General features: G+C 40.3%; 1 long non-coding RNA gene across 2 annotated transcripts; it reads right to left on the bottom strand.

Annotated features, from left to right (window-relative positions):
* Window positions 1–27,640: 27,640 nt before the first annotated feature.
* On the bottom strand, window positions 27,641–122,355 carry LOC120398786. 2 transcript variants are annotated; one of them, XR_005594704.1, is made up of 3 exons: window positions 122,318–122,355; window positions 69,524–69,659; window positions 27,641–27,734 (listed from the first exon to the last, which is right to left on the bottom strand). It is a non-coding gene; the product is annotated as an uncharacterized LOC120398786 (long non-coding RNA). The 2 variants fall into 2 exon arrangements; XR_005594703.1 differs by lacking the exon at window positions 27,641–27,734 and adding an exon at window positions 45,394–45,507.
* Between the last annotated feature and the right edge of the window lie 21,824 nt (window positions 122,356–144,179).

Below are 144,179 nucleotides of genomic sequence, written 5' to 3'. Positions count from 1 at the left end.
CTTTCTTCCATTGGTTTCAATGGAAGCTAGATGCCTAGGTTGTTTTGTAAATCTCATGGAAAGTCAAAGGGACTTAGGCTCCTAGGTCATTTTTGAAAATGAGCCCGTGAGTAAGATAGTTAAGTCCCATTTTAAAAAGTGACGCCACCTAATCAAACCTGTTAACCATGTCACTACTGATAACTGTACCAGAAGTGTCCAGGTACAGTACTTGTTCACTTTTGCTTGGTAACTTTAGTACTTAGCTAAAAGTGCTGGATTTTCTTTAGGCAGTCTATGGGATCCAGCAGGTTATTGCAGGATATTGTGTGCATTCTATTCACTTTCATACATGCTTTTAGAGACACTCTAGTGTAAATGGATGCAGCATGTCTCACCTTGTCACACTTTCTACATATTTGAAATATACCAAAAAGGCCAAGCATAACTGCAGCAACATACACAGCTTCTCTAATTAGTACATGTATACCCCTCAGCAAAGTATCAGAGCAGCTCATAAGCTTATTTATTTTGTTTATCATTTTACTGTGCAAATATTTGTAATAAAATAATATAAAATAAGCACTGTACACTTTGTATTCTGTATTGCAATTGAAATCAAATATATTTGAAAATGTAGAAAAAATCCAAAAATATTTAATAAATATTTAATAAATTTCAATTGTTTAACAGGGCGAGGAAACCTGTGATTTATCACGATTAATGTTTTTGAGTTAATCACATGAGTTAACTGCGATTAATTCACAGCACGAAAGATAATCTTGGGCTAATTTTTGTAATGATTTGCTATTGCTTTAACAAATACTGTGATTTGAATGGGTGTAAGGATGGAATGTGGCAAGCCCCAAAAGGCAATCCAGTCTCTAAGAACGCCTCTCACCACCCTCTACCAATCGTGATGGGTTTCAGACACAGAGGACTGTCCCGAGAGCAGATTTGACCAAAATCTGGGATGGGATGAACTGCCCAGAAGAGGGTCGTGTGACCCCTCCAAGAACTCCTCCCATCACCCTCTGCCAATCAGAGTGCAGCACCATCACCCCATAAGTCCTAGCACCAGGCAGAAGAGGTCATCTCTTACCAAGAACACGCGTTTTAGAAGTCATGGAAAGGCTGAGAGGAAACATGGACTCCTTCACCACCCCCGTGAGAACTTCAAACTTTGTGTGGAGAAAGTGCTACATCAGCAACAGTTCTGACAAGGGCCCTTTGACTCAACTGTTGATGGTACGGGGTAAACTCATACATTGTTCGCCCTCTATAACACTGGTAGAGAGATATGCACAGCTGTTTGCTCTCTCTCTCTCTCTCCCCTCCCCCTGCCCCAGTATTAATAGATATTCTGGGTTAATTAATAAGTAAAAAGTGATTTTATTAAATACAGAAAGTAGGATTTAAGTGGTTTCAAGTAAAAGCAGACAGAAAAAAGTGAATGGATATGTCGGAACCCGACCCTGAAACCCAAGCCCTCATGAGGCACCCCAATTAATATGACGGCCTCACGTCATCCTGGAGGTGAAAGGCTATCATGGCTCGGGGGAGTCACCAGCAGACAAGGTGAACGGAAAAGACGTTGCTCAGCTAAATGAATAATTAAGAAGTGATGGTCGAGAATGGGGTGTAATGGGGTTAGGAACTGACCTGGGATTATGTGAATCTAAAAACAAGCAGTGCTTACACTGTTACTTTTCTGAAAATCAACTGCTCGACAATGCCTTTCTAGAAGCCTTTGAGAACTTACATATCGGTAGCCCTGTGGGAGTAAATATATCATGCATCAGCTTTTTTTGCTCATGTCTGAGACACAGATCTCAAGAGGAAAATCCAGAAAAGGACAAAATGGAAGAATGAATCAGCTCAGATTCCCTCATGGTAGGGGTCATGGCAACCATTTTCACAGGCAGCTGTAAAAGATGGTCATTAAACCAGGCGATTAATAAAACTTGTTTAAATGTGTCAATATGAATGTGTCCCCGAGTTAGTAAAAGATGGTACAAGGAACAGTCATGTCTACGCAGACGGCTCTGTTAAAGAAAATATATTACAACCCCAGGGAAGTTGGGACTTTGGTGGGGTGAACCTCTTTTTCAAGTGGCCAAAAAGCATAGTAAAACTTTAAATAGAAGACAGGAAACAGCTTAGCTTTCAGACCAGGATGCTTACACTTTACACAAACTGGCTCGAATACATTTTAAAAGAAACAAGACCACTGTTTCAGATGTGGATGTGCAATGGCAGGTAGATTATGTGGATATGCACTGGTTCTCCAAACACAACAGCGGTTTTAAGTACATCTTAACAGTGATAGACATTCTATCCCAATATGTCTGGGCTGTAGGCCTAAAAGACAAGATGAGTGGTGAGGTATCCAATCACGAAGCAAAATAAAACAAAACACACAAGTCTATGCCTAATACAGTAATAAAACTGAATACACATAAAACCTCAACCTTACAGTTGTTCCACTAAGCTTCCTTTTACAGGCTAGTCTCCTTCTGGTCTGCGTCCAGCAATCACTCACACCCCCTGTGGTTACAGTTCTTTGTTTCAGTTTCTTCCAGGAATCCTTTGTGGGTAGAGAGGCCACCTCTTGAGCCAGCTGAAGACAAAATGGAGGGGTTTCCCACGGGCTTAAATAGACTTTCTCTTGTGGGTGGAGACCCCCTCCTCTCTCCTATGCAAAGTCCAGCTCCAAGATGGAGTTTTGTATTCACATGGGCAAGGCACATGTCCATGCATGACTGAGTTTTTACAGGCAGCAGCCATTGCCCACATGCAGGGGCGGCTCCAGGCACCAGGACACCAAGCATGTGCTTGGGGCGGCAAACCGCGGGAGGCGCTCTGCCGGTCGCCACGAGGGCAGTAGGCAGGCTGCCTTCGGCGGCATGCCTGTGGAGGGTCCGCTGGTCCCGCGGCTTCCTGCCGAATTCGCGGGACCGGGGACCTCCCGCAGGCAAGCCGCCGAAGGCAACCTGCCTGCCGTGCTTGGGGCGGCAAAATCCCTAGAGCTGCCCCTGCCCACATGCTACCTTGAAGACTTTTTATGTGGATTGAAGCCTTCCAAGATCCATTGTTCGTTAAGTGTTTCTTGATTGGGCACTTAATTTGCACATTCCTTTCTCAAGAAGCTGGCCAAATGCCTTACTAAGGCTATTTAAAATCAAACAAGTATACAGCCAATATTCATAACTTCAAATACAACAATGACACATGCATACAAATAGGATGAATATATTCAGTAGATCACATAGATCTTTACATAGATATGTTACATGGCATATGTAGCATAAAACATATTCCAGTTATGTTATAGATACATTCATAAGCATATTTCCATAAAGCCTTATGGGGTAACTGTTAATAAATGTATCCACAAAACACTCCTGTGATGTAGGGAATGGTTATTATAATACCTGTTTTATAGAGTGTGAATTTAGACACAGAGAAATTAAGTGACTTGCCCTATTGTTGCAGAGCCCGAAATTGAAGCCGGATCTCTTATGTCTCAATCCAGCACTTTGATTCAAGATAATCCTTCCTGCCATCAACTAGAATATAGAAGTGGAAGTGATTTGAGGGTAGTGCACAAGGCTTGTATTTACATTACAACTGGAACTGTATTGAAGTTGTCTGGTCAGACTCAGAGTGGTTCCAGTTACAAATATCTAGTGCATTATCTTCCTGTTCAGGTAAACATATGTACAACATATTGCTCATGAAACCTACAGTGTGAAATCTTTTACATACATAGAATATTACAGTTGGAAGGGACCTCAGGAGGTCATCTAGTTCAACTTCCTGCTCAAAGTAGGACTAATCCCCAGACAGATTTTTGTCTCAGATCCCTAAATGGCCCCCTCAAGGACTGAACTCATAACCTGGGTTTAGGTAGGCCAATGTGCAAACCATTGAGCTATCCCTCCCCCCATTAGTATTTGTAAGAGTTGGCAAGAACATGAGGGAATGCAGTGCCAATTTCTTAAATGATGAACTCTCTGAATCCAGTCTAGATCTCTATATCCTAATCACTCAGCTCAGCTAACAGCTACTAATATCCACCCAAATGCTCCATATTGCTGCTATTATACTTGACTGTGACAGAACTATTAAATAAGAGCTCAAAAAAATAACCAAGAAGTTACCTAAAACAAATTCCAATTATTACAACCTGCAGTTTGTGCAAACACACACACTTTAGATTGTAAACTCTTCAGGGGATGGACAGTGTGTCCCTACATATATTTGTACAATATCTAGCACACAGGGGCCCTGACCAAGGTTAGTGGCTTTTAGCCACTACCACAATATAAACAAATATAGTTAATCACAAAACCTCTTTCATGAGCTCTTTTTCTTCCCATTTGGGCCAGCCCCTAACCTTCCACCTCTCCATGTCTCATGAGGCATTTGTTTGTCCTGTTAAGTCATAAAGTTAAGATTTTTGAAATCTTTTCCTGTCAAAGACACTGATTTTATAGCTGTAAAATATTTTGAACAAAACACATACACGTTAAAAATAATTAGTTGATATATTACACTAGCAGCTACAGGCTCAACTAGGGGTTGCCAGGCATCCAGATTTTGACTGGAATGCCCGGTCAAAAAGGGACCCTAGCAGCACCAGTCAGCAAAGCTGACCAAGCCGTTAAATGTCCAGTTGGCTGTAGCAGTCAGCTCAGCGTGGCTCCCAGAAGTGGCCAGCATGTCCTTTGGCTCCTAGGTACAGGGGCGGCCAGGGGGCTCCATGTGCTGCCCCAATCACCAGCTCTGTAGCTCCATTTGGCCCGGAACTGCAGCCAATGGGAGCTGTGGGGGCAGCACCTGCAGGCGGGGGCAGCACGCAGAGCTCCCCAGCCACCCCCATGCCCAGGAGTCAGAGGGACATTCTGGCTGCTTCCAAGAGCCACCTGAGGTAAGCCCCGGTTGGAGTCCGCACACTGAACCCCCTCCCATGCCCCAACCACCTGCCCCAGCCCTGAGCTCCCACACTCCAACTCTCTGTCCCAGCCCAATGAAAATGAGCAAGTGAGCGAGGGTGGAGAGAGCGAGTGACAGAGGGAGATGGGATGGAGTGAGCAGAGGTGGGGCAGGAGTGTTCAGTTTTCTGCAATGAGAAAGTTGGCAACCCTAGGCTCAACCAGGAAGGAGTCCCTTTATGGTAATCACTGACTAAAACACACAGCCCCAAAGAGCCTCCTCCCTAAAACTAGATGTAACGGGATAAGACAAACAAGAGGAACAAGGGAGAGCCGGGGTTTATGGGGGAGGGGGTCACTAAAGTAGTTGAATTTTTAGGACAGATTTTCTGTGTGCACAGTTCTTAGCCAATCATTAGCCAGCTATCAAACTCACCAGTGGCCTAGCCAGTATCTCACACAGCAGTCAAAAGAAAAAACATTTTGAACTAGCGGTTTAGTCGAAATATATAGAAGTTTCAGCAATCACACAAAGCAAATATTGTTGAATTATTTGTAACATAATGCCTTAAATTAGAGAAATTCTGAGTAAACAATTACATTTTATTTGTGTTTTATTGCAATTAATAGTCAGTTAATTTGCTTTAGACAAAAATGAATGCAGACACAATCAATGCAAACCCAACTGTTTGGTTAGCATTTAGTATAGTGATAAAGTATTTATGCTAAATTTGGAAAGAAATATGTTGCTTTCCAAATAGTTTGTGACTGGAAAAACTGAAATACATCTTAAATCATCAAGAAGTTTGATCCAGAGTCCATTAAGTCAACAGAAAGACTTCAATTTATTTCAAAAGATTTTGGATTGGGCCCCGAGTTGTTTTAAAATTATATTATTTCCACCATGTCACTCCCTCTCCCATCCAGGGCTAACAGTAAGAAAAAAATATTTCTCTCCAAAGTAACAGGTATGGCTGAATGCGCTCACAGTGAAGATCTGCTGAGCTTGGCTACACTGGAGAGTTGCAGCGCTGGTGGTGGCTCTCCAGCGCTGCAACTCACTCACCGTCCACACTTGCAAGGCACATACAGCGCTGTATCTCCCTGGCTACAGCACTGGCTGTACTCCACCTCTGCCTGGGGAATAACGACAGCAGCGCTGGTGCTGCAGCGCTGGAGTGCCAGTGTAAACAGTGATTAATCTTACTACGCTGTAACTGACCTCCGGAATTTTCCCATAATGCTTTTAACTAAAGAACTCTCTTTGTTTTGTTATGTTGCCTCTCTTTGTTTTGTTGTGAACTCGGGGCTCCCGACTGCTTATCTAAAAAACAAGCACAGCTCCTGTTTGCTGTGAATGAGGCAGGCAGGGGGATGAATGTCCACAGCTAGTGTTTGCTTGAGGAGAGAAACAGCACGGCGGGGGGAGGGGGGGAATTGAGTCCGTCGGAGCAGCTGCTTATCTGGTCTGCAGGCTATTTGTATTTAAGACTGAATGAGGGGTTGGGGAAGTGGTCAGAATTTGCAAGGCAGGGAGCTGACAGTGTCGGCTCCAAAAATCCACTCTCTCTCTCCCCCACGCTCCCTGTCACACTCCACCCCAACCCCCTTTTTTGAAAAGCACGTTGCAGCCACTTGAATGCTGGGATAGCTGCCCATAATGCACCACTCCCAACACTGCTGCAAATGCTGCAAATGTGGCCACACTGCAGAGCTGGTAGCTGTCAGTGTGGCCACGCTCCAGCACTTTCCCTACACAGCTGTACGAAGACAGCTGTAACTCCCAGCGCAGCACACCTGCAACTGTAGCCAAGCCCCAAGTCTATAGGCACCGACTTCATAGTTGTTCCAGAGCTGGAGCATCCGTAGGGAAAAAATGGTGGATGCTGATCTCCCACCAGCAGCCCTCCTATCAATTCCCCCCACCCCCTCAGCGCCTCCCACCCGCCAGAGAGCCCGGCGGATAAGCCCCTACCCCATCCTCCCCACACCTTCCATCCACCACAAACAGCTATTTGGTGGCGTGCAGGAGGCTGTGGGAGGAAGGGTGGAGGAGCAAGGATGTGGCATACTCGGGGGAGGGGGAAGAACTGGGTGGGAAGAGGCGGGGTGAGGGTTGAGTACCCCCTGGCACTTTGAAAAGTCAGCGCCTGTGGTTAAACACATTGTAAATGTCAACTATTAAATGAGGTTTTCATTTTAACAATATTTCTTGTTCCCTGTCCATTCAGCTGAGACATTTTAGAAGGAAAGCATGCCTATTTTATTTTTATTTTTTTTAGATGGTATAAAAGACATTAATTATAGTTTTTGGTGAAAACAGTTGAGATGGTCTGAAGCTGAAAAAGCTTGATTCTATTTTCTAAAGGGGTGGGGGCAAGACACACACAAGAGGGGAGAGTAAAGAACAGCAAAAAAGATAGAAAATGCAGCTTCTGTCTCTGATGTTGACTTACTTGCAATCTCCCTGCTGGAAAATACACAGATATGGCAGAGTCGTTTTAGTCATTCCCAACCCAGACCTGGCAGTCTTGTACCAGCATTGAGCTGTTTAGGGCATTGCTTTTAGCTGCCTCTTTGATCACAGGCTCACAGTAGTGTTGCAAAATACAGCCCACCAAGACTATGCCACACTTTTCTTGGTCAGAATGTAAAAGGAGAGGGATAGGAAAGAAAAAAAAGGTGGGGAAGGAAAAGGACACACGAGGGGAGAGTCAACACTTCACATTCCAGGTGATATTTGGATTTAGCCAAAGTTAGTGGAGGGCATGGTAAGGTATCATCTGGATCCCTCTCTAGCCCAGTCAGGTCATCTCAGGATTAGGACAAAGGTCAACCAGTAGGATCCTGGGATCCAGAAGACCATGATGGTAAAGCTAATTTCTTCCTATTCACCTGTCTCCCAGAGAGTATGACAATCAGGGTCCAGACACCTCAAGGGGGAGAAAAGAAAAGCTTAACCCTCTAAATAAGCAGTTAAACCAGCTGATTGCTAATTATGTCATTTTATTACAAAAATATATCAAGTAAGGTCTTTTATGAAAGCTTGTAATTCTGAACTGGATGGTCATTATAAGATTAATTCAAAACCTGGTCTGCATATGTTTATAGAAAAACTGTGCTCAAACATCAGCTCCACTTCATGGCACAGGAGAAGTAAGGCAGGGAGGGTCACCTCCCAAACCAGTTGTTTACACAAAATTAATGTCCTACTCATCTATTGTCCAGCCCAGGAAGAGACAAGGCTGGACCATTAAAGATAATGGAAAGACACTGAGGAAATTCCCAGTTCTCTCATTTTGAATATCTACAGTGACTGAAGGAAGGAAAAACAAAAACAAAAACCCAGAACACATACCTGCAAACTCTTTTAAATCAGAATAGGTTTGAAGTGAAATCCATTCAGAAACTGAGGGACAGCATCTAAGAAGGAAGCTGTCAGAACAGTGAATCCTCACTCCAGTTTGAACAGTTTCCCAGTGTACTCCCAAACAAATAGGTATCTTGTATTAGAAAAGGGATTTTATACAATTTAGAAGTGTAAAGGTCTGAAATTGTCTCTATGTTTATTTGATGTAATTTGCATGTATTTGCTCCCCATTACTATTTAATCTTTGAATCTGTTTCTTTTATAAAATAAACCTTGTTTTTTTAATACCCGAAACAGGTCTTTATTGTGCAAACTGTGTGTCACAGTGGGCTGATAAATCGGGGGTTGGTTTCACATCTTTGGGGGTGATAAACCAGAAGGGAAAAATCCAAGTATCTGGTGCCTATGAGACATTTTATTTATGGAACTGAGATCCCTGCACATTATACCGTCCCTCACCTTGAGAAATCCTTACAAAGGACAAGTGTATAAGCAAAGGAAGGACCAGGTAAAGGCTTCTTGGTCTTGTTCCTTCAAAATTGGGGGCAGGAAGTTTGTCATCATTCCACCAATAATATTCCCTGGGATGTACTGGAAAGTATACCTCTGCCACCCTTCCCTCCCCTCAACAGACAAAAGATGAGAGAAGAAAAGAGGCCCTAAGATTTTCATGCTGAGATGAAAGATGAGCCAGCAGTCCCCCAAAAACATTGGGTAGGGAGAACCATGGCTTGTTACAGGGAAATTGCACAGAGAGGTTGATTTGGGAGGGTTTACTTAGATATCTAACAGAAAGTTGGTTAAAACAAAGATGCCATAGCACTAATATTTAATGGGCTTCCTTCTGAAGTCACACTGGTCTTACACTGACTGCACTAGAGTTAATCCTGCTCTATACTGCTGTAGGTGAGATCATAGTTAGGCCTAGTGCTTCAAGCAAGCATTTAAGACCAGTTGAGCATGCAAGAATAAATTTAAGTGACATCCAAAATATCAGTTATGCAACAGCAAAACAGAAACAGTTAACTGAAGCAATAATAATTCAGAATTTAACATTTCTTCCTTTTCTTTAGGCTGTCAGCTTGTGCAGTATGCAATACTAACTGTCCATTCGCTTCATTTTTTCAGTCTGATTATATGGTTTCACATGCCGGGACTATTCTGTGTAAAAAAGGCCTTAGAAAAATATTATCTTGTTTTTAGCCTCTTTAAATAATTGAGGAGACAGCGTTGAGATGGTTTAGCCCCAATCTTATCAGATAAATATGTAGGTTCTAGTGGGCCTTCAGAAAGGTTTTTTTCTAACCCTACTGTTACTAACCCAAACATCCAGACTCCTTGAAAAAGCCATTACTTCATTATACTCCTCAGTGACAGTAATTTTTAGTGGTTCTGTTACTCCTTTCAGTCCCTATTTCTCTGTACATCTTGTTACAGAAGTTGAAGTCTCAACAAATAAGTTAAAACATTCACATTACAGTCAATGTTTAGCATGGAACATTTATAGCTGTTAAACTACACCAACCTTGTGCCCTGCAATCAGATTAGAAATTCTGGAAAATAGACCTGATTATTAACATCTTGACAGGGAAAACATTTGCCCACAGGCTCCAGTCAGTGGCCTTATCAGTTTCCAATTAACACTGAATCAGACAGGGTCCCCCATGAGCTATAACTTTACTCGGCTTTCATTCTTAGCGCATGTTTATTTAAAAACTAATCTCCCCCTTGCAAGGCAGGGAGCACTCCTTGTACTGCTACCTATCTAGGCCTTAGCGTCTCTCCTCTTGAGTAAATTTTGCCTGGCCCCTGACCTAACTTCAATATGTCCTCCCTTTAATTTCCTTTGTTACACTGTTTTTTTTTTCACCTAGAGAGACTTGTAGCTAAGCCTTGCTCAAAAGTGAAAATTGCCAGCCACCCAAGATGAACCTTGGACCCCTGATTCAGGAGCATAATTAGCAGTGTATACTGAATATGACTGGAGTGGGAGTGAGCAATAACTAGTGTTGCTATAATTTCTAGCAGTTTCCAGAAAAAATGAAATTAAATTTCTACTAATGTTTGGTTAAGTGCCAATTTGTGACACTTAATTACTGTCCATGACAGAGTCCATAAAGGGTGTCACACCCTACGGTGAGCTCAGAGAGATTGTGCCTCAGACATTACAATAGTGAGTGGCCCTTTCACAAAGAAATTCTATGCATGCATTCCACTCCACACCTGCATAATGGCCCTTTGAGCCTGACTCGATGACACCCTTATACAAGAGGGGATTTTATCCTCAGAAGCAAGGACTCTAAAAAGAGACTTGGGGCTCATGGTGGATGATCAGCTGGGCCTGAGCTCGCAGGGCAATGTTGTGGCCAAAAAGGTGAATGTGACCCTTCGCTACATTAACAGGGGAATCTAGAATAGGAGCAGGGAAGTTATATTACCTCTGTATTTAGCACTAGTGGAATGCTATATCCAGTTCTGGTCCCCACAACTCTTCAACTGAAGACCAGCAAGTGCTCTGCTAAATCCTCCTGGTCTGTGGATGATATTCTGAAAACTATGTAGTGACATCTGGAATATAAGGGAGAAAGAAACACTCTTATTTAAAGAAATATATATTTAAAGAAACAAGGTAATGCTTCTTGAGTGTCTTAGGCTTTGTCTATACTGCCCTTTTGGTGGTAAAACTTGTTGTTTAGGTGTGTGAAACGCCACCCTCCCCTCTTCCCCTCAAAGACAAAAGTTTTACTGACAAAAAGCACTGTTGTGAACAGCACTTTGTAGGCAGGAGAGCTCTCCTGCTGACAAAGCTACCGCAGGAGGATTTTTTTTTGTCAGTGGGAGAGCTGTATCCTGCTGACATAGAGTGGCTACATTGTGCCTAAGTGCCGACTTTATTGGTGCTCCAGGGCTCAAGCACCCGTGGGGGGAAAAAAAAAAAGAGTGGGTGCTCAGCACCTATGACACTGCATATCTTTTAGTAGCACGGCTGTAATGGCATGGCTATGTCACTAAAAGGTGTGTAATGTAGACATAGCCTTAGAGATGTTTAATAAAGGGCTGACATTAAAAATTGATGAAAATATGTAGATTGATGCTAGCTTTGATTACATAGCACAATTTGGGGGCTGAAATTTACTGCTAATTTATTGCTAATTTACTGCTCTTTTAGACCCTGATCACACAATTCTCTGTTTGTGGGCATCCCTCAGCACAATTGAAGTTATGACCATTTCTGGCAGGATTTTGGCCTTAGGTGAAGGAGTCATCTGTACAGTATAGATTTTAGATGATCAAAAGAGTGATCATCCTCTGAATTTCACTGTGAGCCAATGCACCTTTGTGTCGAGATTCAGGGTGAGTATATGGAAACATGACAAAATTATGGGAAAAGCAAATACAAAGAACGTACCCAACAAAGTAATCCTGTAGTGAGTCGGTGTGGCTCCCCTCCTGCCCAGCAGAGGGAGCTCCCTCCCAGACACCCAAGTGGGTGGAGCCACCACCACCAGTCCCCGCCCCCCGGAAGTCAAGGGGCGGGACAGGAAGTAGAAAAGCCGGCCGCCAAAGCTGAGTCAGAGCCCAGCCACTGCCGGGTGCAGACGTGCCAGCGGGAGCTCCTGACTGGGAACCCTCCAGGGCCCGAGGCAGCTGTCCTGACTGGCCGGAGCTTCCTCATGCCCGGTACGACGAGGAGCCACCGGAGCTTCCCCGTGACCGGTACCCGGAGGAGCCGCTGGAACTCCCCCGTGCCCACTACGAAGAGGAGCCGCCGGGGCTTCCCCGTCCCTGCTGTTACCCGGAGGAGCCGCCTGAGCACGCCTGGCCGGACTTTCCGGAAGAGCTACCGGACCTGCCACCAAGCCCTGGTCCCAAGGAGCCTATGCAGCTTGACTGGCCTAGATCCGGTGCAACCGACGAGGTAGGCCCTGAGGGGGAAATGGAAAGTAGCCCGGGGGTAGCCGACCCCTGTCAGGCTACAGATGCAGAGGTCCCGATGTCAGTGTGTTGCGGTCAGGACCCCACTGACCAGCGGCAGTGATAGCCGCTGTTAGGGCCCCAGGCTGGGACACAGTGGAGTGGGAGGGCCTGTCCCCCCCTGCCACCCCACTCACGGGTTGCAGTTTTCCCCCTCACCCAGGTGTAAGGACCTGGGCCTGAGCCTATTGTACTGTTTGCTGCTCAGCCCCTGCAACCAAGGGCCTGAGCTCACTGTACTGATTGCTGCTCAGCCGTGCAACCAAGGGCCTGAGCCTATTGTACTGTTTACCGCCCAGCCCTGCCACCAAGGGCCTGAGCTCATTGAACTGACTGCTGCTCAGCCCCTGCACCAGAGGGCCTAAGCTGATTGTATTGTATTTCGGCTCAGCCCTGCACCAGAGGGCCTGAGCCTTCTAACCCTGTTTACTGTCGTTCAGCCGGTTCAACAGGGGACGAGGAGTGAGGCGGTGTGGCTCCCCCCCCCTGCTGAGGGGAGGGTCGAGCCCCGGCTCAGCCGATTACAAATCCCTTCAGCAGAATGGCACTAGCATCTCAGTGGAAATAGTCAGCCATTTTAGGATCTGTGCTGAGTCTATTACAGTTGTGGCATTTGTTCATATTTCATGACTAGTTGTGGCACCAGAAGTCACTTTTGGAATTAGTGATTTGAAGCTGCATTACCTCATGGTACTATTACCACATTATCTAATAACAGAATATTTTACTTGTTCTAATGAGTTTTTAATCAAGCATGCAGAATTAGTACATAAGCACAGAAAATAATATAGTTAAGACATAACTTATGTCCTTTACTATTTTTACTTCCATAGTAGTAAAACAAATGCATTTGCTATGAGAGGTGTTTTACTCAAAAAAACACATCACACAAGATACTTCTGGTAATGTTTTTCAGAAGGAAAATGTTTCTTTTCTATGCTGATTATAGCTAATTTCACAGATAAGAAATCCTTGTATCAGTGTTTTCAGAAACTACAAAGTTATATATACTTGTCAGTATATTAAGAGACAGCCGAGATTTGACGTGAATATGCATGTGCATGAAGTGCATCTACCCATTTTTTGCGGCATGCTGCGTGTGCATGCAATTAAGGACAATATATTGAGATGCAAATGCTTAGTTAGCAACCTATGCACATTATCCCCTTTTGCTTTCCGAGTCAAAATAAGTGGTCCACACACACCTCAACCTTTTTTTTTTTTAAAAGGTTCTAGTGGTAAAATCCTTTTTATCTTATGTTATTTTTCACTTGACATTAAGTTTTAGTTACATAGCTTTAGAATTTGTAGAAAGAAGTTACAATCTAAAGCTGAGTCTGTTACGGGACAAAGAAACTAGGTTTACGTGTTTATATAGTCAGTATCTTCCAGCACTGAAAATGTTTCCTGCAGCTCTTATCTCAGCAAGACAAGTAATTATTTTTTAGCTTTAATATATTGAGCATGATATCATCCATTTGCAATGGTTCATTGTCTTTCATTTTGTTTTTTGCAGGTTCAATGAAGCTGGAATGGCTCATTGAAGAGGGCTGGTCTGATATACTGTATGCAACAACTGGAGCTCCCTCCTCTGCTTACACAGAATCCATAAGTAGCTGGCATTGCCAGACTACATTATATTCTAGATAGTGGCTACATTATATATTATGTATATAAAAAAGCCACTATCTAGAATATAATGTGTATATATATATATGTTTTGATGTCTCAAAACATTCTGGTACATTGCTCTGCAGTATCAGATAATATGTGGTTATAACCAGTTAGTATCTGAAATAAAGACTTTCTTCTGAAGTATTCTTTGATCACTTGCAGGTTGCCAACAATCATTTATTCTAAATCTTTCCTGTTCCAGATGACACATACAATCACACAAAATCCCACACACAGTTATACCAGGATGTGTATGCCAGGACACTTTTTAGTGTGTATTTGTTACATTGCATTTGTAATCATTCTAATCTACACTGTGAAAACAGACTTTACTTTTAAGTTTCAGTCATACAAACATTTGTATATTCAGTCATACAAACATTATATATATATTATATATATATATAAGCCACTATCTAGAATATAATGTGTTTATATAATGTGTGTGTGTATATATATATATATATATATATATATATATATATATATATAATGCATAATGTGTATATATATAATGTATATGTGTGTGTATATATATACATATATAAAAAAGCCACTATCTAGAATATAATGTGTATATATATATAATACACATTATATACAATATACACATTATATTCTAGATAGTGGCTTTTTTATATATGTATATATATACACACATATACATTATATATATACACATTATACATTATATATATATATATATACACACACACATTATATATACACATTATATTCTAGATAGTGGCTTTTATATATATATATATATATAATGTTTGTATGACTGAAACTTAAAAGTAAAGTCTGTTTTCACAGTGTAGATTAGAATGATTACAAATGCAATGTAACAAATACACTAAACTAAAAACTAAAAAGTGTCCTGGCATACACATCCTGGTATAACTGTGTGTGGGATTTTGTGTGATTGTATGTGTCATCTGGAACAGGAAAGATTTAGAATAAATGATTGTTGGCAACCTGCAAGTGATCAAAGAATACTTCAGAAGAAAGTCTTTATTTCAGATACCAACTGGTTATAACCACATATTATCTGATACTGCAGAGCAATGTACCAGAATGTTTTGAGACATCTCAAAAGAATGGAGTTACATACTGGATTTCTGAAAGGGTTTCATCCACTGAAATGCAGAACATTCCTTTTGAAGACTGTTTCTCTTAAGACAATCAATATGGTTGAGTAAAGAGCGTGGGAAGGTGGATTCAAATGTGTGGGTGTTGCAGAACTAAGCATCCACAGTGGTAGGCTACTTCCAGCATTTGTTTATAAAAACAAAAATCTATCTATAGGATAAACACATACTTGTCATATGATGGTAAATATAATATATAGCACAGTACCTTTCATATGTGTTAGTAACTACCAAATGCTTTTAATAATCTAATCTGCTTTCTGTATCTTCTGGTGAATATCTTCCAAGCCATTTTCTTCTTCCTCACATAATTCCAGGATGTTTAATTCTATTATATGCAATTATGTGATACAAGTGCAGATAATTTTCCAGGTTCTTTTATTAAAATGATCCTGGAGGTAACTGCAATTTATCCAACTCACTGTAATGGCCCACTTTTACAAAATATGGTGTTGGTCTCTTAAACAGTTATCCTGTAACAGCTGTTTAGTTTCCATTGCTGGCACACTTACCCAATAAAGCTTACACTAATGAAGCAGCTACTGTTTCTAGCCTCAGACAATTTTCAGAGAATCTGCATTTTTCCTCCCTCTATCTAATGCTCTTATCCCTAGCTCCTGATGGTTTAGTATCCCTGAAACTAGTAAAAGACCTCTTTGCCCATTCATTGCATGAGTCAATTTACTGAAGAGATAGCCCTTATCTTTATATTGCAATTTCAAATTCCCTTATTAGTTTTAGGAAGAAATTTGATCTTTGCTGATTTGACTTGAAAGGTTCTAGACACTGCCGTATGAACAAAGTTACAAATGTGTAGCATCTATTTGCAATTCCTAGTGATGACGTTTAGATTCTTTCATCTTTCCTTTAGAAAAGGTTCAAAGATTGAGGCAATTGACTAACAATGCATACAACAGGAAAATGGAATTCACCAGTGTACCTGCAAGCAGAAATTGGCCTGTAAACATGTATTATACCCCCAACAAGAATAGCTTATGTTGCAGGCAGTTCCAGTGTAAGTACTGTTTTGCTTGCTTGTCCACTGTTACCTTTTTCTTATTAAACATAGTCACCAAGGAGGAAAACATTTCCCCCTTGGTGACTTCAGTGCACGATTGGGTGCAGACAACAACTCATGGCCAGATTGCCTAGGACATTTTGGCATTGGCAAGATGAATGAGAATGGCCAATGACTTCTTGAATTTTGCACCCAAAACCAAATGTGCATTAGCAAGTCATATTTTACAGGAAAGGATCGCCACAAAGTGTCATGGTGACATCCATGATCAGGCCACTGGCACCAATCAGACCTTGTTATCATCAGGAGGAAAGACTTACCCTTAGTGCAGAACATTCAGATGTTCCACAGTGCTTATTGTGAAACTGACCACTCCTTGATTATTAGAAAATTGAAGATTACAGCCAAGAAACTACATAAAGCATCACCTAGGAGCAAGCCTAAAATCAATGCTATTAACACCAAAAACCAGAGGAAATGCCAGGAGTTTGTGAAGGCTTTGAACTTAGCATGCATGGGAAGTCATTATTACAGAAGGCAGAGGAATTCTGGAAAGATTTAAGAACAATCTATGAAACAGCTTTAGCTACTTTTAGGGGAAAGATATCATCAAATAAGGACTGGTTTGAAGAAAATGAAGCAGAACTATTACCCGCTCATCAACATTAAGAACACAGCCTATCTAGAACACAACAAGAAGTCAGAGATCACCAAAATGAGACATTGACATGCAAAAAACAGAGGTACAGCGAGAAAGCAGATGCTGTGCAAATCATTACTAGATCAAGCTCTGAAGAGATATAGACAGCCTCAAACACAGGAAACCTCTAAGTTATGTATGACGGCCTGAAGACAGCTCTAGGTCCCACTGTCAACAAGGTTGCCCCTCTCAAATTGCACCGCAGTGAAATCATTACAGATAAAAACAAGCAGTTGTCTCATTGGATTGAACACTATACAGAGCTAAATGCACAAGAAAGAAACATCGCCAGCTAATCACTGGACCAAATACCAACTCTATAGGTCATGCCAGCGCGAGATGTGGAGCCAATGTAGAAGAGCTAAGCAAGGCCATTGATTTGCTATCAAGTGGTAAAGCTCCTGGAAAAGACAGCATCCCAGCTGTTAAGGGTAGTTAGCATGAGCAACTCCATTTTGTGGGTAGTTAGCATGAGCAACTCCATTTTGTAAGTTTCCCTATTTTGTATCCATCAGTAACTAAAAACGAGCACATCACATACACAGCTCCCAAGGGTAGCATTAAAGAAAGATAAAGTCAGGAACAGGAAAGAGGATAGGAACACAGCTGTAGCAATATAATTAAGGAAAAATTCTAGTATGCAAGGTAACAGCTGGACTCCGCACTAGCCAGCACGCGGACAGTGATTGACTGTAATAGGCTAAAGATAAGAAAATGGCTTGTTTATTGGTTAAGGCTTCCGATTCACGAGGGTAGCATGCACTCCTAAAAGGTATATAACTTCTATATAATCTGTAGCCTGGGTCTCTCCCTGACTAGCAAGGGGACACCACGTTCGAATGTTGTTTGAACCTTGCACAATAAAACTTTGTTATTTGGACACTCTGTAAATCTTTGGGTTTTGTGCCTCAGCCTAGAAACGAACGGTGTGTGGCCTACAGGTATAATTCGCAACACAGCGGAACTCCTAAAGTGCAGGAAAGTCTATTACCATATCTTCATCAGCTGCTTTGTGAACCTAACCAAAGCATTCAACATAGTCAACAGGTCCATTTGCAGTACTAGAAAAGATAGGATGCTCACCAGCAGGTCCATTTGCAGTACTAGAAAAGATAGGATGCTCTTCATTCCACAACATGAAAACAACTGTCCTGTTTGACAGGTACACTTTGGACAGCTTTGAGATGAAAAGCTGAGTGAAACAAGGATGTATTTTTGCCCCTACACTCTTTGGAATCTTCTTGGTACTCTTGAACTGTGCATTTAAGGACATGAAAGGTGGAGTGTATCTCCACACAAGATCTGATGGGAAACGCTTCAACCTGTCCTGACTTAAGTCAAAGACCAAAGTAAAAAAAGGTGTTAATCAGGGAACTTCTATTTGCTGATGCTGCTGTCCTCATAGCCCACGATGAAGATCACTACACGAACTCATAGACTGCCTTTCAAGTGCCTGTCAGGTATTTGTTCTCACCATCAGCATCAAGAAAACGGTTGTATTAGGACAGGGAGTTCCACAAGATCCTTCAATTACCTTAAATGCAAACCAGCTAGAAGTAATCCAAAAGTTCAGCTATTTAGGTTCTATAATGACTGTGACGGAGCGATTCTGGCGGGACCCAACTGAGAGTGCCAAATCAGGACCAATTGCTCAAACAGGGCAGTTACAGCCCTAGGCTGGTTTTTTCCTCTTCTAGCAAACCAAACCAGCCAGACAAAAAAAACTTTGGTCTCACCCCACACTGGCTACCACAAGTCACACAACAAATTTCCAGACACTCCAGTCTCCAGCATCACCACCACACCAGTGCGTCCTGGGGGGATAAATGGTTATGAAAACCAAACCCCCCAAAAAAAAAAAAAGGTTCCGATCCCCCAAAGGACCAGCCCCAGACCCACCCAGGCCAATATATCACACACCCCCACAAATCACTGTTGCCAATCCTTTAGAATCTAAAATCTAAAGGTTTATTTATAAAAAAAAAAAGAAAGAGATGAGAGAGAGGTAGAATAAATTAAATGCAATATTACATACAGTAATGGCAGTTTCAGGCTTTAGGCAGTGCAGTGCTGCACAGCAAACTGCAGGTAGTAGTCTCTCTCTGGAGAGCATCCCCACTGGGATGGGTCCTTCAGTCCCTTGTGTAAAGCTTCAGTTTGTGGCAGTCCTCCCCCAGAGGTCAGAAGCAGGATTGAAGACCAGATGGAGACGAAGCATCAGATATATATTTTTTTCCAGTTGTAGAATCCTTTTGTCTCACTGTTTTATTTTTAATGGAAAAATGAGTCAGTGAGCAGTCCCTGCCCCATACTTTGCTGAGTCAAGGTGTCTCGTCTTCTCCTCCTGCCATGGGTCCATTGTGTCCTTCCATCCTTAATGCCAAACAGGCAAGGCTAGGCTAGGACACCAGCTTGTCTGGGAGGCTTCCCAGCCCCACAGCACAAACAAAAAAATAATGACAGCATAGATATAACATTCATAATCATAACTAAAAAAAAAATGATAACATACAGACAGCATAATAAACAGCAGCAACCACCCTGAACCTGGTCTTAGACATTTTAGATGACCTTAAGATTGATTGCCACTGCAGGACCTTGGCTGCAACCCATCCTGTTTATATGTATATTAATATTATATCACAATGACTACCAACCTCTCACTGGATGAAGAACAAAATGTTCACATAGGAAAGGCTACCACCACCTTTAGCAGACTTGCTAAAAGAGCATGGAAAAACTCAACGCTTACCATCAAGACCAAAATGCTAGTGTAAAATTTTGCATCCTCAGCACTATTATGTATGGTGGGGAAACATGGACAACTTGTGCTCATCAGGAGAAAAGGTCAAACAATTTCCACCTACATTGTTTATGCCGCATACTCAACACCAAATGGCAAGAGAAAGTCACCAATGAAGAGGTTCTTCAAAGGGCAATTTACCAAGTATTACAGCCCTGCTCAAGGAATGATGGCTGGCTGGGCCATCTGAGTAGGTTGGAAGATGGAGTCATACCCAGGGACATGCTATATGGAGAACTATCAGAGGGAACAAGAACAAGACATTCTGAGCTTTGCTATAAAGACACATGCAAGAAAGTTATGAAGGAATTTGAAATTGATCCTGACCGATGGGAAATCTTGGCAAGTGATTGTAACAAGTGGCACCATTGTCTCCATCAGAGTATCAAAGTCCATGACAGGAGCTGGCTCCTACAGCTTGAAGAGAAAAGAGCCTGTAGGAAGCAAGCAGCTCCCAACCAAGATATATACATTTGCAATAACTGCCAAAGATCATGCAAATTTTGGATTGGACTATTGAGTCACATGAGACATTGCAAACCATCTCCATCATAGACTGCAATTCCCACCATCTCTCACAGACAAAAGGATACCAACAATGACAAAATTTAAATATAGCTCTCATCCATGTTTCCCATGCACTCAGAGGCCTAAAGCCCTGACTGCAAGACACTGATGGAAGTGGACCCTTTAGTCCAGGCCCTTTTGATAGGGAACACAAGTGGGTAGGATCAAGCCACTCTCCCTTCCCCATATCTTCCAGAAAGACATAGTCCCCCACAATCGCAGTCTAAAGCGTCATGGGCTGTAGTAAGAGAAAAATTATGAAAGAACAACAAAAAATTCAGTTCTGCATCACATATTTGGCCTGAAATAATGCAAAAGCTAGGGAGGTACCAGTTAGGATGGTAGAGTGCAAAAGTAAAATCTTACATGTCCCCTTAGCTTGTTCCTTTCTCCCTGACCCTTTTGGTTGGGCAGTGTGTGTGAGACCCCACCTAAAAGCTCCAGGTAGAAGTCAGTGCTCTGTGATGTAGGTGCCTCTCGTTGGTCTTTCTGCCTCCCCTTCTGTCTCAGAACACTGTTATACTTCAAATGTCTTTGATCACCTGGCTTAGCAATATAATCAGAACCACCCAGACCCACTCCCACCCACTGGGATGTACCCTGGTATATGCACTATTCGTTAATCTGTCTGTGACCTGGTAGGTTCTCACCAACCCCCAGGAGTTCAGACATGATCATGAAGGTAACTTGGCCTTCTGGCTAAGCACCAAATCCCACAGCTCCATATATCACCAAGTCATTGCTTGGTGTACCAGCATGTCCTGACCACCACAGAAAGGGTGGTGGTGGGGGAAAGAGAGAGCCAGAGAAAGTAGGAGTCTTTATAAGAAGGGAGTATCAGTATTTAGTTTACCATGATCTGCATCCAAAGTCCCATCCCCCATAAGTTATCTTACCTCTCAGGGGAGTCCAAAGGTGGTATCCCACTCTCCCCTGGCTCAGTACTTTTTGGGGGGGTGTTTTTCCTCTTGACATTCTACCAGCCTCCTACCCTTCTTGGGAATTTTTTCTCTACCACTGTTCTTTAGAATGAACTGGGTCTACCTTATGTAAACCCTACACCTCTGCAACTCCACGCAGCCTCTGAAATAAGTGGTTGATTGGAGTCAGCTACTTGTGTTTTTTCTTCCTCCCCTGCTGTAACTGTTCACTGTTACACAGTCATTCATACTGTGTCTGTTACAGGTTTCCCAAAGCAATTCACTCTAACAATTATTGCTTTGGCTAAAATGTTAACAATCCTGCTTGGTTTTGTAATCATTTTACATCCTATTACATTTGCCCTCTTCCAGAATACTGTACTTTTTGTTCCAGCCTATTAAAATATTTTTTAAAGTTAATTGTCCTGCATGGAGATGTGAACCTGAAACTATTTCCTTGTGTGTCTTGCAACTAAGTTTAAAGAGGCTGGGGGCTCCTATATCCTTATACTTCTCTCAATATTAGTTCTAACCTGTATTAAATTTGAATTAATCAGCAGGTTGAAATTGATTGTCACATCAGCACAGACTCTATTAGTGATAAGTGAAAAACAGTTGTGGTAATTATTGTGAACAAACATAAGTAATAATGCAACATATGAACAATGAATGAAAAAACCCAGCTGAATCATATACATGAATAAAGTCCAGTCAATTAAACACTGACAAAACCAGTAAACACATAGCAACAAGAGCTTCTTCAAAACATTCTCGTTCTCCTGAGAACACAATCCTAGTGCATTTCACTAACGTCATCTAAAGTTTATCTTTGGAACCATATCAGTTAAAATGTATGCAGTAAACCAAGAGCCAGACAATGGATCTCATATGTGCAAATGCACAAGGAGCACCTTTAGGGCTGAACCAAACTATTGGCTTAAATGATTTAAAGGGTGTGAAAGGAAGGTCATTTTAATCTACTGTCATAAACAGACAGTTAAGGGTTAATTCCTCTTTTACCTGTAAAGGGTCAAGAAGTTCACATAGCCTAGTTGACACCTGACCAGGGGAACCAATGTGGGGACAAGATGTTTTCAAAGAGGGAGGAGGGAAATCAGTCTTTTGGTCTGTTCGGTAAATTTGTGCTGAAGTGAAGGATCCAGGAATCAGCCATCTAACATTTCTTAAAAGTAGTAAGTGTTTAGAGAAGGAATGTATTAGATTATGTTTATTTTATTTTGTGACTTTCTTTTGTATAAGAGGGAGAATCAAATTGGGTTTCTTTTGTGTAACTTTATGTTTTTGCCCAGAGGAACATCCTCTGTGTTTTGAATCTGTTGTCTGTGAGAGTAGCTTGCATGCTAATCTCACAGAGGTATTCCTTTCACCCCTTTTCTTTAATTAAAAGACTTCTTTTAAGAACCTGATTGATTTTTCCTTGTTTTAAGATCCAAGGGTTTTTTGGATCTAGGCTCACCAGGAATTGGTGGGCGGTGAATCAATCTCAATCCTGCCAGGAAAAGGGGGATAAAGACTGGGGAAATATTTGGGAGGAAGACTGAGTTTCCAGATGACTCTCCCATAAACGTTTGTTTAAACTATTTGGTGGTGGCAGCTACTAGATCTAAGCTGGTAAAAATAAGCTTAGGGGTTATCATATGCAGGTCCCCACATCTGTACCCTAAAGTTCAGAGTGGGGGTGACACCTTGACATCTACCTACAAATGATGTAAATTTGTTGTTGAAAGAAAGCATGGAAGGGGGTTAAATAGGGGGAAGGGAGGAAGGAAGACCCAGTGATTACAGCACTAGCATGGGACTTTGGAGAGCTGAGTTCAGTTCCTAGTTCTGCCACAGGCTTTTTGTGTGACCTTGCACAAGTCACTGAAGGTATGTCTACACAGCTGCTAGACACTGGCTTAGGCTATGGGGCTGTTTCATTGCTGTGTAGATTTCCAGGCTTGGGCAGGAGCCCAGGCTCTAGGCCCCTGTGAGGTTGGAGGATCCTGGAGCCTGGACTCCAGCCTGAGCCTGGAAGTCTACATAGCAATGAAACAGCCTTGCAGCCCAAGCCCCAGGTCAGCTGCAGATTTTTCTTTGCAATATAGACATACCCTAAGGCCCAGATTCTCAGAGGTATTTAGGCACCTAACTTCCACTGAAATAAATGAGAGTTAGATACCTAAATATCTTTGAGCATCTGGGCCTCAGTTTACCATCTGTGAAATGGAGATGATAGAACTTTCCAACCTCATAGGGGTATTAAAGACTGTGATGTGCTCACACATTATGGAGATGGGGGCCATGTAAACACCTAAAATAGTAATGGTGTGAAGTGAGTGTGTTTAAGAAAATGGATTATGAGGGGGTTTTAAAGGATTCTAGCAAAGGTACAGAACTGTTACTACAATAGAATAGATTAGTTCTAAGATAGGAGAAAGCATAAACTGTATATATACATGGACTCAAATTTGTTTTGATTGGGCAATGTTGATAGGACAAGCTTGCTACCCCTTTTTTGGCATTTCTTTGCCAGGGAGCAGCTGGCACTTTGTTCAGTATGGCAGTAAGCTGTGGGCTGCATTGCCCTCACTATATCAGCCAATATCATCATTGTTGTCACTAGAAAACACCTGCTGGGACCTGGGGGAATCACTCACTGTATCGTCTTTTTTTTTTTAAAGGTAACCCTTCTGCCATGGTGGAGCCAGCAGCAACCAGGCTGGGTTCAATATCTAGGGGTTCCTTTCCATTGATACAACACAGAACCAAGTTGAGACCCCACCCAGTAACCAGGGAAAATTACACACCACCCCTGGGTGCCTCTGAGAGGCAATACTTCCCATGCACAAGCACAGAGTCTGAGTGGAGAAAAGAAACTTTTAATGAAAGGAAGGAAGTCACTCGACATTAATTAGGGAAAATGCCACAAGCAAGATTCATAATCATACAACTGTGAGTAGGACACTCACCCCAGAGTGTGTTGGGCAGTGCCTTCTGCCTCATGTTCTTGAGATCTACAACTAACAGTTCCTTTTCTCTGCCCCACTCTGCTTCCTCACTATACCCCCTCACAGTGGTTGTCTTTGGTCTGTGAGGACCCAGGGTTCAGATATGCATCTGTGTGAGTTCACCTCCCACGGGGGGAAGGAGGCACCTTGCTTGCTCCACCATCTGATCACCTGCTTTGGCTGGTCGACTCACCAGCAGCAGTTCTTCTCCACTGGCTGCCTCGCCAGCTGCTCGTTTGCCAGACGACTGTCAGTTACCTTCTGATTCCACCTGCCTTTCTTATGTGACCTCTGCACATCAGTCTCTTAGTGATTTTCAGCTCTTTGCAGACTGGGCAGAAACATTGCCCCATCTCAAGACCTTACAACTTTCATTTGAGCACTTTAACATAACTAAAGGCTCCTAATGAAGCCTATTTAGGTCTGTCTTTGAACAGTGGTGATGAACAGGTTAAACGAGACCACGGGCCTTTGAGGAGATGCTACCCCTCCTGGCTGGGACACCTGTCCCCATAGGTGTCGACTCTGTGGGTGCTCTGGGGCTGGACCACCCAGGGAAAAAAAATGGTGGGTGCTCAGCACCCACCGGCAGCTCCCTGTGGCCCCGCCCTTCCTCCCTGCTCCAGCTCACCTCTGCCTCCTCCGTGAGCGTGCCACCGCATCCTGCTTCTGCCCCCTCCCTCCCAGTGCTTGCATCGCAAAACAGCTGATTTGCAGGCAGGGAGCAAGGGGGGGGAACGCAGTGTGCTGAAGGAAGAGGTGGGGACTGGATTTGGGGAAGGGATCCAATAGGGGCAGAGAGGGGGCAGAGTTAGGATGGGGACTTTGGGGATGGGTTTGGAATGGGGCCAGGGCCAGGGATGGGGTGGAGTTGGGGCAGGAGCAGGGAAATGGGCGGGGGGCAGGGGCACCCACCAGCGCCAGAGAAAGTTGATGCCTATGCCTGTCCCTACTCTTCTTACTTTTACTGAGGTCTGGCATTCGAGCCCCTGGCTTAGCGAGTTCCTTTCAGCTGAGGGTGACCCCTCAATCGGGACAAGCTCAGCACAGTTCTGCTCCCCTTTATTCATACCATGAAGATAACAACACTTTACTACCCCTGCATTCAATAGTAAAGTGATTTGTAACCCATCACCAGCCAAAGCTGAACACTTGAACCCCTTTTCTTTTATGCTCTATATTTAGTGTTGAGAAGAATCACTGTCTGATGATGTGCTACAGACAAAACCAAGTTACTGGTATCAAAACCCCAAACCCAAGTTACTGGTAATATTGTGGCAAATAGGGTATCTTAAAAGCTATAACCTATAAGAAACTCTCTAAGGTCCATACAACAGTCCTCATTAGGCATCTGCAGCTGGAATCATGGGCTGAAATCCTGGCCCCAGTTTTGCTATTGAAAGCAGTAGGGTCAGGATTTCACTCCTGGAATCTATACAATGTGGCTGGACATAGCTCAAAAAAAGAGGCAAGGCTGAGTGAGGTGGAGGCAAAGCAGGCACTTTCTTCACTCTGTGCAATGGCTGGTGGTCAAAGGCCGACAAAAGCAGATGTAACAGTAGGTCCCAAGAGCTTATTCCCCCAATTCCTCTGCATCTGTTCAGCCTGCCTGAGGATACCAGCACTTGCTGCTCAGACATTGCCCCTCTACACTTCTCATTTACTACCTCACAGCTCTACTTTTTAATGGCACAGAAGAGTCCAAAGCACACAATTAATCAACTGTAAAGGTAAATAGTATTAGGGGTATCTCTTTCAAAACCGGTGAAGGTGAGCCAGTTAAGCAATAATTAAATTTATTTTCCAGATGCTATTGTGGAATGTTATACATTTGTGCTCACAGTTCTGACTAGATCCCAAAAGCAGAATAACATTTTCATACATCTGAGGAATGGAAGGTCTTACCCCAGAACATTTTGCATACAGAACAAGAGTATCTTGCAAATGATCACAGTGTGTTTCTGACTCAAGCTAAGGAAATATTATGCACCTCTGTTTGATAATTAACATTCCACCCAATTTGTTTATAGTTTGAAAATAATTCTTGAGGTCAAACCATTGATTTTAGACTGACCTGAGAATATAATGCCATTGAAGATATCGCCAATTCACATGCAAAAGAATAGTCAGACATTTGATGCAATCTGAGAAATTTCAGAAGGCAGGACTTGAAGATGGAAGTCAGATGACTAACCAGAAAATAATTCTTCTTCTACACTATTGTCCTGGTGAATGTTACCACTTTCTGTAAATAGATTGCTTTTGCCAGGAAAAAGCAGCTGGTTGCTGAAGATCCAATTTAAAGACATGGCATATGAGTTGAAAATCAGACTGACCATCAGACACCATCTCTCTTGTCCTTGCCAGTAGTAGTCCAGGAGAGAGAGCCATTAGCCAAGGTCCATTTATGATTAAAAGCTTGTTGAGCAAGCCCGTGTAATGTTAATTTATAGTCTATTAAAAAGCTGATATGATTTTTCTGCCAATAAAGAGGCTTTGAATTCACTGCACAGACAGAAACATCTGCTGCAGTTATACAAAAAGGTCTGCTAACTTTCTAGCTTGCAAAATCAGATTGACTGCTTGTACTTATGTTGCAATACATGGACTTGTGCTTAAGTATCATTCTTATATTAGCCTTTTGAAATACTTCTGCCTGCTGATCTGAAAAGAGATGTTATCTAAATGGAACAAGCAATTTTACTTTCCAATTTACTTTACTTTCCAATTTTTCAAGTTGGGAAATTCATCAAAAATGACCCTATTTCACAGTTTTAGTTTCAATGAATCAGCATTTCTTTAGGGAAAAAATCCCAATGAGCTCTAAATGGGAGCTTTACCACTGACTTGAATAGGGGCAGAGTTAGTCCAATGAGTGCTTTAGAAAATGCCATACAAATAAGAAGTCTTCATTCAAAATATTTATATTCCAGCAGCTCACGTAAGTGTGATTCTTAGATTGCTTTGTAACATTCCGGCACAGTTATCCAGGGAGCTATGGGTTGTACGGGGACTCTCTCACCTTCGCTTACATCTACAATATCAAAAGTAAAGTGGTAGTACATTGCATAGGGAACTACCTTATAGTGACTCAGTGAACTCATTGCACAATTTAACGTTAGTTGAATACTTCCGGGGAAGGCAGTGTCAACAAAATATTTATCATGAATGTCTGCATAGAACATTTATGTTCAGCGACACATAGTAAATGAATTATCATTATGATCACAATGTTGAACACAGGTCTCTGAGAGGAGTGTGGTGTTGGGGGTGTGTGTTTTATGTTTGTTTTCTTTTATTTTTTAAAACAAACATACAGACACACTCTCTTCCTTCTCTCAGATATTGAGAACTATTACCAGCACTACTGCTCTATTACAGCCCTGATAGAATAAGGTGACCTGCACAGAAGAGCCTCTTGAATTTGTGAGGACTAAGTTAATTTCCAACTTCTCAGAAGAAAGTGACTTTCACTTTTAGAACAATAACAAAGATATTATTTTTGATTCATAACATCACATTTACTTACCTGAAAGCTCTTTGGGGCACGGACCATCTTTTTCTTCTATATTAGCACTTAGCATAACCTCATGGGACCCTGGGTCCATGACTTGGTCTCTTAGGAGCTACTGAAATAAAATAAAATAATAAATAGCTTTACATCAGAGAGAGCATTTAGTGTATCCGCTCTATAAGGACTCCTGGTTTTCCACCATTGGTACTGGCCACACTTTGTTTCTTCCAGTCCTTATGTCATTTGAATATGCCAGTGTCATTTGAATTACAGCCACTTTAAACATTTATCAAGATACAAACATTTAAAATATTTTACTCGTATACATTGAAACTCAAATATTGCGACTGTAAATTATATCTGGATATTGGTGAGGCAGATGTCTGCAACCCAGACAAGCTTTTACCAGTTTTGTTCCCAGCCATTGAAACATGATAACAATTTCTCTGTTATTTGTAAATTAGTCCCCAATCATGAAATCTAATCTGCAGAGGCAGGACCCTGTTCTCATGCGGAGTTGATGAAATTTCAGAATCAGGAGTTTGGATTGTAAACTTCCAATACCAGTAAAGCAAGGACTGTAAAGTGTGATGCACAATTTTACTCTCAATAAATAATGACTAATATTAATAAAATGATTGTTACAATTAACAATTAATCAGTGTGAGATACATTGATTTAACCCATAGAATCTCTTTACAGAGGTTCCAATGAACCTTTTTTTTTAACCTATTTGTTTAAGAGAATAATAATTAATTTGATTGCAATGCATATAACTCAAGGCTACTACAGAAAGGCATAGAGGAGTTGTTGCTGACTACTTATTTGATTGTAGATTTTTCGCTATGTATTGCTTGCTCAGAATATGGTGAACACAAATCAAGGAAGGAGAAAAATGGTTTTGTATGATATGGTGCTGTTTGAGGAGAAAAAGGAAAGAGAAATAATGGCATGAAATTAGGAACTGGAAAATGTTGTCTAAATATAAGGTAAGTTCCTCGAACTGAGATCAATTAAAGTGTGGAAAAGCCTCCCACGAGAATTAATAAAAGACAATTGCTTGGGACCTTTACAGTTAGAGACTGAACAAAGCACTAGAAAATATATTTTAGGGAATAGTCCTTCCCTGGCGGGGAAATGTAGTAGATGGCCTAATTTCCATGAATCTGAATCAGCCCACATTTGCTAAATAAATATTTGCCCAATACTTCGTCACATTGCCTAATTCTATGTATGATCATGACCTAAAAGACATAGAGAAAAGTAAGCTAGCTTGATCTCAGAATTTTCTAGCTGCTTTGGATTTAAATTTCAACTTTAATATTTCATAATTATACATGGTAGTTCTTTAGACTGAATTTTTCAATAGCTTAGATAGCTCAACACTTTGTTTCCATCTCTTGTTTCCTTGATTTAAAAAATTATAGCTAGATTACCCAGCCCAACTTTTCTTTCCATTCTGGCCCCTTGTTGTTTGTGTATTCCAGCAACCCCTATGCTGCAGAACAATCTGGGAGCTTTGATATGTTATTTATTTTACTATGTATTTTTAGCCAGCCTGGCATATGGTCACAGAGTACATCTTTTGTTCATTGGTGTCGTTAGTCCAGTACACTATTGACTATCTTTGTAACCAAAGTTGGTCACTATGAATTTTCATTTGCTAAACTTTAAAGCAACAATATTTTTTGCAGCTTATATCAGAGTTAACCTTTGATCTTACTTACTATCCCAATTTTCCTTATAAATCCTGACATCGTGCCAGAAATGACCTTATCCACTTGTACCCTTTCATTTCCCCCAAAAAAGGTTAAGAAATCTTTTTGGTATTTCTTGTAAAGCTTTTCAGTGGCAACTATTCAGAGATTTTTATTCCTTATTTAAAAAGAAACCCTTTTTTATCCAGTTTTATAATTTTAATTTGGACACTGGCTAACAGAAGAAATACTTTAAAAAAGCAATTTATCAGTATCAGCACAAGGAGAAACACAGTAATGATAACAGTAGGAGGCCAGCACAAGTTCAACAAGCCTTGAGTTGCTCTGGTATCTTTGAAATGTGCCACTAGGCTTATAATTAAAAACAGAAACAAACAGTATGCCTAGGCTAGAAATAAGACATTTTGAACAGGGAGGGTGATTAACTCTTGGAACAACGTATTGAAGGATATGGTGGGCTCTCAGTCATTTATCTTCAAGTCAAAACTGATTTACTTTTTAAATGATATTCTTTAACTTAAATAGAATGGGCTTGCTGAAGAAATTATTGAGTGAGATTTTTTTTTTTAGTATGTGTTATGCATGAGATCTGTCTGGATGATAGGTCACTCAACTCTACCATCTCAGTTCCAGTATAGATTTCACCTCCTCCTACACACAAATCCTCCAACCCGCATACACAGCTTCCTTCTTTCCAGACCCAAGCTCCCTTGCAAGTCCTCTACTGGATCCTATTCAGCTGCACCACTGGTACTGTGAGATTAGATGTTAGCCTCAGAAGAAAATAGGATGGATGCAGGGTTCTTTAATAAAACTCTTCCAAACCTTAAACTTTTTGTTTTGAGTTCACTTCAGTAAAGGTTCTAGGGAGTGGGCTAGAGTTATTTCCAAGCCAGTTTATCTAGCCCTAGTTTTCAGTAACAATCCACCATGCAAGTTTCTGCCCTCCAACTGCCTACTAAATCCCCAAATTCTGATTCACTATTGCTCTCCTCTATAAGAATACAACAATTGCTGCCTCAGCTTTTTCTCCCTCTCAGTTATCAATATTCTTAACTCAATAAAAGAATGTCTAAAAGTTTAATTGTTAGATATTTCAATAAGAATATATAATTAACAATATTGCAGTGTTGTTGCCCACAAATTAGCCCAAGGTACTCTGTAAGAACGAGACCGACTCCACACTGAGAGTAATTGGTTTTTAATGAAGGATACCGTGACACACCGGCAACGGGGACTCCGCTTGTTGCAGCCACTGATATGGGGAACCCAGCACCCTACCAGTCGGCCTGGGTCGAAGTCCCCGTTGCCGGTGTGTCACGGTATCCTTCATTAAAAACCAATTACTCTCAGTGTGGAGTCGGTCTCGTTCTTACAGAGTACCTTGGGCTAATTTGTGGGCAACAACAAGTGACGCAGCGAGCAGGGTACTCTGTGAGACGATGCCGTTTTGGCTGAAGGCAGGGGAGGTAGGGAAGCCGTCGCTGTCCCTACAGCGCATACCGGGGTGGCCCCAGTCGGAGCGCTGGGGACCGGTTGCGCGGGTTTTGGCAGGCTGGGCGGCTCCAGCCGATTGGCCGGAGTTCCAGAAGTCGGCTGATGTTACTCCTGAGCGGTTACTCGAGGGGCTGCAGCGGCTGCGGACAGGCCGGCGGTCTGGGACGGAGCGGCGAGCGATGGGGGAGCTGGGATGGCTCCTCCTCACCGCGCTCCGGGCTCAGGACGAAGAGGTGCTCCGCTTGCGGCGGGCCCTGGAGGGGAAAACGTCCGAGTGCACGGCTTTAGTTGAAGCTCGTGCCGTGGCTCAGGAGGTTGTTACCTCCCAAGCAGAACGAGCCCAGGAGTTGACAAGACCATGCGAAGTGCTGGTGGCCCGCGTGGCGAATAAGCGGCGGCTTAAGTTGGGGCGCCGGCCGGTGACCACGGCGCAGGTGCGGGCGGTGACTGAGGCCCCTTCTTGGGACCCCGCTGCCTGGGATGGTAATATATGGGACTCTTCCTCATCATCGGATGGGGAGGAAGGGGAATCAAAACTTATGATAGCCCGCGCCCGCCCGGTACGGGAGTTGCGGGCAGAAGGTGACCAACTGCAGCCCCCGGTCTGGCGGACGTACAAAACGACGGAGTTACAGGAGATTGTGAAAACGTTTCGACAAGAGCCGGGTGAGAACGTCCTAGGCTGGCTGGTCAGAGTGTGGGACTGCGCGGGGAACACGGTCCTACTCCTCCGGATGGAGTTGCAGCAGCTAGGAGTCCTTTCTCAAGACTCACAGGTACGCGCACAGCTGTCAAATCCCCCGCAACCCCAGGAGAACGGGATTGATATAGAAGCCCCATCTCTGTACCGCTGGCTAGCGGTGGCGGTAGATGTAGCCTATCCGTCAGTGGGCGAGCTAGAGGCTCTAGTAACTCCCTGGAAGACCATGATTGAGGGGGTGCGGGCCCTCCGGCAGTTGGGAATGGCGTGGGCTGTCGGGATGGGGGGCACAAAGGGACCTGACGACATTCCGGTGTCTAAATCAACCAAAGCCACTCTTCTACGTTTAGCCCCGGATGAATTGAAGCCCTCCCTCCTTGCGGTCGTTATGGCAGCAGATGGGCGAGTGGGTGAATTGGCGATTACTTTTACACAGTTGGAAACGGCGTTAGCCGGAACGCGGCCGCGGGCCATTCGGGCTTCTAAAGGACAGCAAGGGAAGGACCCCGCTGGGGGGGGGCAGGAAAAAGGGGAGGTGCGGGTACCCCAGAAGATTTTGTGGCAAGACCTGTTGCGAGCTGGTGTTTCCCGGGATGATATTAATGGCAAGCCGACCGTAGAATTATACAAACGGTGGATGCAGCTGCCCCCCTCGAAGAGAAGCGTTGGGGCCGAGGGGGAAAAGGGGGTGGATCACAATGATACAAGCGAGTTGCCCCCTCCACCGGCTGAATGGCGACTCCCGAGACCCTACTGAGGGGGGGGCGGGTCCTCCGCCCCGCGTGTGGCAGCGGTCGCACCAGGGAGGGAGGCGGGGGACCAACGCCCCTATGTACCCCTCACGATACGTTGGCCGAGGGGAGGTGTGCAGCATGTATTGGCATTGATTGATACAGGGGCTGAGGTCACTATTTTGCATTCAGCGCAGATTCACGGCCGTGTGGCCATGGTGAGGGGCCTTGGAGGGGCCGAGATTCAGGCATATGAAGTTACTGTTACGTTGACTATGGGGAAGGCACCCCCATTTCGGGCCACAATTCTAGCTGCGGCTATATGGGAGTATATCTTGGGTATTGATGTTTTGCGAGGCCGGTCTGTGGATACGCAGTATGGTCTCTTCGCCTTTGGCCACCCTCGGTATGTGAATGCAGCACGAGTACAAGAAGTGCGATTACTGACTATTCTGCGGGGCGCTCCACGCTGGGAGCCGGTGGTATTACCACCCCCAACAGCTGTGGTTTACAGGAAACAGTATCGTCTCCCTGGAGGGGAGGAAGAAATTACCCAGACAGTGGATGCCTTGCTAGACGCTGGGATTATTAGACCTGCATTGAGCCCCTACAACAGCCCCATATGGCCAGTGAGAAAGCCAGATGGAACGTGGCGAATGACAGTGGATTATAGAGAGCTTAACAAAGTGACTCCCCCGTTGGCAGCTGTTGTGCCGGACATAGTAACCGTGATAGAGCATATAGCAGCAGCTGCCCAGCCATGGCATGCTGTTGTGGATCTTGCTAATGCTTTTTTCTCAATTGCTATTGCCCCCAGCTGTCAGGATCAGTTTGCTTTTTCATGGCAAGCTCGTCAGTATACATTTTGTGTATTGCCCCAGGGATGGAAGCACTCCCCCACAATTTGTCACCAGCTGGTTAGTGCGGATTTGGCCCGAGTGCAACTACCTCCTATGACCCACAGTTACCATTACATTGATGATGTTATGGTCTCTGGCCCCTCCCGGGAAGTAGTGGCCGATGCTTTGCATGCGGTGGCCACCGGCTTGGAGGGCCAAGGTTGGACCCTGAACCCACAGAAGATACAGGGTCCGGCTCAGACTGTTATTTTCTTGGGGATTATGTGGGCAGGAACGGAGCGGCAAATTCCCCAGAAGGTGCGGACGCCCATCCCTTTGGGTCGTTGGGTGCAAGAGGATCCCGGCCAAGTGCAGACTGGCGTGGCGCAAAGTTCCACTCATTTTAAATGGCAGCATGCAGTGTGATAGTAATTTGAGGGTACCTCCTGGTTCAGTAATAATTGTATCCTGGACACTTTTGGCATTGGAGTCTATTGGCCTAGACTATGATTATTACCTCATAAACAAGAATCACCCTAAAATTATCTTAATAAACTCTGTCGCTTGTGATAAGGAGATTGTTAAAACCTCTGGACTAGCATCTAAGTAAAATGGAGCAGGAATACTTTTAATTCTTTTCCATGGCTTTCCCTATGGTTTTTTAAATAATTCTAAGGAGTGAATCTGTGAGCCAACAATCAATTTATTGGAGCACTGCTAATTTGCATATCTCATTTTAAGCTGTGCTAATGGCCATTGAAAATGCCCAGTTTGTTTATTAGTCATTTCTTATTTTCCTGAAGGAAGAGTCTATTTACATAGAGATGTTCTCTGGAACTAAAAAAATCATAATTATCCTGGGACCCAAATGGAAAAAAAAAATCAGCTTTGAAATGTGTCATCACAAGGTACAGATCCTTTGTCTTGTATGATGAAGTTTTACAATTAAGCAAGTACACACCTCCTGGCATTTCTTTCTACTGTTCACAGTTTCATCTGCCTTGCATATAATCAAAACACCATCGTATTCCAATTAATTTGTAAAAGTTACACTACTAATTTGCTCACCAATTTTTTGTTTAGAAAGTATTTATCATGCAGGATGACTCCAGCAACAAAAGAAAAAGTTGTGGGCTCAATTTGCATGTGCCTATTCCCTTTGAAAAGAAAAGCTACAATCATGTAAAAATTCTCAGTCTTGAAAACAACATTTACATAGTTATCCCCTGGGGTTATACAGAATTCCTTTAGTTATTTACTTCTTAAAATGACCAGCAATGGTAATGCAAATATCACTCTATCTGAACTGCTGATGTAGTTATTTTTCTCTTTTTAAAAGAACAATAAAGTGCTAAATATAATGCTGCTGCTGGTACATGATTGCCTACCATATTTATAGAAAGTACTGTGAAAAATGGGTAAATTATTATTCTCTAGTAGAGTTGCTGATTCAATAAGTAACAATGTTCCCTCCAAGTTAGCTTTGAACAAATGCAATAGCAATGTGTTGGGGGGATCTCTGGGCTTTGATTCTGAACCATTCAAGTAAATGGGAGTTTTTCCACTGACCTGAATGGAAACAGGATCAAGCCCATGGTGTAGGCAGGGCCAGCTCCAGGCACCAGCGAGGAAGCACATGTCTGGGGCGGCACATGCTAAGGGGCGGCATTCCATCCATTCTTGGGGTGGCACAGTCTGGGCAGGGTTTTTTTTTTTTTTTTTTGCTTCAGAAGTTTGGGCAGCAGTCCGAATGGCTTTTTTTTTTTCGCTTGGGGCTGCAAAAATGGTAGACCTGCCCCTGGTTGTAGAAGATAGTGTCTTTTAGCAAAGTTGTAGAACTGAGGTCTTCCTGATCACTTGTGGCCAAAAAAGATGCCACTGTACACAGTGATATTCTGGACAGATTCCAGTGTGGGGAACTACATTCTACTTTTTGAAGCACTGCCTGAAGTTTACTTTGGATATGGCAGGGGTAGGCAACCTATGGCATGCATGCCAAATCGGCATGCAAGCTGATTTTCAGTGGCACTCACGCTGCCCGGGTCCTGGCCACCAGTTCGGGGGGCTCTGCATTTTAACTTAAATTTTAAATGAAGCTTCTTAAAAAATTTAAAAACCTTATTTACCTTACATACAACAATAGTTTAGTTATATATTATAGATGTATAGAAAGAGAACTTCTAAAAACGTTAGAATGTATTACTGACACACAAAACCTTAAATTAGAGTGAATAAATGAATACTCGGCACAGCACTACTGAAAGGTTGCTGACCCCTGGGATATGGTATTATTCACTTCCAGCCCTGAACTATAGTGGAGTATTACTGTACAGTGTTAAATGCTCTTGAACAGTTGTGAGTGCTTGAATTTTCAACTGCTGTAGCACAAAAATAGAAATGCATACTTAGTATTAATGGCTATCAGCATTAGTTAACCTTGGACTTACTGGTGAACATTAAAATCAACAAGCATGCATTTAGGAAGCATGCTGATAGATGGTACCACTTGGGCTTAGCTAACTGGTGCTTCTTCATTATAGATATAAAGGCTCAAACATATAACCCCACATGAGTGCAGTACAAAACAGACATTATACATACCACATGCATCCACGATCTGAGAATAATGTAGCAATTCCTGACTTTTGAGTCCTTAACTATGAAACCATATTGTTTTATTGACATTTTATTTATTTATTTTTACACTTAATACATATAAGAGATATTTGGGTGCCATTAAAAACTCAATATTACCCACTCTGCCGTGCTTGTGAAATCAGTCTTCCTTTCTTGAAGTTCTGGCGGTATCTGGAGTGGTAAGTGTTGTCTTTTTAACAGTGGCCACTTGAATTTTCTATTTACAACTACAAAGCTTAATTAAAATAAAATAAATCTGAAAACCCAGAAACTACAATAAATTTATATTGGTCATCCCACTACAATGAGATGAATTCTACACACAAACTGCATCCCTTGAAATATCATCTGTACATATTTATAGCAGAAGATTTTAAAGGTTTACAACTCATGATTAATATTGTACAAATATTTGTAGACATGGGATTTTAACCTAAAATACAATTAGTCTTACTGACTGTACCAACTTTCAGGTTTATGCTACAACAGGGGTCGGCAACCTTTCAGAAGTGCTGTGCCAAGTCTTCAGTTATTCACTCTAATTCACTCGTGTGCCAGTAATACATTAACGTTTTTAGAAGGTCTCTTTCTATAAGTGTATAATATATAACTAAACTATTACTGTATGTAAAGTAAGTAAGGTTTTTAAAATGTTTAAGAAGCTTCATTTAAATTTTAAATTAAAATGTAGAGCATCCCGGACCGGTGGCCAGGACCTGGGCAATGCAGGTGCCACTGAAAACCAGCTTGCGTGCCGCCTTCGGCACCCGTGCCATAGGTTGCCTACCCCTGTGCTACAATATAATTTCAATAACCATAGAGAAATAATGAATATTGGAAAAAAACTTTTTTTCCTCGTTCTTTATTGATAAATTAAAATAGATAATTAGCGAACCCATCTAGCAGTGAATCAAGGCTATAGCACAGAAAGGCAAAAAGGAAATGCTGTAAGCAAATGCAGTTGTAGAACCAGTAACAGTGCCAACTAAATTCAACTTTGTTCTATTATCAAAAACCTAGCTATGAATTTGCCTATACACTTACTCAAACAAACGATAGTTTACCAGGCATAATAGATGGAATGCCAAAAATACTTCACTGCAAATTCAGATGTATGTTCGTATTGTTATTCTAGGCCAGGCCCTCACAATTCTCTTTCTATCAGAATGAATGGTTTCACATTAACTTCTGTGAGAAAACAGGACTGGGGCTAATGGACATGAGCTAGCTTCCCACATGCACCCATTGCTCCCACGAGAGTCAGTGGAAGTACTCTGTGTGAGGGATACAGGACAAGGCTCAAATATAGGAATTTGGCCAGCTAAGCTGCTTTTAGAATAACACTACAAATATATCTATTTAACCATTATGGATATAAATACCACACAACCAAACTTGTTTATAGTGGAAGCCTTATTGAATCTTCTTCAAACAACATGAGCGGCCATGTACCACCCCAGGTGATCAAAGATTTACCTCATTCTGGATATGCCAGGCATATGTTAAATTTGAGGAGTGCTTTGGGATCCGTTGCAATGTGATCACTTTTGCTTTGAAAAGTGTTTAAAGCTATCACTTACATTTTTAATTACGTGATTTGAGTAGGCTGAAATATATATATTTTTTAATTTATCAACTTTAAATGAGACACGCTGTCTGTTCGTGACATGTCTGTATGGCGAAATGTACAGTTTTGATTAACAGACCTGGAAGTTTCTCTTCTGTAGGCATATTTTTTCCTTCACACTCAGCAGTTTGGTTATGCAGTACTGTTTGGAAGCAGTTTTTCTTTTCATTAACTTCAAAACTGCTTTGTCATGTTATTAATTAGGTTAAGCTTTGTTAGTGATGTTAATTAAGCACTAGTGGGGACACTGCATATTACCCACTAAGGGAAGGCAGTTTCCTTAATGGCTTCATAATTTAATAGTTTGATCTTTATCTTCCATTTGAATTTAGATGAGCCTAGCAAGAGGCAGCTATAGTATAGATGCTATGAGACATGTCTGAGAGTGCCTATATGGTATTTCAGATTTTCATATGTTCAGCTGTGTAAAAGATTTCTGTGACTAGCATATAATGAAAAACTAGTAAGGAAAATACCCTCCTCTCTCTCCCCCTAAAAGCTTTACAAGAAGCTGTAATTTTATTTCTCTGAGTCTCTTGAACTCTTCAGAAAGAGTTTCGGGTCAAGCTTTAAAACTCCAAGGGGAGATTTTCAAAGGCTCAAAATGCCACTTAAGTACCCACCTCACATGGAAGGTCAAGTAAATGCTGCAATGTATTATCAATTGTCTCCTGTCCATTATTTACCCAGGCTAATTACATATGGACCATATGTAACATGTTATATAGAACATTTTTTAAAAACTGTGTGATAAGTATCCGCATAAAGGAGAATCAAATATCATTGCACATAATATAGTCATTACATCACATATACATTGGGTAAGTGACAAACCATTGAAAAAGTGGGATGGAGCTTGAATGGGAGGGTGCAACATAGTCTGGTGAGTAGAGAATGGTCAGCTTTGCCACTGACCTGCTTTGTAGCCTTGGGCAACTCACTTCCCCTCCCTGTGTCTTTTGTCTTCCCACCCTTTTGTCTGTCTCGACTAGATTGTCAGCTCTTTAGGGCAAAACTCTCTCTTACTATGTGTCTGTACAGCGTCTAGCACAATGAGTTTCTCTGACCTTGGTTAAGATTTTTAGGCATTAAAATAATCCAAATAACAAATACTGCATAGGGAGTCCCTTTTTGAGATCTTTAGTGTTGACTATGAAACCCTCAGCTCCTCCTTATCTTGTGCTGATTTAATTAGAGAGCTTTTTGTAGTTTCATAGTTTAATATGTGCATTAAGAGTTGTCTTATTTGAACAACAAAAAACTCAAACCGCACTGGTTTGCATAGTCTGACCTATTGCTGTCTCCATTCCATGTGGTTCACTTTCTCTCTTGTACTTCTTAAGAGTTCCCCTGCTGGTGAACAACAAACATTCAGTGTTCAAAATATGTGAGTACTGTGATGCACTGTAGTTCTAACAGATCTTTTCCATCTATAACCTCTAAGCTTATGAGCTCTTTAAGGCCTGAGCTGAAATAAGATATTAAAAAACAATTTCTAATCTCCTGCTTGTATTAACTACAGTCTGGTGTTTCATGAATAATGTTTTAATGTCCTTCTGCACTAACTGCTCAATAAACAGGGGTGGACACTACTCATCACAGCATATGTCAGCCCTGAAAATTTCAACTGTTGTGTTGAACTGATGCAAATGTATATAGTTATTACTATCCTCTGCTGAAGAGAAGGTCAGACCAATTCACGTGTATATCAGAGACCTCTACTGGTTGAGTTAGTGGAGCCATTCCTTTATCTCATGAAGTAAGACCTGTGTTTTGAGAGATGAAGGTTATGAATGTTATTCCAGATGCTGCATGATTGGCTGATAACTACGTTATTTGTATGAAGGCGGTCATGCATCATTACAATATTCAGGAGAGTGTAAAAGTTGAAGTCATCCCAATACTTTTAAAATTCCTTTGCACTGCATTTCAGCTCCATCAAATACTTATTATAAGTTATACTACTTATTATAATAAGCAAATTAAAAGTGTCTCAGAATGGGCATAAATTTTTCACCCTGAATGCTTGACAAATCATAATGTTAACATTTTGCATCTAGACACATGCACAATAAGGGAGCCCTTAGACAGGGACAATAAAGTGAAATTGCTATATTGATGAAGACAACTAACGCTCAGTGAAGCTTAAATTAAGTAATCCATATGATTTTTTTTAAAAAATAATCCTGTAATTTGTACATATTTTCATGGTTGATTTAAGTTATTTTATCAGTGGAAATCAAATAGGCTTGTTTTTAATGCTTACGATGTCCTGTTTGATAAACTATTTCTAGATATGATGAGATAATTGGCTTGCATAGAACAGTTTTGTTTTATAATTATACATTTAAAAATATAGGTGTATACAGACTTATTTTAATAAGCTACCAATATAACTACCCATAATTTGTGTGTGCATTCAAAAACATCATGGCAAGTGCTTTATAGATTACTATTTAAAATGTATTATTTGGATTTAAATTCAATAGCATAACTCCTCCTCCTCCTCCCACCCCACCTATCTTGGCTCTAGGCAGCGTTAGGAATACTGTCATATTGGATCAGATCAGAGAGCTAATTTTCTATGTTGTCATTCAGCTTCTCTAACCATGAGACCAGGTTGGTATTTATCTTCCTTTCCTTTACATCATCTTTACTTTTCCTGCAGATCCCTTAATCACTCATTACACATCTTCTAGTTCTTCAATAAAGAAATCAGGGGCGTAGTACAGACAACTGTCTCCTTCAGTATTCAATCTTGATTCATCCCCAGACAACTGTCTGTCCTATGCACTGAATGAGGCAGGGGTCCTGTGGCAAGAATAGTATGTGATTATGTAATTAAAGACTGTATAATAATGCACAGGTAGAAGGGGGCTGAATTAAGGTTGCACAGGCATTATGGCATTTCCTGACTTTCGACTGCTTGACTTTGCAACTTCTTTTCATGTAGTTTTTTATGTCAATTTTATTTATTGTTATCATTCTAATTATCCCTTACCACAGCCCACCCCAACTGTCCGATTAGGCTCTTAAACCAACCTCTTGTGGATTAACTAATTATTTTAGCTTCCTCAATCTATAGGTGACCAGTTTGAGACATCTCAAAGAATCTTATTTACAGAGCAGAGATGCTCAGCAGTTTCTGAAAAATCAGGTCCATATAAGGTCTCTCACACTGGACAACCAAAAATCGTTGGTCAGTCTTGAAAACCTTCGTCTTATTAATTTATTTGCTCTTGAGCATTTTTTGTGATGGCCCATCTCCTGTGAAACTCACTTTTACCCAGACCTCTGGTCAAAAATAGCCTGCATTTGTTTCCCTGCAGAGCATGGTGCAAGGGCTCTCTTTTGGGGAGACTTTCGGGGCTGAAGATATCACTGGAGGGGTAACATTTAGGGAAAATGGTATCTTCCTCTTTGTAATCTCTTATCTTTTGCTATAAGGTCCATACAGGGTGGATATTGCTGTTGCTTTACTTTGATGTCGAAGTGTGTCTTTATTATTGGCAAGTGCACCTACAGCCTAGGATAGGCTTTTTTTTTGTCAGTTCTAATAAATCTAAATAAGTGAATAAAAAGGAATATGTTTAACACAGCGTACTTGCATTGAGTTTGAGCAGCTAGTATTCACTAAAAGCACAAATGGATGCAAAGTGCAGCACTCAAGTCCAAATGTCATTGTTATTTTTGCTTACTGAGAAGGAAATTTCAGTGATACATTAAGAAAAGAGCTTATTTTGATTTTTAGTGTCTTTTTATGTTGGGGAGGAAGATCGTGCAGAAAATGAATTCTTTTTCCTGCATCAAGTATGACTTTTTGCAACTTAGTCAACCTTTTCCTCCCTTTAAACATTGCCTGAGGAGGCCATTTTTCACAACGTGGAACAAATTCCACCCTACACAGAGGCAGAGCCAGAGTCTAAACTTAAATACATAAAAACATCTTACAGAAATAGGAATTACCTCCTCCACAGGCCTTGCCATATGCTACAAGGTCACCTACAGATTTACCAAGTAAGTTTTCTGCTCCTCAACAACAAGTAATGTCTTTAGAAAAATTCATCTGCACTCCCACAGACTGTCAATTATATTAGAAAACAATACATGGCATACAGAAATTCTCCATTAATTAAACATTTCAACCATTACCTTTTTAAAAAGTTTTCAACCAAAATAACTGTTAAAAAGCAATTGAAGGCTTGAATGGCTGGGTAATAACTGCAGGGTCTTGCCTCTCCCCTACAAAATGTATGGTTCAAAACTAAGGAAGACCATCTTTCTTTCTCTCTGCTCCCAGCACTAGCTTATGGGGAACTGAAGTACTTTAAGAAAAAATCCCAGAAAATTAATAACAAGGGTTGTTCAGCATCCCAAATTGTAGCATATCATACAAGTAGAAACACATTACATATAACAGTACACATTACTGGGAAAACTTATTCTGAAGCTGTTTTGGATTACTGTAACACATGCTACGGGACTACCCTTTAGGACCATCTGGAAATTTCAGTTGATATAATCTGCTTCCTGGCAAGCTTGTATTGATGGGAGTATGTGACACCAGCGCTTTGTGATCTGCACTGTAATCCAGTTCATTGAATTGAGGCTTAGTTACTGCACAGAAGACCTGTTGAGTAATCCTTTTGGTCCATAGGAGCAAGGCTGAAGCCCAGTGCCCCCCTCTCAGATAGGTGCCCTAACCACCAGGCTATGGAATTGATCTCACTCTTTCTGGCCCAATGAATAATTGTTTATTAAAAAGTGGAACAGCTTTAATAGAAGATTGAGCACTCCTCACCCCAAGAATAGCCCACTGAGTAGGGTAATTACACAGATATGGAAAAGCCAAACTGAAATCCCTGCTCTGACTGAGGCAGAATGGGGACTTGAACCTAGGTCTCCTACATCAAAGGTAAGTACTCTTGCTACAGGGTATAAAGGGCAGCATTGGCTCCTCCTCTGGTGTTTTTGTGAATGGTGCCTAAATCCCCTCATTAATATAGCTTGAATATTTATTTATTTGGGGGCTGATACTATTTGGCAAATTTGTGTCGAATCCATGGGTCATGTTAGTTAACCTGAACTGGGATCTCATTGAATACACTATTTATCCATTTTTGTTTTGCCCATCTCTACCGCAGAGATCCCATCTCTTCACACCTAGTACTGTCTCATTTGAAAGGAGATCAGGCCTCCAAGCCAATGGATTGAACTGTGAGTTAACCTGGAGGCAGGTAGACTGGAGACAGTCGGGGTCCTCAATATATGGAATCTGCCCTGTCATTGGCCTAAACAGAATTCCATGTGTTCTCACAGGTAATTAATTGTAAAAACATTTTAAACTGAATGGAACAAAAAGAAATTTCACGTCTTGATTATATTGGGCCCAATCCTCAGCTGGTGTAAAGTATCATAGCTTCACTTCAACTGAGCTACGATGAATTACACAAGTCCATGCTAGGTATAACTTACAAAATATTTAGGGCCAGATTTTTCCCAGTGCTTTGCATGGGGCACACAGGTGAGGGGTATAGCACACAAAAGGGGTGCATGGAAATCTCCTTAAACTACCCCCATTTAAAGGCCAGCACTCAAGTGTGTTCCCTTCATGTGCCTTTGGGGAACACATCTTACATGCAAAGGATGGAGTTAGCGTCATGGCCAGCACACTTCCCTTCACTGCCTACAACACAGGATGAATGCAGGTGAGCTCTGTTCTATACATAGTTTGGAGGAAACATTGCTAGAGTAAAGAAAATGTTTTAGTCTCTAATGCCATCTAGGGACAAAACTGGACTGCAGCTCTCTTTTGTCCAGTACTCAATTAAATTGTCATATGTAAAATGTGTCAAATAATTATTAAATGTTCTCCTTCCTTTTGTCAACTTTAAAAAGAACTTTGCTTATCAGAATTACTGTCCACATTATTTTTAACTGGTCAGCTTCTGGATTTTTCCTAGAAGGCTTCTATGCAGTAAGCATACACAAAATTCAGACATAATAAACAGCAAAATCTTTGTGTTACAATGGAATACCATGAAGGTGGTTATTTTGTTCATGCCTTTATCAACTTAGGCAGTATTACTACCACATGCTCAAAGGCACAATATCAAAATACAATGGCTAGAGACTCTTATATAAGCATTTCCCCTTCCTATTATAGATATAAACATTTTAAAAAAATACCATAGGGACACTCCCTGCAGGTGACCCAACTGGCTGTTAATACTAATATTATTTCAGCTACTCTAATGCTTTCAGGGTACTCCTTTGGAATGAACATACTAGGAAGGAATTTTCTCTATTGACCATTGTATAGGACAAATATAGATTTTCCTCTATCGCTTTCAACGTTTCCAGTCATTCACCTCTCCCCTTTCTAACATTTTCATTACAATAAATAAAAATCTTTTAGTTCCAGCCTAGAAAAGGGAAGTGTTGTGAATAGCTAGCTCTGCGATATATGTATAATAAACATTACAGAGACATTCGAGGTTTCAAGTTTCCTTAATGGTTCCCATGTTTTACAGCTTATCAGTGCATCCACCTCCTGGCTCTGGTATTGGCCTTTGCTTTGTTCTTGCCTAGCTCACTTAAAAATTCCTTTGATATTCTTGATAATGGGATAAAGGAATCTGGTTTTTAATCTCCAGGAGGCATTTCAGCAGCTGGGTCATGAATCCTGTTCCCTTTTTTCTATGGTTGGTTTGCGTAACATGGGATGGCTTGCCTGGTTTTTGACCAAATTGTAGCACCAGATTTGGCACAGACTTCAGCACAGTGATTCCCATAATGGCACTTCTGATCAGCAGCACCATTTCCCTAGTGTACAGGTTCTCTTTCTCCATTCCAGTCTATGCAGGAAACTGGAGTCTCTCACTAATGTTCCTGTCAGCGTAGTTTGCTATGGCTTAGAAAAATCCATTTTTTTAAGTTTTGGCTGATGGCAAATGGCTGGTCCAGAACCCTCAATCAGAGGTTACTAGAAATATGTTATTTTAAAACTTCTCTGGGAGGCTAAATTGATCCAAGTGTCCCATTGTTGGCTCCACGGTTTCACTTGGGGCAACTCAGCTGTGGCTACATTCTTTATGGTTCTTTGCTTTCCAAAGGTTCTGTGAATTGGGAGCAGGAAGAGAAAAAAAGAGTTTTTTGGGGTGCCTATCTGGCCTTGTTTGATGGTTACTATGTCCTGGGAGTCAGGCAGCTTGCATCAGCATAGTAATTTGGCACTGAGCACAAGTTGATATTTTTTTAAACTGACAGCGTTCTAGGCCAGGAAGAGGGAATGAAGTTTCTTCCCTTGAGTCATCCCTCATTGCTCCTCATGCTTGCTTCACCTCCAAAACACTGCCCTCCTCTATCCAGATTGCTTTGTCTCAGAGTTCTGGCCTAAAAGCCTGATCCTCTTTTTCATTCCTTACATAGTCCCAAACTCCTCATATCTTCAATAGTAAAATCCCCTATTCCATTCCAGCTCTACCCTCCTGACAGTCACATGGAATCACAATTAGCTGGTTTTACAAGAGGACTTCTCAGATCTAATCCAAGCCCCTGCCAAAACACAGGATTTTCATGACTACACTAATCCTAGAAATTCATTCATTCTGTTTCTGAACACCTCTAATAATGGAACCTCAGGTACTGCCACAGGCAGATACATTCCCTAATACTCAGTCTGGTTAAAAAAAATGATTTGCCTTTATTCCCATTACTGCAACAATCCTTCCTAATTGTAGTAAGACACTAATCCTTACTCTGTAAAATAGACAACTAAGCTAGCATTTGGCAAATCAAACTGCCTACTGACTAAAATAAATGCAGCATAGGGACTTTGAGTTACTGCTAACACAGCCAAGTTGAATCTATTTTTTGTTAATGCCATTTACATTTGTCTCTCCCCTCCTCTTCTTCCCTTCGCAGTCATTGGAAGTGGTAACCTTAGTTTCTCTGTTTCTGACAGGGAATGAGAATTCTTCTGGTGTAATATCCCAGCCAGAGTACCCAGCAGAAGAATGCATGCTGAGGTGTGCTTTAAAGCTAGTACATCAGGCAGCTTCTCATGGCTTCACAGTTCCACTATAAGCTTGGGAAGCTGAGCCAATAGAGCTCAGGGGACTGCAGAGAGAGCTCCAGCTGAAAAAAAAATGGTTTGGGTTAAATAAAACAACCTCTTATGTGACATTGGGTTGATGAGTTCATTTTGTCATCATTGCATTGCATCTTCTCTTTTTTCAGGTAAGATGCAATAGTTTGGTACATTATCTGAATGTGTTAACATTAACATTTTGGTTAGTTTCACAAAGAAAGGAACATCCTCCCAGAAACGTGTGTGTTATCATCCCGCTGGCAGTTCCAGAGTACATGCAGGAATATCAGCACTTCTCAACTTACTGGGCCCTGTTAGGAGCAATAACTTAGCGTGTCTACACTGCAAAATTAGGTTGATTTTATAGAAGTCAATCTTTAGAAAGCGATTTTATACAGTTGATCATGTATGTCCCCACTAAGCGCAATAGGTCGGCGGAGTGCGTCCTCAATACCATGGCTAGCATTGACTCACGGAGCGGTACACTGTGGGTAGCTATCCCACAGTCCCCGCTGCCCATTGGAATTCTGGGTTAAGCTCCCAATGCCTGATGGGGCAAAAATATTGTCACAGGTAGTTTTGGGTACATGTCATCACTCTTCCCGCCCGCCCTCCCTCCCTCCTTGAAAGCAATGGCAAACAGTCGTTTTGCGCCTTTTTTCCTGGGTTATTCGTGCAGACACCATAGCACGGCAAGTATGGAGCCCTCTCAGCTCACCACTACTGTTGTGAGCATTGTAAACACCTTGCGCGTTATCCTGCAGTATGTGCAGAACCTGGATAGGAGATGCCAGCACAAGGACGATTGCGAGGAGGACAGGGACACAGACTTTCCTGAAAGCACAGGATGTGGCAATTGTGACATCATGGTGGCAGTGGCGCAGGCTGATAGAGTGGAACGCTGATTCTGGGCCCAGCAAACAAGCACAGATTGGTGGGACCACATAGTGTTGCAGGTATGGGATGATTCCCAGTGGCTGAGAAACTTTCGCATGTGTAAGCCACTTTCATGGAATTCTGTGAGTTGCTTTTCCCCTGCCCTGAAGTGCAAGAATACCAATATGAGACATGCCCTGACAGTTAAGAAGCAAATGGGGATAGGCTTGTGGAAGCTTGCAATGCCTAACTGCTACCGGTCAGTAGGGAATCAATTCAGAGTGGGCAAATCTACTGTGGGGGCTGCTGTGATCCAAATATCCAAGGTAATCACTGACCTTCTGCTAGCAAGATTAGTGACTCTGGGAAATGTGCAGGTCATAGTGGATGGCTTTGCTGCAATGGGATTCCCTAAGAGTGGTGGGGAGATAGATGGAGTGCATATCCCTATCTTGGCATTGGACCATCTTGCCAACCAGTACATAAACCACAAGGGGTACTTCTCAATGGTGCTGCAAGCACTGGTGGATCACAAGGGACGTTTCACTGACATCAGTGTGGGATGGCCGGGAAAGGTGCATGATGCTCGCATCTTTAGGAACTCTGGGCTGTTCAAACAGCTGCAGAAGGGACTTATTTCTCAGACCAGAAAATTACCTTTGGGGATCTTGAAATGCCAATAGTTATCCTTGGAGACCCAGCCTACCCTCGGTCCCATGGCTCATGAAGCCATACACAGGCAGCCTGGACAATAGTAAGGAGCAGTTCAACTATAGGCTGAGCAAGTGTAGAATGGTGGTAGAATGTGCATTTGGACATTTAAAAGCTCATTAAATGTCCCCCCTAGAATGGCATGCAGCTGATCATAGAAGTGGCATGTATGGGACTCTGACCTGGAGTGGGCGTTTGCCTCCTTTGTCTTGTGGTAGGTTTGCCTGAGCTCCTTAACTTTCACGCAGCTCTGCTGTGTGTCCCTGGTGTAGCTTCTCTCCGCCAAGCCCTTTGCAATTTTGGCATATATATATTAGCATTTCTTCTTTTGATCGGAGTTCTGTCTGCACAGATTCTTCTATCCATAGAGCAATCAGATCCAGTGTCTCCCGTTTGCTCCATGCTGGAGCTTGTTTGCAATTCTGGGACTGCATGGTCACCTGTGCTATTGTACCTGGCTAGTGCATCGGAATTGAAAGTGCTGTCCAGAGTGGTCACATTGGACACAGACATCTTTGTACCAGATACACTTCAAAGTCAGGTTTTTTAGCATGGGATGAATTGCCTAAAAAACCCAGCCACTCTAGGAAAAACAACAACAACTCAAAATGATCTTAACTTGAGTTATGTGAATTGTGCTGCTGCAACAACAATAATTATTCTCTATCCTAATTAGGCAAACTAATTAACAGAGCTAAAGTGGTGATTCCTAAATGAAGCTAATTAACACAATGGCTTATGTTCACTCACAAAAATTCATGTCTAGATACTCTCATGGAGACAATGCATGCAATTGTTAGTTTATAATATCAGTATTAGCAAATTGTTAATTTGGATGGGATTAACACTTTCCAAAGCACTGTATTAAGGGAAATGATTAATTTTCAAAATAAGGACCCAATTCTCAGTTGAAATGCATGTAGTGCCTCTTCTCTCTGGATATAATGAGAGTTGTCTTTTTTTGTATATCAACAATTGCCTACTTAATCCCTTCTGAACCCAGATCTTGCAATGTTTCCTTCTCCTCCACCCTCCAAAATCTGGCATCTGGTAGCAGCCCCAGAACTTCCATGCCACTTTCTCAGGGCATGAGGTTCAGTGGTCCATGTAATCATGCATCCTGTGGCCCTGATTCTATCACACCCGCTTCTGCAGTGTACAAAGGGATAGGAGGCAGTCTCACAGCTCTCACCATGCAGCCCCCTATGAGCCATATGTGAGTCAGAGATAATTTACATAGTCCTGCACAATAACAAGGTGAATTTCACCATAAGATAAACGAGCTGTTTTAACTTCCAGTCTATTAAGTTTCCATATCCAACTGAAACTGCAGGCAGCCAGAATGTAATCAACTGAAGTGGAACTTGCACTGCACTGGAATTAATGGCTTTATTCTTAAAGTGGGTTCGTAATTGTGTCATGACTAGAGCTGGGCGAAATTTATCAACCAAAACTTTCTTCGGGAAAAAAAAACCCAAATTTTATGACACTGAAAACTTTTCTGAATTTTTGTTGATTATACCAATTTTTTAAATAATAAAAACTATAAAAAAGTTAAATGAACCAGTTGACATTTTTAAAAACAAAAAAATTAAGTTTTCTATTTGAAATGACTTTTTGTTTTGATTTTTTTTTACTTAAATGTTGTTTAAAACTGTAATGAACAAAACAAGAACAGCTGAAAATCTAAATGAAATTGTATTTGTTTTGGGTTGAGTGAAATGTTTCATTCAATCTGGAGTGATTTTTTTTTCCAATTTTTCAGAATGGCCAGTAACCTGAATAATCTGTTATTCACCCAGGTGTAGTCATGGCCTTAGTTTTACCTCTCATCTGAAAGACTGAGCTAACATCCTACAGGAATCCTGGATTTTGTGCTGAACTGGACAAAAGAACACTTAGATCCTCTATTTTTAGCCTCAGTTTTTGAAGCACAATGGATTTTCCATAGCTGTATCCCATTAGAGTACTAGCCAAGAAAACCTCTACTTAGTTTTGAGAGCTCTGATAGGATCTACAAGCTGGAAATGGTAGGAGTACAGCTTTCTGTTCCCCAAGCAAATTTTACACATAATGTATTAGTTTATGTACTTGCATAAGTAGCATTATTTGTGGATGCAGGCAAGGCGAGATTAATGCTCCTATGGGCCCAGGGCTATTAGATTTTGTGGGGCCCCTGTATACAAGTCTTTTTCCTGGATGGAGTTTGGTGCAGGAGGGGGCCCGGGGCAGAGGATTGGGGTACAGGAGGGGTTGCAGGGTCTGGGAGGGAGTTTGTGTGCAAGAGGGGGATTCTGATCTGGGGTAAGGAGTTAGGGTAAAGAAGGGGGTGCGAGGTGCAGGCTCTGGCTGGGAGGAGCTTACCACAGGCGGCTCCCAGCCAGCAGCATAGCCCCACACTGCTCCAGAAAGTGGCTGGCCCCTAGCACATCTCTGTAGCCCCTGATGGGAGGGGAACAGCTTGTCTCTGTGTTCTGCCCGTGCCCGCAAGCACCACCCCCATAGAAACTGGCCAATGGGAACTGCAGAGATGTGCTAGCAGCCTGCCTGAGCACCCTGCTGCGCCATGAGACATTTAGCAGCCTGGAGCTGGAGATTGCTACCTGCCTTGAGCCAGGACCCTGGGCTGCAGCCCCTATAGCCCCTGCCTTAATCCGGCCCTGGGTGCAGGAGCCTAAAACTTGGTGAACTGGCTTTCCTTGAGAAAAATGGATAGCTGACCCATGTGTTTTTCTTTTACAAAGATGAAATACAAGTCAGATTAGCTAGTCATTGTACTGCTAATAACAATGAATGAAACTGTTAAGTAGTATTTGATCATTAAGGAAAAAAATAAAGTTCATTATGTGTTATTGGACAAGCAAAATATTAATTCATTTCTAACTTCTGCCTGTAAAATTCATTAAACCTCACAAAGAGAAGCAAATAAAAAAATTAATCTTTAAATAGATCCTATAACTTCCTCTACAGAATGCCTTTTCTGGCTCTTGCAGGCTAATATATTCCCATAATGGTCTCCTAAAGCAGATGTGCTCCAATGGAATCCAGTCTGCCCCCTGCTACCATTGCTGCTTCTTTCACTGTTCCTGCTGCCCAAGAATGAAATTATTACCTTGCACGCTCCAGGGCAATGGGTTTGCACATGCCAGAAGAAAAAATGTCATTTGCCTTCTTATCAAAGCGATGGCTGTCAGGCTTATTAAGGCTGTGAAAGTCAGTAGAGAGAGTTTGCACAAATTACTTTTATAAAGCTCAAAAGCCTGTCTCTCTCTCTCGCCAACAGAAGTTGGTCCAATACAAGAAATTACTTCACTCATCTTCTGTCTCTACTATATTGGGATCAACATGGCTGCAGTAACACTGCATATTATAAACTATGTATTTAATACTTATTATTACAGTGGAAGGTTGGTACAGGTCTGGTCTCTTCAGCGGCTGGAGTTCATCTGCCCCAAGCGTCGTACCTACCACAAAGATATGCCCTCAACTGAGAGCTCACCTAAGATGTTAATAATTCTTGAAGATACAGGGTCAGGTTGTCCGGGGAAAGGGAAGACCTAAGGATCTTTGCCTTCTCTGCACCCCAAGGAAAGACTAGGGACTGTAGCAGTCCTTGTGCTTGGAGAAATACAAGGATTTTTCCCTGTGTTCATCATTGGAGGTACAAACCACTCCAATGGAGGAAATACTCCCTCATTACTTTTTTCCTGTAAATTATCCACTATTAGGCAAGGGGTGAATGGAGTCTGAGTCCATACACCCATACGTTTCACTTCTGACAAATACTGGGGCTAGTGATTTTGGATGACCAAATGTAGACACCAAAAAGAGACCTTATTTCCATAAAGTGCTGAGTATCAGCTGGGAGTACCCAGACCTCTGGGTGGGGAGTACCCATAACTCTTAAGGTGTCAACTTCAGCCCTTCAGCATTGAAACAACCTAAATCATTAGTCACTTCTGAAAATCTTGTCCTCTGTAAATAAAACTACCAGGTATCCACAGTAAAAATATAGTGAAACCTGCCAGAAATTATGTACTGTATGCTGAGCACTACATTATTTTAAAATCTGATCAGTTGAACCATATATTGAATTAACTGATCTGTGTCAGTATACAATAGCTGTACAAATTACTTGGCAAATACTATATATTTATTTTAATTGAATTTGTTCATAAGTTATGAAAACACCAAAGACTGACTGAAACTTATACACCACTAATTCTTTTCCATCCAGGCAAAACTCAAATAATTAAACAGATGTTTATCAGATATCTTAGAAAGAAAAAATTGTGCTCATAGCTGAAACTTGGATGGCAAGTTTCAGCCTAGAATCTCTTTTCAGAACTGAGTTCTAAATTCATAAAAGGGGATTACTAATGAAAGTGATAATACAACCTTTCTTATACAATCCCAACCACACAAAAAATGTAATCTTACAGCTAAGGTTGTAAGAGTTCATTTTAAATCTATTACCACCCTAAAAAGAAAGTAAAAAGATGAAGTGGTTCCATCATAACCCACACTCTCTTTATATGTCACCCCTGCTAATACCTGCAATGAAACATACACACATGCATCTAATGAAGTGGGTATTCACCCACGAAAGCTTATGCTCCAATACTTCTGTTAGTCAATAAGGTGCCACAGGACTCTTTGTCACTTTTTACAGATTCAGACTAACATGGCTACCCCGCTGATTCTTGACATATACACATGAGACTAAAAAAATGTCTTAAAATTAGGGTTGTCAATTAATCGCAGTTAACTCAGGTGATTAACTCAAAAAAATTATCGTGATTAAAAACATTAATTGTGATTAATCACACGGTTAAACAATAGAATACCAATTGAAATGTATCAAATATTTTGGATGTTTTTCAAATACAGTTGAACCCTGTTATGTCGCTGGCCTAGGGGTTTGCCAAAAAGCGTCGAGATAACCGATGATCGAGATAAACAAAAAACAATATGGCGGCAATACATTAACATGTAATAAATGAGAATGTACATGCACATGTTTTGGAGGTTTTTACACAACAGCGTTTTGCGATTTGTTTTGATGAAGATCGGGCATGCTATAAAATGTACATATTACATACACAACAAAAAAAATATGTGCACCCAAATAACAGCAAGATTTTTACATATATATAGTAAAAAGAATATGTACATGTCTGTATCTTTGGCTTTTTTCTCATTTCTCTTTTTCTTCCATTTTTTTTTTTGTTTTTTTTTTTTTTTTTGTTACATAGTATACAACCCAAACCGATTCCGATTCAAAACTTATTTATATTTTTTAACAACACAAACAAAAAGAAAAGAAAAAAAAAAAAAAAAAAAAAAAAAAAAACGTATGTGATGTTTTTTTTTTTAAAAACAAAACCAAATCAAAAAAATAAAATTTTTTTTCATGACTGACTTCTGACTGAAAAGTATCATGTATATATGGTGGTTTTTTTTTTGTTTAAAAAAAAAAAATGCTTTTTGCTTTTTTGCGGGGGCGGGGCGGGGGCCGGGGCGGGGCGGGGCGGGCGGGGCGGGGCGCGCGCGGGCGCGGCAGCGCGGGGCGGGCGGGGGGCGGGCGGCGGGGCGCGGCGGGGGCGGGGGGGGGGCGGGGGGGGGCGCGGGGGGGCGGGGCGGCGGGGCGGGGCGCGGCGGGCGCGGCGGCGGGCGGCGGGGCGCGGGCGGGCGGGCGGGGCGGCGGGGGCGCGGGCGGCGGGGCGGGCGGGCGGGGGCCGGCGGCGCGCGGGGGCGGGCGGGGCGGGGCGCGGGGCGGGGGGGGGGGGGGGGGCGGGCGGGGGGGCGGGGCGGGCCCGGGGGGGGGCAGGGGGGGCGGGGGCGGCGGCGGGCGGGGGGGGGGGCGGGGCCAGGGGGGCGGGGGGGGGGGGCTGGGGGGAGGGGGGGGAGCGGGGCGGGGCGGGGGGGGGGCGGGGGCGGGGGCGCGGGGGGGGGGCGGGGGCGGCGAGGGGGGGGCGGGGGGGGGGGGGGGCGGGGCCCGGGTGGCCGGGGGTGGCGGGGGGGGGGGGGGGGGGGGGGGGCGGGGGGGGCGGGGGGGGGGGGGGGGGGGGGGGCGGGGGGGGGGGGGGGGGGGGGCCGCGGGGGGGGGGGGGGGGGGGGGGGGGCGCGCGGGGGGCCGAGCGGGGCGGCGGGAGGCCAGGGGCGGGGGGGCGAGCCGGGGGGGCGGAGGGGCCGGGGAGGATTAGGGAGAGGGGGGGCAGAGGAGGAGATAGGAGAGGGAGAGAGGGAGAGAACGAGATTAGGAAAAGAGACAGAAGAGATTGGATGTTTTAAATAAAAGGGGTCGAGAAATGAGTTAACGGGTAAACAGGAAACTAGCAAATTTTGTATATTGAATTCTATTACAACTCAGAATACAAAATGAACAGTGCTCACTTTATATTATTTTTATTACAAATATTTGCACTGTAAAAATGATAAAAGAAATAGTATTTTTCAATTCACTTCATACAAGTACCATAGTGCAATCTCTTTATCGTGAAAGTGTAACTTACAAATGTAGGATTTTTCTTGTTCAGCCAATCGCTATGACAAACAAGCTTCTTTACATTTATGGGTGATAATGTTGCCTGCTTCTTATTTACGTCACCTGAAAGTGAGAACAGGCATTCACATGGACTTTTGTAGTCAGTGGTGCAAGGTATTATTTGCCAGATATGCCAAACATTCATATACCCCTTCATGCTTTGGCCACCATTCCAGAGGACATGCTTCCATGCTAATGATGCTTGTTAAAAAAAAACCAATGTGTTAATTACATTTTGGGGGAGAATTGTGTGTCTCCTGTTCTTCTTTACTTGCATTCTGCCATATATTTCATGTTATAGCAGCCTTGGATGATGACCCAGCACATGTTCGTTTTAAGAACACTTTCACAGCAGATTTGACAAACGCAAAAAAGGTAGCAATGTGAGAGTTCTAAAAATAGCTACAGCACTCGACCCAAGGTTTAAGAATCTGAAGTGCCATACAAAATCTGAGGGGGATGAGGTGTGCAGCATGCTTTCAGAAGTCTTAAAAGAGCAACATTCTGATGCAGAAACTACAGAACCCAAACCACCAAAAAAGAAAATCAACCTTCTGTTGGTGGCATTTGACTCAGATGATGAAAATAAACATGCATCAGTCCACACTGCTTTGGACCGTTATCAAGCCGCACCCGTCATCAGCATGGACGCATGTCCTCTGGAATGGTGGTTGAAGAATGAAGGGACACATGAATCTTTAGCACATCTGGCACATAAATATCTTGTGACATCGGCTACAACAGTGTCATGCGAACACCTGTTCTCACTTTCAGGTGACATTATAAACAAGAATTGGGCAGCATTAGCTAAGTAGGACTGAGTGGACTTGTAGGCTCTAAAGTTTCACATTGTTTTATTTTTGAATGCAGTTATTTTTGTACAGGATTCTACATTTGGAAGTTCAACTTTCATGATAAAGAAATTGCACTACAGTACTGTATTAGGTGAATTGAAAAATACTTTTTTTTACAGTGCAAGTATTTGTAATAAAAAATAAATATAAAGTGAGCACTGTACACTTTGTATTCTGTGTTGTAATAGAAATCTACATATTTGAAAATGTAGAAAACATCCAAAAATATTTAAATAAATGGTATTCTATTATTGTTTAACAGCGCAATTAATCACAATTAATTTTTTTAATCGCTTGACAGACCTACTTAAAACCTTAGCACTGATCTTTTCTAATCTGCGGCGTAACAAAATCTTTGCACAAAATGTTACATTAGCAGCATTCAGCACACTATACTATATCTATCTTATTTTAATGCTTATTTATTATAGTCATGTATGTATAGAAAATGGTATAGCTTCAAATACTGCAAGTGGCTCTTCATAGATCCATAGAGTTTAAAGCCACTAGGGGCTATTAAATCATGTAATCTGACCTCCTGTATATTACAGGGCCTTTGGATTTTCCTCTGTTACCCCATATAAGTACAAAAACTTGTTTTTCACTAAAGTGTAACTTCCAGAATGGCATCTAGTCTTGATACAAAGACATCTAGAAATGGAAAATGGACCAGTTCCCTTGGTCGTTTGTTCCAGTGCTTAATCACCCACACTGGTAAAATATTGTGCCTTATTTCTCCTTTGAATTTGTCTGGCTTCAATTTCCAGTGACAAGTTCTTTTTCTGCCTTTCTCCACTATGTTGCATTCTCCAATCCAGAGTATCTATCTTCAAAAAGGAGAACAAAGCGGACCTGAGGAATTATAGCCTAGTCGGCCAAACTACAATACTGGAAAGGTACTGGAAGAAATTAAAAAAACAATCAATTTGTAAGTACCTGGGGGATAATTGGGTAATAAATAATAGTCAGTGTGAATTTGTCAAGAGCAAATCATGTCAAACCAACCTAATTTCCTTCTTTGACAGGGTTACTGGAGTAGTGGATGGGAGGGGGAGGAGTAGATGTGAAACTTCTTGATTTTAGGAAAGCTTTTGACACATTCCCACCTCATTCTCAGAAGCAAACTCGGGAAATGTGGTCTAGGTGAAATTACTGTAAAGTAATTTTCCACAAATGATGGAAAAAACATACTCAAAAATAGTTGTTAATAATTCACTGTCTAACTGGGAGGATGTAACTAGTGGGATTCTACAGGGGTCTGTCCTGGGTCTGGTATTAGTCAATATTTTCATTAATGACTAGGATAGTGGAGTGAAGAGTATGCTTCTAAAATTTGGAAATGTCAGCAAATTAGAGGGACAGTAAGCACTTTGGAGGACAGAATTAGAATGCAAAAGGACCTTGATAAATTGAAGAATAGGTGTGAAACCAATAAGATGAAGTTCAATAAAGATAAGTGCAAAGTACTATAATTAGGAAGGAAAAAAATCAAATGCATATCTAAAAAATAGAGAATATACAGCTAGTCAATAGTACTACTGAAAAAGATTTGGGTGTTATTGTGGATCATAAATTGAATGTGAGTCACAATTTGATGCTGTTGCAAAAAAAAGAGGGAGGGGGCTAATATGATTCTGTAATACATTGTGATGATCAATTGTTTTCTGCATCCACGGAAGGAAAGACAAGAAGAAATTGAATTCATCTGCAGCAAGGGAGATTTATGTTGGATATTAGGAAATGATTTCTAACTATAATGATAGTGATGTACTGGAATAGCTTTCCAAGGGAGGCTGTGGACACCAGACTGTATGCAGTATTCCAGTATTGGTCTCATCAATGCCATATACAGAAGTAATAGCACCTCCCTACTCCTGTTCTCTGTTCCCCTATTTATACATCCAAGAATCACATTAGACCTTTTTGCCATAGAATCACTCTGGAGCTCATGTTGAGTTCCTTGTCCCCTACGACTCCTTTTCATTAACTGCTTTCCTGGATACAGTTCCCCATTCTTTAGGTATGGCCTGCATTTATTGTTCCTAGATGTATACCCGCTTATGCCTGTATTTAAATGCACCTGGAAAGGGAGGACTATTCAGTGACCTGGCCCGAGGGCTGAGCCACAAATAGGGAGCACTGTGAGTCCTGGAGATTGAGGAGGGACAGGGTCAGAAAGGAGGACATCAGACCTGAGTGGAGCTAATGCCCAGACCCAGCCACAAGGAGCAGCCTCGTGGTAAATGGATCCTGTGACAACTTCATTAGGGGTCCAGCCATGCAGAGTAACTTGCAGGATCGAGGCCATAGTTTGTACAACATTGATTGCAATGGAAGCAGTCTGAAAACATCTGGTCTTTTTATGTATTTGTTTAGGTGCCTAATATATACATATACTTGGCAATGGCAAAAGCGAGAGGCACAGCCCTGACACAGACCCTTGACAAATTTCAAATCCCTGATCTAATTGATGGGAGCACTAGAGCTTCTCAAAAAAAAAAAAAGTCACCAGAAGCTTTTAACATGGGCAAAATATATGTTTCTTTAGTTTCATTCTTGAAGATGGTTAAATCATTTTGGCTGAAATTTTCCAGGAAAAAAACAAAATCGGGATGAGGCAGACATCCCATGTGGAAAATTTCAGCCCAAACAGTTTATATCTAGCAATGTTTTAGGCAACTGAAAACAGATTCTTGTAATGGGAATTGTCAAGCAACTTTAGTAGGTGTTACCAGTCCTGCCTATAATGATTTAGATCATTAGGAACATGATTGAAAATGCTGTGCTAGTATACCAGTTTTAATTAGTAAATAATAAAATATAATATACAAGTTGGCTTTACACAGATAACATCTTTACAGTTACAGATGTGATCGCATATCACATTTCAACCATAAAGTTAAAGACTTCCACCTATAACAATTACTAGCTATGACAGGAATGATCTTCAAATAGCAGTGATATAAAATATTAATTCTGTAGTTATTCAACAGTGTAGCAAAGGTATCTAGTTAAAATTCTCACAGGGTCTCTGCTTATTATCATCAAATTTATGATTAACTAGAAATGCCACTAACATTAATGCATAGTATAACATCCCACATTTAAACTGCTGACAAAAATAACTGAATTAACATTTTACTAATCATTTGGTTCCATTAACTCTCAAACTTCAACATAATGCTAAAAGTATACATATAATATTAAAGATAAAAATATGTTGTATTTGGGAGCTATAGTTTCAAAAGAAGGACATTTTACAAAATCATTAATCAGTAAGTAGGGTAGCACCCTTTCACAGAATTTATAAACTCACAATCTTTTTCACTGTTTAGCAGGCACACAATAAAAATGTACAATTTTTGTGAATGTTATGTAAAATTTTAAATTTTAAGATTAACACTGGGTTATTTTGCCATAACAGTACACTCAACAATATTGCCACTCACAATAATTGTACATATTATCTACACCATACAGTACCTCTGTTTATGTGAATTTAGTTTAATGAGCTAATTTATTTGAAACCCTGGCAGTTATTTAATTGACAATAATATATCTTATAAAGATGTGTGAGCCACAGGAACATAAATTAAGTCCTGTTTTTATCAAATTTTAACCAGTGTTTCCCTCCATCACAATTTGAGATGGAAAAATAACTATTCTTTTGTGGCATTTGGTTTACTTGAGCACTTACAGGTGCAGTTTAACTGCATCTGTCAGTTGCAAAGAGTGATGGATCCTCACCTCAATCCAGATTGATATCTGGGCCTGAATTCCCAAAATTCTGGGATATTCACATCTGGGGATTGTTTGGTTCATTTCTAGTTATGAAGTGTTATATTTCTTCCAGTAGATTATATAACACATGGCAAGAGAAGCATGAGGCATGCTGCAACTCTTGGTTAAGACTAAGGCTATGCGTACATTTACGGGGGGGCGTGTAGAGTACATACATTGTATGCCTCACAGCACAGGTATAAATACCAGCATAAACAATGAGGCACTGCTTAGGAGAGTAGAATAAAGGCATGTCAGATTCTTAGGATATGTACCCTACATGGCTCTCTGCATGCCCAAGCAGTCTCCTCCATCTACACTGCTAATTTTAGCAATGTAATGTCCCACTTTCTCTCTGCTGCAGGAGCCTTTCCTCACAACTGAGAAAGGCTTCAGAATGGGGTGGGGGGCACCAGGGAAAGGCTCTGGCAGCTCCCCACTGCTTGAGCCTTACCCCACTGCAGGGAGAGACTCCAGAAGCACTTTCCCAGAGCCTTTCTTCCCTGCCTCCCCCCACCAAAGCCTTTCACCGATACATGTAGCTACACAGTGCAGTAAGAAGTCATCAACCTGAAAAGTTTGAGAAACACTGTTCTAAGGCATAGGAGTCAGCACCATCCTTCCTTTTACATATTGTTAAATGGGAGAGGGTTCTGACTTGACCCTTGGATAGATGGTAAGGTGGTCCCAGTATGGAAAGTAGTGAGAACCACTGGTTTAAGGAATATGATTCCATGATTACACATACAGAGATGTTTTCACATCTATTTTGCACAAGTGCATTTAGAAGTTCCTCTTTGACAGCCTCATCCAAAACCCATTGAAATCAAAGGAAAGACTTCCATTGACGTCAATGGGTTTTGGCTCAGGCTGTTAATAATGACAGCTAACTTGGAAACAGCATAGTTAGTATTATATATATATATAATATGTGGTAGAGCACTGACCTTGCTCCTGTGGGTCCTGTGCTTCTAGGCGGTTTATGCTAGCCTCAGTGGCTCACTGTGACCCTCCACGTAGCCCTTCTTTCTCTAGGGCCAGGGTTACAGTCTATGATGAGCTCTTTTCATCATAGGCCTGCAAGGAGGTTGGTGAGAGAACTCCCACAGTCTCTGTTCAGCCTCCTGTCCTGACAGGGACCTGACTTCCCCTTCCAGGAGATGTTCCTGTAGTGGTGGGTTGGGGGGAACCCGGGCCCGCCCTCTACTCTGGGTTCCAGCCCAGGGACCCTAATGGTAACAGTTGTTGGCAGCCAACCTTTCACTGCCAGAGTTGCTACATTTCCCTGGGCCACTTCCCCACAGCTCTCCTGCTTCTCCCTTCTTCACCCTTACCTTAAGGCTCCTTTAACGATGGTTTTAGGGTGTCTTCAGTAACCAGCCCTTCAGCCGCACTTCCTCTCCTCTGGCTCCCTGACTCCCCTGCCTGACTGGAGTGAGCCCTTTTTATAGTATCAGCACGGCCTTAATTAGAGTCAGGTGGTCACATTAACTGAATGGCCTCACCTGACTCTTTACAGGTTAATTAGAGTCAGGTGTTCTCATTAGCCTGGAGCAGCCCCTGCTCTGGTCAGTCAGGGAACAGAAAACTGTTAATCCAGTGGCCAGTATATCTGCCGTCTGCTATTCTGCTGTACCCAACTGGCCTGGGTCTATCACAAATATAAAATAATGCCTGTTTACCCATGCCTGACACCACCCACCTTCCCCTTTTGCTATCATTGAAAAATCAAGAAGCACATTTCTAACTGTTGCTTTGCATGAAAATTTCATTGATTTGAGTGGAATGTCATCGTATACTACATCAGGCATGGCAAATTTGGTGGAAGAAGTGTTTTTAATATATACCAAATAGTTAATAGATTTATTGAAAAAAGAAGTCACTTCTGTCCTTGCACTGTACTGTTAACATCATGAACCAATGTAAACTTGTTTTGTTAAACATTTCAGAGAACTTAATTAGCATATCATCTACCTTTCTCCAAATGTATCTTTGTTCAACAGCCAACAAACAAGAAAGTAGAAAAGAAAGAAATAGTTAAATAAAAAGATAAATAAAAAGTTTATCCTTGTAGTACGTATAGATTTTCCCACCATAAAGATGTTTCAGAAACATTTGTGGGGAGTTTTTTCATGACAATGCCACGTATTTTCCCCTCACTGCCATTCACTTGTTTTAGCTCGATCCTGATGATCCAAGTATCAGCTCTGATTAGAAACATTTATTGATTAAAAAATGCTTTTTTAAATTCCAGAAAAAATATGTTTAGTGTATGTCAGGGGAGTCTGTTATCTGATTATTCATGGACTATATTTATACTTGTTTATGCAAATAGGTGCACATGTAAGTTTTCACACCACACTCAACACTATGATGTCCAAGTGTCACAGTAGATTTTCTCATCTAGTATGGAATTTGAGTGTGCCTTGTGCAATGAGAACTACTATGCTGCTGATTCAACTACCACCAACCTATGGAATTGTCAGCACAGGATAACAGATAATCTCTTTTGGGAGTTCCACATAAACTTAGCTGGCAGTAGGATGCATTGAATCGGCATGTCCTCTGCCTCAGCCACATCCACTTTCCATTTAGCACCACTATGCTGGTTGTCTAGATGCCCCACTCAGAAATAGATTGTAGTGAGTCAATCACTCTGGACAAGAGACACACAGTTTGGAGTCCTGGAAAACCCACAAAAAGAAACACTGATGGAACAACTAGAAACATAAGAACCAGAAGGTACAGTTATGAAATCTTGGGAAGACAGAATATCAAGAAGGAGAGTATTGTTGATTTATGACCTTTCCCCTGCTTCCCCTGCATTTGCTGTTTGTGACAAGTTTAACAATATTATAAGGGGTCTATAACCGACCTTGAGGTTTTGCATATTAGTTTGAAAAATGGATAAGAACATAAGAATGGCCTTACTGGGTCAGACCAAATGTCCATCCAGCCCAGTAACCTGTCTATCCTGGCGCCCCAGAGGGAGTGAACCTAACAGGTAATGATCAAGCGATCTCTCTCCTGCCATCCATCTCCACCCTCTGACAAACATCCTGGCTAATAGCCATTAATGAACTTAACCTCCATGAATTTGTTTAGTTCTCTTTAAACCCTATTATAGTCCTAGCCTTCACAACCTCCTCAGGCAAGGAGTTCCACAGGCTGACTGTGTGCTATGTGAAGAGGAACTTCCTTTTATTTCTTTTAACCTGCTGCCCATTCATTTCATTTGGTGGCCCCTAGTTCTTATATTATGGAAATAAGTAAATAACTTTTCCTTATTCACTTTCTCCACAGCACTCATGATTTTATATACCTCTATCATATCCCTCAGTCTCCTCTTTTCCAAGCTGAAAAGGCGTAGCCTCTTTAATCTCTCCTCATATGGGACGCGTTCCAAACCCCTAATCATTTTAGTTGCCCTTCTCTGAACCTTTTCTAATGCAGTATATCTTTTTTGAGATGAGGAGACCACATCTGTATGCAGTATTCAAGATCTGGGTGTACCATAGATGTATATAAGGGCAATAAGATATTATCCATCTTATTCTCTATCCCTTTTTTAATGATTCCTAACATCCTATTTGCTTTTTTGACTGCCACTGCACACTGTGTGGACGTCTTCAGAGAACTATCCACGATGACTACAAGATCTCTTTCCTGAGTAGTTGTAGCTAAATTAGTCCCCATCATATTTTATGTATATTTGGGGTTATTTTTTCCAATGTGCATTACTTTACATTTATCCACATAAAATTTAATTTGCCATTTTGTTGCCCAATCACATAGTTTTGTGAGCTCTTTTTGAAGTTCTTCACAGTCTGGTTTGGTCTTAACTATCTTGAGCAGTTTAGTATCATCTGCAAACTTTGCCACCTCACTGTTTACCCCTGTCTCCAGATCATTTGTGAATAAGTTGAATAGGACTGACCTTTGGGGAACATCACTAGTCACCCCTCTCCATTCTGAATATTTACCATTTATTCCTACCCTTTGTGCCCTGTCTTTTAACCAGTTCTTAATCCATGAAAGGATGTTCCGTCTTATCCCATGACAACTTAATTTACATAAGAGCCTTTTACATAAAAACCTTGTCAAAGGCTTTCTGGAAATCTAAGTATACTAATCACATCAGCCACGCCATCATGGGCTCGTTCAGCTGCACATCTACCAACGTGATATATACCATCATGTGCCAGCAATGCCCCTCTGCCATGTACATTGGCCAAACCGGACAGTCTCTATGCAAAAGAATAAATGGACACAAATCTGACATCAGGAATCATAACATTAAAAAACCAGTGGGAGAACACTTCATCCTCTCTAACCACTCAGTGACAGACTTGAAGGTGGCAATTTTGCAACAAAAAAACTTCAAAAACAGACTCCAAAGAGAGACTGCTGAACTTGAATTAATATGCAAATTAGACACAATTAACTCAGGCCTAAACAGAGACTGGGAATGGTTGGGTCATTACACTAACTGAATCTATTTCCCTATGTTAAGTTCTCCTCACACCTTCTATGGGTCATCTTAATTATCACTTCAAAAGTTTTTTTTCTCCTGCTGATGATAGCTCATCTCAATTGATTAGACTCTTCCTGTTGGTATGCATACTTCCACCTTTTCATGTTCTCTGTATGTATAAATATCTCCTGTCTGTGTGTTCCATTCTATGCATCCGAAGAAGTGAGCTGTAGCTCACGAAAGCTCATGCTGAAATAAATTTGTTAGTCTCTAAGGTGCCACAAGTACTCCTGTTCTTTTTGCGGATACAGACTAACACAGCTGCTACTCTGAAACCTGTAAGTATACTATGTCCACTGGATCTCCCTTGTCCACATGTTTGTTGACCCCTTCAAAGAACTCTAATAGATTAGTAGGACATGATTTCCTTTTATAGAAACCATGTTGACTTTTGCCCGACAATTTATGTTCTTCGATGTGTCTGACAATTTTATTGTTTCAACTAATTTGCCCGGTACTGATGTTAGACCAGGGGTCGGCAACCTTTCAGAAGTGGTGTGCTGAGTCTTCATTTATTCACTCTGATTTAAGGTTTTGCATGCCAGTAATATATTTTAATGTTTTTAGAAGATTTCTTTCTATAAGTCTATAATATATAACTAAACTATTGTTGTATGTAAAGTAAATAAGGTTTTTAAAATGTTTAAGAAGTTTCATTTAAAATTAAATTAAAATGCAGAGCCCCCGGACCGGTGCCAGGACCTGGGCAGTGTGAGTGCCACTGAAAATCAGCTTGTGTGCTGCCTTTGGTTGCCTACCCCCTGCGTTAGACTTACCAGTTTGTAATTGCTGGGATCACCTCTAGAACCCTTTTTAAATACTGGCATTAAATTTAAATACTGGCTATCTTCCAGTCATTGGGTACAGGAGCTGATTTAAAGGACAGGTTACAAACCGTAGATAATAGTTCCGCAATCTCACATTTGAGTTCTTTCAGAACTCTTGGGTGAATGCCATCTGATCCTGGTGACTTGTTACTGTTAAGTTTATCAATTAATTATAAAACCTCCTCTAATGACATTTCAAATTGTGACAATTCCTCAGATTTGTCACCTACAAAGGATAGCTCAGGTTTGTGATTCTCCCTAACATCCTCAGCCGTGAAGACTGAAGCAAAGAATTCATTTGGTTCTCCACAATGACTTTATCATCTTTAAGTGCTCCTTTTGTATCTTGATCATCTAGAGGTCCCACTGGTTGTTTAGCAGGCTACCTGCTTCTGATGTACTTAAAAACATGTTGTTATTACCTTTTGAATTTTCGGCTAGCTGTTTTTCAACCCCCTTTTTGGCTTTTCTTATTACATCTTTACACTTAGTTTGGCAGTATTTATGCTCCTTTCTATTTACGTCACTATGATTTGACTTCCACTTTTTAAAAGATGCCTTTTTATCTCTCACTGCTTCTTTTGCATGGTTGTTAAGCAACGGTGGCTCTTTTTTAGTTCTTTTACTCTTTTTTTAATTTGGAGTATACATTTAAATTGGGCCTCTATTATGTTGTCTTTGAAAAGTGTCCATGCAGCTTGCAGGGATTTCACTGTAGTCACTGTACCTTTTAATTTCTGTTTAATTAACCTCCTCATTTTTGCATAGTTCCCCATTCTGAAATTAAATGCCACAGTGTTGGGCTGCTGAGGTGTTCCTCCCACCACAGGAATGTTAAATGTTATTTTATTATGGTCACTATTTCCAAGCGGTCCTGTTATAATTACATGTATATAGTTACATGTTATAGTTACTTGCATGGGGGCAAGTAGCTGAATGTAAGTAATTGGGTTATCAGGGTTGCTATATTGAGAATGTATTGTGTTAGTACAAGGCTTATTGAAAGTAGTCATGCTAAAGGCTGGGTTGTAGTTAATATAGTGTAGGACCAAAGGAATATAACTAGATCATAATTTTGCACTCATTCAGAGAAGGTGAACAAGGGACCACAAAAGGGACAGAACACCACAAGATTCAGTTAGTAGGGAGGTTGTTAGGGGGGTGGGGTAGGTTTGGCAGTTAAGTTGCTAGACAACAGGTAAGTAGTTGGACCACTGTGATGCATAGAAATTGTTAGGAAATAATTAAAGATTGATGCAAATGGTTAATATTAATGATTACAGTTAATTCTGGACACCCAGAATGCCATAGATAGAATAGGGGCAGGCATTGAATTTATGATAATTGGAGTACCAGAACAAATGTTTATATGTCAGTGACATCTGCATAACGTGGGAAATAAGATGCCACACCTAGTTCCCTTTCCTTGAGTTCTCTCTTGTTCTAAACTGGTGTCAACTGTATATATGGTTGTCTGTGGTTCTCCACTTACTAATTATTATCTCTGTATTTTCCTCATCTTTTTTATAGTTTAAGTATGTAATCTGTTTATTAGCCTGGCCCTATTGTGTGCTTGGGTTACTTATTTGTATAGGTTTATGTGTTTAATAATTATAGGTAGTAAAATTATTTGATTTCTTTGTAAGGTTATAGATGGATCTCTACTATACTATTGCCAATCACTTAAATCCCAGAAAGAAAGATCAGTTTCTAAGGGAAACTCTGTGGGTAGTCCATTTTGGGAAAAATCTGTGATTGATTATGAATAATAAACATGGTAAGTGTGGCAAATCAGTTGTGTCATTATTTGTAGCAGCTACAGTGGTGACTAACAACATCCAGTGCAGTTGGGAGGTAAAGAGCATTAAGATCAGACTAAAGACCCTGATAGTTGGTAAGAGGAAGGTCCTTTAGCTTGGGGAGACCTGAACAGACTTGGACTGTGGAGAGATACAGCCAAGAGGTGTGTGTGCTGAGGTGGAGAAAAATAATGATGAGGGGATGAGGTCTCAAAAACAGTGCAAAATTATTAAAATTCAGATTTGAGGAGCTGAAAAATTGGTTAGAGTTTTCAACAGCAAAAATGAGTTTTTTTATGTTAATTGTCAAAAGTTTTGCCCAGCTCTCTTCCTGACACACATTTTACCATTTGTGATTGCTGCTGCCTTGCACACACACAATGTTATCTTCAGGTTACTTTGAACACTTATAATTATAGCCAGGTAGTAATTACTATGTATTATTCATTTAAAAAATCTGGAGCACAACGCATATGGGTGGGTAATGGTTTCATATTAGGAAATAAAATGGTCTCTCTTGAATTTCTAATTTCAAGAATGAAAGTATGATAAGTAAGGAGCTATTTTAATTTTAAAATCAAAATGAAAAGCATGTCTTTGGAAAGGCTGCTCCATCACCACAGGCAATTTTGAATGCACATTACAAAATGGCTGCAGGCACATATTTTGGTGTGACTATATATATATATACAGACACACACTAACTAAGAAGAAATAAATATATTCTGTTTGTAATCAAAGCGATGAGTGATTTTATTAATCCTTAATGAGTTAGAAGGTTGAACTAGTTTTTGTTACCTTTGATGAAGGACAAGGAATTCTGTATTCATTGGTATTTTGTATTCACAACTCCACTTTAAACACTGACTTTCTCCTTGTCAAATTATGTCCTATAAAATCTAAAGATCCATAAAACTAGAGCTGCAGTCAGATATTTACAAGAGATATGGGAGCTATGTGTTTGACTCCCTCACATGAATACATTAAAATAAATAAATAAATAAAAGCTTTACTCTTTTGTTCCCAGTTAAGTTATTGTCCAGTTCAGTTTACATTCCTCGTATTTCAAACCTTGTTCACTCTAGCATATAAATTGCATGCAGTTCTGCTACTACATGGCATTGTCCTGCTACTTTTCCCAAGATGGAACATTAAATTTAGTGCAAATTTATAGGGAACATAGAATTACCATAATAGTAAGCTCAAATATTCATATACCCATGTAAAGCCTACTTTTCCTGTCTCATGTAAAGCCCAATATTCAGGCTGTGTGTGACAACATGTGTGGATGGTGGGGTTGGAATTTGGTTTCCTACTCAGCCAAGGAATGGTGCAGTCATTCACTGCTCCATGACCCTTCAGTCTGTGGTAGTAACTATGGTCTACTGAAATATACCTATGGAGTTTAGCCTTGAGTTCTGTACAGTCAGTCTGAAGATCCACTGGTTGTGCACCTGCCTTGGCTCTTTCTAAAATTTCCCCTCCATGCTGCTGTACATAATACCGCGGAGACCCCCACAGCCTTTTCATAACAAAACATCAGCCTCACAACCTTCCTAGTGGAATGATCCTTCTGCTCTTCAAGCTTTGCGTGAAGGTGCCATCCTAGAAGAGCACTGTAAAGTGGAAGTCTTAGTATCCACATCATGTTTACACCATTCCTAAGTTTTCTCTGAGTCCTGACTAGCAGTGACATAACAGGCACCTCCCATGTTCCCCATCACAACTGGCCTGACAGAGGAATGTGTAGCCTGGCATGCTGAGCCATCTTCTTGGGGAACAACTTGCCTATAGCTATATAGTAGGCAAAACATGCCCAAAATCTCAAGTGGGAGTTCTACAGACATACTCCTGTTGGTAGATACTTGATCCCATAAATACTCCCATTGATTGCAGATCAGGGTGAGTGCTCACTATCTGAGCAAGAGTTGTATTATCTACTTTGTTCTGTCTTATGCTCAGACTGTGAGTGGTGTCATGGCCTAATGGTCAGAGCTGGAGTCCAAAGTCAGGAGTCAGCTGGGTCAGGATACTGGAGATCAGAAACAAGACAAACTCAGATGAGAACCACAGACTGGGGCAACCGCCCCTGGCCCTGCACTTTTGGGGGCCCTGCACTTCAGGGGGATTTGGGGTCCAGGCAAAGCTGTCCTGTCCATAGGACACACCGGGACAACCACCACATGCCTCACATTGTAGGGGCCCTGCACTTCGGGGGATGTGGCACCGGCAGCAGTGAGCAACCCGGCCCCAGCCCGGTCCTGCTCTGCCCCTTCTCCCAAGCCTTCATCTCGCCTCTTTCCGACTTGTGTTTGATTAAAGCATAACTTCCAGAAAGGCATCCAGCCTTGAGCTGAAGACAAGAAGAAATAGAGAACTCACACTTTCCTTAGTAGTTTGTTCCAATTATCAATCACCCTAACTGTTTAAAAAAAATTCTGTGCCTAATTTGAATTTGTCTGGCATCATCATCCACCCATTTGTTCTATTTATGCCTTTCTCCGCGAGATTAAAGAGCTCTTTGGTACCAGTACTTTTCCCCATGAAGTTACCTATTCATATAATCAAGTGAATCAATCTCTTTTTTTTCTTTGATAGACTAAACAGATTTAGCTATTTAAGTCTCTCTCTGTAACATGTTTTCTCCAGCCTTCAAATTAAGTTTGTGTCTGTTTTCTGTACCATCTCGACGTTTAACTTTTTTTTTTTAAATTGTGGGCACCAGAACTGTATGCAGTATTCCAATACCAATGCCACATGCAGAGATTAAGTCGTCTCTTTGCTCCCCTGTGTATACATCCAAGTATCATATTAGAGCTTTTTGCCACAATATCATACTAGGAGCTCAGGTTGAGTTGCTTGTCCACTGTGATCCCTAAGTCCTTTTCAGAGTCACTGCTTTTCAGGATATAGTCCCCTAATCTGTAGGTATAACCTGCATTACTTGTTCCTAGCTGTATAACTTCTTATTCAACTGTATCAAAACACATTTTGTTTGAATGGGCTCAGTTTTCCAAGTGATCAAGATTGTTCTGTATGACTGCCCTGTCTTCACCACTATTTATCACCCTGCCAATTTTTGTATCAGCCAGAAAATTTATCGGCAGTGGGCTACATTCCTAAATGGATTTAGGTGCCTAATTTCAACTTTAGGCACCTAAACCCAGGATCAGGCACCAGTGATTTTTCACAAAACTCCTACTCAACTGCCACCAAACCCTGTAGACACTGAGACTCACTCAGCACCTAAGTTTTTGCAGTAAAGGTTCCCTAGGTGCCTATGTTTCTGCCTCTGGTCATGCGGGCTGCTGCTCCTTTAAAGTCATCCAGACACCTAAGCCCCAGTGTGATGCACAAACCAGGAAAAGTTAGGTGCTCCTCTGCCTAATTTGCCTATGGGGCCCAATTTGGTAAGCATGTGAGAGTGAGGAGGAGGACTTCCCTCCTAACTTTAATCCAGTGGTTAGGGTTCTCACTTGGGATGTGGGATATATCCACTTTAAGTCCCTCCTCTGACTGAGGGGGGAAAGGGATTTGAACAGGGATCTGCTACTTCTCTGAAAGGGAATGAAATCAATTTTCAAAATATTGAGACTGGGGAAATCCTGAATTTCAGACAGCTCTACTTCTAATGGCCTACACCAATTTTGAAAATGGGGCCCAGGCTCCTAACTCACTCAGGTGCTTTTGAAAAACTTGTCTCATGGCTATATCTAGCTAAGAGCCAGACTTCTCTGAATTCAACCCATGAAAGCAATTCAACTAGTTTAAACCTATTTCAATGAAGCAATCCAGCCATAATTACTATATACCATCTGTTATTGTTCTGTGTTCTGCTTGCTATGTGTTTTACATTATAAGCTCTTCAGGACAGACTTCCTGTTATTTAGCAGAGATCTCCTCTGTGTAAAACCATATACACTAGAGGTAAAATAAATATTTAAGGTGCTCAGATTATCCCAGGGGGAGGGGAGGGGAATGCTGAGAGAAGTTGCTGCTACTGCTTTATAATTGCTTTACCTAGGGCAGTGCTTTTCTTCTGTCTAGCCATTACCAAACTAACTAAAAATAAATAAATAAATCAAAGAGCCCAAGCTTTAAGCAATCCTTTAACATAGCAGTTGGAAATATGTACCTCACTTCTCTCCTAACTGTTGTGCTGGGATGTGAAAAGGAATAGAAGGGACCATGAGACAGGACTCATGGACTAGCTCATCTTTTATGCATTGAAGACAGTGTAATCAGGCTGTTCAGATTCCAGCTGGCAGTATCTGGGAATACAAAATGAAAGCATAGGTAACTTTAGTAGCATTTGTCAATCATGTGGGAAAGGCAGAGCAGTATAGAATTAGAGGAAGAAGCATGCCTTGAAAACCTTTCCTTGCCACTGCTAACTTTGGCTGCAAGATGTTGCTGTATTCCTGATTTGTTATTTTCTCCACTGAATATCTATGGACACAAGGTAGCTTATCAGATGCTTAAAGTGTATTCCATGGGGCATCTGCTTGACAATGAGATTTTTATATGTCACGTTCCTAAAAGATCTTAAGAACCAGGAGCCAGGGAGATTAATCTGAGAACGGATTAGCCATGACTACAGAAAAATGAGGTAGAATAGTCTTTATTAAACTATAAAGAGAGAGTATTTTGTGTTCCGTAAATACCAATTATTTCTTGGAGTTTTATGAACCTTCCTGTCAGGTGAAGTGGATAAAACATATCATTTACATATGCAGATTTCTGAGGTCTACTGAAACACAAAAGGCAAAACTTCTCAAACAAGTGTAATGGATCACAAATTTTAGATTCTGACCTCCTTGTCTGTGTGAAACTCCCATTGTCATTAATAGGAGCTCTGCACAGATAAAGACAGCAGAGTATTAGAGTTTAAATCCACAGTGAATATCTGGGAGGAGCAGTATGACCAAAAGAAGAAAACAAAAGTGAACCTATTTTGTTCTGATTCTCATGTAAATAGGTTGTGATGACATCAGATATCACCAGTGCAGTAGTGGGATAACAGAAAATAAGTTTTCTGCACATAATGAAGCTTTTGCAATATTCTCCATTCTTCACATCTCAATTTGTTGTCAGCTGGCAGTGTCTTATAGTAATGCTCCAAAACAATTTATATATCTAGGTAGTTCATCTAAATGGATTGGTATGGTCTCTTTATACCCATATAGTCATTGACAGAAGAAATCATAATTAGCTGTCTCCCTGTATCAGCTGTAACAGCGGACTTTCCTGAGGTCACATTGTGACAGTCTGTATCCCTATGTTCACTCTTTTTACAAGTCTATGATGGCTTTTTACAAAGTATGCCTTGTGAGGTATCATTTGAAAACTCATAATTTGCTGATCATTATTGTCTGGTAAAATATTTGTGGCATCATTGTATGTAAAATTATAAGGTTTTACTGTAGGATATGACTGAGACATATTCCAAGTCTGCAAAAGCAGGTACAAAACAGTTCCTCAGAGACCAAAGGCAACCTGATGCCTCAGCCAGGTGTCAACAAAATCAAATGGAATATTATCTGGTTAATCAGCTATTCTTTGGCAGAAAAAAGGATATGAGTGAGAAATTTACATTTTCACAAAGAAACAGCTGGAGATTCCTATCCCTACAGACTTCCTTTCTCCTGAACCAGGTGGAGATAATTTTCAAAGGAAAAAGGGAAGTATAAGAAAAAGGGAACAAACACTCCAGAATACTCCTTCCTTTCTCTATGCGCACAAAATTAATGAGAACTGAAGGACACTGAACTGGGGGAAGGGTCCTGGATGAAAGGAATCCAGCCAATAAACATGTGATGGGGAAACCTTTGCTTTGCATTTATTTAGCTTGTTATGTTAGATATTAGTTATGTTTTACTTTTTATTTCTTTGTAACCAGTTCTGACTTTTATATCTCATTATTTGTAATCACGTAAAATCTATCCTTCTGTAGTTTATAAACTTGTTTGATCTAAACCAGTGTGTGTTTGGATTGAAGTATTTGGGAAACTCCATTTGAGATAAGATTTGTACACATCATTTTCCAGTAATCAAATGATGGACTTTATATGAGCTTGTATTGTCCAGAAGGCTGATGGGGTATACAAGACACACATTTCTGGGGGAAAGTCTGGGGCTGGGAATTTGCTGGTGTCATTTTGCAGTGTAATTCATGAGTGGCTGGCTATAGCACTCATACAATATCTGGGAGTGATTTGTATGATGAAGGCTGTATGTGAGCAGACCAGGAGTGGTTGCTCTCACAGGTTGAAGAATTGAGGGGACACGGCTTCCATCTATTCAGATTGTACCTTGGGTAATGTCACACACATGTCTATGGTTAGCCTGATTTAGGGGATGCAACGTCACTATTAATTGAAGACGTTTCATAATATAAAAAATAGCTCTTGCAAGTTTTGTAAAATCATTTTTCTCTCTTGCCTCATGAATATTATGAGTATTTAAATTGTTTTCTACCATGATGCAGTGCAACACCTCATTTTCATAAGTCCCTGGGGATAGTCACACAGCTCCGCGTTTATACTACACTTGCCGAATTCTCACCTAAATGAACAATATATAATGCTAATTAAACAATATTATTTGTATGGTAATCTTAATAAAAGCACTATAAAAACCTCTAATACAAGCAAGCTATATCTAGTATGACACATATAAATGAATTGCTTTCAGCAATTTCAATCTCCCATGTCAAATAGCCTTATTATATAAGGTCTGTTCAGAAAGGCTATTATGCCGCTTAATGACAAGAACAAGAGGAAACTTACTCCTGTCTAGAGCTAGAAAATAAGTTTTTTTTCTGTCAGATTCTCTCCTTAACAAAGTGTCGTATGGAATAGCTACATTGTGATAACGATCGTCAATGTTAGGTCACAAACCATAATTCAGAGTGAAATAACTTTGGAGACAGTAAGGAGCATTTCCTCTATTCAAAACAAATGTAAACCTCAACCAGTATCCTCTTTTGTGGATAAAGGCAGGTAAGTTTTATATAAAGGTTACGGTGATGACATACATAATTATGAAAGGAAAATCAACAAAGTGATACATGTGCATTTCATTTTACTTGTGTGCTATTGTTACATAGCTAGACCTCAAAATAAAAATTATTGGCTATATTTGTAACAATTTTGTCTTCCAATTCAAAACAAAGCAAAACTACCCTTTCAAAATCAACCCTTTCCAGGATAGAGACTCTCCATCCTATAAGTATGCCCTACATTCTTTGTTCCTAGACGTATACATTTAGCCATATTAAAATGAATGCTGTTTGCTTGTGCCCAGCTTACCAAGTGCTCTGTATCAGTGACCTGTCCTCTTCATTATTTACCGCTTCCCCAATTTTTGTCATCTGCAAATTTTATCAGTGATGATTTTATGTTTTCTTCAAGGTCATTAATAAAAAATGTTAAATAGCATAGGGCCAAGAACCATTCCCTGTAGGACTCCTATAGAAACATACCCATTGAATGGTGATTCCCCTTTTACAATTATATTTTTAGACCTATTAATTAGACAGTTTTTAATCCATTTAATGTGTGCCATGCTAATTTTATCTTTCCATTTTTTAAAATCAAAATATCATGTGATACCCAGTCAAATGCCTTACAGAACTATATTATGTCAACACTATTACCATTATAAACCAAACTACCATGATCTCATCTGACCTCCTGCATAATGCAGGCCATAGGACTTACATGAATTAATTCCTGCTTCAAGTCCAATATCTGCAGCTGAACTGAAGCATAGCTTTTAGAAAAAACATCAGTGATAAAGAATCCACTACAACTCTTGATAAGTCCTTCCAACAGTTAATTACTGTTAATTTTTTTGCCTTATTTATAGTTTGAGTTTGTTGCTAGATCTTTATCTGTAATGCTCTTACCAAATGTTTGTTCTCCATGTAAGTAGTTGTAGCCTCTAATGAAAACACCCCTTAACTTTCTTTTGACTCTTCTCTGAAACCTCAACAATTTCTTTTTTCTCCACAATGTTTCTTTACCAGACCTCCATGCCTTCTTTGGCTTCAGGTGTCAGTGGCTGGAGCCGGGGCCGGAGCAGGGGCTGTGTGCCCCCACTGGCAAAGTTCCCTGTAATGTTTTACATCCATGTGCGGAACTAATTTTGTTATGTACACCAATATGGAGGTGATGTGTGGCAAGGTAGGACTTAGGGTGTTGGAGTGTGGGAGGGGGCTCAAAGCTGGGGCAGAGTGTTGGCATGTGGGGGAGGGGGTGAGGGCTCCGGCTGGAGATGAAGGCTCTGGGAGGGTGCAGGGGATGAGGGTTCGGTGTGCGGGAAGGGGTTAAGGGCTTGGGGAGTGGGTTGGGATGCGAGCGAGTGAGGGCTCCAGCTGGGGATGTGGGCTCTGGGGTGGGGACATTTTTCTTTATTTCCCATAACCTGTCCATGACTTTTACTAAAAATAACTGTGACAAAATCTTAACCTTAACAATAGTTTATGATAGTACAGGGAAATCCGTTCTTTCCTCCCTTTTAATAGAACAATTGAGCATGTGTATATTTTTATTTAATTTAGATTTAATTCTAACTTGTATAATTTTGTTTCTTACAGAATTGGTCAAAACATAATTAAAATCTGACATTTCTCTATTTATAAGAGAGTCTGTTTTGTTAAATTTGTGAGTGATGCTATTTTAAGTCAAAATTCTTGATATTTCTGAAAGTTTTAGTTTTGTAATATTAAAATGGAAAATCTTGTTCTAGGATCAGTTTTCACATCTAAATAAGCTAATTGTTATAACAACTATAACTGCAAAAATTACAGGAAAGGCTAAATATAGGAAATGGCCCAGAGTAAAATTGCAATGATTCCCCCCCTCCTCAGGCCCTACTCTAGTGTTTTAATTTGTGATTTTTACACCTATTTAAATTATTTGTATGTGATATGATTTACATATGGAAGAACCAAAGAAGGAATTAGCGTAACAGTGGTTACTATTCACAGTAATGTCTCCAGGTCACTCTCAGTTTCTGTAATAGGACACATTTATAATTTGGCTCAATACATTACCTTGACACTCATTTATAATTGTCAAAAAAGTGGCCAATTTTGAAGAAAAAAAAGATTTTAAATTAATTGATTTTAGTATTTCATTAAGTCCTTAACCTATATTTTTTTTATTTATTGCATTTCCCATTATTAAATAGGAAGTTTTTCTTAAAAGTTGACTCTTAGCATCCAATCAACATCTAAAATGCAACTCTCAATTTAAACATGGCAAAAGTAATCTTAATGATCTTTATTTCTGAAAGATAACCAAACTCAAGTCTAGACTGGTGAGAGCATTTAGCCTTTAACCATATGGGCAAAAATACAAAGAGGCAACTGTTGGATATTTTTATGCAGAAATATATCAGTTATACTCAGTGCGCATTTATAGTTTCTTTGCTATCTGTTTAGATAATAGTATGCCTAGAGAACATTAGTTTAAGACCATTGCCTGAAGGTACCGGTCCCAGGCAATGATGAGTTTACAATGGCAATCTTCAATAAATTATTGAAGCCATTTATTGACAAGAAACTCCATTGTGTCAGCTCCAAAGCACTAGTACAATATATTGCCTTATATTTAATCAGCCACATCCTATATTCCACATCCTATCATAGCTAAACCAGCTAAACCAGCTATCAGAAAAAAAAACTTTTACTTCACTGGGAGTTTATTTTATATGGGGAAATGTGTAGCGGGGAATTTATGTGCAAGGCAGGGTTTACAGCTTCATAATCTCTCTCGAGTACCTGAGAGTTAAGTATTGCATCCTTCAATTTTGCCTAGATTAAAAGACAATTTAAGATGTTTGCTGCTTCTTACAGGAAAAGCCATAAACATTAGGCAAATGTCCATCTTATAATTCTGGAAAGTTGTGCTTGTCAATCAAGATAATTACATTTAGTTTCCTAGTACATCCCTTGTGATGGAGGATTTCAAGGTTTGGTTCTCTGGCACCATTGTAGTTCTCAGTGTGCAAATGGCTGTCAGCTGTACAGACAAATCTTGAGACTATGAAGGTAAATTAGTATGATGTGATCATGAAGGGAAACTGTATATCTAATGCTTAGAGAAGTAGAGTGGGAGTTAAGAGCCTTGGGTTCCATTCACACCTCTGCGGCACACTTGCTGTATGACATTGGGCAAGTTATTCAACCTTTCTGGGTAGATTTACTTTAGACTGATTGCCAGTCAACTCAAGTTAAAACATTCTACTCTAGAGAAATTCTCTGTGACAGTATTGCCTGTATTTAATGTGGGGAATAGCAAGACCTACCTGACAGTGGCATTAAAAAAAAAAAAAAAAAGCATGTGTGCCAAAAAAAAAAGCACTTTGAGATCCTGGATGTAAGGTGCTGTAGAAGTGTAAATCATCATAGTTACTGAATATACTGTAAGTGATCTGCAACCCTACACAGCTCACAAATGGGATTATACTAGATCGAGACAGGAATTTTCCGATAAAACAGGGTTTTGTAGATCCTGAATTCTTTTGAAGAAATGTGTCCGGTTTTACGAATCACTGACCGGTTTCCTGCTTGCTCACTTGATGAGATGCTAGGGAGTGTGTGCTTTTAGGAGCCAGGGCACCAAGGCAGTCTCCATTGTCCTACAAATTGTCAGCAATGCCCACGCATATTTCTTTGAGAAATCCACTAACACTTGGAATATGGCAGGTGCAAGAACACAAACTTTGATAATTGTCAAGGTTCCAATCTAATTTCTTTGCAAGTCACAGAAAAAAATAGCATGGATTTCAGTGAGATTTGGATTGGGCCATTAGTGCAGAAAAGGATGGCAGAAACAAAAATACATTTAACTACTTAGCTCCTTTTCATTTACATCAAACTAGACTAGTATCAGTAAAGTATTGTACCATAATTTAAGTTGTGTACGCCATACATATTGACAGCATCATGCTATAGCACTAACAGCATTGACTCACAACAATCTGAACCCTTGAGGAGTTTCTATTATCTAGACTTCCTTTAGGTACAGTCCACTAATTGCTAAAATCTGCCAAAGAGCTTAGAGCATATCACACTCCAACTTCTGATTACGATTTGGTTTTATTCAGAAAAAAACAACCACCTTATTGCAAATATGCAGTATCAGAAGCAACTTTAGTGATGAATGAAAAAAGAGCATCACCGAGACATGCAAATCGGGCCTATGTCACAATGAGACTCAGTGAATATTTGGTCCATACAGGCCATAACAAAGAATATCTGAAGATTTCTCTTTTCTCTGTATTTAGCAGACATATTGCTAGCAAAGTCCTACAGTTTGCTTTCATGCTACATGGTAACATATTTGATTAAGATATAGGTAGCAAATAAGCATTTTCTCTCTTGCGTGCACAAATAAAGACTATCTGCCAGTGAAAAGGAAAGATAGATTTGTTGGATAATTATGACTGCCCCAAGCTAGTTTATATTATAGTACAGTAAGATAACTTATGTTACTTAAACCTATGTGGCATGAATGTATATTCCTCAGGCAATTTGTTTGCAAACAGTCTATGTCAGACAATACTGTCATCAGATTAAACTAGAGATGACAGAGTCCATAAAACAAGTTGTGCATTTGCCTGAAGACATGGACTATCAGACAAAGGGCTATAACACTGAAAGGCTAAATGTAGGATATAATGCACTATGTTTTTTCAAGTGAGGCATAGACACATACAGAAGATTCTACATGTTGTTCTGCAAGAAACAAAAAGCCTTCTCTTTCTTTAAGCAGAATAGAAGTTCTTATGCTCAGGAAAGGAAACAAGCAAGATATTCCCACTTAGTGCACCAACAGTAATTCAGAGCTTGTCATCAGACCATATACATTGAGTATATTCACTGTAACTGATTGTGTTGCCTTTCATGGTTAAACATAACAGCCACCTGGTGTACATACTTTGTTCTGGAGACGTTTGTTAAAACCACCTACATACTTACAGCTGCCTAACTGGTGCCAATAACATAAACACACACATCTGCTAGTTTAATATGGACTGGCAGAGGAGGATTCTGGAAAGCTAGTGGCTGTATGGCCAGGATTTCCTGTAACATACTGCAATCTATTACTCTGGTATCTAATATATACTCAGGTATGTCTGTAAGGTCTATATAGGTGCTAGAGAGAGAGAGAGAGAGAGAGAGAGAGAGAGAGAATTGCTTCTAATGTTTATTGCTGAGTACAGGGTTCCTCCCCAAATCCCCTGCTCTAGTGGCTGATCCCCCATCCCTTTACTTTGTATTCCTTTTCTTCTGGATGTGTAGTTATCTTTAGTTTCTTCTTCAGTTGTTTATTGATCCATCCATTGGGAAGTAGAAAAACTCTCAATAGCTGGATGACACTAAGAACAAAACTTAATACGTAAACTATTTACTACTCAAGACAAATAATGTGGACTGTACAAATATAATTCATGTTCATATACACAGTGCAGCATATAAAGTTCTACCTCTTTCATGTATAAAAATATCTGATAGGCTGAGAAACTTCAGACTAGAAATACATAAGTACATTAACTGACATGTTAGATAGTTAATGATTTGGGACCCAGCAAATGAAAAAAAATGTTGATCTGGAACAAGTACAAACTGTTGTTACTGGGGATGTATGTCCTTAGTTACTGTGAGTTCCTGAAATCGAGGCACACTGCACCTCAGTGATAGGGACATGGGGAGGGAGGTGATAAGTTCAGTGAGGACCTGATACATTAACTTTTTAGTTGGAGAGAGGGGCAGTTCTGGAAAGAGTTGGTGGCTCTATTACGAAGGCTGCATTAGAGGGGAAAGAGAAGCATTTATGTGTGGGGGCTTTGTTGGGTGGAGAAAGGGATGGGTATTTTGGAGGGGCTTCCCTGGGGAACTGATATGTGTGCCTGAGTCGGGTACCTCTTTTGTTGGGGGAATGGCTGGATTTTGTCTGGATGTGAGGGAGGGGGCTATGATGGTGGAATTGATTGATCTTTTGCTGAGGGAAGAGTTGTGTTGAAAAAGAAACTGAAGGCTTTTTTTGTTGGGGAAACCATACAAAGTCATTACTCTCTAATGCCTTCACTATGATGGCATTCACGTCCTACAAAAAGCTTAAGTCAGAGAGAAGGTCTGGATTTATTATAGTATAATGAATTCAATTAGATTTCCTTTAAAAGGCCATACATTTACATACTGCATAGATACTTCTCTCACACAATACTGTATACTCATTTTATAACTCCATTAATAGAGCTTTACTTTTACTGCTATAGATTTTCTTTTTTATTTGGTTTTGGCAAAAGTTAACATCGATTTCAGGTTCATTATCTTTATGCAGTCTATTTTTCAGGTGGACCATTTCCTGTGTATTCAACCAGTGGAGTGTAGTTTCTAGTCTACTTATTACCTTCACATTCTAGGTGTTTTTCTTCAATCCTTATTAGGAGTTTCATCTACTTCATTACCTACCAGACAGTTTGTTACTGTACATGCAATTTCTCCTGTTGTCATGAAATGGGTGGTCAGACCATCAATGTAGATTCCCTATTCTAAAGCCTGTAGTGTATTTTTTAGATATTGTATGTTCAGCTCTGTAGCCATTTCTTCAATGTCATGTCCTTTCTTCCCGCATTGTGGATCTAAATCAGAGTAACCATTACAATCACTGTCCATGAAAGCACGAGGGAAACATTGCAGGCAGCATTTTGCTGACAGCAAAAATTTCATTCCAACATACTGCAGCACTGTACACAGCATCCTTTAATGTGTAGCATTTAAGGAAATAAGTTACAGGCAAATCTGATGAGAGCAAATCACACAGGAAACATTCTTGATTTCTCTTTTACCACAAGACAACAATGTCCTACTCCATAAGCTGAATGCATGATGGGGCATTTAAGAAAAAAAGTCATAGGAATATCATCTGGGTTTTTTTCTGAGAGAAATCTCAAGGTAGGGCAACTGTCCCCTAGTAAAATTGTTTTTAGAAGATAGGCTATTTTCTTTTCATCTTTTTTTGAAATAGAAAAACTGATAATTGGTTTGAAGCAGGCAGTAAACAGGACAGTTGCCTTCTGTTTGTTGAGTCTGTTTATATTTCAGGAAGATGGCTCATAAATCAACACACTCGAAGATATACAGATTTACATACCACCCACTGCTAAGTGAGAATTTTGCAGTTTCTCATGGTATTTGACCAAATTAAAAATGAGATGCCGCTTTTCACTTTTTTATAGTGGTTGATATACTGTGACATTATCAATCTGAAGTTCAGTCAGGTCATCTGAATCTTTTCCAAGTTTGTCCATATTGAATCCAGTTAAGCACATAAATATTTTATTTCTGTTTTCAAAGGAGAACAAAAGACTGGCAGGAAAAAAGACTCATTGGGTAAGTGTAATTTTCTCCCTTTTTATGCCTCCTTCCACTAAGAAAGTTGGAGGAATACATTATGTTTCTTTAACTCACTGGCCAATATGTCTTCTTTTGTGCTCAGTCCACAGAGGATGGGAGTCCATTACTTTGCCCAGCTACAAAACCTGGCTTTAACTCAAACTGTAGCTGTTTATGTGTTCAGCTCTGTAGCGCTGGATATCCCTGGTTCAATTCTAAGTATCAGTCAAGAAGGCAGCCATCACAGTTTCACAGAAGAATTTGCAAGTCTAAAGAAGTCATTAGGCTCCCACTCCTTTCATATGGGTTTCACTTAAGAGATGTTTGTGGGCTATAATGAAGGAGAATTATTGATACGGATTTAGTAGCCATATCAAGAGCTACCTGACATCACATCTAATAAAAAAGTAACAGTAAGTACAGATGGTGAGACGTACATAACCTGCCAGAGATGAACCTCAAAGTCTCTAGAAGAATGATCAAGCAGGGAAAAAACCACTGAGGTTAAAAAAGTTAGTATGCAATAGATTCTAACGAGGCTTTCAGGATAGGCTACAGCTCCCAGATTTTATAGTGACAATTTCTACTCTAGACTCATGAGAGAAATGGTTCAGAATAGTTCTTCCACCCCTAGTTTCATTAGACATTCCCAAGTTTGCATAAAGACATTTTTCATTTCACAGATAATCTGAAATAATAATTTGTACTGCCAAAATTTTGAGCTAGATATTTTTGCCTTATTCCCACTGCCTCAATTCTTGCCATATAGATGCAAGCAAAATGTAAAAATGAATAAAACCAGTCTCCCTAGGGAAGGGCTGAGGAAGGATAGCCCCGTAGTAAAGGTATTGGACCTGGGCTCATGAGAGCTGGCTTCATTTCTGAAGACATTGATGTGGACCTAGTAACAGTACATTGGATGTTTCAGGCGGTGGCTGTAGTACTGAAGCCCAATGGCAAAGTCTGAATTTGTATGGTCCTTGCACAAGTTAATAAAAACATGTGCAGAGAGACATATTCTTCCCACACTCAACCAAACATTAGGTCTGTTATCAGAAGCCAACATCTCCTCAAAGCTAGATGCTTCAGCTGGCTTTGCCTCCCTCCACCCCTCCCCCCCAAAATCTATTCCATTATGTACATTCATTTATCCTGTTTGAACGCGCTGTTCAATCATCTTCCATTCAGCAGATTTTCAGCACTAGAACATTTCTAAAAGAGAATCTCTCAGATCAGGTTTGCCTGGCATCCTTTGCCATGCAGATGATGTGTTGCTATATAGAAGAGATAAAAAATAACACAGAGTGAACCACATGCAGTTTTGAGATGTTTTCAACAAGCCAATCTCACTCTGAAGGAGAAATGTGAATTTGGAAAGGAGCAGATAATATTTGTAGGACACATAATTAGCAAACAGGGAATTCAGTGAGACTCAGACAAGTTAAAGGCATTACTCACCCAAATCCAAAAGTATTTGTGCTGCAAGAAGATCCATGACATGACAACTCATTTTGAGAAATTCTTACCAAATTGAGCTAGCATAACAAAAGCCTTAAGAGATCTCTTTAATTGTCAAATATGTGGATTTGGAGTAGCCCACAAGAAAACACATTTAATAAAATAAGCAAATAACTGACATCTCCACTAGTTTTGGTGCAAAGTTTGGTAAACTATCCAACAACAGTAGTAGTGAATGCAGCTTCATATGGTACAGGAGCCATGCTCACACAAAAACAGGCTGAAACAGACCATAGACAAAGAAAACATTGCCTGAATAATTTCTCTCTGTAAAGCTACCTAACAGAACTTGGTTGACCACAGATTTTTTTTTTCTGGAAAGGGGACATATACATTCTTGTAACTGATTACTTCTCATATATTGACTTAACTATGTTTACATAGACTTAATTGGAAAATTTCATCCAGAAACTAGATAAAGAGCCTCAGTTTATCTCTGAAAAATATTCTACCAGGACTTTGATTTTGACCATTGTACCAGCAGTGCACATTGCCCTCAGAACAACATGGAGGTGAAGACTCTAAAAAGACTTCTGTAAAAATCAGTGGCCCCATATAAAGTATTCCTGGCATATTGTTTATCACTGCTTTTGGTCTGGACTATCTCCAGCAGAACTTCTGATGCGAAGACAACTAATGACACCTTTATCTGGCTTGCCAATACAATTTAAACCTCAGTGGCCTTACCCAAAAGAAATTTGGGAAACGAGTTGCTGAAATGAAAATTTGGTATCAACAAAACTTGTTTGGCACAGAACAAACTCACTACCTGAACTGAGATGATGGAACAAATTTTGAACCTTGTTTGGAACTTGGCAGAAACTCCCAGATCTTACCTAAGGGAGACTCTAAAAGGACTTCTCCAGAGGAATTGGGTTTCCCAATACAAAGAAGGGAGGATCAGGGACCTGTAAGCACTCTGTCAGGAAGTGAATTCCACCCATAGGGAACTCCATGCACAAACTCAACAGAACAGAGAATGTGGTCTGGAAGACTTAGCGATCCCCTTGAAGACTTGATCTTTAGAATACTATTCAGGACTATTTAAATGCAACATAGTTACGTAAATAGATTTAAAGAATTTGAAGTTTATTTTGAATTGCTGTGTATATCCAGTGGTTTATAATTTAAATTTTAATCTTTTTAGTATAAAGAAAGGGGGATAAGGAGTGTTTACAGAGTTCTTGATCCTCCACAGTTATCAGAGAAGCATAGGTGCTGGAACTAGAGGTGTGTGAGTGGGGAGGGTGTGTGTGCTGCCACACTCCTTGGCTTGAAGTAGTTTTCATCATATACAGGTTTTACAGTTTGGTTCAAAGGATGTCAGCACCGCCGCTATACAGATTGTTCCAGCACCCCTGCAGAAAGGACCAGGATGCATTGCCATGGGGATCTTATTAAACATAGGAACTTCCTGGTTAGGGAGTTCTGTAATTGCTGCTTAAAGCATGGCTCTTTGTGTTTATGTCCGCACACAGCAGAGTACATTGGCTACTTCCAGCCAAGTCTAGGATGCAAAGCTACAAGCAGTGAAAAGTTTTCCTAGATGCGGGAATATAGTGTGAAGGATCCACAGGTGTGCAATCCTGCCCAAAAAGTGGATGGTGCTAGCTGGTGAGGAAGTATGGTAAGGTCATTCACTTACCCTCTTCACCACACCAGCATACAGAGTAAGCCTCTCCCACTTGGCACTGACAGGATATGCCGCCGACACTGGACTATGTGGGGCACAATCCTTCCCTGAGCTTCCTCTTCAGGAATGCAGCTCCACAATGCTCCAAAAAGCAGTCTAGTACCTAAATGGCACAATTTGATGCTAACTTATTTTTACTCATTATGTTTATTACAGTCATCCCCAGTGGGTAACCAAGAACAGATTCCAGTTTTCCTAGAGACACTATTCAAACATAGAATAAGAGACAGTCCCAGCCTCGAAGAGTTCACAAACTAAATAGACAGGGGTAGGACTAAGGTATAGAACAAAAGCAGAATGCACAAATGTGATGGCAGCAAACATAATGTTAGTTCCACAATTTTTTGGTTTTATGATTTAAATTCTTCCAGTGGGGTTAGGTTAAAAGGAGCTTACCTAGATTGAAAGATGGGTGGAGGGGATTGGAGCAAACCACCAGCTGGCGCAGTGGAGAGACCACCCAGACTGAAAATTATAGAAGGCAGTTCCAGGACATCTGTGTCCAAAGGCTTCTGCTTTCCCTGCTTTCTGCAGGGCCGCCCAGAGTGGGGTGGGCAAGTGGGCCCCCACAAGAATACAGTATTCTATAGTATTGCAACTTTTTTTTATGGAAGGGGTCCCCAAAATTGCTTTGCCCCAGGCCCCCTGAATCCTCTGGGCAGCCCTGGCTTTCTGCATCTGCTGAGCTGGATTCAGGCTCTGGCGGGTTTCTACCTAAATTTCCTTCCTCTGAGCGCACATCATTGAGGGGAGTGGGGATGTCATGTGAGTTCTAGTGCCTCCAAAGTGGGTCTCCCTGCATAGTTACTTCCATTTGCCATTCAAGCAGTGCCTTGTCTTGGTGTCCTCTATCATATCTCTGGTGTTGCTCCCTGCTAGTGTCTGTGAGCTGATGCAGCCACACACCGCTCCCAGCTTGGCAAATCCAGACCATTACACATTGGTATCCTTTCTAGTATTTTTTCAAAGGAAGCAATGGAATTACAGGTATATTAAAACAAGCTGTCCAATCCCTAAAGTTTTGTCATGAATGAATGCAATTCCATTACAGGGCAATGACAGACCTGACACTTCTTTGAGACCAGTTTAAGCTCTTGCCTTAAGCCTTGAAGAGCATCTGTGTCACTGGATTTAGATACTTGACAGAAATTGCTCAATATTCCTACAGGATAGGACAAAAAGGCTACAGACAGAGGAAAATAGCCAGAGGATTGTGTTTACTCACAGTCAGCCCCCTCAAGATTGAGAGCTTATTAAAAAATAATTGCAAAACTTGCTGCAAACATCCACTGAGGGAACCAATAAATTGTTAATGCACCATTTGAGGTTTAGGAGCCTGTCTGTGGAAGTGAAGAGTGTCACAGGATGGCTTCTTCATCTGGAGATAATTCTCAGTAAACAAGCCACCTTATCTTAAAACTTAAACATTACTATATGCAGTCATATACCATTTCCATGCTTTAGAAGATAAATTATTTTTAGAGTGATTCCAGACAAGGGACTTGGAGACCTATAATAAAAAAATCAAATAATGCATCAATATGACAAAAGCATTAAGAAAAAAAATGGGACATGTGAGGGGGCCTGGGCTGATGGTGCAGATCCTCATGAACTACTAGGATTTTGTCTGGGAAAATGAAGGCTAGGGGTGATTTATATCCAGGGCTCAATTTATCCAAACCTCAAAGATCAGTCAGTAGAAGGTCAGAGATGGGATGGGGTGGTTTGAAATTAAAATGATTCTATCAACACCAAGTCTTTTATTTTGCTAGATAGAAATCTAATGATGGGGTTAAGATTCTTTTCCCCCTTTCAGAGCAGAGAATGTTCAGAGAAATAGTTCCAGGCTTGACCTGTCTAGAGAAAATAATAATATTATGAAAAGTAGACCATCTAAAACTAAACATCAGAAAACTAAGAGGCTTACAACCTGGAGGAGACAAAGAGAAGAACTAACAGGGCTCATATAATAAATATTGTTTGAAAAATGATAATTTTCCCAATAGTTTTTAAAAGTAGAGACAAATATGAGAGGATGGAGTCTCAATCCAATGCAGGCCATGGAAGAAAACAAAACAAAATGAAAAGTTCACAGAGCCAGTTAGTTCAGAGATATTTTCCCCAGTTTTCAGTATTCTAAGGCTATGTGTAGTAGCATAACCACAGCAGGAAGAGACAGCATGGGCTAGCCATACTTAGTACCAACTTGCCCAGCCCCCACAGGTGATGCCACTTGCCACTGCCTGGCTACAACACTATTTTTAGTGTGCTAGTTTTCAATGACAGCTAGTGTGAGTATGTCTACTCAAGCTGGGAGTCACAGAGCCTCAGAATACTGAAAACGAGGAATCACACCCCCAGCTCCAAGTGTAGTCGTAGCCTCAGAATTGGAGCGTACCACAGACCCAGCAAGGAACAGGATACACTAGAGTACCTGGCTGGTAACCAGATTTTCTGACCACATCTTTCTTTTTTTCTCCCTTCCAAATAAGAAGCTTGTTAGGGATTTACAGTACCAAATGTAGCTGTACCATATAGTTGCAATGCGTGATTTTATCATGACCCATAATATGTGATGCTTTTCTAAAAGCCTCACCTCCCGGAGATCTCTGATTACATGAGAATCTCATCCTTCACTTACAAAAAAAAAGAAAAAAAAATCTAGCCCTCGTGGATGTGGAGAGAAGCTTGGAAAATTGAACCCTAAAAGACTAAAAAAAAAAAAAAAAAAGGAAGGTATATAAAAAGAATCCAAAGGGTATTATTTTCAAAAATCTCATTACACCAATTGCATGGAATTTGGAGACTAATTTTTTAATAGTTGTTGGTCCTGCCCTGCAAACCCGCTGCAGCATTGATAGATACAGAAAGGGAATTCATTAAAAAAAATTGAATACTACAAGTTTTTGCTTAACTAATCAAAATATGAAGCAAAAACAGGCTAGAAACACAAAAGAATCTTGCTGTTAGAAAATTTACCAGCAGTGATGAAGCAACGATGGTGTACATGGACTCAGTGCACCCCTTTGACTATGCACACACATCAGGGTGGTGGGGGTGGGGGAATACTTCTTCCCCCCTTAATTTATTATTCTATTTCTTCTGATAATTGAGTAAACAAAAAACTACAACGGGTTACTTTTGTGACTACAGGGCCACGCGGTATACAATGGGATATACCGAATCTATAATAGGTGATGCTGTCTGATAGCAGGCTATAGAAGAGCCAATGTTGTAATTTCTATAAAACCTTCTTTTCCTGTAAAGCTGCTGGAAGTGTTGTAGTGAGTTCACTGCAGATATAAAAAAGGCAATAAGTTTGCAAAATCTAATGCTTTTGCATGTTTCTTGTAACTGACCTATAGCAAAATTTAGCAATTTGAGAGTATGGGATTTATCAGCTGGCTGCTGATACCTGACCTGTGATAAAGTTTGGAGAGCTCAGCATGAATTTTCACTGATAATATTTTGACACAGTTCAAAAAAAATCTTGCTTTTATAGCTATGTTTTGAAGACTACTTGGCTGTTGCTATTCAATGCACTAGACTGTTGGGTTTGTTGAATAGTAGACTTTTATGTTTAAAGATGAATTGTAATGAGTTTAAAAGTATTTTTTCTACTCCCAAGTCATTAAAAGAATTTATGGATAGACCTGAATGTTATTCATCAGTTTGAAGATGAAACAAAGATTTGCAGTGACATGGGTTCAGGGTTCTGTGTTTGTTAATAACGTTATCATAAGAGCAGAAGACAATAATTAATGTAGGAACCGTGCCCAGTTCCTCAGTTCCCCAGAACAGAGGTCCGCTTTCCTGTCCTTCAGTTGCCTCCACTCCTATGGTAACAAGCTGGCTAGTCTTAGGGAATGTAGCTGGTTCTCTTTCCAAAACTGTCTGGATTGGAAGGTATTAGCCTTTAGCAACCAGCAAGAGGCCCTTTTAGCTAGGAAGAAGATTTGTGGACATTCAGGTGCAGGAACTGTCACTGACTAACTCCTAGGGATGATGATGATTTTTCCACAAGTTGCAGTCCCTTGTACAGACAGAGGTATCAGGGCAGGATAACTCTAAGAGTGAGGCCTCCAGCACAGTCACACTTCCTTCAGCCTACACATTTGCAATCTTGGAGGTGGATCCAGTAGCACTCAGGAAAATGGGAGAGTGGAATAGGGATAGCCTGATCAGAAAAGGGGCAATGTTACACTCCATCCCTCAGAAGCCTGCATAAATTGAAGGGGTGGATAAGAAGAGAAGGGATGGAGGGAAGAGGAGCCTGATTACATCAGTAGGGGCTAGTGTATTATGTATGTTAATATATGGGGGGCCTTGGACACACATAAAGACAGAGCATGCCTCACCAAGAACTTCAGATCACCGTCTTCTGTCTAATGTTCAGGTCACATACCAAGAATGTAACATAGCTACTTTGTGAAGATAAATGTCAGAATTGTAGCAACAGGATGAGTCCTGTCACTAGTTTCAGAAGGAGAGTAAAGTTGTGCTCATGTGCACGACTGACAAATGTTACTCTACACACATGAAATAAGGCTTACAGGAGACCACATCCCACACGGTCTCCAAACACAGGAAACAGGCCAGTGATGTTTCATCATCAAATATGGTATTAAACATTGGGTACCCACAGACAAATGTATTTCTCTCCAAACCCATTTGGCTCTTGGATGAGCCATTTGCTTTCGAGTTCCTCAGCTGATCCATGCTGTGAAATGTGTCTTTTGACATTTCAGTGATGTGAGGAGCACAGACATATTTTCTTGTCATTTGTATGAGACGTACGAAAGCTGGACTGTCCCTGTCACCAGCTGTCAGAAATGTAGGGTGCACAGGGATATATCCTCCAGGGAGCATTCGCTTGGTGGGTTGGAGTACTGCTAATCCTTGCTTTGTGGCTTTTCCCAGATGCATGTAGGCATGTGGCTCTTTAGGAGATGGATGTGCAAAATAACAAGATAAAGACAGCACATAGAATATGTAGGTTCTGGGTTTGGTGCAAGTAGGAGAGTAACCCAGATTCCTCATCATTTGGTTCTGTATGGACAGTAAATTTAGTGTCTTTCCTTTTCTGTGAGCGGGCATGCATTTAGTGCTTATGAAATGTACTGAACTGATAGCCATTGAGAATAAGCCCTATATTTATTCATGGACAGATACAGCATGGACAATCTTCCCCACACTGTCCTTGCAGCGTGCCTCAGTTGTGACCAGGCAGGACCACTTATGTGCATAATTCCATCTCCATTGCCATTCAGCCTTTAACCTTTGAGACCTGCCTCCCTGAGCCAACTATGGAAATGAAATTGTGCTACAGCATGCATGGCTCTCTGATGTGAGCCATCCAGTCCCTTTAAAGCTCTTTATCATCTACCTTTGAATGTAACTTTCAGTATGTCACAGGAGAAGGACAATAAATATAGCAGGAAAGAGAACACATACAGCACCACAAATTAAAAAAAACATGCACGAGAATGTAGAACGAGAACCAAACTAGCCATTGGCATAAGTTTCACTAGCATCAGTTAAACCTATCCCAAACTGCTGGAAAAACTCTAAAAGTATAGTTTATATAAACGTAACATCATGTTTATTTAGGGGGGACAAGTTGTTTCAGAGTAGATTATTTTTGCTATTCTGTTCAATTTTGTATTCCTGTTATCCTTTCCATTGTATTTTACAGCTTCTGTCACATCTTTAGACTGTGAGGGGACTTTTTTCCTACATATTTTCCTCAGAATGATAAATGATACATATATAAATGGTGACAAAGCATGGCGGCACAAATTTCCCCTGTTCCAGACCTTACTGGAAGGCTAATCCTGAGCAAGAGCTTCAGAGACTCTGCTAAATAGGGATAGTACTTGGCTCCAGAGGATGCACCCACATCTGATTGGGTTATCAGCACAGGCAGTCTTAGAAATGGGGTTGGACCACAAAATGATTATTTTTCCTGGTTCTCTACCCCTTCTTGCATGATAATCAAAACAGTAAGCAGAAGAACAGCCACAGTATTTTAGGGGGGCCATGAAGACCATATTTTGTAGGCCCTAACCCTTCAGGTTTCTACCTGCTTCTCTCACTGAAGAGTCTTGTTTCTGCTTAGCTGCCAACATTAAAATTAGGACTGTTAAGTGATTAAAAAAATCAATCATGATTAAACGCACAATTAATCGCACTTTTAAACAATAGAATATCATTTATTTAAATATTTTTGGATGTTTTCTATGTTTTTCAAATATATTGATTTCTATTACAACTCAGAATACAAAATGAACAGTGCTCATGTTACTTTTTATTACAAATATTTGCACTGTAAAAGCCAAAAGAAATAGTATTTTTCATTTCACCTAATACAAATAGTGTAGTGCAATCTCTTTATCATGAAAGTTGAACTTACCAATGTAGAATTATATACAAAAAAATTACTGCATTCAAAAATAAAACAATGTAAAACTTTAGAGCCTACTCAGTCCCACTTCTTGTTCAGCCAATCACTCAGACAAAAAGGTTTTTTTTTACATTTGCAGGAGAAACAAGTTTTTTAACATTTACGGCAGATAGTACTGCCCATATCTTGTTTACAATGTTACCTGAAAGTGAGAACATGTGTTTGCATGGCATTGTTGCGGCTGCATCACAAGATATTTAAGTGCCAGATGTGCTAAAGATTCTTATGTCCCGTCATGCTTCAACCACCATTCCAGAGGACATGCGTCCATGTTGATGATGGATTCTGCTCGATAACGATCCAAAGCAGTGCAGACCAATGCATGTTGAATTTCATCATCTGAGTCAAATGCCACCAACAGAAGGTTGATTTTCTTTTTTGGTTGTTTGGGTTCTGTAATTTCTGCATCAGAGTGTAGCTCTTTTAAGATTTCTGAAAGTATGCTCCACAACTGGTCCCTTTCAGATTTTGGAACTCACTTCAGATTTTTAAACCTTGGGTTGAGTGGTGTAGCTATCTTTAGAAATCTGATGTTGGAACCTTCTTTGTGTTTTGTCAAATCTGCAGTGAAAGTGTTCTTAAATCAAACAGCATATGCTGGGTCGTCATCTTAGACAACAACAACAAAAATATATGGCAGAATGTGAGTAAAACCATGGAGCAGGAGACATATAATTCTCCTCTAAGGAGTTCAGTCACAAATTTAATTAACACATTTTTTAAACAAGCATCATCACCATGTTCTCTGGAATGAAGAGGCATATGAATGTTTAGCATATCTGACATGTAAATACCTTGCAATGCCAGCTACAAAAGTGCCATCCGAACAGTTTTTCTCACTTTCAGGTGACAATGTAAATGAGAAGTGGGCAGCATTATCTCCCATAAATGTAAACAAACTTGTTTATCTTAGTGATTGGCTGAACAAGAAATAGGAATTGTAGACTGTAACATTTTGTGTTGTTTTATTATTGAGTGCAGTTATGTAACAAAAAATATCTACATTTGTATGTTGTATTTTCACGATAAAGAGATTGCACTACAGTACTTGTATGAGGTGAATTGAAAAATACTATTTCTTTTGTTTGACATTTTAGAATGCAAATATTTGTAATCAAAAGTAATATAAAGTGAGCACTGTACACTTTGTATTCTGTGTTATAGTTGAAATCAATATACACTTCTACACCGATACAACACAACCCAGTATAACACAAATCCGGATATAACGCGGTAAAGCAGTGCTCTGGGTGGGCGGGGCTGCACACTCTGGCAGATCAAAGCAAGTTCCATATAACACGGTTTCACCTATAATGCGGTAAGATTTTTTGGCTCCTGAGGACAGTGTTATATCGGGGTATAGGTGTATTTGAAAATTAGAAAAACATGCAACATATTTAATGCATTTCAATTGGTATTCTATTGTTTAACAGTGTGATTAAACTATGATTAATCACAATAAATTTTTTTAATGACAATTTTTTTCAGTTAATCGCATGAGTTAACTGTGATTAATCAACAGCCGTAATTAAAAGATGTGTACTTCAAAGCATAAGTCTGCAGATAAGATGGGTTGAGTGTAGCTAGGGTCCCCCTAGTGATCGTGGGTGCACTCTGGTGAAGTTTAGATTATAGTTTCTGACCTGGAGTAGTTATCAGATTTAATGACAATTTTGTGTTCAAAATCCCATTCCAACAAGTAAAGCTGTAGGACAAACTATATAAAACATTTCTTACTTTGTGACTTAGTCTGGATATAGGCATCTGAACAACAGTATGCTGGTGCCTATTTTGAGCACTCAAGTTTAACAATGTTGTCCTCAATTTTTCTGCTTCACTTTCCTGATTGCCACATTAGGAATGATACTTATTTGAAAGTTTTAGCAGATTAGGCTACTGTCAAAGACCCTAAGAAGGTAGTACATAGTTGGATACTCTCCCTTCCCCTGAGGACATACCCCTACACTAGTCACAGGTATAAATGTGGCATAGGAAATGCTATGCTGGCTCTATATCAACAGAAGATTCCCCTTGGCTGGGCCAATTCTCCCATGGTCAGGTACAACAATTTAAGGTATTTACATTTCATTGATGTATTAGTTTACTTAAGGATCAGAGCTATAATGTTGTGGATTTGTGATTTGTTACTGTTATCCTTTAACTCATGTTCTTCTAAAAGTGTGACACCCTCCGCCCCCACACCTTTCAGCAGTTGTGGACTTTTGTTCTTATAACACCAACAGGAAGCCACCCGTTCCCCTATTTTCTGTGTTTTCTATCCATTGTTCCACTAAGACAGTCTCTGAGCAAAAAAAGTCCACAGAGATCTTTTTTCCTTTAGTTCCATGCTGGTCATGCAGACAATACAGTATGTATTAGCAGCCCTAAAAGCAGCACCAAATAGTGCCGAGGCAGCAGGGAGAGGGAGAAAGATTGGCTGTTGAGAGAGGTATGAAAACATTTTAATTGAAAGAGCTGGAGTTGGGCTTTTCATATTATTTTATTTTGCTGCCCTAGGCAGCTGTCTGTTTTGATCTGGCCCTAGGGATGAACTTAACAAAGAGATTTTTCACCCAAAAAAAAAAAAAAAGGATAGTGTCACCTTTCAGCAGCCTTTTGGTTAGGAGGGATCTAACATTTGGAAGAAAATGTTGGTAGCTTCCAAATGTCTTGTTTCTAACTAATCAGTCCTGCTGCATCCTGCTTCAACAAGGAGCCAAAGTATTAAAGAAACAAAGAGAAAATATATCAAAAAGGTTTTACCAGACCATATAGAAAAGTCAAAGTGTATTAAAATTGGAACATTATAATTCCAGTATAGTCAGCACACTGCAGGTGTGTTTGAAGGTGGGAGTTAATGGACTGGCAATGCCGCAAGGCAAATCATTAATGAACCCATTAACAAAAAAACAAACAAAACAAAAAAAAACAACCATGGATCCTGCACTAATGAAATCAATGGGAGTTTTGTCAATGGCTTCAATAGGTGTTAGAGTGAATTTGGCACCTTTAAAGAAACCGCTATTCCATCAGATTGGTTATCCTCTTTCTTATGTTTTAGAAGGTTATTTCCTATGTGACCACTGTTTTTGCAATCCTGTGTGGAAGGAAGAGGGATAGATAGAAGAAAATTTATTTTCTTCACCTTTGCAAATCAATTTATATCATGAAATACAGGAATCAGATTACCCATATCATACTCTGTTAGGAAAACCTAGAATGAAAGTTTAGTAATAAATCATAATATATGGGGTGGCACCGACCTCTTGTGAGTGCTCCCTGGTCAACTCCCTGCTTGTCACACACAGTCGATGTGCAAACAAACAAGCCCCTACTGGGGTATAAGTTCAAAATATTCTGCAGCCCTCTAACAGTCCACCTGAGCCCATCATGGTACCCCTCCATTGGCAATGTCTCTTCAGCTCTTCCTGGGCTCTACGCCTCAGTCTGACCAACAGTGCCTATCTCCATACCCTAGCTGGCCAGCTTATGTGCAAAGGTTCCTACTCTGGGATGGAGTAGCACTCCAAGGGTTTCCTCCCTGGAGGCTTTTCACCTGCCCCTTAGTCCTCTGATCCTGGCTATCCAGCTGGGTCAGTATCAGTTCAACTCCTTTCTGGGGGGTAACAGTTCCATAGACAGTCCCTTCCCTGGGCCTGTCTAAACTCTTCTCTTGGGTCTTTAAGTGGCAGCCACATGACATATCCCTTTAACTAACTGCATCTCCCTAGGCCACTTCCCCTAGCCAGTCTTAATTAAGTCATAGCAGCCAGCCAGAGTCTATTTCCTCACTTCCCCTGACCCTGCGAGCAACTACTGCCTTAGTCCTTTTAGCCCCTGCAGCCATCCAGCCAGCCCTTCCTGCTCCCCCAGTCCCTGCTAGCAAACTGATCTAGCTAGTCCTTTCAACTCCTTTTATATGAGTCTGCTGGGCCCTGATTGGCTGTTCCCTACAGTCTCTCTTATTGGCTGTGTCCCACACAGCTGGTCTAGGCAGCTTGGAGAAACCCTCTATTGCTCTTTTCTGGGGCAGGGTGAGGCAGGGCAGTGCCTTCAGCAGGAAAGTCACCCCTAGCATGGGAAGTTTTTTGTTTTTTAATTAATATATGAATAATATAACAACAAAATAAAATATAGTAATTAAAACAATTCTATCTTCACACAGCCTAATGCCACCTTGCTATGAATCCAAACAGTGAAGAAATGAGATTGAAATCCTGGTCCCATTAAAGTCAGTTGCAAAACTCCCATTGAGTTCAACAGGGCCACGATTTTGCCCTCCATGTTTTCACAGTTCTTAATATCTTGTTTGTGGTAGATATCCAATAATGATTTTAAGGAGACCTGCAGTGATATTTTCAGAACAGTGCAGGGGATATTCCCACATGCCTTCCATCAAAAAAGAAACGTTGAAGTTTACTCTTAATAAGGCTAACATTTTCTCTGGTCTTTTTTTTTTCAACAAAATACTGATTTGAAGCATGGACCTAAATGTTTTTTGAGAGGGAGAGCTATTTTTCCCCAATAAATTGTCTGGACAGATGGCACGATTATGTTCATTTTAAAACCCTGGGATATGAGATTAAAGAGTGGCTTCACTAGTCCCTGAAGACTTGAATACAGATCAGGTGAGATGTGAAATGTGGTATTTGTTTTTTTTTCCATCTCAGTCTACTACCCAGTATATTAAAAACTGTAGTTTCTGAGATGGGGCCCATTGCTAGAAATAACAGGGATCTTAAAGATCATCTTGGATATGCACTGGCAAGTCTGGCTGAAATATGCTCCCTTTTCAAATACTATCAATCTCTCATTTGAATAAACACCAAAATATGCAGTCTAAGAAAACAAAAGTAAATAATAGGAATGATAGACTAACGGGCAAATGTTAGGGAAGGTAGCCATATATATTCCATTTTCCTATGCGGCCTGTGAACTTACAAGATTTTTAAGTTAATGAGAAATAAGTTGTAAACAATAATAAAGTATGAAATGTTTAGAAGCTACAGTGATGTGTACTATAGACAAATCCTAAACTGAAGAATGGATAATGGCATTTTAGTGCAACTTTAATGTTTCATTAATGCCAGATTTTGCACAGATTGTAATAAAGGTGTACATGAAAATCCACAGGTTATTACACTTACAGCACGTTTTGTAATTTTAGATGTTGGGCCGTACCATTTGCCTTATTTATCTAATTAGTCCAATGGGACAAATAATACAGGTCAGGTCTATCGGTTACAAATGTGGACATCGGTAAATAAAATCAGGTCTTTATATTCACTGGTTTGTGGTATTCATCAGGTTGACATAACAGTAGGAATGACACATCAGTGCAGGTTTTACTTCTGCTCTTTAGAACTTATTTACAATAATTTCTGAATGTTTTCTTTTTAAAATCATTTTAAACAAGTTGTACCCAATAGAACTCAAATGCATATAAATGCCCAACTACATACTTTCAATGCATAAGAACTAGAAACTGGAATGCAAATGTTTCTTGGGACAATGGTAAAAAATAAATACTTATGATTAACCTTTTCTAACACAAATATTTCAGTTACTTCAAACTAGCAGATGTTCAAGTGCATTTATTTAATAATAAACCAGTTGTCTTTTTTTTACACAGTAGTTCCAAATTGTTGGTTTTAGTATTCTGTCATCACTACCCTGTGGTCAGTGAATGTGTCTACATCTGTAAGTGATAGACAGTATTAATACTGATCAATTTAACACACATCTGTTCATGACATACATCTGTTCTGGTGCAAGTACATAAGAAACAACTCTACACATGGCACAGTAAAATCTCCTGGTCTCTATGTATCCCAGGAGCTGCAAAATCTGGGAATATCAGTAAAGAATGGAAACTAGATGCACAGCTAAGCTAAAGGTCATTTAATACAATTTCATTCTCAGTGAAGTGGTAGGACCTAAACCTCAAATGAAAAAAAATCTACATGGAGGAATGTGGCTCAGTTGTACTATTTAGGCAAAGCCCTGCATTGAGCAGTGTGGGATAGAGCCCAGGTTGCATCATTTTTAATTTGCTCTTCTCAGTTCACCCAAATGGTTGTTCAGTTGGCTGCTCAGGGCGTGAAGAAGGAACACAAACTGCTTGCTCAGAGCTTCCGGTAGGCAGCAGGAAGGAACAGATCTCTGCTTGTAATTGGTCTGGAGAGGTGGTGTCTGGAGAGGTGCATATGCTTGTTGTTCATGTTATGAGTTAGCAATGTTACCTGGGGTTTTGCTGAACCCAGCGTTATTGGTAGCTTTACTCTTTGTGAGGCAGTGGCAGGAAATACATTAATGGGGACATGACCGTCTGGCCAATGGATAGTTGATGCAAGAAGGCAAACAAAAGTGCTTTCACTCAAAGCTTCTACTTTATTTGGTCTCCAGCACTCACACACATCCACAACAGGTTAGTAGAGCACCCTAAATTTACCCCAGATTCAGATTTACCCAGGCTCTTGAGCAGGTTTTGAGTAGATAACTGTAAATATCCAGTGCCTGGCTTTTCATCTGCAGGGGAACATGAGAGCTGTTCAGGAGTCCAAGTGTCCACTGAGCCCAAATTTCTTTCTCTTTTTATACTCAATTTGTTAGTATTACCTAGCTTGATCATCAAAAAACCCCACCAAAAATGCTGAGCAGAAGCTAAGTTAAGTGTAGAGTTTTCCCAGTCTGTCAGGTTGGGAATTTCCCATCAATTAACTAGCTGGATAGCAATAGCTAACTCTTGTCAGACTTCCCATCTTGCAAAACCACATGCTTAGGAAAAACAACTCAAGTCATGAGGGGACAGGGTCATGTTTACTCCTCATGGTCACTCACTTCCTATTCCCCTCCTGGTCTGTTAGTTGTGCTAAGGCACAGCAGTGCTGTGCTGAGTCTTCATTTATTCACTCTGATTTAAGGTTTTGCATGCCAGTAATACATTTTAACATTTTTAGAAGGTCTCTTTCTATAAGTCTATAATATATAACTAAACTATTGTTGTATGTAAAGTAAATAAGGTTTTTAAAATGTTTAAGAAGCTTCATTTAAAATTAAATTAAAATGCAGAGCCCCCTGGACCGGTGGCCAGGACCCAGGCAGTGTGAGTGCCACTGAAAATCAGCTTGCGTGCCGCCTTTGGCATGCGTGCCAGAGGTTGCCTACCCCTGTGCTAAGGCCTCAAGGCCTCTAGTGCTTTCAGGCAGCAATACAACAATAACAGTTGGTATTCCAGCTGCAGACAGTGGTTTAGGCATGTTACTGGGTTAACAAAATTTCCTCCTTACAGCAAAGTTTTCCTTCTACTCTATATTATTGAGCTGCTCCCCTTAGGGAAGGTTAGTGACAGGATTCCCTTGCACCAGTAAGGTTATTTGCTATTTCTGTTACTTTATTACTCAGTATGGGACTCAAACAGACTCTTAGGGCCTATCTACACAGGAAAATTAACTGAAATATCTGTGTGGAATAAACTATTCCATAATACCTAGTCCAGAATAAACTCTCATGTAGGCACTCTTATTCCAGAATAAGAGAAAGTTTGTCTGATTTAGGGTATGTTTATTGGGGATCAATTTATCACATCTAGTGTAGACGTGATAAAATCAATCCCCAATCGCTCTGCTGTCGACTCTGGAACTCCACCGCGGCGAGAGGCGGAAGTGGAGTCGATGGGGGAGCAGCAGCAGTCGACTCACTGCCGTCCTCACGGCTAGGTAAATAATTAAAGTAACTGACACACACACTCAAAGATCTCATGTTTCATGGTTTACCAGGGTCAATGGACATTATGAACTGGCAAAGCAATACAAATGCTTTTAGAGCCAGCACAATTTTCTATGTACAAATATGTCTGTAACTTAAGCATTCATAGTATTCATTACACCATTGCTTCTAGTCTTGGTAACCAATGTAATCCTGGATCAATTATGAGAAAAGAGGGGAAAAAAATCCCTGATTTCCATAAGAGTTATTAAACAGCATCATGCCCCATGCTCAACAGTTGCAGGTCCAAGTACTACCATTACCAAGCAAACACCACCCCACTCCACAAAAGTCAGGAACAGCATTTCATTTGGGTACTTGACTTCATTGTAGGAGAAGGGCATGATGCTGGGTATCTGTGTGAAATGGAGAGGAGGTATGTCCTCTGTGCCTGTCCTTTTAGCACAGCTTCTTGGCCTGTGACCTAGCCAATCTGCTCCTTACAACATGATTTCCCTTCACTTTCATGTTCTTGATTATTTGCACTTCAGTGGAAGTGGGGAAAAAAATCTGCTGAAATGATTTCTAGAGCAGAAAATGTTTCGGACTGCAGTCAGACCTTCTCAAATTATAGATTACAGTAGTGATAGTAATGCCAAAGCCAATTATGATAAGATTTAAACTATTCAATAACTCAAATCAATTGCCTCTTGAAGAAAGACATGAAGTACAATATATTGGCTGAAGTACTAATCTTGTATTTATACCTGTTCAGGCCAATTTTAAAATATTTCAGCGTTTATTTTGTGTAAAATATTTCTCTATAATATACACAAATACCTTTACAAATTCTTCACCTGGACTTAATTAATTGATTTTAAATGTGTCAGTAATAATAATTAATAGCATACTCTTTTATAGTACCTTTCATCTAGAGATTTCAAAGCACATTACAAAAGAAGTATCATTATCTCCACTATCATTAATAGTAGAAAATCCTTTTTAATAACTGACTTTTTAGATGCTAATCAGTCGATGAATGTTTCTCAGTAAGTTCAACTTCATTGTTACATTAATGGATTTTTTGTGTTTATTTGAAAAGCATATGTTGTATTCTGTGTGTGAAATTCTAGTTCTGTTAAGATCTTTATATACAATTCATTGTACATGTTATACATGAGAGCTGGTCAGAAATTTTCTGTCAGAATTATTTTATCACAGAAAATGAAAGGATTCCACAAAACCCAAAGTTTCTGCTAAAAGTTTTCAATTTCCTATCTGGGAAATAGAAATGAAAATATTTCATTTTGGGTGAATTTTGACCCAAATCTGAATGTTTAATTTTTGAACTTTTCACTTGGAATCAGTCCAGTGAAACATTAAACTGCATTTGCCTTTGGCACTTTGCCTTCTGAGACTCGTAGTTCTGCCATCAGATCCCTGGAGGACTACATCTCTCAGAAGGCAATGTGATGATTTCTCTCTGAGCAAGAAGTGTGGTGCATCATGGGAGTCACAAGATTGTGGATGCATGATGATGTACTCCAGCCATGGGATCCTGTCCCATAGGAGAGAACGAGGGCTAAAACTAGAACTTTTATGAGTCAATGTTCCACAGGGAAATGCAGTTTAACATTGAAATGACTCAAAATGAAGTATTTTAGATCATTTAAAGAAAGAAGCTAAAGATTTTGATTTAGGAAATGTGTCATTTTCATCAAAGATGTTGAAATGAAACATTTTGAATCAAGTCGGAGGGGGAGGGGCTGGGGAATTTCAACTTTTTTGGTCCCCATGTTGGAATGAAAACAACTGTTGAAATGTCAGGATTTTACTCTGCTCTATTATACATGTTGCTGACCATTCATTCCATATGTTCAAATAGCTGTAATCAGAGATTAATTAGAGGGGAAATATGGTTTTGTTGTTAAGGCACGATTGGAACTCAGGTGATGTGAGCAGAATTTCCTACCCAGCCACAGACTTTGTATGTGAAGTTGGATAAGTCACTTAACCTCTCTGTGCCTCTGTGCCTCTGTGAAATAGGCAAAGTAATACTTTCTTTCATGCTTTTCCCATCTTGTCTTAATAATAATAAAATAATAATAATAACTTATTATTATTATTATTATGTATCTGAATAGCACATAGTGGTTTAGACCAGATCTCATTTGGGACTTTTAGGTGCTACCATAATAACAACAATTATGATAAATCAAACTCGTAGCTCCCACTTTCTTCAGTGTGAATTGAGGGTAGCTACACACCACTTTTCAGGTCTTTGGCTAATTGTCAGAATAAGTTTTCCTTGTCTATGACCCTGAAAAAAGAAAGTCCATTTGAGGAGTGAGAAGAAATATTGCATACATTGGACTCATCTTACATTTGTGTAAGAATCAAAGAAAACCAGTGAAAATAATGTGAGAGCTCTCAAAGAATTTGAGAGTGGTTCTGAGAAAATCTGAGAAGTATGAAGACAGGTTCATTTAATCTTCTATTGGGAATCCTCTTTAATAAATACAGGATTACTAGAATGTAATTTGTGATCATATTAACATGATTACACCACTAAGAATCCCAGTGGAGTCCCTGGAAATATTATTAGGGTTGTCAGTAAAAGTTATTAGTTATGGCCAAATTTCTACTAACTCCCAGATGGGGGAGAAAACAAACCAAAACTAATTACTACAGTGGTGCAGATGGAGGAAGGTATCTGCAGTAGAAAAAGGTTGCATAAAACAGCCATCAAGGCAAACATGATTATTTCTTCATTATATTATGACTTATCATAGGAAAAATATCAGTGGTTCAAGAGTAAGGAATGCTGATGGGTTACAGCATTTATAAAAATGTATCAAGACACAGCATCTGCAGTGTATGTTGCATGTGAAATAATCCTTACAGGTAGTAGAATGAGACTTGCAGAATCTAGTCTATATTTTGAATGGCTATACCTGCAACTTGAAGACAGTCAGATTTTTTGGCAATTAAATACTTCTAAAGAGCTTATGATCTGAGACGCTGTAAGAGAGATCTGGTTTTCTTCCATAAGTTTGTTAGACTTGTAAAATTCTAAATATTCTAGAAAATATTATATATAGTTTTTCAATGAAAAGCCAAAACCAAAAAAGTTCAGTTTTCAAACTCCCTTATGTTAAAATTTTTTTAGCAATGCTCTGCTTTCAAAAGCTACCCTCCCCTGATTTAAAAAAAAAACAAACATCAGAAAATTATCAAAAATATTTATTTACAAAATTTGTTTTTTTCAATTTCTGTTTTTGTGTAGAAAAAATAGAAAATTTGGACCAGAATGAAAACTTTCATCGTGGTTAAAAAAATAATCTATTGAAAAAATATTTCAGTGAGAAAATTTTGACCAGTTTTAATGTTCATAGAATAGCAGCCACGTTATATGGAAGTCAACGATTTAATTTTTTCTTTGGGCTATTTTCTTTTCAAGTCTCACTCTCTAATTCTATTTCTAAAGTAATCTTTTTTTCTAATTAGCTGCATTCTTACCTCAGGCTGCAATTTGCAGATAAGGTGTTAATTTTGCATTCTTCAAATCATACTTTCACTTTTCAGGAAAAAGAAAGCATTACATATAAATGAATGATCCCCATTGTATCCTGTATCAATATATAGCTATCTTCCCAGTATAACTTGGGCTTATGGGCATTTCAATCAACTGTGGAGAAATGAATGTGCACGTGCTAGTCATTATGTAATGTGAGTAATAATTACACATGGGCTAGATTTACAAGGGGGATTTGAAGTGTCCAAATCAAACATTTAGGCACCACTGGCATTCACAAAACCATTGTTTAGCTGCCACCTATAGGAGATTATTTTGAGATGAGTCAATCTCTTCTTTTGAAGCTGTTCTAGTTTGTATGAAATATTTAAATAATCACTGGGCCAAAGAAAAAGTGAGGATGGCTCTATATCCCAGTGGTTAGACACTCATCTCACAAGTAGGAGAGGTGGGGTTCAGCTCCGTGGCCTGGCTTAGGTGCCTAATGCCAGGGAAACATTTCTGGTTGTGAAAAGGAAATGGAAAGAGAGGCTTCCCTCCGGCCCAGATTTAGGCCATATCTACTTAGCAATTAAACACCTGTGAGTGAGGAGGGTCCCAGACTCTGGTCTCTAGACCAATACAGAACATCTACACAGCAATTTTTAGCCCTGCTGCCTCCCAGGCCAAATCGGATGACCTGGAAGTTTTATTTCAGTGTAGACATACCCTTGCACACCTACCTCTCTTTGAAAGGCCAGGCTTATGCCACACCCCTTTCCTTGGCATTTTCTATTGGCTAGTTTGGGCTGCTCCCCACTCAGTGTGTTGGCTTTTGTGAATCCCTTTTTTAGATGCTTAACCTAGGGTTGTGAATTCCATTAGGCTGCAAGGTGCATAACAGTTAGCTAATGTTGCAATGCTTAAATCTCCCTTGTCAAGCCCATAGTGTTCCTCTCACTCCTATGTATCTGAGTATTGCATGGAACTAATTATTTCTGTTACTAGTATATATAAATGAAACACCAGCTTGGGACAAGCACCACAAATTATTGTTTATTTGCACAGCACCCAGCACAATTGGTCCCAATATTGATCCGAAAGTCTTGCTGCTATTGTGATACCAATTAATAATAATTCATATTTAGGACCACTTGGCTTTTTTCCCCCTCACCAAGGGAATTAAATTAGGCCATGCTGCAGTTATTTTATTTATGGACATTTCTGTGGCACTTTCCACCTGAATCTAAATATCTCACAATACCTTTGTGACTTAGATCAATATTCTAGTTCCTATTTTACTGATTTGGAACTGAGTCACAGACATAAAATGGCTGCTCAGAGGTCTCACAGGAAGTCTGTAAAACAGCTGGAAATGGAACCCATATGATCTGACTAATGTGGCTAAACTACAAAATCATTTTTCTTCCATACCAGAATCAAAAGCACAAGGACTAGGATAGGACCCTGAACCCGTGGATCTGATTCATCTTTCACTTACACCAGTTTAAGACTCAGAGGGGGAGCTGTGTTAGTCTGGATCTGTAAAAGCAGCAAAGAGTCCTGTGGCACCTTATAGACTAACAGACAAATTGGAGCATGAGCTTTCGTGGGTTCCCCCCGCCAACCACATGGTACCCGGTGCAGAGAGCAGCGCGGGTACCTGGCCCATGGGAGCGCAGCGCAGCCGGCCCGGTGCAGAGCACAGCGCAGCCTGGAGTACCTGGTGTGGGAGCGCAGCACAGCCTGGGTACCTGGCGTGAGAGCGCAGCGCAGCTGGCCCGGTGCAGTAGCCAGCTCAGCCTAAGTGGGTATTCACCCACGAAAGCTCATGCTCCAATATGTCTGTTAGTCTATAAGGTGCCACAGGACTCTTTACTGCTTTTACAGTTTAAGACTGTGTAACTTGACTTTTAATGCACACTGGTGTGAGTGGAGAATCAAATCCCTAGATTTGGAGTTTTGGCTTATTTTTAATTTGTTTTACCCCTTCCTTCAGCATTGATAAGTAGGCTCAGGGTCTCAGTGAGCTTTTTTCTTGGGGCTGGATTGAAAGGCAAGGTAGCCCAGTGTACTCTTAAGCTTCAATTTAGTTCTGTGAATTGTCTTAGTTGTATGGGGAATAATACTTGGCATGGTGTTACGTTGTTTTAAAGTCTAATTAAACTGCCCACTTCCAGGCATAGTAAGAAAATTACATACTGTACCCTTTTCAGGACCTCAAGTCCTTAGGTGCTTCTTTGTTTTTTACTCTGATACTTCCTGTTTCTGAATTGTGATTCTTGCCAGGCCATTTCTTTTGCAGTATTCAATTCAAGGGCTGATTCTAGCTAATTATATTTATGTTCTGTGGGTTTAGAGCATGCTGAGGTGCATTATGGACACTCTATCATATGAATACCAAAGTCATCAGAAGATTTGCAGAGTAATATTGATTTTTTTTATTACTGCCAGACAGAAAAATGTCATTGAGCAATATAGCAGAAAATGTATTAACAGTGATAATTGCCACAGTCATATCATGATCAGTGGAATTAAAGTAAGAGGGCCCATTTTCTCTGGAGGGATTGTTACTAGGAGGACACCAAAAGAACAAGAAACCGAGTTAGGTTGGAAGCAACTCAATCACATGGAGAGAGCAGTCCACAGAGTTTAATAAAATTCCACTGGTTGAACTTAGCCTGCATTCATCATCTTTCTGTGAATGAAACATAGTGGAAGTGTCTGAGCGGATATAAACCTAGCCCAGCTGGGTGGGAGGAGGGAGCTTGAGCTAGCCACAGGCCTGTCCAAGAAAGAGGACAACAAGAGCAGGAACATAAAACTATTATCCTACCTTATTGGGATTGGCACCATTTTGAAGCTCATCACTGTCTCAAGTCTCATAGCAGTCCTAGGAACCCTGGGGACCTACCACTCTGCAAAACAGAAAGAAACAGTGGAGTGACACAGGTTTTTCACAAGAGACAACTCCAAAAGGGAGTAGACAGTCTTCTGTGTTACTGCCTTATACACATTGGCTGCTGCATGACATTTTGGGAACTTGACAGGTGCCTTATGTCAAGACAGGATAGTCTGTGGCACATGGGATCACCATATGCAGGAGTGGATGCTCTGGGAAAGTGATCTGACAAGGAGCAATGGTCTCAAGTTGCAGTGGGGGAGGTCTAGGTTGGATATTAGGAAACACTATTTCACTAGGAGGGTGGTGAAGCACTGGAATGGGTTACCTAGGGAAGTGGTGGAATCTCCATCCTTAGAGGTTTTTAAGGCCTGGCTTGACAAAACCCTGGCTGGAATGATTTAGTGGGGGTTGGTCCTGCTTTGGGGGTTGGACTAGATGACTTCCTGAGGTCTATTTCAACTGTGATATTCTATGATTCTATGAATCTATAACATTAGACAGATGCTTGGACATGGTGCATGCAGCAGAAGCTTCAAGAGTGGGTAAAGGAGAAGTGCCCCACACTAGGACAGCATTGCAGGGAATATGGCAAGCAGAACCATTTAACCGGGTATGTGACAGCAGAGGAAATTCCATGAAAGATTCAGTCAGATTTGTACTAGAGGGGGGGGGAGCACATCAGAGAGCAATGATGACATCATGATACTGTCCTTGAGTCCCAGAGCTTATCCGGTTCAGTTTGATGGGACAGGTATCAGCAAGGGATAATACTAACCCCCGTTTAGGCAACATCCCATGTGCAATTCCATCTGTTTAGCAGGGCCTCCGGCAATGTGTTTCCCCAATTGGACTTGCACACAACTGTTACAAAGAGCAGGAAAAACCTAATAATGTATAGTGAGAGTATAATACAGCCTGTAGGAAAGTGAGACCTCATAGTAACTAATTCCGAAAAGTAATAGATAGTCCCAACTGAACTTTGTGGTGGTGGATGGTAAGCATCACAGACCCCTCTTAGGGAATACAGCCATATAAGCCATGCAGTGTCCAAATATTAGTGCTGCAGTCTTCTTCTTCTTCTTCACTCCCTGTGCAGTGCAAGAAGAAAAATGAGGAGCCACATTGGACAAGAGACAGTTTTAAAAGCATACGGGGATGTTTGCAAAGGCAATAGGTGCCTTGAAGGAAAGCTGCAACTGGAAGTAGACCCCATAGTGGAAACTTTGCGCTTACCACAAAGGAAAATTTCAGTGGCACTATGTAATCCAGTATGCAAGTATCTTGAAAGTCTGCAGAGTAATGTGAAAGGGGTACAGTGCTTCATAGACATGATAAATTTTCCAGGTTCTGTCCACACTAGAATCATAGAATCTCAGGGTTGGAAGGGACCTCAGGAGGTCATTTAGTCCAATGCGCTACTCAAATCAGGACCAATCCCCAGACAGATTTTTGCCTCAGATTCCTAAATGGTGCCCTCAAGGATTGAACTTATGACCCTGGGTTAAGGGGGGAGGGGCAATGCTCAAACCACTGAGCTATCCTCCCCAGTAGAATCCATATGTCAGCTCACAAGGCATGACATTGAGTGGGACTGAGCAGGTCTCCAACAGCAAGCATTTGACACACTGACACAAATGATAATATATGCCTCTGTTCTGCAATATTACCAGCAAGGATAGCCACTAACACTCCCGTGTCATGCATCAGAGAAAGGATTGGGTATAGCTCTTTTTCTGAAGAAGCAGGTGGCAGATGCCAGCAGAACCATCTCAGACACTGATCAGGGTATGCACAAACAGAGTGAGAGAGATTCTTACTGTGGTATTTGGATTGTAACAATTCCATCAACACACCAACAGCCACCCATTAATAATGCAATTAGACCACAGAACCTTAGAGACAATCATAACAAAGCCTCTTGTTAGTGCATGTTGATATGCTTCCGACACTACCAGGTAGAAATAAAATATTGTCCAGGACAATTACTTGTGTTACCTGACAACCTGAGCAAAGCAGAATACTCAGCATCAGTGAGTTGGGGGCAGGGGATAAGGACATTGAGTGCATTAACATGAGGCACTGTCTTCCAGTTTCAACAGCAAAGCTAATGAAAATCAAGGAGTTTACAGAAAGGACATCCAATACAAGCAGTCAAGAGAGCAATACTGCCAGGTTGGAATAAGGAAGCTACTCCTATTCTTGCTCTGTAGAACAAAAAAAAAGGCCCAGGCAATTATGATTACTCTAGATCGCTGGAGGGGGTGGGGAGACTATTAATAGAATATTTTATAATGGAAGGATAATTTTTGTGTGAAAATAGTGCCATACAAATTCACAAAAAATGAATAAATGTAATAGTAAACTTTGCACAGGAAAAAAATACAATGGAAATACTGAAATCATTGAGATGCTTTGATTTAGACACTGTAATCCTATACTTATAGCAGGAATGTGTAACTGGCAATCTGGGGGCCTCATCCAGCCTGCACAAATCATTTTGTATGGCCTGTCTATAGGCAACTGCTGAAAGTGTTCTTCTGGAGGGCTGAACAGGAATATAACTAAGTTGGGGCCAAAAGAGCTAATGAAATCTTGGGATGCATAAACAGGAAAATCTTGAGAAGAAATAAAAATATTATTTTACCTCTGTATTTGCCACTGGTGCAGCCATTGTTGGAATACCATGTTCGGTTCTGGTGTCCACAATTCAAGAAAGATGTTGATACATTGGAGATGGTTCAGAGAAAATTAAAGGATTAGAAAACATGCCATATAATGAATGTTAAGGAGCTCCATCTATTTAGCTCAACAAAGAGAAGGTTAAGGGATGACTTATCACAGTTTATAAGTACGTATATGGGAAACAAATATTTGAAAATGGGTCCTTCATTATATCAAACAAAAGTGTATATGATTGTGATGGGTTCGGTCACAGGGACCCCCTTGGGACTGTCACCTGATATGCTGAAATTACCTCTGAGCCCATTTTCCCTGCCAGCTTGGGATTGCAGAACGCTGCCTTGTTGAGCCAGACACACTAGCCTGCTGCAATGTAGTCTCAGGGTCTGGGCCACGCCCCCAAAGCTCCACACTTTAACCAAAAACAGCTCAGCAGGTTACCTCTCCAGCACTCAGACACCCAGTTCCCAATGGGAATCAAACCCCAAATAAATCTGTTTTATTCTGTATAAAGCTTATACAGGGTAAACTCATAAATTGTCCACCCTCTATAACATGCATAGAGAGATATGCACAGCTGTTTGCTCCCCCAGGTATTAATCACTTACTTTGTGTTCATTAATAAACAAAAGTGATTTTATTAATTATAAAAAGTAGGATTTTAGTGGTTTCAAGTAATAACAGACAGAACAAAGTAAGTCCCCAAGCAAAATAAAGCAAAACCACACAAGTCTAAGCCTAATACACCAAGAAACTGATTACAGGTAATATCTCATCTCAGAGACAAGCTTTTTTCACGAACTAGACTCCTTCCTAGTCTGGGCCCAATCCTTTCCCCTGGTACACTCTCTGTTAGTTCCAGCAGACATCTCAGATGGTAAACAGGGGCTTTTTCATGGCTGGTAGCCCCCTTTGTCCTGCTCCACCCCCTTTTGGCACAAGGTGGGAATCTTTTGTCTCTCTGGGTCCTCACCCCTCCTTCTAAATGGAAAAGTTCCATATTTAAGATGGATTTCATTACCAGGTGACATGGTCACATGTCACTGTAAGACCCCTAGACTCCATTCCCCATGGGCTGGCCCACACATACACAGGAAGGCTTTCAAGTAACTAGTGCCATTTACAACTGATTGTTTCTGGAGAACCCTTAATGTCCTTCACTTAATATGTTTACAACAGTGATATAAATTTATTTCTTATTTTCCTAACTCCAGACATAGAAATAATACATGCAAACAAATAGGATGAACACACTCAATAGAATATAAGCTTTGTAATGATACCTTACAAGAGACCTTTTGTGTAAAGCATATTCCAGTTACATCATATTCACATTCATAAGCATATTTTCATAAAGCATATGGAGTGCAACGTCACAATGATCCAATGGCTGGAAATAGAAGCTTAAGAAATTCAGATGGGAAATAAGGCATACTTTTTAATTAGGGTAATTATTCCATGGAACAATTTACTTAGGGTCATGATGAATTCTCCATCACTGACAATTTTTAAATCGAGATTGGATGTTTATCTAAAAGATGTGCTCTAGGAATTATTTTGGGGAAGTTCTATGGTCTGTGTTATACTGGATGGTCACAATGGTGCCTTCTGGCTTTGGAATTTATGAAAAACTGAGACATGGCAGTTAAGTGACACAACCAGGTTCCAATAAATTAGTGGTAGAGCCATGGATGGGTCCCAGGCATTTTAAACCCCAGTCCGCTAGACTTATGCAGTCAAGGTTTGAACACCAGTCTTACCTCTGTCAGTCATCTTCAGCCCAATCTACATTTATAAACTGAAAACCAATTGCAAAGATGTCAGAGTGGATTAAGGGATACTTTTATCCTTGGGATATATGGCTTACCTTGGAAAGGTGCCCCAAACACATTTGCAGAGTGCACAGCTAATTGCTAATGGTCAGGTAGGCCTAGAACAGTGATCGGCAACCTTTGGCATGTGGCTTGTTAGGGAAATCTGCTGGCAGGCCGGGATGGTTTGCTTACCTGTAGCGTCCACAGGTTTGGCTGATCACAGCTCCCACTGGCTGCAGTTCGCTGTTCCAGGCCAATGGGGGCTGCAGGAAGCGGCGGCCGGCACATCCCTCGGCCTGCGCCACTTCCTGCAGCTCCCATTTGCCTGGAACGGCAAACTGCAGCCAGTGGGAGCTGCGATCAGCTGAACCAGTGGACGCTGCTGGTAAACAAACCATCCCGGTCGGCCAGTGGATTTCCCTGATGGGCCACGTGCCAAAGGTTGCCAATCCCCAGCCTAGATACTCAAAATGTATTTAGGCACCTAGCTCCCTATGTGCCTACTGCCAGAGCCCAGACAAAGTTGGCAGAGCAACAGGAGATATACGTGTTATGGAATGTGACTGACCTACACAAAGGGGGTTGATAAGGTGAACCCCAGATACCTATACTTAGAGATGCACTTCTACCTCCACTTCATATCCAGGGTAGAGTTCATAAGCTGCTCCTAATAGAGTGAGCCAGCAGGGCTCAGTCAGTTGCTTCCTGCTGGATTCCAACACTAGCTATAATGGTGGATTAACAGAAAAATCCTGCTGCAGCATCTTAAACATAACAAAAAAATCACACCATCCAATAAGGAGATGCATTAATAGATCTGATTAACACATCAGTCATAATGTCATTGTCTTCTCAAAAATTCATTACACAATGTCCTAGTTTAAAAACCTATAATTAACATAGAAAAAAAGCCCCACTTTCTCTAGTTATGTGAAAAAATGGATCTTTTTCTGTGATATTTGCCAGGCAATGCTGTAAATATTTTCACTCATTTGTACTATGGCCTATTTTGGTTTGGTTTGTGAGCACAATAGTAGTCATATACAGTAAATCTCTTTACGATATTCATTAAAATAAGTGAGACATTACAACAACTCTATGGTTTTCAGTTAATATGATTTATCCTTTTGATTTCCATCAAGCTATTGGAATTCAAACAATTAATGCAGGAAGAGGATATAGATCTATGTTAAATGTGAATATAAATGTGTGATTCCATTTTGTATGTCATGAACTCAATTAATTAATTGAAAGTAAATACATGTAAGTCTTGAGGAAGTATTATACGATTTTGGCCAGGCATGAAACTTACACTTTTGGAAGCTGAGAAATCAATTTGAAAAGAGGGTAGCAAATAGAATTTGCAAGCTGAAATCAAAAGGCCTTCAGGAATTATAGTTTTTTCCATTTATTTCTGGAATTTTCATTGCCTTGTGTTCATTATGAAGTGTGACACTACCAATGTTGAAATAAAAGTGTCCAGCCAAATAATATGTATTGCTTTCAGTTTTTTTAAGTTGGTCTAAAATGGTTTCATAATTACCATGCAAAAATCACAACTGGCTTTAATTCCAGAACACGGCATTAGAGCAAAAATTGACGAGAGAGAGCCTGGTTTGATTTTAAGGTACCTTAAAATAATTGACAAAGGATAAGGGGACCGATCTTGAAACTCTAATTTATACCAGTAGTCCAAGTAAAATCAACAGGGCTTATTAAGGGGAATATTCTTATGAGTAAAACCTAATCATATGAATAAGGATTGTAGGATTAAGCCTTAGTAGCATAATTACACCACATGCCACAGAGGGTATGCAGTAAATTATAAAAGAAATGTTCATTATTTTATTAAAAATATAGACATAGCTAGATGTAGAAGGGTATTGTATATATAAAATGTTAAATCATTATCCAGTGTAAATTAATGTAGCTCTATTGGAATCAATTACTAGCAATAAATATTTATATTATGATGGGTACCAAAAGTCCTAAAATGGGATCAGAGCCCCAGTGTATTAGGCACTATAGAAACATAAAGTAGAGACAATGCACCCTGGAGAGGATTACAATCTCATGATAGAACATCTGTCCTCCAGGTCTGTATTTGGAATCCTTTACTGATGAGCAGTTACTCAGATGAGTGGTCTCATAATGTAAATGGGATTACTAATATAAATAAGTGATCACAATATAATAATAATTATGTCTTCTAGTCCATATATATACACACTATACATCATAATTCAGTGCCATCATAATTCAGTACCATAGTCCCAAGATCCATGTGATCTCATTGATTTGAATGTGGCTGTGAAGCTGGCATCTTTGCTGTGCTTATATTGTTCATATATATATTAATAAGTGATCACAATAAAATAATGGTTATTATTATGCCATTGAGTCATATGTGATCTTCATAGTTCTAGTGATAGTCATAGTTCATATCTATATCTATATCTACTCACAGCCACATTCAAATCAATGAGGTCACATGGATCTATGGCACTGAATTATGATATATAATGACTGGGCAGGAGAAAGAACTAAAAGCCACATTTCCTAATTTAAAGCCACATATACTGGCAAAAGTGATTAATTTATGCTGTCATATTAATCCCCGCAAAATACTGCCTTTTAAAGATGGTAGTTTAAAAGGATTATGAAAACATGTTAGATTCTGGGGTAATCTATTATGTCAATAGTCAATTAAACTATTTAGAAGTTGCAGATACTATCGGAGAACTGAGCTAGATATGTGATTTGCACCCATCTCTTTTGTAGAGGAGTCATGCTTATTATGTGTTCACAAAAAGAAGCTATGGTAGCAGGTGCAAAGAGGGGAATTTGCAGTGCTCTTTAGCTTCAGGCTACTTTTGTGATAGTAACCTGCATAGAGATACTCAGATACGGATTTAAGTTGCTATTCAATAAAACATACTGGGTATGTTTATGGTCATATTTCAAGATAGCTTTGTATTACACATATTTAGAAAATACTTGAGGGATAACTCTAAGATGCATCAAAAAGCTTTATCTAATGTGTTTACTACGCTCAAAGGTACACTCTGAGTAGCGTTATTACAAGAAGCAAAGCAATATAACCGAAATAAAGAAATGAGTTCAGTGAAAACAGAGCACAGAGGAAACCTAAGTCAACAGCAGAAGCAGTACTTTTAAATTATATTAAAATGGAAGCATACAAACACATGGTGTATTGCCACAGTTTTCATAGCCACAGGCCTATCCAGATGAGAACAATATGTTGAACATATATCCAAACAGAGGTCCACATTAGTAGAACATTACTTCACAGTTAGGTGACCGCAAACTGCCAAGTAATTATTCCACATAGCCAAAGAGGGAGAGATAAACACAATCTTACCCTCAGGTTTGTTGGAAAGAGAGAAAAGTGACACAGAGAGAAACAACAATGTATATAGGGACAAAACCAGAACATTTACAACTTCATGATCTGCTGATGTACAAAATCCCTTCCATTCATCCAGTGATTTGTAACCAACATCCTGCAACTGTCAAAGTGAGAAGTGTGAGGACTAGGGAGTCATTCACAACTATTTTTTCTTGACAATTTTAATTAAGTACGTATCTACTCTTCATAGTTACAAAGATAAACTTGACCAAAATAGATTCAGCAATGTCTGCCTCTGTCTGCAGATGTATTATACACACAGTCACACACAGCCAGAAGTGTGTGGGGTGGTAGGTGATTCCATACTTTACATAATACCATACTATAGGTCAGAAGTGTTGACCTGGATCCACTGTTGTATTCAACTTGTCCTAACCAAAGACAAGGACAGAGTAAAACACCCAGAAAGAAGTTATTGAAATCCAAGTTACACGTTACATGTGATGGATGAACCCTTTATAACAGGGGTCGGCAACCTTTCAGAAGTGGTGTGCCGAGTTTTCATTTATTCACTCTAATTTAAGGTTTCGCGTGCCAGTAATACATTTTAACATTTTTAGAAGGTCTCTTTCTATAAGTCTATAATATATAACTAAACTATTGTTGTATGTAAAGTAAATAAGGTTTTTAAAATGTTTAAGAAGCTTCATTTAAAATTAAATTAAAACACAGAGCCCCCCCCCCCCGGACCAGTGGCCAGGACCTGGGCAGTGTGAGTGCCACTGAAAATCAGCTCGCGTGCTGCCTTCGGCACCCGTGCCATAGGTTGCCTACCCCTGCTTTATATAATGTTCTTGTTTAGATAGTAGAAGAGTGGTTTCTTAGACTTGTTCAGAGAACAGAAGAGTTGAAGTAGCCTAAGGAGCAGTCATCATTATAATTTCCTCAAACTGCAACAGTTTTAGCTATAGTTTGGGATCATCATTGAGGAAATGTTAGAATGATCAATCTTGTTATGCTTTTATCTGTGATAGATTTGTTCATGGGAGATATAATGTATCTCAGTTCTTTTCATGGTTTTCTTTTTAAATACACACAAATGACTACCACTATCAGTAGAACATGAGAAAAAATCAGTATCAATAACATATTAAAAATCATTGATGAAACATGAACACTTTAAAAATATTATAATACTACTACTTATTATTTGTTTCTTTGTTCAGTGAAGGTTGCAGAAATAAAACAGCAAACCAAAATATTCCTCAAGCTAATATGCAGATTATATGCAATGCCTCCTTTTCTGTAACGGATTGGCAAAAAATAGCTTCTATTCCTGACACTATGTCTAATTGCACCATTGATTTTTAAGCAGAGCTGTCCACTGAAGTCCATGCAGAGGTCTGCCAAATTTAATGATGGGGTGATCTGGTTTTCTGTCATGTGGCCATAGAACAGTCATCTTCTCTATGCTTCAATTTACTCATTTATAAAATGGGTATAATAATCACCTAATTTTTACTGATGCTCTGAAGCTTTGTTAAAGTTTCTAAAGAACTTTGAGATCATCAAAAAAGTGTTTTTGAAGTACAACATTTTATAATAGTTATAACATTATTAGTAATACTCTGAGAATGGATACCTATTTCACATAGATTTTAAATTATTTTATTTTCAACAGTGTCAACACTGTGGAAAGCATAATCTTATTATATTTATGATACATATATATCAACTATTTAGATCATTTTGTAGAATCTGTTTCATTTGAATAGGCAATCTGCAGACTGACAAGCTGTTCTTAAATGACATCTTCCATCTTTTTAGCTTCCATATGCCAGTGCTCTAGTAAATCACCTCTAACTCTCCACTCCCCCAAAGTAGAAAATGAACAACATTTTGAACACACTCTGCAGACATGGAATTGTGCATTACAATGGCCCAAGGAAAAGTTTATAAACTTTTCATTGCAAGTTGTGTCTTATTATAATATAGTGTTACAAGCAGTAACTGTTTCGGGAGACTATGAGGAGATGGGGAAAAATGGGTGGTATGGCCTGACATGTAAGAACAAATTTTAAGAAGTCCAAGATGACAACAGTCTTTTTTAAGTAAAGGGAAACATTCTCAAAAATCCTCAAGTGACTTTGAAGCTTAAGTCCCATTTTCAAAAGTGATTTTGATTTTTAAAGGTGTTTAGGTACCTAAAGATGCAGATAGGCACCTAGTAGCATTTTTAAAAAGTATCTGGGCACATAATTTCCAATTAAAAATCTGGCCCTAATTCGTTTGTTTGTTTTTTGAAATTTGGATTTAGGAGCTTAAGCTACTTAGGTGCTTTTGAAACATTTACTCACCTTCTGGTAAAATACAACTATTTCCTAGAAAGCTTTAGAGAATCATTTGATTAGTATGTGTCCTGGTGTTCTTACCTCAGTTATACAACTCCAGAAATGGAAATAAACAGCCTACATTATGCAGTTTTGTTCATGACTTGGAGTAGTTGATCCAAATGGCATTTCCACTGCTGTTTGAACCACAATTCACTAAGCCACATTTGGATGCTGATTTGATGACCTTGGTTGTGCCTTAGCATTTAACAGGGCACACCACAAGAAGGTCTAGAGTGAGTGTTATATACAAGTGTTAAATTCCTAATAATTGGTATAATCTATTAATTTTGTCAGCACTCCAAAATCCCTCATATATAACCCAGACAAGAGTCTTTCTTCCCTCCTGCCTCCTTAGCAGTTGTCAAGTTGTATGTGGAAATTTTGGCAAACCAGTAAAGTGCCTGAAACCACTATTGCGTATTGCTGAAAGCAGCCAAGTCAGCAGGCCGTAAAGTGGCCATGCAGCAGGCTTAGCTTAACCAAGGAAGATGGAGAGGGGTTTTTGGGTACCACAGAAAGGACAGCTTGACCCCACATCCTTCCTGATAAGAATTGTATTGAAGTTGCTCATACATGCATTTTAGAAGAGCAGGATGTGCCCTCAGGAATCTCTATTAGGACCTCGAGGCTGCAAACTCTGGGAAAAATCCTCATCTGGTTAATCAAAAATCAGAAGGAACCTCTTGCTTGACCATTGAAACTGCTTGCTTAACAAGTTTTCTTTAAGGGAAATGTCACTGTGTTACTAATATATAAATAAGGGGAGAAAGTTTGAGTAGTTGGACAGGACTCTCCCTCTGGATGCATCTTGTGTTCCCCATCGCCCGACGGGCTGCCGCTGTGCCACTCAAGAGCCACACTCAGCTTCGGTAATTATCGAGAGTTGGGGGTGTTTTACTAACCTGTTGCAGACATGTGTAAGTGCTTGAGACTAAGTAAAGTTTAGCTTTAAGCGAAAGCATTCTTGTGTTGTCCTGTTTGTGCCAGCCATCTATCGGTCGGACGGCTGTGTCTCCCCTGATTTATTTCCTGACACCACCTCACACAGAGTAAAAGTTACCATGAGCTTTGGGTTGAAAGAACCCCGGGTAACAAAGTGTGTTTCAAATTCCTTCACAACAACATTTGATTACAGCACAGCTCCATCCTCAGAATCTACAATGAACTGACACCTGTGGCATAATCACCTATGTCCCTGCCAGTGCTGCTCTGTCACAAAAATAACGGCATTTGAGAAGAGTGATGTGTACTAAATCCAATGTTCCTATTATTTTCAGTAGTTTATTACTGGCCTCATCACTTTATTCTTATTTATAACAGAAGTTTGTAATTTGGTGAGGAGAGAGCTTTTTTGGTAGTTATTCCACTTTACCTGGATCTTCCCCATTATTCTCATTTCCCTTTAATATGATCCTCTTGGATAGGGTTCGTTTCTGTAGCTGGCCAACCTCAGCCTGGGCCTGTCAGTAGCCTCTGTTAGTCTCTTGCCCATATGGGAGCCCCTACAGGAGTTCAGATCACTCTTGGGGTCCTTTCTCAGTCTGATTAATTCTAGTCCTTGGCAGCACTCCCCAGGTCCCGTCACAGATTATAGTCTGGGAGCAGCCCACCTAGGGCCCCTGCACATACCAGGCTTATAGTGTCAGTCTTTACCAAAAAATGGGGAGGGGGAGGAAAGGAAAGGCTAGCCACTGCCTTGGGCTGGGCTCCCTCTGTTACTGGAGCTCACTAGCAGTCCCTAGCCGCTTCTCCTATTGGAAAAACTCCCCACCCTGCACAGTGAGTTTCACATTTTTTTAAACTCTCCTGAGTGCAGGTATGTTTGTTAGCCTTTCTATCAGTGGGATGGGGATGTGTCCCACCACAGTTATCCACAAATCCAATGTTCCCCTCAACAACAGAGTTTGAATCTTCATTTTTTCTCCCAAATAGAAAACGAAGAAATAAATATAATTTGGCAATTTTTTCCTGCTTCCCTAGGTTGTTAAGTAATTCCCAAAGATTTTACTCTCATTCTTCCTAAGTTCTTCTCTAGGTAAATGCGAGCTCCACAATTGTCCTCAGAGAAGCATGTCACAGGAAGAAGAATTCATTGTATCACTACATTTGCCATTGTCCCTCCAGTGACATTAAAAAGGGTCAGTAATGGTAAATAACTGTCATTTTCCTACAAAGCCAAAGTCTGCCAGCCATTGAGAATATTAGCTCAGACTACTACATAGAGTTGTATTGATGATGCCTCTGAATTATGTGAGAATTCATCCAAAAATCTAAATATTTGTTAATGAAATATTTCTTCCTTCAGAAATTCACAGGGCCAAATCCCTACTGAAATCAATGAAATATTTATCCAAATAAGGACCTACATCATGAACCCACTGAAATCAAAGGCACTTTTACCAGTAGCTTCAACGGGAACTGCCCCTCAGAAAGGACTTCAGGTCTTGGTCCATAATACATTACACTGTTGCATTTAGTTCAATGCAATATGGATGTGTTCCTATTGCGAGTTTCCCACTCCCCCTCCCCTGATCCCCAAGAAATGATCAAATACATGTAATTGTGAAATGACTGTATAGAAATGAAAACTTAATTAACTGGCAAAGAATCCTGGAAAACATCAGACTAGCTAGCTTACCTCATGAGATTGCATTTATTAATAAAATTCTTTAGTTAAATACTTTTAACGTAAAATGGACACCGTGTCTTATTGTATCATGGCCTTTCAATATCTGGGTTTCCTCTAGGATTGAGACTACAAATCACTAAATGTTAAGAGCTTTATAAAACAGTAACAACTTTCCCAAACCAGTTTCAAGGAGAGTTTTAGAATGTCACCAAATTGCACTTGTTTGGAAAACACGCTGTTAACAAATAATAAATTAATTGTTGCAACCACGCAGAAAACTGCAGGAGACAACATGTCACACTTAAAATTTAACTCCAAAATTCATTAATTCATTCAATTTCTCTTGTAGTTTAATCAGACTAATGGGAGTCCATCAGGGCCCAAAGTGCAAAGCATTGATTGGAGTATCATAACACGATTTGGTAAATTACCCCCCTCTCCAACCTAGGAAGATAAAACCAGTTGGACCTCATTTGATCTGGGGAATGAAAGGGTGATTATTTTTCTTAACCGACCCCACGGATGGTGCTGGGGAGGTTCTGCCTGACTCACATTAGCCTTTTGTCTCTACTGGTGATAAACAGTCTTTAATTTCCCAGCAGTGACTCCAATGTGCAGTAGTGAATGCAAAAACGTGGGACATAAAAAAGGCAAGACCCCTGTTAGGGCCTGGTCCAACTTCAACTGAAGACATGAGAGTCTGTTGATATAAAAAAGGAGTTGAATCAGCATTAAATAACTGGAAAAAACCTGAACTCGAGACTCGTAGTAGCAAAGGGATAGCTGCTGGAGATAGAGTGACCCAAACACATAGAAAATTGTATATTCCAAAAGGATGATGCATTTTAAAATTCAGGCTATCAGATTGAAAGTTTCTCATTACCCCTCTAAAGCCACTCATTTCTCCAGGAAGAGGAAAGGGAGCATAAGCCAGATAAGTGGCTGGACAGTTGTTATTCTCATAACAAAATGAGCCAGGGTGTTGGTCTTGGACTCTCTGACATGAGGTGAGGATGCATGCCATCTACTGAGTGAGCAGTCAGGATATGACTATGTATTGAAAAGTTCACCAGGATAAGTTTTGTGTAACAAAGTTTTCAATAGAATGAACAAATTCTGCTAAATACTTTATGCTAATATGTGTTGGATGTGCTCCAGTTTGAAGTCTCTTTTGCTGTATGATCTTGATCTTGTAACAGAATTAATAAATTATAGTACTATTGTATTTGGGGTGTATTATTTCAGAACATTTGTCAGAAAAGTGAGAACATTGCTGACGTCAATAGTAAAGCAAACAAAATAGCATTTGAATCAGTTTCCAGACCGTTTGAACCAGAAATCCTTACCTCACAATCCAGGGAGACTACACTAAAGAATATCTCTTAGATATTCAGGCTGGATCACACGAATGAGGGGGTTGAAAGGACATGATCTCATGACTTCCAGGAGGGATGTCTGTTACACATGTACTGTACTCATATCCATTCACCTATTCTGAAGTCATACTCCATTGTTTTTCAGCGCACAGTGTAATTTTGTTCATTCACACTTCTCTACTCTGCACACCCACTAATTTGCACACAATCAACTACTTCCTATCCATTTCTCAGCAAAGATTTAATAGTAGAGGGCTTTTAAAGGATTAAATATTAATATGGATAACAAGAACTTTCACTGTTCTCTTAGCATTATTTTTAGTAGATATAAACTCTCAGGCTTGAGAACAGATGCCATCCCCAAACTCAGGAAGGTTAGGAAGACACTAACCATGTTATCCATATTATTCCATATTACCCACAATGAAATTTCTTGCACCTTCCTCTGAAGTGGCTGGATCTGACCATAGAAAAAGATAGAGTACTGGACTAGCTAGATCCCTGGCAGGATATAGCATTGTCTATGTCCCTATGCATTAGTGAGGTTTTACATCTTGGTTGTCTTTAATGTGTTCCTATAATCACTAATCTTCAATACTAGAGAAGCTTGCAGAGGACCTTTCAGCCTTTAGTCAAATTTAGTGAGGTTGTAAATTAATTTAAACTGGACATATACTTGAATGGGCCATGGAGAACACATTTCTCACTCTGTGCCAGAGGTTTTGTATTCATTTGTATTACTCCAACATGTTATCAGCTTCATTTTAGCTGTAAAAGCTATATAAAGGCCTGTCAAGATGTATCATCTTGCTCAGGCGCATCCCTTGGACATGCCTCTAGTTCAAAAGTCAAGTTATCATAAGGGATGGAGCCAATCAAACCTGGGTAAGCATGTCCGACTAGTTTCTCCAAAGACAATGCTGAACTCTTCATTTGAAAGTACAACAAAAGTCACAGAGACGCACCGTTGGCCACATAAGAACTAAACCAAAAGAGTTTAAATTTGAAACAAATTAAGTACATAACTCCCTATGCATTTTTAGCCATAACTGTGTAACTGATTTATATGTGTAGTTTATGGTTAGCTATGTTGCCTGAGTAATTGGTATTTTGAGCATGCAGTTACCTGATTTGCCTGTGCAAGTAGGATAACTACCTTGTAGATTAGACATGCAATTGCCTGCCTCCTTTGTAAAAAAAAATCAGGTTGATATAATCCAGTTAATCCTTGATAATCCTTTTACACTTGCAGCAGTCTGCACCAGCTCAATCTAATTAAATGTGCTGCATAAAACAGACACAATTATTACACCATATATTCCACACACCCACACTTGCAAAGGCAGGATTAAAAACCTTATCCAAAACATGGCCTTATTGAAGTCAATGGCAAAACTCCTATTGACTCAGTAGGATCAGTATTTCATTTCAGCCTCTACCACTTCAGGAGAGCTCATGTAGCAGCAAGTTCCTTAATCCTCTCCATTGGCCAGTCAGTGGAAGGAAACTTCATATGCAAACACATAAGTTAAACATTCGCCCTCTTCTTCAAGTTTCTACTCAGTACATATTTCTTCCATGAAGACTTTCTAGAATGATCTGTACAGATTCTTCTACTATCTTGGCATCATTATGGCGCATCATGTACTATTTTGCACTGAATGCATTGGCCTATGTTTGACCTACAATTATGATTATCTTGGGGAAGAGACTAATTTGTTTATAAAGCACTCGGCACATTGTTGATGCTTAATAATAAATAACAGTACATAGTGGATAATATTAATAGATAATAACACTCTAGCTGATTGTGAATTTCTGTGGCAAGCTTTCACTTAACTGCATGTGGATGTCACCATGTGGAGATGCACTCTTATATGGTTGCTTTACATATCACATGTCTTGTGGTATCCATTGGTTGCACCATAATAATTTTGGGGTATGAATGCTTCATATGTGATTTCTGTACTTGTCTCTGAAACAAAAAGGGAAAAATCCTTGCTTCACTGATGTTGACCAGAGTTTTTTCATTGATTTCAGTGCGACCAGGATTTTACTCTTAGTGTTTGCATAATGTGGTGTAAGGAAAGGCGCTGTAAACTACAAACAACTCTTGGCATTGATAACAGAATAATAAATAAGGATGTAACAAACTCACCTTGTTTGGATTCCCTGTATACTGGACCCTGTTATCTGTCATTATCATTTGTCTTTGCTATTTGTCAGCTAGAAAATATATATCTAGACAAACAATCACCTCACAATCCCATGCTACCTCATTGTGATACTTTGATAATTCATGTAAACAATGAAATTTCCCGCAATCAAAAATGAGAGATCCAGGAATATGGAAGACCACTTCAGACTTCCAAGACTGCTTTATTTCTTGATGGGTATTTCTTGCCATTCTTTCTGATAAAGATCTTCATTGTTACCCAAATGTATAATTTAAGTGGTCATTCAAGAAGACAGGTTTATGGAAATGAATCTATCATTTTACTTTATCACCAAGATTTAAATACTTTCTCATTACAGTATTTTAATTGTGCAGTTTAATTGAAGGAGCCTCACAAAAAAGAGTTTAGGTGTGTATGTTTCAGGAAATTTGTGTTTTGCAGATTATGTAAATATTAGGATTACCATGTTTCAGGTTCCCCAAAGAACAGGAGGAGGAGATGGAGTGGGGGGTACAGTTAGGGGATGCTGCAGGGGTGTGTGTACTGAGGGGAATCAGATGGTGCTGGAGGGGTGTATGTACTGGGAGGAGGTATTTGAGGGGTGCTATTGGGGGTACCTGGGGCCTCACTCTTGGGGTGGGGGCCAGTGCTGCTCCCTCTTGTGGTGGTAGGGCAGCAGGTGCAGACCCAGGATGCAGCAAAAACTGTCAATCAATGCCTCTCTGTGGTGCTTTTATCCTCCCCAAGGCTGGGAGCTGAGGGACTGGGTGGGGGAGAAGCAGCAGCTGCAAGGGACCAATCAGATGAGGATGCAAGGAAAGACCAATCTGGAAGCAGACCAATCAAAGCTCTTTCTGAGCTGCAACATCTGCTCCACAAACATCTGCTCCCCGACATTGCCGTTGATTTGAAAAATCTGCCCAGACAGAGGTTGGAAGATCAAAAAAAGAGGCAATGTCCAGGAAAACCTAGAAGTATGGTAACCCTAATAAATATTGTACATTGAATCCTGGGGTGCAACTTAGCTGCACATAATGAAAGCTGAGGAGAGGTGATTATGTGAAGGTGGCTTAAAACTCCCCTTTGCATTGCCCTCATTCTGGTGATGCTCTGAGCTAGCCAGTTACCTGTCAAAGTGTTTGAATAGCCTGAGGACTTTTCTAACTAATGCTGGGTTGCAACATCCACTAGGGCCACAAACACTCTTCAGGATTTGCATGAGACACCTGCATGCATGCCATGCTCCCTTTCCTCCAGCTATGCCTGATTTACCTTTTACAGCTGCAGTAATGGGATGATGAGTGCAATAAGAAACCCAGTATCATCTCTATGGCACTACACTGGAGAAATCCTTCCCTGGGTTGGTGAAGCATGGGTCTTTCTTTATATACATTTGTAGATATTGTATATGGCTTAATAATGCCTATATACATGAAAATAGTGCCTATATATTTTGTTAATTTGTTATTCTGTATAATATGGTTGGATAATTTTGTCTGCATGACCTCCTGGGAGATTTGCATTCTGATAGAGCTGTTCTTTTAATTCTTGTCAAATGTATAAACTATTCCAAATTTAATATTTAATTATGTGTATTAACAAAATATTTAGACTGTGATACTCATATTTGTGGAGTAATATTCAACAAATTTAAATAGCTACTAAGAGCAATATTGTCACTAGCCCCCCTGTGCCTCTAAGAGAAGATGCCTCTTATTCTCCTTCCCTGTCTGCATGTGGGAAGGAAAGAAAACTCCATTAGTGTGACAGCTGATCTCTTGGCCAAAATACCAGGGATTGACCCGAGGACCTCCACGTAGGGTGACCAGATGTCCCGATTTTAGGGACAATCTCGATATTTGGGGCTTTTTCTTACATAGGCACCTATTACCCTCCACCCGCTGTCCCGATTTTTCACACTTGCTATCTGGTCTGCCTACCTCCAAGCCAAAAGCACAATCTACTACAGGTCTTTAGATGAGGGGTTTGACAAATCACATCTTCTGTGGACTGGCATATAATGGGACCTGTAGCACACCCAGGGTTATATAAGGAGCGGGGGGACTCAAGGTACTGGTCAACATAGCTGAGTGGCCATGGGAGATGAATTAAACTGTGACTGATATGAGACAATGGCAGGTTACTTCTCCCATCCTGGAGCAAAGGGAGGAAACAGGGAAAGCAACAGTGACTCTAAGTCAGAACTCCAGCTCTGGGCAGTTCTTAGGCTCATCTATATGCCAGTCCTCACCCAGGATGATATGTAAAGTCTTAATCTTACCCTGAATTAGTCGATTCATGAACCAGCTAAATCCCAAATGGTATTCATCACATCCCTTAGCCATTAATAAACACGACCATGAACAGAGGAATTAGATCCAGTAGGGTACAGAAGAAAACAGACAGAGCTGATGGTGTGAGATAGAATGTTACCAAATAGGTTGAAGGGGAAAGTTCTGTCTCAGAACATAGAGACAATCATGTATCATAATGTTTTATTTATCTCTTACACAGTGAATATAGACCCTGAAAGGAAATATATTTCTATACAAATAATTTCATTTATTTTATAGAGTATTTCATCTTGTTGTCTGCTAATTAAATTCTGTCACTGAACCAAATATGATTGATTGTTACCTACAGCTGTTCTCCCTAAATCTGTCTACAAATAGCTGCTCCAGTATAGTAAGCATTCTGACACTTTCTAAAACACAGCAACTGAAACAGACAACCGTTGAAAATTTAATCTTAACAAGACTTTAATTGAACTCATGGGAATACCATTTTTAATTAGAAAGAGAATGCCAGCCTCAGAGTATCTTGTTTAGAAAAGTTCACCAAGTAACATCTGATTAAAAGACATAAGGTGGACAGCTTTATTTTCCCTCTAGGAAAGCTGATAGCTTTAGAACTGATTATTTCTTTCATGATATACATTTAGTTATCAAAGTGACAGGCTTGTCACATTTTACATGCATGTGGCATATTTGTATTTTTCCCTTACATATTTTGTTTTCATTTTTAAAAGTTTACTTCCTCCTAATCTTTAAGAATAAGAGCACAGGCGGTTAAGCCATCCAAGCAGTTTACTAAGTACCAAGACCTAACTTAAAAATGATCAGCTTGATGTGTACCATTGATTTAATTTCTAATCAAATAAAAGTGGATTTTTCAAATGAAATTCAAACTCAAAATACTGATAGAGAACCAACATAGGGCCAGAACACTGATGCCAACACAGTGCCAGAATCTGATGCATCTACTCACACTGAAACCAGTGGGACTATTTGTAGAGAAATGTACTAATCACTCCTGAATCTGGATATTTAGCTGAAGCTCTTAGCTCCTTAGCTCACTATCCTAAATGTTAGCAGCTGGAATTAGGACCCAAAGAGCTGCTGGGCAGCAGTTTAAATTATATCCATATCTGTTTATACCAGTTGCCTTTTCTACTGCCGTGGTGCCTCTCTTTCTTTTTAAAATGATGTGCACTGATTTGTCTTGTGCAGAATATGAACACTGACATCGAAACCAGTAGGAAAAATGATTCTGTGTAAAGAGAAAAAGGGTCTCATTCAAAACTGCACTGAGGTTTCAAGAGCTGATGACTGTGCCCTTAGATTAATATCACCTTAAAGTCTAGGCTAATGGACACACAGACTACAGCTGTCATTTTCCTCAGAAGAAATGCATAAATTCAGACTTAAGAAACAGGGAGCAATACACCTTTCCATTAAATATCTAAAATAAAGGGAAGTGCTAGAAGTATTCTTATTGCAATAGCAGCCCTCACTAGAAAATGAGATGGACACAAGAACAGCAAAACAAGGACACAACTTCAGAAAGGTAGATTTCAACCTACACAGAGAAATAATAGGCAAGGTCCCAAGAAAAGACCAATTAGGAAGAAAAGGAGTCTAAGGGGGCTGGCAGTTCCTAAAAGATGTAATACTAGATGCTCAACATTAAGCTGTTCTGATGCAGTGGAAAGATAAGAGCCACAGGAGGCCAATGTGGCTGCACAAGAAACTATTTATCTATCTAGAAACCAAAAGGGATACACAGGAAATGGAAGGAGGGGCATTTCACCAAGGAAGTTTGCATGGGAATAGCACCTGTGTGTGGGGACAAAATCAGGAGAGCCAAGGCAAACAATGAGTTCCAGCTGGCAAGAATTGTTAGAGACAACAAGAAGAGGTTCTTCAAATATGTCAGAAAAAAAGAAAGATCAAGGACAGTGTGGGTGTGCTGCTCAGTAGAGCAGGTGAGCTGGTAACAGAAGATGATAGGAAGGTAGAACTGCTTAATACCTATTTTGCTTCAGTCTTCTCACAAAATATAATGTGACTGGACCGGATGACTAGAGCAGTTACCATAAAGGAAATGAATGCAGATTGGGATAAGTAAAGAATATGTCAGAGATCTTCTGACCAATTTGAATGAATTTAAATCAGCAGGGCCTGATGCTGTTCACCCAAGGGTACTGAAGGGACTAGTTGAAGAAATGTTGGAGCCACTGGCAATAAGATTTGCAGACTCATGGATGACAAGTAGGGTGACCAGATGTCCCGATTTTATAGGGACAGTCCCAATTTTTGGGTACAGGAGAGCTCCTGGAAAACTGGAGAAGGGCTAACAATGTAGTGCCCATCTCTAAAAGGGGGAGAAAGTAGGAGCCAGAGAACTATAGATCAGCCGTCCTGTCAAGGTTCCTTCCCCACTCTGAACTTTAAGGTACAGACGTGGGGACCTGCATGGACACTTCTAAGCTTAATTATCAGCTTAGATCTGGTATCGCTGCCATCACCCCCAAGCACTATTCTTCTTCCCTGAGTAGTCTTGAGAGACTTCACCAATTTCCTGGTGAACACAGATCCAAACCCCTTGGATCTTAAAACAAGGAGAAATTAACCATCCCCCCTCCTTTCTCCCACCAACTTCTGGTTGATCCAGATCCAACCCCCTTGGATCTAAAAACAAGGAAAAAATCAATCAGGTATTAAGAAAAAAGGGCTTTTAATTAAAGAAAAGAAAGGTAAAAGAAAACCCTCTAGGAGAGATTAGCATACCAGCTCCTCTCACAGACAACAGATTCAAAACACAGAGGATGTTCCCCTGGGCACAAATTTAGTTACACAAAAAAATACCCCAATATCCAATTTGATTCTACCTCTAATTGCACAAGACAGGTTACAAAGAAATAAACATAAACCTATCTATTCCCTTCTAAAACTTACTACTCTGATAAGAGGCTGGTTCCTTGATCTTTTTCACTCCGGCTGAAATTGAAACTCTCAAAGGAAAACTTCCCTCCTTCCTTTTGAAACATCTTGTTCCCTTATTGGTCCTTTGGTTCAGGTATCAGCCAGGTTTCCTGAGCTTCTTAACCCTTTACAGGTAAAAGGATTTTATAGTATTGTACACAGGAGGGCTGTTCCCTTCCCTTTATAGTTATGACGCGTCCTAACTTCAATACCTGGAAAGCTACTAGAGCAATGTTTAAAATATTCAATTTGTGAATGCTTGGATGATGAAGAGGTAATCACTAACAGCCACTGTGGATTTACTAAGAACAAATCATGCAAAACCAGCTTGGTTTCCTTCTTTGACAGGATAACTAGTTTGAAGGATGCAGGAATGTGGTGGATAAAATATACCTGCACTTCAGCAAGGCTTTTGACTAGGCTCTCTTCTTTGACTATTTAAAGTACTGCATCTCTCTCTCTCTCTCTGGGTAGCAGTTTCTCTGACATTATGTCTGGGTGTTGAGAGTAGAAGGTTTGCAGTAGTCTGAATGAAAGTAAAGCAAGCTCCCAGTTTTCTTCTTCATAAATGAAGCAAAACATTTTAACAAATAAAGTCAGCTCTCATTATGGCAGCATCTTGCATAGCCAGGCAGTGTATACACTCTAGAGAAATTCTATTATAATGAAGGGTGATAATAAGGAGGACAGAGTTGAAAGTTAAGGGACAATATTCTTCTATTAAAGGGATAGGCAGCTATAACTAAAAGACTGATAAGGATGGAATAAGTACTATAATGATAATACATAACATTGCACCAAGATAATACAAAGGATGATTTCAGTTATTTAAGAGGCAGATCTATATACACTCCACACTGTCATACAGAATACAAAAATGTGTTGTGCTTGAATATTGTAGTGCCTTTTCTCTGAGGAGCTCACAAGGCCTCACACAGAGGATAAGTATTAGTGCCTCCGTTTTACTGAAGGACAAATTCAAGTGCAGAGAAAAAGCATTTACCTCAAGAACACTTACCACCATCTTAAACCACTAGGACCTGATCCAAAGTCAGTCTGAGTGACTGTAAGTAAAACATAAAGGACATACTCATCTCTCCCAGCTTACTGAAGGCCTCTTTGAATCATGGCATTCTTAAATGGAGATTTGAATGTGTGGTACATAAACTATCAACTGTATGTTTCATGCTCACATTATAAGCTTGGCCCTATAAGGCAGTAAGTGTATTTAACTCCCATTGAGCTCAGCTAGATTCAAGGACACTCCATGCTTCACACAAACCCTCAGCACCTGGAAGGACTGAGCCAAATACAAGTAATTACACAGCTCTGACTAGCCCCCTGAAGTTCTATACCATAATGCAGCAGTTATTATCTATATTACAATAGTACGTATGGGTCCCAGACCAGGACCCCATTATGCTCTGCTAATAAGAGATAGTCTCTGACAGTTAGAGTTTGCAGTCCAAATAGACAATTCAGACAGAGGGTGGAAAGGACAATAGAGGTTCAGAGTAGTGCAGTGACTTGTTCAATGTCACACAGCAAGCCAGTGGTAGCGTTTGGGCTAGAACTGTTCTTCTGAGTCAGAGTACACTGTCCTTTCTGCTAGACTACACTGCCTCTCAGTTTAAGTCCTGGGAGGCATTTTACGGGACAGTCTCTACTGTGGTTATTCCAAACATTGCATTATCTACAGGTGTCCTCTGGTTGGTTGATAGAGAGGTTAGTAAATATTAACTCTTTTAGTCCTTTCTTTCTGCATGTTTGATTCATTTATATCTTCAATATTCTTTAGAAATATTAACAAAGAGTATGTTGAAATCTAAGGCCCTGGTCCTTGACCAATGAGTAATCTTGTTCAGGAATTCTATGCATTAGACCGTATCTAAAAATCCGTGGCATCTCTATACCTATAAAACTACAGATATTTTTGGGAATTATCCCATAGGAATGTGTGTGTGTGTGTGTGTGTGTGTGTGTGTGTGTGTGTAACTATATTTATAGTTACAGCAGCTAGGGAAGAATGATTCTGGGGAAAGCAAGATTCAATAAAAGATATTATTTTGAAGAATTGTTAGTCCTCTCAGCTGTAAATAATTATGACTTCACACATAAATCAGGTAAACTGAGAATGTATAGAAATGACAACAGAACGTATGTTTATTTTGGCAAAGAGGGTTTTTTTTTTGCTTGGTTGGTTTTTGTTTAAAAACTCTATATAATTACACTGGTGTCAGAACTTAGTTGGGTAATGAAAACTGCCATGTCCCTCCAGTTTCAGTGAAAGAGATACATTAAAGGGAGTAATGTATCTATTCTTTCTGTATTCTATGTAGTGCTGTAGTAATGATTAATAAGCTTTGATTAAATAGTTCCAATTGAGCCCGTTTTTTGACAATCCTGAGTTATCGTTAACTGAGACACACAACAGGGATTCCCATGAAAACATAAGAAAGGGCAAAAAATGTTTATATTTGAGGCAGACAATTTGCTCCACTATGATATACCATCTTGTCCTTTAGAGCAGCAAACAATCATGGCTCAACTATCACATATCCAATGTTTTGCAAATATCAGACATTTTCCAAAATTGGATCGGGACTTTTAGTGACTGAGTCAGTCAGCTGTAACTATCAAAATTGAAATCTGTCCTCTAAGGACTATTCAAAGCTGAGCTCCATGGTTAATTCTAGAAGATGAGTGGGTAATTTGTCTTTTAATGGCATGTATTCCTATGTTTAAAAAAATATAAGTAATTTAGAATGTACAGGCTGATCAATATAAAAAACAAAATTGGATATTTAGCATAAGAATTGTTTTCAAATAGCTCATGTCAGCTCAGACGTGGTTGTGGACTTTAAAAACTCAGGTCTTGTTCTGAACTTAGAACACTCCCACGTTTGAGAATGTTCTGACCTGCAATTTTGGTTCATCCCATTAGAGATAGGATCCAAATGTAAAATTTGGCTTTGGATCTTGGTTTGGTTTCTAAACACCCACAAGAAGCAAGCGTGTTCATACTCAGGATTTTTGGTTCATGCTCACCTCTACTCAGTAGTGTATTGTCTGAATATTTGTATGGTATGAATAAACAATACAAACCTAAATACAACATTCAGTTACTTATTCATTTGAACTCTATTCCTTAGCTGATCATCTGTTCTACACTGAAACACAGTAACTGCTTCTTTGCTGAGAAATATGTCAGAATGCACATCCCATGGCCTGATGAACATGCAGTCTAAAAAGACAGAGGACAGAGAAGAAGAAGAGAGAAGGAAAGTGATCACAGAGAAGAGTAACTAAATTCCTTACAAGCTTTTTGGGGTAGAGACCATCTCTGTTGTATGTTCGTGAAGTGCCTACACAATGGGGTTGAGGCCCTCTAGGTGCTATCATAAGACACATATAATAATCTCAATAGCTACATGAGACAAGGTGGGTAATATCCTTTACTGGACCAACTTCTGTTAGTGAGAGAGACAGAGGCTTTCAGGCCTGCATAAACTCAAAAGGTTGTCACTCTCACCAAAGAAGTTGGTCCAGTAATGGATATTACCTCACTCACCTTGTCTCCCTAATATCCCGAGTCCGACATACATTCACCTTGTCTCCCTTGTCTGAGATCAACATAAATGCAACAACAGTGCATACAATCAATAGCTACAGATTTATAATTTAATAGTTATATATATACACATTATTCTCAATTGCCCCCTGCCTAGCTACTGTGAGTGAACCAGTTGTTTTTAAAAATTTAGATTATGAACAACATAATCATCTCTATAGATTTACATCCATTTTCATTCGTATCTGGATTCCCATTTACCCACAGGTGACAGACCATGAATCAGTATCTGTGACGTGGGAGTCTATTTTATGAAAATATATTCCCATCCATTATCTGCTGCACCTCTCTTTGAAATAGATGCTTTGGTTCAAAGGACACTTAAGTAGTAAGTGTTTCTTACGGAGGGTAATAAAAAGTAAGAGCTGAAGACTTTTTTACTTTAAAAAGCAAACTCCCAAACCAGGGGAATTAAATGCACTGGAGGAAAAAAAAACAACTTTAGCAACATCAAGGAAGAAAATTCAAATGTTCAGGTTTTAGGAAGTTCCTAAAATAAAAGTTGATCATTCCTTAACTACGCCATGCTGCACCTACACTATATTGCATTTGGTTTTCCTTGCAGAATGTAAATATTCCTCAGGACTCAGGCTGCTAGTGAAACCTACTGGGAAGTGTATGCTACAAGGCCCCATGTGTCCCCAGAGGATATGAATTTGTTACAGCCATAGCTAAAAAGCCTTGCCTCTTTAGCTCACGCATCTGCACAGTTATGTTTTTAGCTTCAGGTCCTTGGTTCAATTCTAGATGTGTCAGCCAAGATTGCAGCCATTACATTAGATAAAACAAACAAGCAGGCACCTCAACCCTATAGATTTGAAATAAAGAATCAAAAAGATATTAGCATTTGCTTATACCTTTAAGAGAAGTCAGATTTGAGGACTGTCAGAGTCACATTCAATTTTCTCTTTGAATCTGAAGATTCCCTGTGAACTGCAACCTGCTATCTATCTATTAAGAGTAGGTAACTTAAAGTACTTGTTTGTTTACTATAATACCATGCATATATCCGCCTCATATTGTTGGTGTTTCCTCTCTACATTCTTCACTCTGCTCACTTTACATGATTCTTTTTTCCTGTTCTAGAAATACATCATTTCATTAGTGTTCTTCAAGTTTTGCCCTCTTCATTGTAGGATGGTGACCAATTCCCACTTGTATTATCATTCTCCTTTTTGTAGTGATAATTAGTCTAACAATTCAAGACTTTTTTATTGATGTCTGTCTTTTCTTTCACCTTAAGTTTACCGTCACTGAGGATGGGCTCATCAGCAAATATAAAATCTCTATTCTCATGCACAGGCATTCATGTAACCTCATACATTTAACTTTTAGGATTTCAACACTGATTAATGCAATGGAAATTTTCTACTTTGATGGAAATTTTCTACTATGTCCACTTTAAGCTTTCACATTATCTGTATCTTTTATTCAGTTCACATAAACATGTCATGCCCCTTCCTTTAAGTTTCTGAGGAACAGCTGGGTATGCATTCGGTAGGAGAAGGAATGATGGCTTGCCATGTCTTATGAAAAAAAAATAGAAGAGGCAGACCATAGTCTCACCCCACAACATTACATATTTAATCTATTTTCTTAAAGCAATCTGACTTTAAATAATGTTTGATTCAGTGTAACCTATTCCCTAGCAATTTAAACTCAGCTGACCACTTTAAATCTCACTGACAGTACCAGCATTACACATTAATAATAATCTATCAGGCAGCTACTAATGTTTATATTTCAGCAGCACCTAGAGGCCCAATCAGGCTCAGAGGTGAAGTTTGCAAAGTGGTGACTGAACACATATGGAAAAGTAGTCTTTTGCCTGAAGTGCATACTGTGACATGATGAGTACATCCCTGTAGACCCCGATTAAACCATGTGTGGGAAGGTGTAATTCCTGTGTTAGACCCCAGCCAATCCACAAGCCAGGAGCCAGTCTGGTGACTCTCAGAGCAGCTATAAAAGGCTCACAAGAGAAATAGTTCAGTCTGCTTAGTGTTACATCATAGTTTGGAACGCTCCTCTGTCTTAGAGTGGTGAGACTCCACAGGGTATCGGTCTTCTCAAACCCTGTACTTGCTACTGTCTTGTCCCTAGTCCTACTCCATCTCTGCTCTTGCTTCAGCCTAGATCCCAGCCCAACTCTTGCCTTTTTCCAGCTTAACTCTTGATTCCTGATTCTGGCTATGACCATTAGGCATGACTGTCCTTGCCTTGGTTTCTGACATTTACATTCTAAGTCAGTGGTCAAGCACATTAGTACAGGTATCCACCAGCACAGATCTGATTGTAAGATCTAGGCCAAAGCCACTGATCCTGGAAACACCTACCTTCATAAGTAATTTTACATACAGATGCACACTCCTCCTGAGTTCACTGGGACCCTGGACATGCAGTTAATCACATGCATTGTGTATCTGTAGGCTGGGACTTAACAAGATAAGTGACATATGACTGATACTGAGGAGAGGGCTACAGTCACAGACATTTTTATTCATATTTGCCTTTTAAAACTGATTAGAAAAGTAGAAAAAAGTATCAACTATCCTCATCTGCCACATAATTTTTCTCATCTGCCCCATATTTTCACATTGACAAGCTGTGTTTATGCAGTTGGTCAATGTACACTAGAAAGCTATGTACCTTATATGAACTAAAATAAATGTTTGTTCTTCTATCTTTTTTATTCTTTTTAAAGGAAAATTGCAGTGTGCAAAGGCCTACTTAAGTACACAATCCAAATAGAAAATGAATGTAACATAATAAAAACATTGACTGGTGCTGAGAGCAATGGCAATAAAATATCATCCAGATGAGGGGGGAGGGCGAGGAGGGGAAAACCCTTGCTTGTTGTATGTTGCTTGAAGCCATTAAGGGAATTAGTTCTGAAGCCTATACTATTTTCCTGTGAGCTCTTTTTTTTAAATTAATGACGCAGATTCTTATGTATGTAGTTGTCTTCCCTCGCACATTCTCACTCCCTTTAGGCCTGATCCAAAGTCCACTGAATTTCCTTTGAATTTATCGTGCTTTGGATCAAGCAGTCTGGCTCTCTCCTGCTTTCTTGCTGAATCTATCTTTCCTCTTACTCAATGAAGCATCATTGACCCACTTCCTACTCCCAGTCTCAAAACTCCATTGACTGTAATTGGAACTGAATCTCAACTGAATAAGAGCGTCCACAGATGGAGTTAATCAGGAATAGTTAATCCACTCTAAATTCCCATCCTACCTTATTCCGGATTAATTTTCATATATAGACAAGCTCTAAGCATTTAAAGCAGTTTTTGGAAAATACTTGCCACTCTGTCAATGTCTCCATAACTGTCTAGCAGAGGAAGGGACCTGAATGATGAGGTTTTTGTATTCATGCTTCGAACAGAAACTCCAGAAAATGATTTAGTGTAGGACAGATTTCAGCTTCCATTTGAAAACACAGAAAAACAAAACAAAAAACATTTTAAAGTAATAAAATAACCAAAATATTAAAAAGAAATACAAGTTATTATTGGTTAATCCTCTGCTGATATGATAAACATTCATATGCCCCTTCATGCTTCTGTCACCTTTCCAGAGGAAATGCTTCCATGCTGATGACGCTCGTTAAAAAATGTGTTAATTAAATTTGTGACTGAACTCCTTGAGGGAGAATTGTATGTCCCCTGCTGTTTTATCCACATTCTTCCATATATTTCATATTATAGCAGTCTCGGATGATGACCCAGTACATGTTGTTCATGTTAAGAACACTTTCACTGCAGATTTCACAAAACACAAAGAAGGTACCAATGTGAGATTTCTAATGACAGCTACAGCACTTGACACAAGGCTTAAGCACCTGAAGTGCCTTCCAAAATTTGAGAAAGATGAGGTGTGGAGCATGCTTTCCGAAGTCTTAAAAAAGCAACACTCTGATACGGAAACTACAGAACCCGTACCACCAAGAAAAGAAAATACATCTTCTGCTGGTGGCATCTGACTCAGATGATAAAAATGAATATGCGTCAGTCCACACTGCTTTGTTATCAAGCAAAACCTGTCATCAGCGTGGAGGAATGTCTCCTGGAAGCATGAAGGGATATATGAATCTTTAGAGCATCTGGCATGTAAATATCTTGCGAGGCCAGCTACAACAGTGCCATGAGAACGCATGTTACCACTTTCAGGTGATATTGTAAACAAGAAACAGACCGTATTATCTCCTGAAAATGTAAACAAACTTTTTTTGTCTGAGCGATTGGCTGAACAAGAACCAACTCAATGACTGAGTGGACTTGCAGGCTCTGAAATTTCACATTGTTTGTTTGAGTGCAGTTATGTAACAAAAAATCTACATTTGTAAATTGCACTTTCACAACAAAGAGATTGCACTACAGTACTTGTATGAGGTGAACTGAAAAATACTATTTCTTTTGGGTTTTTTTACAGTGCAAATACTTGTACTCAAAAATAAAGTGATCACTGTACACTTTGTATTCTGTGTTATAATTGAAATAAATATATTTGAAAATGTAGGAAACATCCAGAATATTTAAATACATGATATTCTATTATTGCTTAACAGTGTGATTAATCATGATTACTTTTTTAATCACTTGACAGCCCTAACTTGTATATTATCATATTAAAATAATATTTAATCTATGCATATGTTATATTGCAATGTTCAACATTGATACAAATCAATTTGACATTAACAAAACAAAACATTTTGAATTTAATTTAAAAAAAAATTGAAGGAAATTTTAACTTTTTCTCCAGTTCAGAAAAAAAAGTTTCCCATTTTCCAACTAGATCTACCCATGTTCTGATAGTCCAATCAGCACTTATGGATTAATCTGATTCTTTATGGCAGAATTCTATGTAAAATATACAGCACAAAAATGGGATATATTTGCAGCACAATGTTCTCGGATTATCTATGCAATTCTCATCTGGGTTATGGGAGCTGTGCTATTAAATTCCCATGCAATCATTTCAAAATGTACTAATGAGACTTTAAATTATTTCCTTGTCTTTGGAAATATAATTATGAATTTAGAAGACATCAATATCATACTCCTTTAAAAAAAACTTCACAATTGTGTGGTAGATTTCTTTTTAGTATTAAAGCAAGATTTTTACAAAGTTGCACTTTTGAGAGGATTGAGAAATAATGGATGTTTCATTTTTATCCTTAGACACATGGGACCTGATTCTTCATTGCTTTGCACATTGTGCAAATGGGTGTGAAATGCTATCTGTTCAGAATGCTTGTCTTTTCACCCCATCATACTCAATAAATAATGTTCATGTAGGATGCATGAGCTCATATCTAAATGGATTTAATGTTCTGGATAAGTCAACAACTGATTTAAGCCTTTTGTGTCTTGAACTGAACCAAATCAGAACTACTTCAAGGAACTTTAGAAAACAAACAGTTCAGTAAACATTGTCCTTCCTCACAGTGCTTATCAGGGCTCTGAATTACTACAGAGAATTCTTTCCCAGGTATCTGCCTGGCAGGTCTTGCCCACATGATCAGGGTCTAACTGATTGCCATATTTGGGGTCAGGAAGGAATTTAGGTGCAGGAGAGGAGTCCAGGTTGGGGTAGGGGGTTGGGGTGTAGGAGGGTGGTGAGGGTTAAAGGTTTTGCTTATTGTGGCTTCCAGGAAGCGGCCACCAAGTCCCTGCTGCCCCTAGGCACATGGGCAGCCAGGGAGTCTGTGTGTGCTGCCTTCGTGCCTGCAGGCGCTGCCCCCACAGTTTCCACTGGTCGTGGTGCCTGGCCAATGGGAGCTGTGGAGCTGGTACTCAGGACAGGGGCACCATGTGAAGTCTCCCTGGCCACCCATGCGCCTAGGGGCTGCAGGGTCAGAGCAGGTAGGGAGCCTGCCTTAGTCCCAGGCCTCTGTTGCACCACTGACCAGACTTTTAACGGCCCAGTCAGCCATGCCGATTGGAATCACCAGGATCCCTTTTTGACTGGGCATTCTGGTCAAAAACTGGATGCCTGACAACACTAGCCATATTGGCAGAGACCATGGCAGGGTTTGACCTTCCTCTGCAGCATGAGTCATGGGTCACTTGCAAGTTTAAACTAGTGTAAATGGTGAATTTTCTGTAACTTGATGTCTTTAAATCATTATTTGAGGATTTCAGTAACTCAGCCAGAGGTTAGGGGTCTATTTCAAAAAGTAGGTGAGTGAGGTTCTATGGCCTGCAATGTGCTGAAGGTCAGACTACATGATCACAATGGTCCCTTTGGAATTTTTTAGTTTTTGTCTAGAACACTGGCTCAGAGAAATCAGTTCAGTCTACTAGTCACCAACATCACTTCCCTACAAGATCTAGTTTTTCCTTGGAGGGCTTATCAGAAATATAGATACTGTGGAATCCTGTTTATCTCATGAGATCTGACAGGATTCTAACATAATTTTCTATGACTTATTTTCATTGGAACTGTGATTGGTTTATCTGTATAGGGAGACCAAAGGGCAAACAATGACCCCACTTCATTACAGCTCTTACATAAGGCCAATTTTTGACTCTAGTAATATTGACATTTCATTTTCTGTTCGTGTCTTTGTTCAAAGAGCAGATACAACTCAGACTCAACTGGGTGACTCTTAGCACCCATGCTCCCCAGTCTCTGATATTATGAAGTATATATATTTAGGATGGGATTTTCAAAGGCACCTAGGGAAGTTATGTTCCCAACCCACTGAAAATCTATGTATATGATAAACAGGTAGAGTAATTTCTTTTACACTGCACATTTCACCTCAAAGGACTCTAAAACACAAACTGAAACACAATCTATGTATGGGATCATTAGACACACCACTGAAATAAAACAACTATTTTGAAGTACAATATTTCACAAACTTTTTGGACAAGAAGTGGAGTTAAATACAGCACAGATTATCATTTTTCCCCATTCAGTTTCCTAGTACATTCAGCAGCTAAGATCTAATTGGAAGCAAACCTCTCTCACATAAAATATGAGTTCTGATTAGTGTTCCCATTATTAAATATGAATCTGTTCCTTGTGGAAGACTGAGGTGAGAAGGCACTGGTGTCATTGAAAACTTAATCTGTGGCACAAATGGAACAGGAATACTTGTGGCACTTTAGAGACTAACACATTTATTTGAGCATAAGCTTTCATGGGCTACAGCCCACTTCATCAGATGCATGCAGTGGAAAATACAGTAGGAAGATATACGTACATGTATCTATCTAGCGCTATATATATATGTATCTAGATATACACACACACACACACACTCACTCAGAACATGAAACAATGGGTGTTACCATGCATACACTAACAAGAGTGATCAGTTAAGGTAAGCTATTACCTGCGGTGAGGACCGAGGGACGTACTGGCTGCTGCTTCCAGCAGCTCCCATTGGCCTGGAGCAGTGAACCGCGGCCACTGGGACCCACAATCGACAGACCCTGCGGACGTGCCAGGTAAACAAACCATCCCAGCCTGCCAGGGGCTTTTCCTGAACAAACGGTGGAACAAGTTTGGGAACCACTGTCCTAATAGACTAATTTAGTGTGTTAGTGTGGGGAGTGGAAAGTGAAACATTTCTGCTAATTAATCTTATTCAGCAAATTCAGCTTCAGTTCTTTTTCATCCATTCACGAGTCTAAGCACTAATTCCTTTTATGTCTGTAACTCCTCACATAAAATATTTCTGAGTGCATCTTCAGATTTTGTAGAAAGTAACACTTAGAGATTGCCAAGATCCTCTGACCTTCAAGCCTTAAGATTACAGCTTCCTTTCTTAAGTCCTCTCTCACAGAGTTTTTTCTAAGTGCAGGACCCTATAAAATTAAAGCAGGCCACTTCTGCTAAGCCCTGAGATCAGATTCTAAGAGCCTGCATAAAGATGCATAATAATTTCTGCTGTTTTATAACCTCAGGAGGAAGAAGGTCCTTGAGCTAATGGTAGGGACAGAAGTAGTTCTGAAGGAAAAGCCCTAAGAACAACCAAGCTTGGGGAGAAATCTTAGGCTCACGTTTATGAGGGGTTTTGCTATTATTTTAGTTGGGAATAAAGACAACCCAAAGGAAAGGGATACATTTATACTATACTGTGTGCATTTACAGTGTAAAGAACAGGGTGTGAACCAAGGATTTAAATCATACATTGGCTAGAATAGAAATCTCTCTCTAAACTAGGCTCTTTTGCAATGTAATAGGCTACTGTTAAACAACAACATACTTTTCTCTTTCTTGCAAATTGAACAAGAGTGATTATGCTAATACTCTATTGACTTGAATATAATATTTAAAACACAGGATAAGCACAAAAACTAAAGCTAGAAAAACAAGACAACCTATTAGCCTCCCAGCTACACTCATTTTGTTACATAATAAACTTCCTATCTCAACATCACATACCAAAATTTGGTTCCAAAGGACATTATTCAAATGCAGAGTATCCTCACTTGGACAGAGTAAAACAATCTTGACCTCCTGAGGTTCCTTCCAACCTTGATATTCCATGATTTTATGTTCTATGAATCTTAATTTGGCCAAAGTGAAAATGATTTATTTTTAAATATTTGTAAAGTTGAGTAACATAAGCATATGTATTAGCAATGTAGTATAATTTGTTTCTGTGAGGTAAAAGAGAGTACATATATATATATATATATATATACACACACATATACGCTCCCTGGGGCAGACTGCAGTATAAGCCACTTGTCACAGGCAAGGTTGGATTTGGACCTGCTGCCTTTACCTATAGTGGAGCTGCCTCTCTGCAGCCCTGGTACCCTCTAGTGGACCCTTACTTCGGCCTGCAGCCTGGGGCTCTACTAGGCTGGAGGTCCCCAGCTCCCTGGCCCTTCCCCAGCTCTGCTCCACCCTCTGTACCTTCCTCAGCTCCCCCAGGCAGCCTGGTCCCTCCCTCTCCAAAGGCTAGAGAAAGAGTCTCCTGAGTTCCTGGCTCACAGCCTGCAGAATTGTGGGCATGAAAGAAATAACATCAACCAGAAAATGTCTGGCATTTTTGATATTTTTTAAAAATGGAATCTTTAGTCAACTCAGCTTCTGAAATGCAATAATATTACATTATGGGAGGTACTAATCCCTTCTGCAGATGTTTATTGTCTCTGGTATTTGTGATGGGTTGCTAATTTTTGTACGCTGTCAGCAGGTTCTGTGAATATTCAACACATGGATTTTTTCCCTTCTTTAAGAAAAGATGAATCACCTAGATCTGGATTGAAGAGCTGGAACTAAATTAAACATGCAACTTTCCACCACAATTTATTGCTATAAGCAATGCTGTGTCCCAGTGACAATAAGGGATTCAATAAGAAGGTTGTTAAAACTCTGTATTTTTTATCATGATTTGCATGAGCCTTGTCTGCAGTGAGATATTAGCATTCACTGAAAGTTCTTTATCTTGAAAAAGGATTATTACAAAATCATTAAAAATGATCAAATTCTCATGGACAATTAGATGATTGCACTTTTAGACTAACCATCATGTGTGCCCTATTGACTGCTTATATTTACAAGGAAAATGATGTAAAATCTTCATTTAATAGCTGAATTTTCATTTATATTCCATATTTGCAACTGATTAGTATATTTGTTCTGCCTATCTTACATATAGAACTACCCAGGGCTGCCCGGGGCTGGGGTGGGGGAAGGGGGGCAATTTGCCCCGGGCCCTTCAGGGGCCCCACGAGCCCTGGCCCGGTGGTAGTTTGGGTCTTCAGCAGCATTTCAGTGGTGGGGGCCCTTCAGCTGCTCTAGGTCTTCGGCGGCATTTCAGTGGCGGGGGGCCCTTCAGTCGCTCTGGGTCTTCAGAGGCATTTCAGTGGCAGGGGGCCCTACAGTGCTGCCGAAGACATGGAGTGACTGAAGGGCCCCCTGCCGCCAAAAGGCCACCGAAGACCCAGACCGCCGCCAGGTGAATACAAGCTCTGCAGCTCCCCAGCTTTGCCCCAGGTCCCCTGAATCCTCTGGGTGGCCCTGGAACAACCTGATGTTTTCAGCTTCTATGGAAAATTAAACAGAGCGGGGGAAAGTTTTTATATAAAGTCATCTGGTTGGAGTTATAACAAATATAATTTGCAGCCATAAGATCTGAAAATATTCAAGAAACCCATGAAGTGAAAAGTAAAACAACACAGGACAGGAGCACCAAAAATGTGTAATTTGTAGTAGCACATTTAGTAGTAGCACATTTCTCGATACTTTAAATGACTGCTTCATGGAGCAGCTGGTACGGGAACCCTAGATTTAATCCTGAGTGGAGCGCAGGAGCTGGTCCAAGAGGTAACTATAGCAGGACCGCTTGGAAATAGTGACCATAATACAATAGCATTCAACATCCCTGTGGTGGGAAGAACACCTCAACTGCCCAACACTGTGGCATTTAATTTCAAAAGGGGGAACTATACAAAAATGAGGGGGTTAGTTAGACAAAAGTTAAAAGGTACAGTGACTAAAGTGAAATCCCTGCAAGTTGCGTGGGCCCTTTTTAAAGACACCATAATAGAGGCCCAACTTCAATGTATACCCCAAATTAAGAAAAACAGTAAAAGAACTAAAAAAGAGCCACCGTGGCTTAACAACCATGTAAAAGAAGCAGTGAGAGATAAAAAGACTTCCTTTAAAAAGTGGAAGTCAAATCCTAGTGAGGCAAATAGAAAGGAGCACAAACACTACCAACTTAAGTGCAAGAGTGTAATAAGAAAAGCCAAAGAGGAGTTTGAAGAACGGCTAGCCAAAAACTCCAAAGGTAATAACAAAATGTTTTTTAAGTACATCAGAAGCAGGAAGCCTGCTAAACAGCCCCTTGATGATCAAAATACAAAAGGAGCGCTTAAAGACGATAAAGTCATTGCGGAGAAACTAAATGGATTCTTGGCTTCAGTCTTCACAGCTGAGGATGTTAGGGAGATTCCCAAACCTGAGCTGGCTTTTGTAGGTGACAAATCTGAGGAACTGTCACAGATTGAAGTGTCACTAGAGGAGGTTTTGGAATTAATTGATAAACTCAACATTAACAAGTCACCGGGACCAGATGGCATTCACCCAAGAGTTCTGAAAGAACTCAAATGTGAAGTTGTGGAACTATTAACTAAGGTTTGTAACCTGTCCTTTAAATCGGCTTCGGTACCCAGTGACTGGAAGTTAGCTAATGTAACGCCAATATTTAAAAAGGGCTCTAGGGGTGATCCCGGCAATTACAGACCGGTAAGTCTAACGTCGGTACCGGGCAAATTAGTTGAAACAATAGTAAAGAATAAAATTGTCAGACACATAGAAAAACAAACTCTTGAGCAATAGTCAACATGGTTTCTGTAAAGGGAAATCGTGTCTTACTAATCTATTAGAGTTCTTTGAAGGGGTCAACAAACATGTGGACAAGGGGGATCCAGTGGACATAGTGTACTTAGATTTCCAGAAAGCCTTTGACAAGGTCCCTCACCAAAGGCTCTTACGTAAATTAAGCTGTCATGGCATAAAAGGGAAGGTCCTTTCATGAATTGAGAACTGGTTAAAGGACAGGGAACAAACGGTAGGAATTAATGGTAAATTCTCAGAATGGAGAGGGGTAACTAGTGGTGTTCCCCAAGGGTCAGTCCTCGGACCAATCCTATTCAATTTATTCATAAATGATCTGGAGAAAGGGGTAAACAGTGAGGTGGCAAAGTTTGCAGATGATACTAAACTTCTCAAGATAGTTAAGACCAAAGCAGATTGTGAAGAACTTCAAAAAGATCTCAGAAAACTAAGTGATTGGGCAACAAAATGGCAAATGAAATTTAATGTGGATAAATGTAAAGTAATGCACATTGGAAAAAATAACCCCAACTATACATACAACATGATGGGGGCTAATTTAGCTACAATGAGTCAGGAAAAAGATCTTGGCGTCATCTTGGATAGTTCTCTGAAGATGTCCATGCAGTGTGCAGAGGCGGTCAAAAAAGCAAACAGGATGTTAGGAATCATTAAAAAGGGGAAGGAGAATAAGACTGAGACTATATTATTGCCCTTATATAAATCCATGGTACGCCCACATCTCGAATACTGTGTACAGATGTGGTCTCCTCACCTCAAAAAAGATATTCTAGCACTAGAAAAGGTTCAGAAAAGGGCAACTAAAATGATTAGGGGTTTAGAGAGGGTCCCATATGAGGAAAGATTAAAGAGGCTAGGACTCTTCAGCTTGGAAAAGAGAAGACTAAGGGGGGACATGATAGAGGTATATAAAATCATGAGTGATGTTGAGAAAGTGGATAAGGAAAAGTTATTTACTTATTCCCATTATACAAGAACTAGGGGTCACCAAATGAAATTAATAGGCAGCCGGTTTAAAACAAATAAAAGGAAGTTCTTCTTCACGCAGCGCACAGTCAACTTGTGGAACTCCTTACCTGAGGAGGTTGTGAAGGCTAGGACTATAACAATGTTTAAAAGGGGACTGGATAAATTCATGGTGGCTAAGTCCATAAATGGCTATTAGCCAGGATGGGTAAGAATGGTGTCCCTAGCCTCTGTTCGTCAGAGGATGGAGATGGATGGCAGGAGAGAGATCACTTGATCATTGCCTGTTAGGTTCACTCCCTCTGGGGCACCTGGCATTGGCCACTGTCGGTAGACAGATACTTGGCTAGATGGACCTTTGGTCTGACCCGGTACGGCCTTTCTTATGTTCTTATGTTCTTAGTGCTTCATTGTGCCTTGTGCTCTCTACCCGGGGAAGAGCAGAGCTAAACCAACCCACGGACAATACTGGGGGGATGCTATGCAGAGATAGTGTGCTTACTGTTACACTCTCTAATGGGGTGAAGCAACCACCAGAAGAGCTGTTTAGAAATAATAATTGAAATCAAACTTGTAAAATTGTCATCTTATGTCATTCTATACCTAGTCAAAAACCAACAAAAACAAAGAAAAAAAAAGAAGAAAAAAGTGCAATGGCAAAATCAAGTTTTGGAAAATGTTGAGCTGCTTCAGACAGGGTCAGATTAATGAAATTTGGGGCCTAGGACTAATGTTTTTCAGAGGTCCTTTTTTCATGAGCATGTTATTAGTGAAGTCAAAACATAAGTACCCAACAGGTTGTGTATTACTGAATAAATACAAAAAAGAAATTAAAAACAATGCACAGTGTAGCAGGGTGTACCCCTGCTTCTGCCCTGAAGGGGTTTAAAAGTGGCCTGGCAGGGCTTGAGAGCAGCTGCTCTCAAGGCTGGGCTGATTGAGGAAGTGGCTGCAGCTGGGGCCATGCCCCAAACTGAGCCACAGGCCTTATAAAAAGGCCAGGGAAGCCAGAAGGAAAGTCAGTCTTCCTCTGCCTGAAGAGGAAGAAGGGCCTGGCTGCAGGGGCTATAGGCAAGGTACCTAGGGTGAAGCAGGGCTGGGGAAAGGCTGAGGAGCTGGGGAGCTCCAGCCTAGAAAGCCCCAGACTGTGGCCTAGCGAAGGACCAACAGGTACTGGGGGCTGCAAAGGGCAGCCCAGGGGTAGGCCAAGGCAGCAGGTCCAAACCCCTTTGCCTGTGATGAGTAGGCTGATACTGCAGTCTGCCCCAGAGTGTGGGGCTAGACAATGACTGGCAGTAGCCAATACTGAGGCAAAGTGGGGATAGAGGGTGGGGGTTCCCCAAGGAGGGGAAACCCAGAGAGAAAGGGGTTATTGCCAGGGGGCAGCACCCCCATGTAAAAGGGCACTGGGTCCAAGGAGGGACACGGGGGCCAGAGGACAGGCGGATCACTGGCCTGCAGAGGGCGCTCCAGTGCTGGACAGAGCTAATTCCTGGAGTCACCAGCAGGAGGCGCCCGGGTGGTGAGTCCAACCCGTCTACACACAGGTTACAAACTGCCTGGATAAACATAAAACAAAAATGTTAGGAGTCAAATGAAATGCTCCAGGTTTAACCTTGCATCTTATGAGCTTTAAGTACTGCAAATTCAATTTTATCCTAAAACAATAGCATGCAAAGAAAATCCCATTCAATTGACATGATAGCAAGATTACGCTTTGTTTCTACCATAATCAAGCAAAGGTGATTTTAGTAAGGCAAGCTTACAGAATGATCACTGTGATTTACAGTTGCCAATGGGTACAGTCAAACAGTCTCAGTGAAATGAAAATATTTGGGAAGATAGTACTCAGATATTTCTCATACAAAAATTTGATGATTTGTGTAGCACTCTTATCCTGCATGTCACAGTATCTTATAAATGCTGAAAATTGATACATTTTGATGAAAAATTCAGGCTCTGGATCATTTGGGTAAGCATTGAGCAACACCTGATTGTAAGCTTTCATCCACTCATCACTTTGTACTTGATCAAGAGAGGTAAGGAAGCCAAACCTTGTGCATAGTTCAGCATAACATTCATTTTTTAGTTCTTGAACTTAGCTTGTTGAGGATAACATTAAAAACACAATCTCAGATATTCCTCTTCCTCAAAGTCTAGTGTCACTTTTGCCATTTGGAATTTTTTTGCTTTTTATGCTTGTATTCATCGTGGTAGGAGTCATGTACATCACTTCAAATTTTTGGTTTGGCCCTCATAATCATCAAACTGAGACCATAAGCTTGTGATAAACTTTTGCAAAGAAGTCAGCAACTTAAGGGCAATGACAAGATACAGACCTGTCTTTTGAAGCTTTACATTATTTTTTTTTCAAATCTTTCTAGTATCTCATACCATAAGATACTCACAAATGAAATTTCCAGTGGCACATTTTCTTGTACAAAGATTGTGCTTGCCTTTTAGTTTCACTGTTTTTTTTGGCCTTGTCCATGGTTTCTATCAAGCAATGTTCAATAACCTCATAGTTCACAAACATTGTTTTACAAGAGTCAGCATGACAAGACCATTTCTTATGTGATAGGGTTTTTAAGTCAAGGAAAATTCCTTATTTACTCTTATTAAGATTGCTGCAAAAGTGGCCATTGTCTGGGTGATGCTGGGGAGAGGGGAGAAACAATTGCTGAACAAAACTGAAAACGTTTATGGCTTCCCTGATAGAATCAATGCTGGAAGTTTCAACTTAGTTCAGAGAATGAGCAGTGCATGGCACGAACACAGCTAATAGTTTTGATCTGAGCTTGAAAACCTTCATATTTTCCAGACATGTTACTTGCATTATTTGTATCACTGACCTCTATAGTTTACAATGGCGCTATCATTTCTGTGCAATAAAGACTTCACGGTCTTGAAGGGCAATTTGCCCATGTGGCTTTCAGTAGGTATAA

This window comes from Mauremys reevesii, linkage group 2 (genome assembly GCF_016161935.1).
Source record: "Mauremys reevesii isolate NIE-2019 linkage group 2, ASM1616193v1, whole genome shotgun sequence".
Taxonomy (NCBI): Eukaryota; Metazoa; Chordata; order Testudines; family Geoemydidae; genus Mauremys; species Mauremys reevesii.
Note: the sequence above shows the minus strand (reverse complement) of the source record. Positions and strands in the feature narration are given on the sequence as shown.